General features: G+C 37.8%; 1 protein-coding gene across 1 annotated transcript; it reads left to right on the top strand.

Moving 5' to 3' along the window:
* The first annotated feature begins 26,805 nt into the window (after positions 1-26,805).
* Positions 26,806-142,710, top strand: DEUP1 (deuterosome assembly protein 1). The gene is made up of 14 exons (XM_003252989.4): positions 26,806-26,861; positions 28,319-28,391; positions 67,363-67,534; positions 68,942-69,037; positions 76,132-76,266; positions 82,570-82,683; positions 83,540-83,782; positions 101,600-101,745; positions 105,207-105,312; positions 110,634-110,831; positions 112,417-112,503; positions 124,654-124,850; positions 131,440-131,554; positions 141,790-142,710. The coding sequence occupies exons 2-14, from the start codon at positions 28,363-28,365 to the stop codon at positions 141,964-141,966; spliced, it is 1,815 nt and encodes a 604-aa protein (XP_003253037.1). The 5' UTR covers positions 26,806-26,861; positions 28,319-28,362; the 3' UTR covers positions 141,967-142,710.
* Positions 142,711-144,179: the final 1,469 nt, after the last annotated feature.

Genomic DNA, 144,179 nt, shown 5'->3' with positions numbered 1-144,179 from the left:
CACCTTTGCTGTTTAGGCTACTTAGCTGTTCCAGCCTTCAGGCTTTGGAGAGTCCAGACCAACTGGGGCAGAGGCAGTACCCCAGCACAGCATGGCTGCTTTGCCGAGGTGTGGCCAAACTGCTTCTTTAAATAGGACCCCAGTCTATTCTTCCTCACTGAGCAGGATCTCCTACCTGGGGTCTCCAGCCACCCCTGCCCATGTCTCCAGCCGCCCCTTCCTCTACAGCTGACAGAGTTCTAATTTCTCCCTGGAACAGAGTGCAAAGCTTGAAGGGAGCCCCCAACACAGCACAGTTGCTCTACCAAAAAGCAGCCAGACTGCTTCTTTCTTTTTTTTTCCTTTTTCTTTCTTTTTTTTTTTTTTTTTTTTTGAGACAGAGTCTCTCTCTGCCACCCAGGCTGGGGTGCAGTGGCATGATCTCAGCTCACTGCAGCCTCTACCTCCCCAGCTCAAGTGATTATCATGCCTCAGCCTCCCAGGCAGTTAGGAATACAGGTGCACACCACCATGCCCAGCTAATTTTTTTTTTGTGTTTTTAGTAGAGACGAGGTTTCACCATGTTGGCCAGGCTATCTCAAACTCCTGAGCTCAGGTGATCTGTCCACCTTGGCCTTTCAAAATGCTGGGATTACAGGCATGAGCTACTGTGCCCAGCCAGACTGCTTCTTTAAGTGAGTCCCTGATCCCATTCTTCCTGACTGGACGAGATGACTTCCCAACTGGGGTCTCCAGCCACCTTCTATGAGTGCCTTTGGGCCAGCAACAGGTCTGTACTCCCCTGGGAGGGAATTCCCAGAGCAAGGGCCAGGCTGCCATCTTTGCTATTTTATAGTCTTCACTGGTGATACCTCTAGGCACTGGAAAATCCAACATCACTAGGGTCTGGAGCAGACCCCCAGCAAACCTCAGTGGCCCTATGGAAAAGTGGTCAGAATGTTAAAAGAAAAACAAACAAAAACCCACAAAAAGCCCCATCCAAAGGTTAACAACCTCAACAATCGGAGGTAGATAAGCCCACAAAGATGAGAAAGAATCAGTGCAAAAATTCTGAAAACTCACAAAGCCAGAGTGCTCTCTTTCCTCCAAATGACCACAATACCTCTCCAGCAAAGGTTCAGAACTGGCCTGAGAATGAAATGGCTGAAATGACAGAAGTAGGCTTCAGAGTGTAGATAAAAAATGAAATGAACTTTGCTGAGGTAAAGCAGCATGTTGTAACCCAATGCAAGGAAGCTAAAAATCATGACAAAACAATGCAGGCGCTGACAGCCAAAATAGCCAGTATGGAGAACATAACCAACCTGGTAGAGCTAAAAAAACATACTATAAGAACCTCACATGCAATCACAAATACTAATAGCAGAATAGACCAAGTGGAGGAAAGAATCTTCAAGCTTCAAGAGCTTGAAGATTGTCTTTCTGAAACAAGACAGACAAGAATAGACAAAAAAGAATGAAGAGAAATGAACAAAACCTCCGAGAAATATGGGATTATGTAAAGAGACCAAATTTATGACTGATTACTGTACCTGAAAGAGGCAGAAAGAATGGAACCAATATGGAAAACATATTTCAGGATATCATCCAGAAGAACTTCCCTAACCTAGAAAGACAGGCCAATATTCAAATTCAGGAAATGCAGAGAACCCCAGTAAGATACTCTATGAGAAGATTATCCCCAAACCACATAATCGTCAGATTCCCCAAGGTCAGAATGAAAGAAAAAATGTTAAGGGCAGCCAGAGAGAAAGGCCAGGTCACCTACAAAGGGAATCCCACCAGACTAACAGCAAACCTCTCACCAGAAACCCTACAAGCCAGAAGAGAGTGGGGGCCAATATTCAACGTTCTTAAAGAAAAGAAATTCCAACCCAGAATTTGATATATAGCCAAACTAAGCTTCATAAGCAAAGGAAAAATAAAATCCTTTTCAGACAAGCAAATGCTGAGGGAATTCATTAAAACCAGACCTGCCTTGCAAGAGCTCCTGAAGGAAGCACTAAATATGGAAAGAAAAAACCATTACCAGCCACTACAAAAAACACACCAAAGAACACAAACCAGTGGCACTATGCAGCAACCACACAAACAAGTCTGCGAAATAGCCAGCTAGCATCATGATGACAGGAAAAATATCCACACATAATAATACTAACCTTAAATGTACATGGGCTGAATGCCCCAATTAAAAAACACAGAATGGTAAACTGGATAAAGAATCAAGACCCATTGCTATGCTGTCTTTAGGAGACACATCTCACATGCAAAGACACACATAGGCTCAAAATAAAGGGAGAGAGAAAATTTTACCAAGAAAATGGAAAATGGAAAAAACCAGGGATTGTAATCCTCAGTTCTGACAAAACAGACTTGAAACAAACAAAGATCAAAAAAGACAAATAAGGGCATTACATAATGGTAAAAGGTTCCGGTCAACAAGAAGAGATAACTATCCTAAATATATATGCATCCAACACAGGAGCACCCAGATTCATAAAGCAAGTTCTTAGAGACCTTTAAAGAGTCTTAGATTCCCATAGTGGGAGACTTTAACACTTCACTGACAATATTAGACATACCATTGAGACAGAAAATTAACAAAGATATTCAGGACCTGAACTCAGTTCTGGATGAAGCAGACCTGAAAGATATCTGCAGGACTTTCCACGAAAAACAACAGAATATACATTCTTCTCATCTTCAGGGCACTTACTCAAAAATTGATCACATAATCAGAAGTAAAACACTCCTCAGCAAATACAATACAACTGAAATCATAACTATCTCTCAGACCATAGTGCAATCAAATTAGAACTCAAGACTAAGAAATTCACTCAACACCATACAACTACATGGAAATTGAACAACCTGCTCCAGAATGACTCCTGGGTAAATAATGGAATTAAGGGAGAAATCAAGATGTTATTTGAAACTAATGAAGCAAAGACACAATGTACCAGAATCTCTGGGACACAGCTAAGGCAGTGTTAAGAGGGAAACTTATAGCACTAAATGCCCACATCAAAAAGCTAGAAAGATCTCAAGTTAACAACCTAACATCTTGTCTAAAAGAACTAGAGAACCAAGAGCAAAACAAACCCCAAAGCTAGCAGAAGACAAGAAATAACCAAGATCAGAGCTCAACTAAAGGAGATAGAGACACTAAAAACCTTTCAAAAGATCATTGAATATAGAGGGTTTTTTTTGAAAAAAAATTAATAACATAGATCATTAGCTAGACTAATAAAGAAGAAAAAAGAGAAGATTCAAATAAAAACAGTGATAAATGATAAGGTGGATATTGCCACTGACCCCACAGAAATACAAATAACCATCAGAGAATATTATAAACACCTCTATTCATATAAACTAGAAAATCTAGACGAACTGAATGAAATCCTGGACACATACACTCTCCCAAGACTGAACCAGGAAGAAATTGAATCCCTGAACAGATGAATAACAAGTTCTGAAATTGCAGCAGTAATAAATAGAAGAGCTGGTACATCTGGGAAAATTCAGCTGTGAATTTGTCTGGTCTTGGGCTTCTTTTTTCATTCCTACTGAAATTATTCCAAAAAATGGAAAAGGAGGGACTCCTCCCTAACTCATTCTATGAGGCCAGCATCATTCTGACACCAAAGTCTGGCAGAGATACAACCAAAAAAGAAAACTTTAGGCCAATATTTTTGATGAACATCAATGCAAAAATTCTCAACAAAATACTGGCAAACCAAAGCCAGCAGCACATTGAAAAGCTTATCCACCATGATCAAGCAGGCTTCATCACCAGGATGCAAGGTTGGTTCAACATATGCAAATCAATAAATGTGATTCACCACATAAACAGAACTAAAGACAAAATCCACATGATGATCTCAATAGATGCAGGAAAGGCTTTGGATAAAATTCAACATCCCTTCATGTTATAAACTCTCAATAAGCTAGGTATTGAAAGAATATACCTCAAAATAATAAGAGCCTTATATGACAGCCCACAGCCAATATTATACTGAGTGGGCAAAAGCTGGAGCATTCCCCTTGAAAACTGGAACAAGACAAGGACTCCCTCTCTTACCACTCCTGTTCAACATAGTATTGGAAGTTCTGGCCAGGGCAATTAGACAAGAGAAAGAAAGCCTATTCAAATAAGAATAGAGGAAGTCAAACTATTTTTGTTTGTCAATGACATGATCCTATATCCAGCAAATCCCATTGTCTCAGCCCTAAAGCTTCTTTAGCTAACAAGCAACATCAGCAAAGTCTCAGGATACAAAATCCATGTGCAAAAATTGCTAGCATTCCTATACACCAACAACAGGCAAGCTGAGAGCGAAATCCTGAATAAACTGCCATTCACAATTGCCACAAAAACGATAAGATACCGAAGAATACAGCTAATAAGAGAAGTGAAAGACCTCTTCAAGGAGAACCACAAATCACTGCTCAAAGAACTCAGAGATGACACAAACAAATGGAAAAACATTCCATGCTCATGGATACGAAGAATCAACATCATGAAAATGGCCATACTGCCCAAAGCAATTTATAGATTCAATGCTATCCTCATTAAATTGCCATTGACATTCTTCACAGAACCAGAAAAACAACTGTTTTAAAATTCATATGGAACCAAAAAAGAGCCCAAATAGCCAAGACAATGCTAAGCAAAAAGAACGAAGCTGGAGGCATCGCATTACTTGACTTCAAACTATGCCACAGGGCTACAGTAACCAAAACAGCATGGTACTGATACAAGAACAGACACACAGACCAATGGAACAGAATACAGAACCCAGAAATAAAACCACACACCTACAATTATCTGATCTTTGACAAACCCAACAAAAACAAGCAATGAGGAAAGGATTCTCTATTTAACAAATGGTGCTGGGAAAACTGGCTAGCCATATGCAGAAAATTAAAACTGGACCCCTTCCTTACACTGTATACAAAAGTTAACTCAAGATGGATTAAAGACTTAAATGTAAAACCCAAAACTATAAAAACCCTATAAGAAAACCTAGGCAATACCATTCTATACATAAGAATGGGCAAATGTTTCATGACAAAGACACAAAAAGCAATTGCAATAAAAGCAAAAATTGACAAATGGGATCTAATTACACTAAAGAGCTTCTGCACAGCAAAAGAAACTATCAACAGCCTACCAAATGGGAGAAACCTTTTGCAATCAATGCATCTGACAAAGGTCTAATATATTCATCATCTATAAGCAACTTAAACAAATTTAAAAGAAAAAAAACAACTCCATTTAAAAGTGGGCAAAGGACATGAACAGACACTTTCATGTGGCCAAAAATCATATTGAAAAAAGCTTAACATCACTGATTATTAGAGAAATGCAAATCAAAACCACAATTAGATACCATTTCACACCAGTCACAATGGGTATTATTAAAAAGTCAAAAAATTATAGATGCTGGTAATGTCGTGGAGAAAAGGGAACACTTTTACACTGTTGGTGGGAGTATAAATTAGTTCAACCATTGTGGAAGACAATGTGGGGATGCCTCAAAGACCTGGAAACAGAAATACCATTCGACCTGGCAATTCCATTACTGGGTATATACCCAAAGAAATATAAATCATTCTATTGTAAAGACACATGCATGCCTATGTTCACTGCAGAACTATTCACAATAGCAAAGACATGTAATCAACCTAAATGCCCATCAATGATATACTAGATTAAAAAAATCTGGTACATATACATGATGAAATGCTATGCAGTCATAAAAAGAAATGAGATCATGTCCTTTTCAGGGACATGGATGGAACTGGAAGCCATTATCCTTAGCAAACTACCCACAGGAATAGAAAACCAAATACTGCATATTCTCACTTATAAGTGGGAGCTAAATGATGAGAACACATGAATACATAGAGAGGAACAACACACACAGGGTCCTATCAAAGGGTGGGAGGAGGGAGAGAATTAGGAAAAATAACTAATGAATACTAGGCTTAATACCTGGGTGATGAAACAATCTATACAACAAACACCCATGACACACATTTACCTATGTAACAAACCTGAATATCCTGCACATGTGCCCCCGAATAAATAAATAAACCCTTTGAACATTATTTGCTTAGAGATGACTTGAGAGAAATTTGTGAAAATTGTGTACGTTTTTTTGTTTTTTGTTTTCTGTTTTTTTTTTTTTTCTTTTTGAGACGGAGTTTTGCTCTTGTTGCCCAGGCTGGAGTGCAATGGCTCAATCTCAGCTCCCTGCAACCTCCGCCTCCCAGGTTCAAGTGATTCTCCTGCCTCAGCCTCCTGAGTACCTGGGATTACAGGCATGTGCCATCACACCTGGTTAATTTTGTATTTTTAGTAGAGATGGGGTTTCTCCATGTTGGTCAGGCTGGTCTCAAACTCCCAACCTCAGGTGATCCACCTGCCTCGGCCTTCCAAAGTGCTGGGATTACAGGCATGAGCCACTGTGCCCAGCTGAAAATTGTGTAAGTTTTTAAAAGATCATTTACTTTGATTGGAAGAAACACATAAAAGCATTTCAAAATTTTCTGTTTTTAAATAATAATTCAAAAGTGAAAAAAGAAAACTATAAAATATTGATGCAAGAAGTTGAAGAGGACATCAAAAAAATGGAAAGATATTCCATCTTCATGGATTGGAAGAATCAATATTGTTAAAATGTCCACACAACAATCTACAGATTCCATGCAATCCCTATCAAAATACCAAAGATATTCATCACAGAAATAGAAAAAAAGATCTTAAAATTTATATAGAACAAAAGATCCAGAGTAGCCAAAACTACCCTGAGCAAAAAGAACAAAACTGGAGAAATCATACTGTCTGACTTCAAATTATGTTACAGAGCTATAGTAACCAAAACAACATGTAGTGGCATAAAAACAGGCACATAGGCCAATGGAACAGAATAGAGAATCCAGAAATAAACCCACACATCCACAGTAAACTCATTTTTGACAAAGGTGCCAAGGACATATGTTGAGGAAAGGATAGTCCCTTCAATAAATGGTGCTGGGAAAACTGGATATCCATATGTAGAAGAATGAATCTAGACCCCTATTTCTCACCATATACAAAAATGAAATCAAACTGGATTAAAGACTTAAATCTAAGACCTCAAACTATGAAACTACTAAAAGAAAATATTGGGGAAACTCTTCAGGGCATTGAACTGGGCAAAGATTTCTTGAGTAATACCCCTTAAGCACAGGCAACCAAAGCAAAAATGGACAAATGAGATCACATCAAGTTAAAAGTCTTAGCCAGTCACGGTGGCTCATATCTGTAATCCCAGCACTTTGGGAGGCTGAGGCAGGCAAATCATGAGGTCAGGAGATTGAGACCATCCTGGCTAACATGGTGAAACCCCATCTCTACTAAAAATACAAAAAAAAAAAAAATTAGCTGGGTGTGGTGGCACATGCCTGTAGTCCCAGCTACTCAGGAGGCTGAGGCAGGAGAATCACTTGAACCCAGGAGGCAGAGGTTGCAGTGAGCCAATATTGCACCACTGCACTCCAGCCTGGGTGACAGAGTGAGACTCCATTTCAAAAAGAAAAAAAAAATATTTTGCACAGCAAAGGAAACAATTAACAAAGAAGAGACAACCACAGAATGGGAGAATATTTGCAAACCACCCATTTGACAAGAAACTAATAGCCAGAATATAGGTTACTATAGTTCTGTAGCATAATTTGAAGTGAGTTAATGTGATTCCTCCAGTTTTGAACAACTTAGTAGGGAAAAAATGTAATGATCCAATTAAGAATGGGCAAAAGATCTGAATAGACATTTCTCAAAAGAAGACATACAAATGGCAAACAGGTATATGAAAAAGTGCTCCACATCATTAATCATCAGAGAAATGCACACCAAAACTACAGTGAGATAGCATCTCTCTCCAGTTAAAATGGCTTTTATCCAAAGGACAGAGAATAACAAATCCTGGTGAAAATGTGGAGAGAAGGGAACCCTTGTACACTGTTGATGGTAATGTAAATTAGTACAACCACTATCTAGAACAGTTTGGAGTTTCCTCAAAAAAACTAAAAATGGAGCTACAATGAGATCCAGCAATCCCACTTCCAGCTACGTACCCTAAAGAAAGGAAATCAGGATACCAAAGAGATATCTGTAATCCCATGATTATTGCAGTGGTATTCACAATAGCCAAGATTTGGAAGCAACCTAAGTGTCCATCAACAGACAAATGGATAAAGAAAATGCAGCACATATAAACAGTGGAGTACTATTCAGCCATAAAAAAGAATGAGATCCTGTCATTTGCAACAACATAGGTGGAACTGGAGGTCATTATGTTAAGTAAAATAAGCCAGGCACAGAAAGACAAACTTCACATGTTCTCACTCATTTGTGGGAACTAAAAATTAAAAGAATTGCACTCGTGGAGATAAAAAATAGAACGATGGTTACCAGAGGCGAGGAAGGATAGTGGGGTGGGGAGAGAAAGTAGGGATGGTTAATGGGTACAAAAATATACTTAGATAGAGTGAATAAGATCCAGTATTTGATAGCACAACAAAGCGACTACAGTTGACAATAATTTATTATACATTTAAAAATAATGAAAAGAGTATAATTGTTCATAACACAAAGAAATAATAAATGCTTAAGGTGATGAATACCCCATTTACACTAATGTGATTATTACACATTGTATACCTGTATTAAAATATCTCATATACCCCATAAATATATACACCTACTATGTACCCATAAAAATTACAAATAATTGTTTAAAAAGGATGTTGTTCAAAAGATGCTGGACACCCTTAAAAGAAATGATGAATGCCTACCACAGCCTCCATGTTTTTAATAAACAGGTTTATTCTATACTTTTTTATTTTGCATTTCAGATATTGTCTAGGCACTCTTCACTGTTGAAGTTACATCATAACTTCCCTGAATATCCCCACAGAATTGTCACTCATCCACTTATACATAGCTATACCATATGTATTAGTCCATTCTCATGCTGCTAATAAAGACATACCTGAGACTGAGTAATTTATACAGGAAATAAGTTTAATTGACTCACAGTTCCACATGGTTGCATTGGGTAAATACACTCATTCCAAATAGGAGAAATTGGCCAAAATGAAGGGGCTAAATGTCACATGGGAGTCTGAAATCTAGCAGGGCAGTCAAATCTTAAAGCTTCAAAATGATTTCCTTTGACTCCATATCTCAAATCCAGGTCATGCTAATGTGAGAGGTGGACTCTCATGGCCTTGGGCAGCTCCACTTCTACAGCTTTGCAGGGTACACTCCCCACCTTCTGGCTGTCTTCACAGGCTGGCATTGAGTGTCTGTGGCTTTTCCAGGCACATGGTGCAAAAACTGTTGATGGATCTACCATTCTGGTACCTGGAGGGCAGTGAGCCCCTTCTCACAGGTGTAATAGGCAGTGCCCCAGTGAGGACTCTGTGTGGGGGCTCCAACCCCACATTTCCCTTCTGCACTGCCTTAGCAGAGGTTCTCCAGGAGGCCCCATCCCTGCAGCAAACTTCTGTGTGCCCACAGGCTCAACACCATATGAAAGCTGTCAAGGCTGGGCTTGTATCCTCCGAATCCATTGGCCCAAGCTGTACCATCATAGCTAGCCACAGCTGGAGTGGAAGGGATGCAGGGGGAGCTGGGCCCAGCCCACAAAACCACTTTTTCCTCCTAGGCCTCCCAGCTTGTGATGGGAAAGACTGCAGTGAAGACCTCTGACATGCCCTGCAGACATTTTCCCCATTGTCTTAGTGAATAACATTTGGCTCCTCATTACTTATGCAAATTTCTGAAGCCGGCTTGAATTTCTCCTCAGAAAATGGGTTTTTCTTTTTTGTGACATAGTCAGGCTGCAAATGTTCTGAACTTTTATGCTCTGCTTCCCTTTTAAATATAAGTTCCAATTCCAAACCATATCTTTGTGAATACATAAAACTGAATGCTTTTAACAGTACCCAAGTCAATTCTTGAACACTTCACTGCTTAGAAATTTCATTGGCCAGGTACCCTAAATCATCTCTCTCAAGTTAAAAGTTCCACAAATCTCTGGCTCATGCCTGTAATCCCAGCTCTTTAGGAGGCTGAGATGGGCAGATCATGAGGTCAAGAGATCAAGGTCATCCTGGCCAACATGGTGAAACCCCGTCTCTACTAAGAATACAAAAATTAGTTGGGCGTGGTGGTGCAGGCCTGTAGTCCCAGCTATTTGGGAGGCTGAGGCAGGAGAATTGCTTGAATCCAGGAGGTGGAGGTTGCAATGAGCTGAGATCGTGGCACTGCACTCCTGCCTGGCACAGAGTGAGACTCAGTCTCAAAAAAAAAAAAAAAAAAAAAAAAAAACAAGTTCCACAAATCTCTAGGGCAGGGAAAAAATGCTGCCAGTCTCTTTGCTAAACATAGCAAAAGTCACCTTTGTTCCAGTTTCCAGTGAGTTCCTCATCTCCATCTGAGACCACCTCAGCCTGGACTTTATTGCCCATACAACTATCAGCATTTTGGTCAAAGCCATTCAACAAGTCTCTAGGAAGTTCCAAACTTTCCCACATCTTCCTGTCTTCTTCTGTGCCCTCCAAACTGTTCCAACCTCTGCTTGTTATCCAGTTCCAAAGTCACCTCTACATTTCTGGATATCTTTATAGCAGCACCCCACTCCCAGTACCAACTCACTGTATTAGTTCATTATCATGCTGCTAATAAAGACATACCTGACACTAGGTAATTTATAAAGGAAAGAGGTTTAATACACCCAGAATTCCACATGGCTGGGGAGGTCTCATAATCATAGAAGAAGGCAAAGGAGGAGCAAAGTCACATCTTACATGGCAGCAGGCAAAGAGCTTGTGTAGGGGAACTCCTCTTTATGAAACTATCAGAACTCGTGAGACATTCACTATCACAAGAACAGCATGGGAAAGACCTGCCCCCATGATTCAATTACATCCTACTGGGTCCCTCCCATGACACATGGGAATTATGGGAACTACAATTCAAGATGAGATTTGAGTGGGGACACAGCCAAACCACATCACCATATTTTCAGATAGATTAGTATTGGGGCTTACATTATTTTGTCTATGCAAAAATTATTTATCTGAGCCAAGTACTTTGTTAATTATATTCCTTTCTCATATAATGTTATATGTTCCCTGGAATTAATAATCATCTTATTTTTTCCCACTTGATAGTTTTAATTAATGCATTCTAAATTTTATTACAGAATTGTAATCTCCACTCAAAACATCAAACATATTGAAGATTATGTCAATTTTATACATATTACTTCCTCCTCTCCTCCTGGAGGTTCTGTCCTCCTCTTCAATCTGGGCCAGTTACATTCAAGGATGCAACACAGCTGTTGCCTTGGGAATCTTCTTTTGCTGTCATCCAGGGAATTCCCTTTGACTCTCTTGAGTGAGGCCCCTGTTCCTTGGATTCCATATCTTGCCCCTTCTTAGTTTACTCTTTGCTTAATGAACACATCCTCCTTTAGCTTTCTGAGAAATGACACATAGAATGTAAATTTGCTGGGATCTTGCTTGCCTGAAACTGTCCTTATTCTAACTTCACCCTTTATTAGTTGTTAGGGTACAGATTAGAGGTTGGAAACAATCTTCTCTGAGAACTTTGAAGACATTGCTCCATTGTTCTGCAGTTTAATTTGCTGTAAGAAGTCTGACAATATTCTGATTTTCAATCCTTTGTATGTGAGTTTTTTAAAAAATCAAGATGCTTCTAGGGTCTGCATGTTCTCAGTGTTCTGAAATTTCATGATGATATACTTCTGCATGAGTCTACTTTAATGTGGGATGCTGAGTAGTTGGTGGGGTTCATTCAGTCTGGAAATATGTCCTTTCATTCTGAAAAATATTAGATTATTTATTTGACAATTTCCCCCTACATTTGCTCTGGTCTTTTTCTGGTATTGATATTATTCGAATGATAGACATGTAGACTTTATGTTTTCTCTGTTATTTTACATCTTCTTCTTCTTATTTTTGTTTCTTTTCTTTTGTTTCTTGTCTACATTTTTAAGACATTTTCTTAATCCTTTCTATAGAACATTTAAATTTTTTTCTTGTATCATATTTTAAAATGTCTAAGGCCTTTATTTTGCTTTTCAAATATGGACTTTTTATAACTTTTTGTGTGTATGTCATGGATGTAACACCTTTTCTTATTTCCCTAATGATAATTAGTTTTTTTTATTCTACTTCCTACGTGATTTGTTTTGTTCGTGTTACCTTTTTCTTTGTTTTGGCCTTTCTGATGTTAAAAGTTTTTCCGAAATCTCTTGTCCTTCTTATTTTAGCTCATATTAAGAAAGAAGCCAAGCCAGGTGCAGTGGTATGCACCTTTAATCCTAGCCACTTGCCTGGTTGAGGTGGGAGGATCACTTGAGCCCAGGGTCACTTGAGACTGAAGGAAACAGAGATAGTACCAGTGAGATCCTCATTTCTGAAATAATAACTTAAAAAAATAACAACAATAAGGAGAGAGAAGCCTTACAGTTGTGTCTGTGTGAGAGAATAGGGCTTATTAAAACTGGGCTTCACTGAAGAATAATTGACTCCCTTTTCATTGAAGAACTCCCCAACTGTCTACATTTTGTTTTATTTTGTTTTGTTTTGCTTTGCTTTCCTCTTGGGCTGATCATTTTATTTTTAGAGAAATCCACCAATCTCCTGCCTTTAAATATGGCTGCCAGAATTCTAAAGCTGAGCCATGGAAGAGATTGTTTAGAATAGAGACTTTCAGCTACTTTCCCCGTTTTTAGTATGGTATTCTTATTCTCCTCTCTACCTAATGCCCTAAGTCCAGAGTTCTCTGGCTTGACATCTCCAGAGAGTAAACCTCTAATTCTCTGCCAAGGTCAGAAAGAGAAGGTTGCCTGACTGGGGGTGGTGCTACAGAAAGGATCTGGGAAATAAACCATGTCCTAAATAGATTTTAAATCAATCCTCTTGTTTTCTTCTCTACTCGTGTCCCTTACATTCTGAAGTACCCGGTGCTTTCAGCTTCCAAGATTGTTTTTGGAAATTCCTGACTTTCACCCTCATGGGCTTCTATTTCAGCTTCTTCTGATCTGCAAAGCCAATTAACATGCATCAGCTTTCCAGCAGTCAAAATTATATTGTTGTTGTCCTCTTTTATGTTCTCTCCCTCTCTATCTCTCTGTCTCTTTCTGTCTCTTAAATGTGTGTGTGTACACACAGCCTTTACTGACACTGTAGTGGAGTTTCAGGAGGGAAGAGTAGGTAAAGTATGTTTCAGTCTATGTTTCCATTTTAACCAGAAGTCCTTTGTTTTCTATTCTATCTTAAAATCTTGTCAACATTTACTCTGTAGTAAAGCAAATAGAAATGAAGTTATGTTTTTCATAATTTACATGGCTGATTTTATCTACTTTGAACAAATCAGATCTTCAGTAGTAACTAAATTATTTTTCTCTTGGACACTGGATTATTATCTTGAGACTTCTGGTGGATCATGCCCTCATGTCCATTGTCCTCCAATCTCAATTCAACATTTATAGCTGAGTAAACATTCTCCTCTTGGTAAGCACAATTGTTAATTGTGTAAGCTACACATGCTTGTTTTAGAAAGTTTTTAAAACATGGAAAAACACAAGTATAAAGTTTAAAATGCATAAATTCTACCTCTTTTTGAAAGTAATATTTAAAACTCATTCTTCTTCTCTTATGTCTCACTAGGCTCATTCCAACTGCCTAACATATCTCTGTAAGAACTATCAACATTTTGGTCTGTAGGTTTCAAGAACTCTTTATGTTTTTACCCATGTATACAAGGTTAGATTGCTTTCTCCCAAAACAGAATCATGTTATACATATAGATATAAAACTTGCTTTGTTTTTTTTACATAATAATATATCAACATTTTCTAGGAGAAAGGGTAGAACCTAACCCCCGTCTTCTGAGTGTGGGCTGAACATTGTGACTCACTTCTAATGGACAGAATGTGGCAGAAGTTATAGTATGTGACTTCTGAGACTAGATCATAAAAGACATTGAGGCTCAATCCCTGCTTTCTCTCCCAGATCACTCATTCTTGGGGAAGCCAACTTCCATGTCATGAGACCATTCAAGCAGCCATAAGGAAAGGCCAACATAGCAAGGAATGGAGGCTTCCTGTTAATAGCCAGTGAAGAACTGTGGCCCTTTGCCAATGTATATGTGAGTGAGCCATCTTGGAAGTGGGTCCTTGGGCCTCCTTCAAGCCTACAGATGACTGTAGCCCTTACTGACATGTTGACTGTAATCTCATGAGAGACCCTGAGCCATAACCACCCACATAAGCTGCTCCCTGACGCCTAACCCACAGAAACTGTGACATAATAAAAGATATTACAAGCTACTGTGTTTTGGAGTAATTTGTTACACAGCAGAAAATAACTGATACAGATTTGATACCCCAAAATAGGTGCTGTCATAATAAATACATAAAACTGTGGACGTGGCTTTGGAACTGGATGTAAGCAAAAGCTGTAAAGGCTTTAAGGGATAGTATTAGAAAAAGCCTAATGAAACTGTTAATAGAAGCCTGATGGCTATAGGAAGGCTAAGGGTAAAAGCTAAAAGAAAAGTAAGAAAAGGCTTATTGGAACCTGAAGAAAAGGGATCCTTAGGATATAGTGGCAGAAATTTTGCAATACTATCACTTGTGGTAATGTGGAAAGTAGAAAATGTACCTAATGAACTGAGTGATCTTCCCAAGGAGATAGCCGGGCAAAGTGCTGAATATTTCACCTGGTTTCTTCTTGATACTGAATGTGAGAGGAAGGAGATAAACTAAAAGAAGAATTGCTAAATGTGAGAAGCCATTACTTGATGGTTTTGAAAATCTCCACCATCTCTAGATGGCAAACAAACCTAAAATAAAGTCATGGCTTCCCAGGAAAAATCAAATTCAGGGCACTGATGGAAAGATATGTTCCAGAGATGAAGATGAGAGTGTGGCTGCAAAATACTTTGTTTACAACCTCAGAAAGATGTAAGATGGTGCCTCTGAGAACCACTCTGTGAAACAACAGAGCTTTGAACAAGCTTAAGGATATTGTCCTTCCACAGTTCAGCAGAAGCCCAAAGTAGAGAATAACTTTTCTTGAAAATATTTTGGGGTATGACTTTGTCTAATGAAGTAAGCTTGAATAAGGTTCATAGGGGATTCAGAAAGTTTCTAAAAATAATGATATGGACAGAAATACCATCAGCTTTAATGAAGGGAACAGAGATAGTACACAATGAAAAGAGGTATTTGAAATTCCAAAGTTTTCCTGAAAAAACTGCACAGCTCCAAAACAGTCTACCTTTCAAGGGGAAGGAAAGATTAATCAGAGGAGAGAACCAATAAACCAAAGGGTACAGCCAAGAGCCATGGAGAACCATTCCTAGGAAGTTCCTTGAGTTAGAATCAAGAAACATTGAACATGTGCCTGGGTGGATTTCAGAATTGCTATGGACCAGTGATTGCTTTAGGCTTCCCATTTTTCCACTATTTGAACAGGATTGTCTACAGTTATCTTATGCAAGTTGGATGAGTATGTGGGTAACTTGTCTCTTAAACCCACAGGGCTTGAGTTAAAAGGCACTGTACTCAAGGAGCTGCACTTAAAAAACAACACTAGAGAAGCCACATTCACATTTAGGTCTGATTAAGATGGCAAATTTCTAGAATTTTAGCTGATGTTGTAAAAGATTAAGACCTGGCACTGGGAGTTGGTATGGAAGAGGGTGAATATATTTTCCATGTATGAAGAATGTAAATAATTTGTAGCCAGAGGAAAAAGAGTAATAGTTTTAAAATACGTCCACAGATTATTCAACACTTCTCCCTCCAAAAACTGAAGCCTAATTTGCCACCTCTTGAGCTTAGACTGGATTTGGGGATTCAGTGCTAATTAACAGAATATTGTAGAAATGATATTGTGTGACTTCTGAGACTAGGTCATAAAAGGTATTGCAACTTTCTTTTTTTAGTTAGTTTTTAAACTACAAATAAAAATTGTATATATTTACCTTGTACAACATGTTTTTAAATATGTATATATTGTAGAATGGCTAAATTAAGCTAATTAATATATGCATTACCTCACTTACTTATTATTTTTTTGTGGTGGCAGCATATATCTTTCTCTCTTTTACATGACTTTCTCTGCAAGAAGTCAGTTGCCATGGCATAAGGATGCTCAATTAGCCCTATAGAGAAGTCCATGTTGTAAGTGACTAAGGTCCTCTGCCAACAGACATGTGAGTGTAAATATAGAATATACTATTCTGTTGCACTCTTCCTTCCCTTTTAGGTGATTATAAACAACACTGCAGCAAACCTCTCTGTCTCCCTCTCCCTGAAGAGAAAACGTATCATTATGTTCTAAAGATATCTTTAGATCTAAAGATATCTTTATGTTCCCATGATATTATTTCTGTAAGATAAATTCTTAGAATTGCTGGCTATGCACATTTTAAATTTAGATAAATATTTTCAAATTACTCAAATATTGCCAAAAATAATTGTAATAATTTACACACCTCCAAACCGTGGATGAGAGTATGCCTATATCTTTGCCAATTTTAAATGTTACTAGTCTTTCTAATTTTTTGCAATTCTATAAGAGAAAGTATCTTATAATTTTATTAACTTATATTATTTAACTATTGGTGACAGTGAACATCTTTTTGTATGTTTGTGGTTTGAAAAAAGTACTATAATTATTTAGATGGAATTCTCTTTGCATGCTCCTAACCCTTGATCTTTCTTCTTCCACAATGCCCAGCATATAGTTAATGTTACATAAATACGCAGTTTTGAATAAATGAATGAGTGAATATATAAAATTCAGACATGCAGAAAGTCTTCACTTAACCCCCTAGTTTTGACTTTTAATTGGGCAAAAACACTTTAGCAACCAATTAATTTAATTATCTTTTCACTTCCCCTTTATCACTATTCAGTATAAACCATTCAAGTGTCTTCTGGGTAAGCTCTTTATAATTACAACTTGTTCTGGCTAATTTGTTTCTAAAAGCAGCCATATACTTTTTCTCTCTGAATATTTTTTAAAACAACAGAATAGTTATATAATAAATAATAGTAATAATAGCAATAACAATAATGATGCTACATGATAGGTGTGTTATATACATAACTGACCTAATTTAATCTTTACTACAGTCCTGTAAGTATTGCTATTCCCCACTATAGAAATGAGGGAACTAATTTTTGATGAGGGCAAATAAATTAGCCATACTCATTTAGCTATTAAAAGGCAGATTTGGGATTCAAATTCTTGTCTAAATGCAAAGTCCATATTCTTTCTACAATGCTCAGCTGGCTTTCTTAGAAATAAATCATTTGTAAAGTTGTTTTCTCATATTGTATGTTCAAAAAAAAGAGGAAGATTCAAGAAAAGAAAAAAATTCACAATTTTAAAATATGTAAAATGAAATTAAATGTTTTTTCCTGCCTGGGAGGGCTTACTGCTATTGATTCTTTTTTCAATCAGTACTGGAATGAAAAAGAAGATTAAGTAAGATGAAAAAATATATTCCTTTCCTTCATGGTTTACAAACTTAATTCAGCTATCAACGGGCAAGTGACTGATACCTAGTTAAAATAAGAAAATGCAATTGAAACATTTAATCATGAAAAGATAAAGAAAAGGAAATGTGGTTTCTTCTCACAATGATTGGTCTCTATCATCTGAGGATTTACGTCAAGCTGAGGAATTTCTCCCAGTCGGTTCAGAAATAGGACTGCATGGTGGATTTTAACACAACACTGTGATAATGAGACTGATGCCTTCTTTACAAAGCAATTTACACACTTTCAGAGATAATCTGGGTTTCTGGGTGTTGAGGTCACCTCAGACTGAAGATAGGTATATTTTTCAGGTGACATTCTGAAATGTTCCAACAGAATGATGTAAATTTACTCTTTAGAGAAGATAACTCCCCTAAATTATCAAAAGTTGTTTTCTAACAAGGCTTACACAAAATCATTGCATTTTGAAGTACAACCATATGGGGAATAAATGGTACTGTATGAGAGGACATTATGAACTAGGTTTCATGTGTAAGCAACTGAGACATGTCTAAGAGTTTTATAATCTTAGTGTGGGAAAAGGAAAAGAGAAAATTGTTGTTGTTATTTTCTACTGTATGTGGCAAGCTCATGTTCCTCAGATGTGTCCTAGAATAATGTTTTATAACAGGTATTACCACATATATTCAACACCAGCAGCAACAATGCTAACATGCTTTATACCAAAAACAAAAAAAAAGGCATAATGGTGGTAACATGATGAGTGGTCTTACGGCGCAAACCTAAGTGATGAGGGTACTGAGAATCATTTTTCTTCAACCTGCATGTTGTTCCACCTGATCACTGAAGGCTGACACTAAAATGGATAAAACATTGGTATCTCTCTAAAACAGGTGCCGCAGTCTCAAGGTAATGACAGAATGTTTATTTATTAATATTTGTTTGAAGTGTTTGCTCATATATTCCTAGCTCAGTTTTATTCAGCCAACTGCATATTAACATTGTTTATAGGGTAACCAGAAAACATGACACTCAGAGATATACAGAAAGTAATTCTCAATTCATGGAAGTCATTTCAGTAAAATTAAATAATAACAACAAAAATAACAGTTGAATTTCCTAATACAAAATTCTTGTTCTAAATGTATTTTAAACACATGTTCTCTTATTTTATAAGTAGCTATATTGTATTCTTTAATTTTTCTCTAACATCACTATTTGTAACAGATGGAATCTGATCTTGAATCATTATTTATTTAACACATTCATAATTTCCCCTTTTTGTTTCCAAAAATAAAGAGCCGAGGACACTTAAAAGATGTTTATAGATAATGAAATAGTTTTAAAAAATTAAATAATGTAAAAAGGACTTCCATTTCTGGTAGCATGTTTGATTAGATATGCTGAACAATCTAATTGAAACAAGTAAGACATTATAAAAATGTAAATATCTTACTGAGTTTGAATGAAATAATAGAATCAATAGATTTCATAACCTAAGTTATGTGAGAAGTGAGAAGAGGAACCCCAAGAAGGGAGTGAATGCTAAAAGAAACTTTTGTTCTGAGTGTTTCTGCTTACACTGTGGTGGCTACATGCAGAAGGATAATAGGACATAGGGCCCAAGACCAGCCCAGGTGAAGATTCCAACAGACTTCTGCATAAAAGTGGGATTCCAAAAGGCTACCTTCACTATAAAAGTAAATAAGGTCAGGCACAGTGGCTCACACCTATAATCCCAAAACTCGAGGCTGAGGCAGGAGATTCACTTGAACTCAGGAGTTCAAGACCAGCCTGGTCATCACAGAGAGACCTGTCTCAACAGAAAATAAACAAAATCAGCTGAGCGTGGTGGCATATGCCTGTGGTCTCAGTTACTCAGGAGGCTGAGGTGGGAGGATTGCTTCAGCCCAGGAGGTCAATACTGCAGTGAGCTGAGATCATGCCACTGTACTCCAGCCTGGGCAATAGACCAAGACCCTGTCTCAAAAAAAAAGTAGATGAGGCACAAATCGTGAACCTTAGTGTATGCAAATTTTAAAAAATATTTAGGAGGCCGGAAGATCGCAAAAGAGAATGGAGAATGCGACAAAACATCCTAACTGTATTACAGATTTGTAAAACAACCTCACTAAAAGAGGAAGATGGAAAAGGTACTGATTTAAGTAACTTTGGAAATGAGTGAAATCTATTGAGGCTAAAGGCAAAATTTACTGTATATATGCACTGTACTCTAATTGATAATGTCCTCTTCCATATGGTACAGGTTAACAATTCTGATACTGTTACACAGTATCACAGTTGTGCAGTTAAGTAAATGGATGGCGGATGATGAAAAGCCACTTTTTTTACCATTGGAGTAGGAATTTACAGATAAGTAAGGGAAAGAAGCTAGAACGATCTGTGTAACAGAGTTGGAGATAACAGTGTGAACTCATGTCCTTTTAGCTTAGATAAACTCTTGTTTGTTTAGATAGAAATGGTTACATATAGAAATACTTATAGTTATTTGTATATACAAAGGTCAGTATTACACAAATATATTTCCTTGTTCTGTCAGCTGAGAGGGTTTAGGAACAAGAACAATCAAGTAGCAAGGAGCGTTCCTAGTGCCCAGATACTGGTTTCTAATTCATTGTTAATAAGTGCTCCCTGAAGAAAGAGCTGATTGCAGGAGCAGGGGATATACATATACAAGATGACACTGGGACATCTTATAATGATAGAAAGTAATGAAGTTCTCAAAACCAAAAATCCCACAATGATGAGGTGTGTCAAAGGAACATAGGAGCCAACTGGAAGAGCTCCCAATGACCACAGCTGGAATAATATGAGAAACTAAATTTTTTTATTTTCTCAAACAAAGTAGCCTTGGATTATAATTCAAAGTATACAATAAATATCCATGTGTCCATACTGATATAAATAAATGGGGGATATGAGACAAATCTTCCATGCAGAATTCCAAATAATTGATATATACACTTTACCCTTTGGAAGGCAGAGCATAGCTCCCTACTCCTGAAGCATGTGCTGCACACAATGACTTCCATTCAAAAAGTACAGTATGGAAGTGGGGGAAAGAGTAACTTTACAGTGGAGAGAGCTGACAACCACCATCTCAACCTGATGATCCAGATCAACATCAACAGTCATAAATCAAGTTGATAGTATGTACCCTTGATACAATGTGATGAAAATGGCAGTTAATTTCTGAGTTTCCTTCCAATCTAATCATGAGAAAAACTGCAGACAAATTTCAATTAAGGGACATTCCATAAAATACCTAACCAGCACTCTTCAAAACTGCCAAGATCATTATAAAACTCTTGGAAACTGTCACAGCCAAAAGGTGCCTAAGGAGACATGACCACTATTTAGTGTGGTGTCCTGCAACTGAAAGGACATTAGGTAAAAACCAAGAAAATCTGAATAAAGTATGAATTTTGGTTAATATTATCAGTGTCAGTTTATTAATTGTAACAAATAGACCAGACTAAGGTAAGATGTTAATAACAGAGGCTACTGGACGTGGGGTAGATGGGAGCCCTCTGTACTATGCTAATAATTTTATGTAGATCTAAAACTGTTCTAAAATAAAAAGCTGATTTTTTTTTTTAAAAGGTAGAAAAATTGAACAGTAGAAAACATGCCTATTTTGACTTTGGCACTGGGTGAAGAAAAACTAAGAAAAGGAAAAAAAAGTTTTGGAAATTTGTATCATAAGCTGACTCTAACACTTATTTTTCATTCATCATATTACCTGTGTTGTCTGGAAAACCTCCTGTAAAAAAATTAATGTAAAGTAGTTTAGAGTTGGTCATACCCCCAGACAATTCTCAAAAGAAAATGCAAAATCAAAAGATTCAGCCGCCATCCTGGCCTCAAAGATGTCCCAGAAATAAAGCTCCCCCTTAAAAGTATCTCACAGTCAAAAATTATAAACCCACATAAGAAAACAAGACAACATGAGTAAGAGCTAGCAGTAACAGATCCAAAATATTTTAGAGACTGGAATCATAACATGCAAAATAAAATAGAAAATTATTATTAATATGCTTTAAAAGTTGAAATAGAAAAATAAAAGAGAAGCTTGAACATTTTGGCAAAGAAATGGAAATTATATAAGATGACAGAGATTACCTGCAAAATCAACAAATTAATTTTTGTTAATTTCAAATTCAACAAATACTTTTTGAGTTCTTCCTATGTGCTAGGGCTTGTATTAAATACTTGCACATATATTATCTATTTTTACTTTCATAACAACAAATAATTCTATTAATAAGTACCAAAGTTATAAAAACCTTCATACTAAAATATTTTATTATTTTTATTTTCTCTACAATCTGGATACTTTCTTCTGTTCTGTTTTCCAATTCACAAGTTATCCCTTCACCTGTACCAAATCTATCATTATTCATATCTGTTGTGTTCTTATTTTTGGTTATTAGTAATTTTTTTCTAGTTTTAGAATTTCTATTTTCACTTTTGTTCTAGCCTTTGTATTTGAGAAGTTATTTCTAGGAAAATTTCTGCTTGCTTCTTCCAGGTATCTTAATCTACCAGTCCAGTATGACCCTATTCTGAGTTCAAAGATGGAGGCTGTCCCAAATTACAGATGATTCCAAGCTGGCTGCGAGTCAGTAGGAGTACTGATTTATTTCCACCTCACCATTTTCCTGAGGGCAAAGTCCTTTGGAGCCCTAGCTTAAAGATAGGGGGTGTTTATTTATTTATGGAGCCCAGGCTTTGTCTTCTGCCCCTTTATTTCACAAGACTATCGAACGGCTGCTCAGTTTTGCAGCTGTTTCTTCCAGAGCATCAAATGCCTTTGAAAGCAGCCTTAAGTACTGGGCTCACTTCTCCAGGTTCATGTCTTTTCCTAGATTTTGACCCAGTAATTTCTCACTATCATATTAGCTAGTGACCTGAAAGGTTTCTGCAGAGTTGGGCTCAGAGAAGTTGACCCAAGTGAAAAGAGGCCATTAAGCAGGCAGGCCCAACTTTCCTCTCTGGTTACAAATTTGTTTTTCCCATTAGGGCCCTTTCACTTCAACATTGTCCTAGTCATGAATGGCTCCAGGAAATAAGTATCACATCTTTAAAACTTTAGCTCACGACTAAATAAAAATCTTTCTCTTTTAGTTCCCCTTAATATCTGAAAGAGGATGACATTTTCAAAACCACAGTGTCAAAATTCTAAAAGTCCATAAAAAGTAAAAGTGGAGAATTTAAAAAATCATAATAGCCATTTTTCAAAGAATTCGGCTTTGTTTTCTGATCCTCAGGTGAAACCTGGTGCTTCTAAATTCCCATCAGGAGGAGAAGCAGCCCTGATAGTGATGATTGACAGGCCTAGCAGGCATGACACAGTGAAAGGCCTCATGCTGCCTGGTTAAGGGCTCAAATTTATGCATTTCTCTTCAGATGTCTAATGCCTATCCCAGCCCAGAGCAGGTTGGTAGGGATGCTGAGGCAGGATACTTTCAAAATCTCTCTCAAATCACACCCAAATAATTAAGAATCTCTCTCTTTGCATTGCCCTTCACACTTTAATGAAGAGCTTTAGGACATTGACCAGGCACCCCTATTCTCCAGCTTCCCTGTCCAATATGATAGCCACCAGTCATGTGTGACGACTATGAAGCACCTACATGTGGCCAGAATGAACTGATTGAGCTTTAAGTAAAAACTATGCAAAAAATATATAAAATATCTCAATAATTTTTATATTGACTAGGTATTAAAATGATATTTTAGCTATATTAGATGAAATAAATATATTATTAAAATAAACTGCATCTGTTTTTTACTTTTTAAAATTTGACTAGTAGAATATTTAAAATTATACAAGTCGCTTGCATTGTATTTCCATTGGACAGTGCTGCTCTAGGTGATCTTAGTTCTAAATACTGAATCTCTTCCTGCTGAATGGTTATTTTCTCAACTAGAATGTGTATTAAGCATCTCCAGAAAATTCCTTTGAAAATGTTTGCCATTAACTAACAATGAAACTAATCAAATAATTATAACTCTTTGGATATGAGTTTCTTCAAATCCAAAATGAATAGGTTAGACCAGCAGTCCCCAGCCTTTTTGGCACCAAGGGGTATGGTTTCAGGATGAAACTGTTCCATGTCAGATCATCAGGCATTAGATTCTCATAAGGAGTGCACAACCTAGATCCCTGGCACGTGCAGTTCACAGTAGGATTCGCGCTTCTATGAGAATCTAATGTCACCACTGATCTGACAGGAGGTGAAGCTCAGGCCGTAATGCTTGCCCGCTGCTCACCTCCTGCTGTGTGGCCAGGTTCCTAACAGGCAGCCTATGGGTTGGGGACCCCTGAGTTAGACTGTATCTCCTCTACAGTTTCTTACAATTCTATGATTATTTCATTATAATTGTTTTTTAAAAATTTTTTAAAGTATGTTCTATGCATAAGGATATAGTTTTTAAAATTATAATGTGTGTATATATATATATATATATATAATTTTTAAACTTGCTCTTTTTTTTTTTTTTTTTTTTGAGACAGAGTCTCGCTTTGTCGCCCAGGCTGGAGTGAAGTGGCGCAATCTCGGCTCACTGCAAGCTCCACCTCCCCGGTTCATGCCATTCTCCTGCCTCAGCGTCCCAAGTAGCTGGGATTACAAGCGCACACCACCACACCGGGCTAATTTTTTGTATTTTTAGTAGAGACGGGGTTTCACTGTGTTAGCCAGGATTGTCTCAATCTCCTGACCTCGTGATCTGCTTGTCTCGGCCTCCCAAAGTGCTGGGATTACAGGCATGAGCCACCACACCCAGCCTAAACTTGCTTTTTAAAAAATATAAAAATAAATATTTCCTTGCTGACACAAAGACAGACATGAAGTTATTTTATATAGCCATGCATATGTTAAAGTTGCACATTCATTTACTATATTGCTATTATAAATTTTCCCATGAAACGATTTTGTTATGAAGTTTTTTAAATTTTAAAGGTTTAGCCTATTGCTTTGATTATTATTTATTCCCTATAATTGGTCCCTTCGCTTTTCTTCCATAGGTCATCCTTATTCTTCATCCATTTATGCCCTTGTATTCTTCTTTGACCATTTTTGGTTACATTTTATCTTATCCTCACTTCGCCATGTCCTCCAATTTTCTTTCACGACTAAGCTCTCTTGTTACCTCTCACTAACCCTGTTTAGGAAGATTTCCACCCTGGCCACACTCTTCCTATCCTTTAGACTGGGGCCTTCCTGGTCTCATCCCTTTCAAAACAAACTTACCTGAAAATATCTAATAATAAGGACATTTCAAGGTGAATTCAAATCTTTACAGTTACTTCTTACTAGCGAGGTAGGGGACAGGTATTTGCATTTTAAATCTTAACTCTCATTCGGAAATGAAAACCTTTATTCGTATTAAATTGAATGGGATTTTCCTATTCTATATTTAAATTTTCCTAAAATCCATTATAGTATGTGTCTTCTCACCTGTTTTTGCAAGCATTCCCCTGCACCTATTCTTCTGTGTGAAAACATGAAACCTACAGTTTGCTAAGGAAGATCCTGACTGCTAAAGAAACCGACTCAACCTTAATGCCTGGAGAACACTGGATTTGGAGTAAGATGACCTAGGTTTATATCTTGATGTATCATCCATTTCAAGTGCCAATAGATGGACAAATCCATGGACATATCCTTCATTCTCGCTAAGCCTAGGTTTCCTAATCTTCTGAAAGGAGCTATTAATAACACCTGATACACTTGCTGAGTGTATTTCTGAGCCTCTAAAGAAATAATGAACATGGAAGTACTTAGCAATGTTACATAGCCTTAGTGATCTTGGGCATCCTGAGATTTCATTAAATTTCGTTCCTATTTCCATTTTCCCTTCCTTGGGTTAGAAAAAATACATTGACCCATTCAATTCAGACAAGAATAAAGAATATAACTAAGAGTTTTCAGAATAATGAAAAGTTTCAAGTTAAGATAACACAGTCACTCTCTTCATGCAAACATGAGAGCTATGAAACACTTATTAGAACTAATATCCCAGGTGACTATATAATTCATCTATGAAGCTCAATTTGTCAAGAAGCAGCATAATGGTTTTATAAAATTCAGATGGAACCTGGACGGAGGGATGTGGGTGCACATTAAATTCATAGAATATTAAAGTAGCAAATTAGCGTTAAAGTGATGAAAGTAAAGTGCAAATAAGACTTTAAGAATTAAGTAGTCGACTCCATGTATTAGGAAGGAATTCTTTGGTTAAAATAAATCAAACACAAAATTCAAGTGCTTAAAACAAATCACTCAAGATGTCAGTTGAACAACATATATTCTTTCCTATTATTTCCTCTATGAAATGAAGAGAGACAGAAATTCTGTCATCAATGACTCTTGGAATTTGGTGGAAAAAGGAAAGAATCTGGAATCAGTCCCGTTGAGTTTCGTTCCAGCTTCTCCTCTTAGAAGCTATTCTTTTCTCCCTGAAGGGAGGCAACACTGTCCGATCGCCTGACTGGCAGTGTTTTAAGGACCCATCGAGCTTGACGGGAAAGTCAGGTACAAGCTGATGCTGTTATCATCACGGGAACCAGGGGCTGAGCGGTGAAATCCAGCTCCTCCCAGCTGGAAGGCACTAGGGTGAACGGAGATAAAAGCAGTTCTCTTTACCCCAAGTTTCTTTCTTTTTCATACCACTTCAAATTTGGGTAAGAGGAAAGAGGGCCAAGGGGATTTAAGGAACCTGGATGATGAACTCCCCAGCGGTTTACAGTTCCTTCGTGATCTATTTGGTTCATTCATTCAACAAGTATTTCCGGGCTGCAGCTTGGGTGCCGGGCCCTGGGGTAGGCAGTGGGACTACAAAGAGGAAAGGACCCAGAATAGAGGGGACACTGGACGCATAACTGCGGGACAACGAGGTGGCGCTCGCGCAGGGTGAGGTTGGAGGCAGCCAGGGAGCCCCCAGAGGGCAGCGCCCGCCGCTGCTGCGGCAGCCGCCGACGCGCCCATCCCCCCCTCCGACGGCCACGAGTTCGGGCCGAGACGTCCCCATGGCAACACGCGGCGGCGCTGCGCGCGGGGAGGGAGAGACCCAACTGCCTCGTAGGTCGCGCGGCGGGAGGGCCCAGGCGGCGGGAGCGCGGTGGCGGGTGGCGGGGCCCCTTGGGGCGGGCCTGGCCGGGCGGGAGGTGACCTACGCAGTCCTGCGCCCCCAGCCTCAGACCTCTCGGGCGAGCCCGGCGCAGCGCAGGTAATGGCTCCTGGCCTTCCCGGCCCCGCCTCTCCCCTGACCCTCACCCAAAGGCCAGGCTGGCCCCCAGGCTGGCGCGGGTCCTCGAGCGGGACAGGGGGACCCCAAAAGGGCGGCCGCTCTGCGGGAGGCTGGGCTTGAACTGATCGCGGGTCCTGGAGGGGCGCGTGGCGCGGGGACAGAGGCTGGGAGGGGAGGCCCGCGCTTGCAAATCCAGAGCAGAGCTGCGCGCCCTAAGTTAGAAGGACTGGGCTTTAGTCGTGTGGCCTTGGGCAAGCCACCTAACTTGTCTGTGCCGCAGTTTCCCTGACGTTTAAGTGAGAGATTTGAGAATCTACAAAACCATTTATTGGTCTGCTCGTTCTGGCCAAGTTTTCCTTCACCATCCCTGCTGCTCTCCGCTCTGTCCCACACACAATTCTAGGGCCTCTTAAACTCTTCGATTTGGAAGTGATGTGAGCTCGAATCTTCCTCCTCTTTCTACCTCCTTGAATGCTCTTTAATTGACTTTTATTCAGTGATTCGGAGGAGTTGAAGTCCTTTTCAATACTTTCTCCAGTTATTGTCATAGATTATCTTTTAACTAAAATTCTGTTACTGAGAAAAACATTTTTTTTTTTTACTTTAGGCAAATACTAACATCCCTATTTTGTCAAGAGCTGAGCCAGTGCCCATAAAGCCATTGAGGAATTTCAAGATTTCTTTTTAAAGGCATTCTTAGCCTTTTTGTCCTAAATCTCATAGTTATATTCATCCTAACAAAACCCAGAGAGGGCCAAAGAAAGAATGTACTCAAATAAAGGCACACCTTTAGGGGAACCACAAGAATAGAAAGTTTGAGAACATCTGGCTAGAATTTCTCTTTTAATGGGAATTCTGTTTTACTCATTCTCATGTACTGAGCCCTTTGCAAACAACGTAGTACCAAGCTATTATTCAATAAGTAGTAAATGGATGCTCATTTTAGTCCGTACCACATATTTCGATTCATCACTAAGTCAATATCATAAATGCATAGGGGTCGCTAAACAAAAAACTCAAGTTTGGGAGGCTGAGGTGGGTGGATCACGAGGTCAGGAGTTCGAGACCAGCCTGATCAACATACTGAAACCTCGTCCCTACTAAAAATACAAAAATTAGCCAGGCGTGGTGGCGATTGCCTGCCCCAGCTACTCAGGAGGCTGAGGTGGGAGAATCGCTAGAACCCGGGAGGCGCAGGTTGCAGTGAGCTGAGATTGTGCCACTGCCCTCTAGCCTGGGCGACAGAGCGAGACTCCGTCTCAAAAAACAAACAAAAAAGCAAAACAGAAAACTCAGATTTCTATATTTTGTAGGATCAAGAGCTACTACACAGAAAAACTCATACTAAATGGTTTCTGCCAGTAGCGAAATTTTCATGTTTTATAGGTTAAAGAATGTAAACATTTTAGGAACTTGGATCATTTTCCTCCTAACAGATTAAAAATCAAGAAATATAAACCAGATGTAGCAGTTTCTTGACATGGAGAACCAAGCCCATAATACGATGGGGTAAGTGCTGAGAAATTTCTGTTTAATAAATATGTGCTTAACTATGCCAAAAACTTCCTGAGAACACATGAATTTTGAAATTTACTATTAATAGAAGGATATGCCAATTATTTTTGGTGAGGCAGATGAGAGGAAATATCAAGTGATTGTAATTAAATATTATAATGCAAGACTTTCTGATTTTGACACTACAGATCTGCACTCAAAAATCACTGTTTTCCAACTCTTAGTGACTGTCCAATATCTAAGGGTGATGGATGCCGAGGCAGGCCTCATGTGCTCTTCTGTTACCACAGTGCAACCTCTCTTCGCCAGCTTGCTCCTTTTTTGCTGCATTGAGAATCTCAAGTTACCCTCTGCTCTTGCCCCTTAAGGCTGAACTCATCACTTAAACATAGCCTGAGAGTAGATCTAACTCCGTAAAAACATCATCAAGAACTAAATATCTTACCAAAAGTTCACGAAGAGATAAGAATAAAATTTGTATAGCATTTGTCATTGTAGAATATCAAATTCCTGTTTACAAATATCTGTCCTAACTCTTTACCTGTTACCAGCATCACAGAGTTTTCTCTTCCTATTGTTTCACTAGCCAACTGACCACTGGCTAAACACAGAGTTTGGGGAATGAAGGGGTGAAGGGGTGGTTGTATAGTGCCTAATCTTGATTGCAACTGACTTTAGCACTAGTCACACCACTTCAGGTGTCTCACTTTCAGAAATTCTGCCCAGACCATAACTTTGATGTCAGGCTGAAAGAAAGCTGCACAAGTTTGGATAATAATCATAGCTATCACTCTTTAGCTCCTACCGCATACTCCTTCTTACAACAGCCCTGCTAGGTATTATTCTCATTTTACAACTAAGAAAAGTAAATATATTAGAGTACAGTCTAAGCTCTTATAACAAAGAGACTCCAAAAACAGCAGCTTAAATAAGATTGAAGATTATTTCTGTTTCATATAGTTGTCACAGGTGCTGCGCTCGCCCAAGATACGCAGACCAGGATTGGTTTGGCAACTCTGCCATCTTCACTAATGATTTCTGTCTCTAGGACCAAAGTGGTTGTTTCAGCTCCCACCATCATAAGTGTGCTCTGCCATCATGACTGTGCTCCTCCCATAGGGAAGGAGAAGGCCAAGAGGAGAGAGTAAGACCTTTTCTTTTAGGAGTACAACATGGAAATGGCAGGTCTCACTTCTGTTCACTTTCCATTGGCCAGAACTTAATCCCAGAGTTAAAACTAGCAGCAAGAAAGGCTGGGAAGTATGGTCCGTAACTAGGTAGCCATATGACCAGATGAAGCTTAGAAGTTCTAGAACAAAGGAGGAAGAATGGATATTGGTGAAAAACTAGCATCCTCTGCCATATTGAGGCTCAGAAAGGTAGAAAGACAAAAAAAGCAGGAGTTCATCCTAGAATATACACCAGGTTAGTAGAGAAAGTAGGATTTGAATTCAGGTATGCCTGGCTCCAATCCCTGTGTTCCTTCCTACACTGGAAATGGATGGCAATGAGATGCAGGGAGCAGCCTGCCTGGTATCCATAGCAGAGCCAGGTTAGGATTCTGGGTTAAGTATGTGTTGGGTCCCTGGTGTGATGATAGCACTAAGAGCTAAGATGCAGATTCAAGATGTTGAACCTAAGGTTGGGTCCCAGATATCACTTCACTCCTACAAATCCAAGGCCATGGAGTCATTTAAGAAACAGACCTTGCCCTTAAAGAACTTAGAATTTAGTAAGGAACAGTAGAACTTGTTTGGGTATGGTGTAATTACAACCCCCCACGTTAATGAGAGTTATTAGAGGTTTTCCTGAGGTACTGTTCCACTCATCACAGTAGACATGGGGCCAGACACCTGCCTACCATGGTCTCCAAAGCATGGAGACCCCAGGTTGGCATTGCCTGAGTCCCACATGCTATTGAGAATTATGTATAAATCTAGATCATGAATACAATAAAACTTCATCATCAGGGACTTGTTATGTGGCTTATTAAACCATGTCACCTACATATACAGTAATGTTTTGTGGAGCAGCCTACATTTAACAGATACCTATTTAGAGTCTACTGTGAGCTACTTACTGGTCTAGGCACCAGGAAGGTAGCAGTGAACAAAATAGACAACTGTTTCTCAAGGGGCTTATACCATCGTGGAAGAGACAGATAATGAACATATAAATTTGTATCATATGGTGATATGAAGAAAAATAAAGCAGGCTAAGGGTGGGAAAAATAGAGAGTGTGAATGGAATGGTCAAACAAAGATGCTTTGGTAAGGCAGCATTTGAGCAGATTATATCTGGGGGAAAAGATTACACAGAGCAGGAGCAGAAAGTGCCAAGGCCTACGGTGGGAGCTTTCCCACAGAACATTTTCAGTGTGAGTGAATCAATATTCTCTGATATCATGGTTATAACCGGGTTTGATGTTAATTTATCCATGATTTCTTCCAATTACAGGTGTTTGTATTTGTGCCATAATAATCTAAACTCCTTGTAATTGAAACTCAATTTTATGTTTGTTCTTTTTGTTTTTAAAGTGTGTTTCCAGAGCACAATTATAGAATGAGTAAGTGATCCCTTTTATTGGCCTTTTTAAGCAAACCTTCTCTAGATTTTGCTTTGTTTTTGTTTTCTTATTCATGAATTTCTACTTACTAGTTTGCCCTTTTATGGTTTATCTTGTTCCCATGGGTTGAAAAATGTGCTTCAGTTATTTTCATGATTTCTGGATTTCATGATTTCTTTAAATAATAAAAGCATGTAAGTTTCCTCCTGAGCACAGCTTTGCTGCCTGCCATAGGGTTAGTGTTCTCACCATCATTTTCTAAACAATCTGTCATTTCAAATTTGATAGCTTCTTTGACTGATATTTAGAAAATGTAATTTCAAGGGGCACTTAGTTATCTTTTTATTATTACTTTTTAATCTTTCTACTATCATAGTCATAGGATATGGACTATATGATTTTGACTCTGTCAATTTCACTAAGATTATTCTTGTAGTCTATTGCAGGATCAACTTTTATTAATGTCCTTTGGGTATTTAAAAACACATGTATGTTCTCTTTTGGTTGAGTAAAAAGGCTAAAAAGGTTATATAATCAAACATTTTAATTGTTGTTATTATGTTTAACTTGTGTTTTTCAAGTACAGTTACATTAATTTTTGTTTATTTGATCTGTCAAATTCTAAGGAAGATCTTCACTACAATTGTGGTTTGTCCGGTCCTTCTTGTATTACTAACAATTTTTGGTTCACATATTTCAGTGTTCTGTTGCTTGATGTGTTAAGGTTTATGGGTATATCTTCTCAGCATATTATATGATTAACATTATAAAATATAGCACAAGTATAAACTAGTGTTTTCTGTTTTAATTCTACTTTGCCTGATATTACCATCCCTGCTTTCTTTTTAATTTACTTTAATCAATAATATCTTTGTTCATCACCTTGTTTTCAGCCTTTTTTATGTCATATCAAGTTTGTCTCCACATATAAATAGCATATGGTTAGATTAACAAATAGAGGCCAGGCGCAGTGGCTCATGCCTGTAATCTCAGCACTTTGGGAAGCCAAGGCAGGCGGATCACCTGAGGTTGGGAGTTCAAGACCAGCCTGACGAACATGGAGAAACCCCGTCTCTACTAAAAATACAAAATTAGCCTGGTGTGGTGGTGCATGCCTGTAATACCAGCTACTCAGGAGGCTGAGGCAGGAGAATCATTTGAACCTGGGAGGCGGAAGTTGCAGTGAGCCAAGATTGTGCCATTCCACTCCAGCCTGGGCAACAAGAACAAAGCTCCATCTCAAAACAAAAACAAAAACAAAAACAAAACCCAAAAAACAAATAGGAAGCATAGCTGGGGAGACCACAGGAAACTTACAATGGCAGAAGGCGAAGAGGAAGGAGGCACGTTTTATGTGGTCAGAGCAGGAGGGAGAGAGAGAGAAGCGGTGGAGTTGCATCTCCTGAGAACTCACTATCACAAGAACAACAAGGGGGAAGTTCGCCCTCATGATTCAGTCACCTCTCACCAGGCCCCTCCTCCAACACTGGGAATTACAATTCGACATGAGATTTGGTTAGGGACACAGAGCCAAACCATATCAGTGGGCTTATTGACAGTGGTCTTTACTCCATAGTCATCAGGCTAGGCAGTTTCCTTGCAGGACCCCAGGTCACTCTCTTTCAGTCTTTTGTCTCAGGCTAATCAGATTCCAGAGAATTCTAATTTCCTACCTGGAGAGTATACCAGCATTCTGGGAGCTCAAAAGGAGGAAGGGGCTGAATTCATACTTATATTGTTGACCTTAACCCCCCAGTTTCCAGTACGGTGGTCCTGCCATCTACTGTACCTGGTGTTCCCCAACCCCAGTCCAGAGCCTTTCTGTTTTAGCTTCTCCAGAGAATGTGCCTGGATTCGAGCCAGTGAGGAGATCTAGGAGTCAACCCCTTCTTAGCCATTCCTCCTGTTTTCAGGCTGACACTCACTTGCTACTTCCAGATGTATCTAGTTGGTTTGCTACTTGGCTTTGTCCACTGCTAGTTCCTGTTATTTTTATCCTTGTAGGTTTGACCTTCTAGGTTAAAAATATCCCTTTACTTTGTGTTAGTAGGATTTGGGGAGGGAACAAAACGTGTGTGCATACATCTTCAACCAAATTCTCATTTTTCTCTACTGAATCTTTTACTGTACCTTTTATTCTGTGACTTTTATCTCAGCCATTGATCTCATTCATAGAATCTTGTCAGATGCTTCCTAAACATCTAGGTACTGCTACGTGATCCACCAGATTCTTCTCATCTGCTATGAAAGTCATTATTTTCAAAGAACCAAGGTAGATGAATATTAAATCATAACTTTTTGCGTCTGATTCAAAAGGTCCTTCAAAACTATACTCTTCTATGTGTGCATCTTTCTTAACCCTTAAAGTGTTCTTTCCCTCTGAGATATATTAATCATCTTTACTTTACTTACCAGGTACTTACCAGGTTCTTGACTTTATGAATCATAACTTTACTTACCAGGTTCTTGATGAGTTAAGCACAGTTTTAATTACAGTTTGTAAAATAAAATCTAATTTTTCTGATGTAAGTCAACATATTGGTACCTGAATAAATTATAGTAATATATTATTTTTGCACATTGAAAATTCTTTTTAAATTTGGTTAATTCCTTTGCTTTCTGGTTAGCCCAGACTATACCCCCTTACTCTCCCTCTCTTCATACTTTATTCACCTCTCCCCATATACATGTATATTCCTCCCCAGAGTAATCAAACGGGACAAGTTCTTCCAGTTTCTTGTATCTCTGAAGAAGAAACAAAGTAAAGCACATCTGGGTTAAAATCCTGATATGTCAAACTTGATGGTAGACTCTGAAATGTTAGCAGTGCTGAGTGACTGTAGGAATTAAATGCATGATTTTGAAAGGAAGGAAAGTTATTAGGAAGGAGAGAGAGGGAGGAAGGAAATAAGGAAAGAAAGGGAAGATTTCTACAAGAGACCTAATCAAGCTGCTAGTAAGTTTAAGGAAAGATGAAAAAGTGCCACTGTGTAGGATAAATTTGCACATACTTTTTACAGGAAAATCTTTACAAAAGATTAGTTACAACATACATTTTCTTAAAAATCTGATATGTGTGAATGTAGATATGTACATCAGGTGCATACCCACCTAACCTGACCTGGTTGTCTGTGGTGCTTAGTTGTATGGCACCTTGGAACCACCTGGAACTTTGCGAGCCTCCAATCAGAGCACTGGTGAAACAAAGAAGTGCTAAAAACATGAATATTACAGATATGTGATGACTGCGTTTGTTCTCTCCCCAAAAGAAAGACGCAGTCTCATTGGACAGCAGTTAATATAAAAGCTGTACCCTCCTTGAACTCAAGAAGCAGAAGGAAAAGGAGAAATAGAGACAAAAATAGAAAAGCTGACAAGAGAAGTAGCAACACAAGTATAGTGGTAATAAGAACATTAAGAAGTTAGTCCTGTAACACTGTAGGCCTGCGTATTCCAGGGGCCCCAGCTGTGTTCAGCAATGTTTTGTCTTCTCTTCTGTCACACCACAGGGACAAGCACAGTGCCTGACATAGGGTAATTATGCAGTCAATTTTTTTTTTTTTTTTGAGGCAGGGTCTTGCTCCGACACCCAGGCTGGAGTACAGTGGTGTGATCTTGGCTCCCTGCAATGTCAGCCTCCCGGGCTCAAGCAATCCTCCACCTCAGCCTCCAGAGTAGCTGGGAGGTACACACCACCAAGACACAATTTTTTTGTTTTGTTTTTTGTAGTGGTAGGGTCTCACTATGTTGCCTATGCTGGTTTCGAACTCCTGGACTCAAGCAATTCTCCCACTTTGGCCTCCCAAAGTGCTAGAATTACAGGCATGAACCACTGCTCCCAGCTCAGTCAACATTTGTTGAATGAATGAGTGAACTGAAAGAATGACAGCCTATTAAAGGCAATAAACTGTCAAACAACAGGGAAATAAAATATAAATACCAATTTCAAAAGACTAGAGAAGAGTTGAATCAAGAGTTCAGAATTAGGTAGAAATGAGGTTGTATAAAAGCAGGGTGTGAAAAAAATGAAGAGAATCCAGGACTATTTTCATAGATACACTTCGGGTGTTGAGGACTTGCCTTTTTAATTGGAGAATGTTTGGGGAATGGTTACGTAGGAATGGCTTCAGCCAGGGACAAAACATACCCATGTGCTTTCATGGACTCTATGAGGGTAACATACAAAGACTCACAGTTTTCACCCTTAAATGTTATTTTAGTTAGGTTGTGTCTTGAAATCAGAAGTTACATTTGGCTATTATTCCCTTTTTCCTCTAAAAGCAATTATTAAGTTATTGTTGCTTCTTATAATAGAAAGTGTTATAGAATGACAGAAATGTTTCACATGTTGCCATATTAAAGCACAAACATATATGGCATAGCCATTTATGGGGAAATCCACTGGCCAACCCATAGTGCCGTGGAGTAACTATACCTATAATCTGTACAAATGCTAGAGTACAAGATGAGCAGCACAGAGCTAGGTGCTCTGTAGAATCCATGCAATGAAATGGTTTCCAAATTTTCTCTAAAAAGGAGAAAGGGGAAAATGCAAATACTTCATGCTAATCTTATAAATCTTCAAGTTATGTACTACTTAAAATGGCTCAAGAATAGGAAAAAAAAAGATGAATCAACAAAACACCTGGCTCATAAAGGATGGCTAGTCAAATTACCCATAAAGCCTATCCATTTGTATTAGAAACAGGTGGCATATGAGGCATAATTGGTGCAATGGCCCAGGGACTCAGGAATATCCAAATCTTGCCTCAAATCACCAACAACCCCAAGGGAGACTTACCATAGCAAAGGAAAGCAAGACACTTTGAGTGGTAATGATAACTAGAGAACCCACCTCACACAGTGTCGGAGGAGGCCATGTAGGAAAGAGTAATGAGGCATCCCTACCCATCCCAGCCAAGGTGGTATCAGCGCAGAGCTACTAGGGGCCTCAACTGTCACCCCCACCCAGCAGTAATGAGGAGCTCCTCCCTCCAAGTGGCAGCAGAGGCTGACTCAAGAACCTGAACTTCCACCACTGTCTGGCAGTAATGAGGTGGCATTCTATTCCCCTGCTGGAGTATTGTCAGAAGAGGTCTGCTAAAACACAAAATTTAAATAAAAACCAGAAGCTCGTAATATAATACCCAAACAAATTAGGGTTCCTATTTTTCTGGAGATGGGAAATTTAGAGCTGATACTATGGCTCTGCGATGGTGTCAGAGACCTCATTGGACCTTACAATCTAGTGGAGGGAAACAGATTATAGCAAATAAATAAATCTATATTATGTTGGGGGGTGGTAATAATCACTGTGTAGAAAAAGTAAGCAGATTATGAGAATAGAGAGTTACAGAGTAAATCTAGTTAGGTGACATTTGAAGAAAGACCTAAAAAAAGTGAGAGATGTAGACATCTGGATATCTGGGGGAATGGCATTCCAGGCAGAGGAATCAGCAAAAGCAAAGCTTCTGTGACAGGAACATGATTGACGTTTTCAAGCAACAGAAAAGAGGCCAGTTAGAGAGGAGGAAGCAAGGGGGAAAGTGGTAGGAGATGACCTCAGAAAGGCAAATAGGGCCAAGTCCTGAAGGGCCTCGCAGACCTTAGTCAAGGCTTCAGATTTCACTGTGTAAAATGGGAAGTCACTGGAGGACTCTGAGCAAAGGAGTGACGTTTTCTGACTTAATATTTTAAAAGGCTTGCTCTAGTTGCTATGGGAAGAATAGACTATAGGAGGGTAAAGGTGGAAAAGGCAGACAAGCTAAGCTGTGGGAGATGACAGTAGATCAGACTGATAGATGTAGACATAGTGACAAATGGGTTTGTCTTCATGAAATAGCTGACAATGTTATAGATCCTGGATTGGATATGGAGTGTGTGAGAAGATGATGAACAAAGGATGGTCCAAAGACTTTTGGCCTAACAGCTGGAAGGGACAGAATTGTCATTTATTAAAAAAGGAAGACTGGAGAAAATGCAAGCTTGGTTTGAGATGCCTGTTATATATCCAAGTGAAGACGTTTGTTGTATGTCCAAGTGAAGCTGCCTGTATGTACAGCTGTATATAGCTGTTTGTGGTCACCTTATCATTTCAAGATAGCTGAACCATCTACAACATCATATCTGCCTTCCAAGAAGGAAGTAGAGAAAAGGCAGTGGGTAAAAACAAAAGGGTGTATGCAGCATTCTTATTTTGGGTTCCTAGAGAAGCCAGCTCTGAGATAAGAATTTGGATATGCATTGTTTATTTGGGATATGAAGATATGGTGTAGGCTGGGTGTGGTGGCTCACGCCTGTAATCCCAGTGCTTTGAAAGGCCAAGGCAGGAGGATCGCTTGGCACCAGGAGTTTGAGACCAGCCTCAGCATCATAACAAGACCCTATCTCTACAAAAAAAAAAAAAAAAAAAGAAAAGAAAAAAAATAGCTGGGTGTGGTGGCACACACCTGTGGTCCCAGCTACTCAGGAGGCTGAGGCAGAAGGATCACCTGAGCTTCTTCCTCGTTTTCTCTTGCCTCCGTCATGTAAGAAGTGCCTTTCACCTCCCGCCATGATTCTGAGGCCTCCCTAGCCATGTGGAACTATAAGTTCAATTAAACTTCTTTTTCTTCCCAGTCCCAGGGAAAGCAGCATGAAAACAAACTAATACAGGCAGGTATGGGGAGATACTGTAAGTCTTTAGACAGTGAGGTTATTATTAGTCATATACATAGTAATATCTTGGATCTAGGAGGGTCTATTGAGTTTCAAACAAAATGCTTAGTTTAACAGCTAGGATTATAGCAACTGTTAAGAGCCCAGGAGTTCTAGGCTGCAGTTGCCTATGACTGCTCTACTGCACACCAGCCTGGGTGACAGAGTAAGACCCTGTCTCTTAAAGATGCGGTATGTTAGTTTCCTATGGTTATTATAATAAATTGCCACAAATTTGGTGGCTTAAAACAACCAAAATTTATTCACTCACAGTTCTAGAGGCCAGAAGCCCAAAATCAGTATCAATGGGCCAAAGTCAAAGTGTTGGCAGGATTGCCCCCCTCTAGAGGCTCTAGGGGAGAACCTTTTCCTTGTCTCTCCAAGCTTCTGGTGACTGCATTCCTTGACTTGTGGACTCCAATCTTAAAGGCCAGCATCTTCAGATTTTTCTCTGCTTCATCCTCATCTCCTCTTTCTCTCTGTGTGTCAAATCTCCCACTGCCATCTCAAGATTCTTAACTTACGTGAACCTCTCCATCTCAAGATTCTTAACTTACGTGAACCTCTCCATCTCAAGATTCTTAACTTATGTGAAGATCTTTTTTCCAAATTAAGTAACATTTACAGTTTACAGGGCTAGGACCTGATTATCTTTGGGGACAATTTTTCAGCCTACTTCATGTGGGAATAGGAAGTGAAACAGGAAAGGCAGTTTACCAGCTACCTGTGGGTTATCAGTCACCTGTGGGTGACTGAGTCAAATCCTGACGAGGAAGCTCTGGAACCCAGCACAAATCACACCCCACAAGAGTTCTCCCAGCCAAGGAAAAAGTGAGTATTTACACACCAATAGCGGACAGTCATTGGTCAAAGTTGCTCCTGGGAGCGTTAATTCTCTGTCACTTCTGACTTGTCACAGAGGCAGCAAAGAGGACTCTAGCTGCAAGAGAAGGCACTGAGGCAAAGGAATGCAAGTCTTGTCCACAGGAAACCAGGCATGTGTCCTTAAGTGGTCACCATCAGGGATGTGTAGAGTACCCACAGTATCTGCTGCAGTCCTCTTTTAAATAGCCTTTTGGCACCTTCCACTTATATTTCATAGGACACATTTTGTTACATGTCCATGCCTAGTTTCAAGGCAGACTGGGAAATGTGGCTGTTTCTTTAGCTGGTTGCATTTCCTCTGAATAATATCAAAGTTCTGTTAGTATGGAACAAAGGAAGGATAGATATTGGGTAGGAAACTAGGAGAGAATCAATAAGGATGACTCGGACCAAGGTTTATCACTGTTTATGGTGAGAAGCAGTCAGAATTTAGAATATATACTGGAGGTAGTGCCAGTAGGACTTACTGTTGTTGTGGGATTTGAGGGAAACACAAATCTAGGATCATGAAGGATTTTTATCTCGAGCAACTGGTAGCAGTGGCAGCAGTTAAAGAGATGGAACGGACTGGAGTGGGGGCAGGTTTGTTGTGCAGGGAGTCTAGTGCTCTGTTTTGAATATGTGAAGTTTGAGATGCCTCTGGCCATCCTCTGGACATGTCAGTGTTGAATAGATGGTTGGACATAGAAGTCTTCAACTCAGATGCTTAAGCTGCAGATACACAGTTAGAAGTTATCAGAGCCAGCTGGCATAAGAATGAGGTTCATTGAAATTTCTGACATTCCAGAAGCAGTATATTAATTAAAACGTTGTCTAGATTAGGAAACAGATTTTATCAATGTGTGCCTAATTCTTCCCTGTGGGATCCAATGAAACAGCCAGCTCCAGGTTTAATAGAAAAAGGGTAAAATAACTATCATCAAACACACTAACACTGCAGTCACTCATCAAATAGATCTTCTAGCAAGAAAGAATTTAATTGTCCTAGAGACTGGCTTACAGAACCCAGTAATACATGTGTAGATCAACATTTGTTTATTATTAATTGCATCATACATTTATGTATGTCAATATGCATTAAGAATTAAGATACACAAGTTTATGAGGAGAGTGAAGCTATTTGTATTTTTTGATAAATGTAAAGAGCACCCTGAAGAGATTAGTGCCTGCTAATATTTCACTGTTGTCTTCTCTCCTCTAATCTCTGGACCGAGGGGTTACTTAGAATGTGAGGAGTTATGACAGAACAAGTTTATCTGTAACAGAAATATTTTAACAGATCTACTGCTCTTTTTAGAACATAAAAAAATGCGGCTTTAAATTTGTATGAGCCTATAATTCTGATAAAACAATTGGTAGGGACTTGGAGGCTATAGCGTTGTACTTTATTTCCATAAATGTCTCCTTGTTATTATGATGAAGCCTTTGGAACAAGGCCTTTATACGTACATTTAAGCACTTTTTTTTAGAGTAATGAGGTTTATACCTTATCCATGTCCCGACATTAAGCTTATTGCAAATGAGGGAAATGAATGGATTGAATGTGAGCCACCATCTCAATTATGTAATAAAAATAGGCATTTTAATGCGGCTAAGTTAGCAAACACTAATGATGACAGTAACATTTTTTGGATGACAAAAAAGTGCTTGAGGAAAAGCTATTTTTGTCTATGACTCAACAATTAATTTTGAACAAGAGTTTTATGAAACTATGACCTAAAAACCATAAAATAATAAATCTTTCACTTTAGTGTTTTAGAACAGACAGTTGACTAAAGAGCAGACTGACATCACAGATGTGTCTATGAAAGTGGGCTCTAGGACTTCTGCTGGGGGCTCTCCCCATTTGACCTTGTGTATGTCTCGGGTCTGATACAGTATTTGGTATGCAGAATAGGGTCTGTGAGCCACAAAGAAAAGTTAAATTATATTAGTATAGCCTATTAACTAAGGCAAATAAGTATATAATATATTTTTGAGTAAGTTTCAGTAAAAGATTTTGAAAAAGTTAAGACCTAACTTAATTGCTCATCAGCCTTTGAAAACTCATTTTCTTAGACTATTCCGTGTTTCATGACATAGTCTCTTGTCTCTCCTCTCTATGCTTCTCTTTCTTCCTAATTCCTCCCTCCTTACCTTCTTTTTCTCCATGATGACTTCCATATTTGTCTTTTAAACCCCTCTCCCACGCTCCAGACCCATTTCTATTTTAGATATCTCATGTATTCCAAACTGAATTCACTCCTTTTTTTTTTTTAACTTTTTTTTTTTATTATTATACTTTAGGTTTTAGGGTACATGTGCACAATGTGCAGGTTTGTTACATATGTATCCATGTGCCATGTTGATTTCCTGCACCCATTAACTCGTCATTTAGCATTAGGTATATCTCCTAATGCTGTCCCTCCCCCTTCCCCCCACCCCACAACAGTCCCCGGAATGTGATGTTCCCCTTCCTGTGTCCATGAGTTCTCATTGTTCAATTCCCACCTATGAGTGAGAACATGCGGTGTTTGGTTTTTTGTCCTTGCGATAGTTTACTAAGAATGATGTTTTCCAGTTTCATCCATGTCCCTACAAAGGACACGAATTCATCATTTTTTATGGCTGCATAGTATTCCATGGTGTATATGTGCCACATTTTCTTAATCCAGTCTATCGTTGTTGGACATTTGGGTTGGTTCCAAGTCTTTGCTATTGTGAATAGTGCCGCAATAAACATACGTGTGCATGTGTCTTTATAGCAGCATGATTTATAGTCCTTTGGGTATATACCCAGTAATGGGATGGCTGGGTCAAATGGTATTTCTAGTTCTAGATCCCTGAGGAATCGCCACACTGACTTCCACAATGGTTGAACTAGTTTACAGTCCCACCAACAGTGTAAAAGTGTTCCTATTTCTCCACATCCTCTCCAGCACCTGTTGTTTCCTGCTTTTTTAATGATGGCCATTCTAACTGGTGTGAGATGGTATCTCACTGTGGTTTTGATTTGCATTTCTCTGATGGCCAGTGATGATGAGCATTTCTTCATGTGTTTTTTGGCTGCATATATGTCTTCTTTTGAGAAGTCTGTTCATGTCCTTCACCCACTTTTTGATGGGGTTGTTTGTTTTTTTTTTGTAAATTTGTTTGAGTTCATTGTAGATTCTGGATATTAGCCCTTTGTCAGATGAGTAGGTTGCAAAAATTTTCTCCCATTCTGTAGGTTGCCTGTTCACTCTGATGGTAGTTTCTTTTGCTGTGCAGAAGCTCTTTAGTTTAATTAGATCCCATTTGTCAATTTTGGCTTTTGTTGGCATTGCTTTTGGTGTTTTAGACATGAAGTCCTTGCCCACGCCTATGTCCTGAATGGTATTGCCTAGGTTTTCTTGTAGGATTTTAAGGGTTTTAGGTCTAACATTTAAGTCTTTAATCCATCTTGAATTAATTTTTGTATAAGGTGTAAGAAAGGGATCCAGTTTCAGCTTTCTACATATGGCTAGCCAGTTTTCCCAGCACCATTTATTAAATAGGGAATCCTTTCCCCATTTCTTGTTTTTGTGAGGTTTGTCAAAGATCAGATAGTTGTAGATATGCGGCATCATTTCTGAGGGCTCTGTTCGGTTCCATTGATCTATATCTCTGTTGTGGTACCAGTACCATGCTGTTTTGGTTACTGTAGCCTTGTAGTATAGTTTGAAGTCAGGTAGCGTGATGCCTCCAGCTTTGTTCTTTTGGCTTAGGATTGACTTGGTGATGCGGGCTCTTTTTTGGTTCCATATGAACTTTAATGTAGTTTTTTCCAATTCTGTGAAGAAAGTCATTGGTAGCTTGATGGGGATGACATTGAATCTATAAATTACTTTGGGCAGTATGGCCATTTTCATGATATTGATTCTTCCAACCCATGAGCATGGAATGTTCTTCCATTTGTTTGTATCCTCTTTTATTTCATTGAGCAGTGGTTTGTAGTTCTCCTTGAAGAGGTCCTTCACATCCCTTGTAAGTTGGATTCCTAGGTATTTTATTCTCTTTGAAACAATTGTGAATGGGAGTTCACTCATGATTTGGCTCTCTGTCTGTGATTGGTGTACAAGAATGCTTGTGATTTTTGTACATTGATTTTGTATCCTGAGACTTTGCTGAAGTTGCTAATCAGCTTAAGGAGATTTTGGGCTGAGACAATGGGATTTTCTAGATATACAATCATGTCATCTGCAAACAGGGATAGTTTGACTTCCTCTTTTCCTAATTGAATCCCCTTTATTTCCTTCTCCTGCCTGATTGCTCTGGCCAGAACTTCCAGCACTATGTTGAATAGGAGCGGTGAGAGAGGGCATCCCTGTCTTGTGCCAGTTTTCAGAGGGAATGCTTCCAGTTTTTGCCCATTCAGTATGATATTGGCTGTGGGTTTGTCGTAGATAGCTCTTATTATTTTGAGATACGTCCCATCAATGCCAAATTTATTGAGAGTTTTCAGCATGAAGGGTTGTTGAATTTTGTCAAAGGCCTTTTCTGCATCTATTGAGATAATCATGTGGTTTTTGTCTTTGGTTCTGTTTGTATGCTGGATTACATTTATTGATTTGCGTATGTTGAACCAGCCTTGCATCCCAGGGATGAAGCCCACTTGATCATGGTGTATAAGCTTTTTGATGTGCTGTTGGATTCGGTTTGCTAGTATTTTATTGAGGATTTTTGCATCAATGTTCATCAAGGATATTGGTCTAAAATTCTCTTTTTTGGTTGTGTCTCTGCCTGGCTTTGGTATCAGGACGATGCTGGCTTCATAAAATGTGTTAGGGAGGATTCCCTCTTTTCCTATCGATTGGAATAGTTTCAGAAGGAATGGTACCAGTTCCTCCTTGTACCTCTGGTAGAATTCAGCTGTGAATCCATCAGGTCCTGGACTCTTTTTGGTTGGTAAGCTATTGATTATTGCCACAATTTCAGAACCTGTTATTGGTCTATTCAGAGATTCAACTTCTTCCTGATTTAGTCTTGGGAGGGTGCATTTGTCGAGGAATTTATCCATTTCTTCTAGATTTTCTAGTTTATTTGCATAGAGGTGTTTGTAGTATTCTCTGATGGTAGATTGTATTTCTGTGGGATCGGTGGTGATATCCCCTTTTTCATTTGTTATTGCATCTATTTGATTCTTCTCTCTTTTCTTCTTTATTAGTCTTGCTAGCAGTCTATCAATTTTGTTGATCTTCTCAAAAAACCAGCTCCTGGATTCATTAATTTTTGAAGGGTTTTTTGTGTCCCTATTTCCTTCACTTCTGCTCTGATTTTAGTTATTTCTAGCCTTCTGCTAGCTTTTGAATGTGTTTGCTCTTGCTTTTCTAGTTCTTTTACTTGTGATGTTAGGGTGTCAATTTTGGATCTTTCCTGCTTTCTCTTGTGGGCATTTAGTGCTATAAATTTCCCTCTACACACTGCTTTGAATGTGTCCCAGAGATTCTGGTATGTTGTGTCTTTGTTCTCGTTGGTTTCAAAGAACATCTTTATTTCTGCCTTCATTTCATTATGTACCCAATAGTCATTCAGGAGCAGGTTGTTCAGTTTCCATGTAGTTGAGCGGTTTTGAGTGAGTTTTTTAATCCTGAGTTCTAGTTTGATTGCACTGTGGTCTGAGAGACAGTTTGTTATAATTTCTGTTCTTTTACATTTGCTGAGGAGAGCTTTACTTCCAACTATGTGGTCAATTTTGGAATAGGTGTGGTGTGGTGCTGAAAAAAATGTATATTCTGTTGATTTGGGGTGGAGAGTTCTGTAGATGTCTATTAGGTCCACTTTGTTTAGAGCTGAATTCAATTCCTGGATATCCTTGTTAACTTTCTGTCTCGATGATCTGTCTAATGTTGACAGTGGGGTGTTAAAATCTCCCATTATTATTGTGTGGGAGTTTAAGTCCCTTTGTAGGTCACTGAGGGCTTGCTTTATGAATCTGGGTGCTCCTGTGTTGGGTGCATATATATTTAGGATAGTTAGCTCTTCTTGTTGAATTGATCCCTTTACCATTATGTAATGGCCTTCTTTGTCTCTTTTGATCTTTGTTGGTTTAAAGTCTATTTTATCAGAGACTAGGATTGCAACCCCTGCCTTTTTTTTTGTTTTCCATTTGCTTGATAGATCTTCCTCCATCCCTTTATTTTGAGTCTATGTGTGTCTCTGCACGTGAGATGGGTTTCCTGAATACAGCACACTGATGGGTCCTGACTCCTTATCCAGTTTGCCAGTCTGTGTCTTTTAATTGGAGCATTTAGCCCATTTACATTTAACGTTATCATTGTTATGTGTGAATCTGATCCTGTCATTATGATGTTAGTTGGTTATTTTGCTCATTAGTTTTTGCAGTTTCTTCCTAGCCTCAGTGGTCTTTACACTTTGGCATGTTTTTGCGGTGGCTGGTACTGGTTGTTCCTTTCCATGTTTAGTGCTTCCTTCAGGAGCTCTTTTAGGGCAGGCCTGGTGGTGACAAAATCACTCAGCATTTGCTTGTCTGTAAAGTATTTTATTTCTCCTTCACTTATGAAGCTTAGTTTGGCTGGATAGGAAATTCTGGGTTGAAAATTCTTTTCTTTAAGAATGTTGAATATTGGCCCCCACTCTCTTCTGGCTTGTAGAGTTTCTGCCGAGAGATCAGCTGTTAGTCTGATGGGCTTCCCTTTGTGGGTAACCCGACCTTTCTCTCTGGCTGCCCTTAACATTTTTTCCTTCATTTCAACTTTGGTGAATCTGACAATTATGTGTCTTGGAGTTGCTCTTCTCGAGGAGTATCTTTGTGGCGTTCTCTGTATTTCCTGAATCTGAATGTTGGCCTGCCTTGCTAGATTGGGGAAGTTCTCCTGGATAATATCTTGCAGAGTGTTTTCCAACTTGGTTCCATTCTCCCCATCATTTTCAGGTACACCACTCAGACGTAGGTTTGGTCGTTTCACGTAGTCCCAAATTTCTTGGAGGCTTTGTTCATTTCTTTTTATTCTTTTTTCTCTAAACTTCCCTTCTCGCTTCATTTCATTCATTTCATCTTCCATCAGCGATACCCTTTCTTCCAGTTGATCGCATCTGCTACTGAGGCTTCTGCAGTCTTCACATAGTTCTCGAAACTTGGCTTTCAGCTCCATCAGCTCCTTTAAGCCCTTCTCTCCATTGGTTATTCTAGTTATCCATTCTTCTAATTTTTTTTCAAAGTTTTTAACTTCTTTGCTATTGTTTTGAATTTCCTCTCGTAGCTCAGAGTAGTTTGATCGTCTGAAGCCTTCTTCTCTCAACTCGTCAAAGTCATCCTCCATCCAGCTTTGTTCCGTTGCTGGTGAGGAACTGCGTTCCTTTGGAGGAGGAGAGGTGCTCTGCTTTTTAGAGTTTCCAGTTTTTCTGCTCTGTTTTTTCCCCATCTTTGTGGTTTTATCTACTTTTGGTCTTTGATGATGGTGATGTACAGATGGGTTTTTGGTGTGGATGTCCTTTCTGTTCATTAGTTTTCCTTCTACCAGACAGGACCCTCAGCTGCAGGTCTGTTGGAGTTTACTAGAGGTCCACTCCAGACCCTGTTTGGCTGGGTGACAGCAGCGGTGGCTGCAGAACAGCGGATTTTCGTGAGACCACAAATTCAGCTGTCTGATAGTTCCTCTGGAAGTTTTGTCTCAGAGGAGTACCCGGCCGAGTGAGGTGTCAGTCTGTCCCTACTGGGGGGGTGCCTCCCAGTTAGGCTGCTCAGGGATGAGGGACCCACTTTAGGAGGCAGTCTGTCCGTTCTCAGATCTCCAGCTGTGTGCTGGGAGAACCACTACTCTCTTCACAGCTGTCAGTCAGACAGGGACAGCCTCTGGAGGTTCCTGCTGACCTTTTGTTTGTCTGTGCCCTTCCCCCAGAGGTGGAGCCTACAGAGGCAGGCAGGCCTCCTTGAGCTTTGGTGGGCTCCACCCAGTTCGAGCTTCCTGGCTGCTTTGTTTACCTAAGCAAGCCTGGGCAATGGCAGGTGCCCCTCCCCCAGCCTCGCTGCAGCCTTGCAGCTTGATCTCAGACTGCTGTGCTAGCAATCAGCGAGACTCCGTGGGCTTAGGACCCTCCGAGCCAAGTGCGGGACACAATCTCCTAGTGTGCCATTTTCCAGGCCCGTTGGTAAAGCGCAGTATGAGGGTGGGACTGACCCGATTTTCCAGGTGCCGTCTGTTACCCCTTTCTTTGTCTAGGAAAGGGAACTCCCTGACCCCTTGCGCTTCCCGAGTGAGGCAGTGCCTCGCCCTGCTTCAGCTCGCGCACAGTCCGCTTCACCGACTGTCCTGCACCCACTGTTTGGCACTCCCTAGTAAGATGAAACCAGTACCTCAAGCAGAAATGCAGAAATCACCAGTCTTCTGTGTCGCTCGGGCTGGGAGCTGGAGACGGGAGCTGTTCCTATTCGGCCATCTTGGCTCCACCTCACTCCTTTTTTTAAATGTAGCATTTAATTACTTATTTTTCTTAGTAGAATTTTTCTCATGCTGTGTTTATTTTTCAAATTGTCCAAATAGTTTTATGGCTTAAATATTTTAGAAAATGTGCCCATTGATTTGGGAGCTGATAAAACACTTCTGAAAGTCATAATGGCATGTCTTGCCAATATGAAAATGGAAGTAATAAAATTATCCCTAAAGGCTATAGTTTTCTTTTTTTTTTTTTAACTTTATTTTTTAAGTTCAAAGGTGCATGTTGAGGTTTGTTATCCAGGTAAACTTGTGTCATGGGGGTTTGTTTTACAGATTATTTCATCATCCATATACTAAGCCTGGGACCCATTAGTTACTTTTCCTGATGGTTTCCCTCCTCCCATCCTCCATCTTCTGATAGGCCTGAGTGTCTGTTGTTCCCCTCTATGTATCCATGTGTTCTCATAATTCAGCTCCCATTTATAAGTGAGAACATGTGACATTTAGTTTTCCGTTCCTTTGCTGGTCTACTAAGGATAATGGCCTCCAGCTCCATCCATGTTGCTGCAAAGGACATGATCTTGTTCTTTTTATGGCTGCATAGTATTTCATGGTATATATGAACCACATTTTCTTTACCCATCTACTATTGATGGGCAATTAGGTTGATTCCTTGTCTTTGCTATTGTGAATAGTGCTGCAGTGAACATAACATGTGCATGTGTCTTTATGATAGAATAGTTTGTATTCCTTTGGTATATACCCAGCAATGGGATTGCTGAGTTGAATGGTATTTCTGTTTTTAGGTCTTTGAGGAATGACCACACTGTCTTGCACAATGATCAAACTAATTTCCACTCCCACAAACAGTGTATAAAATGTTTCTTTTTCTCCACAACCTGGCCATCTTCTGTTATTTTTTGACTTTTTAATAATACCCATTCTGACTGGTGTGAGATGGCATCTCATTATGGTGTTAATTTACATTTCTCTAACAATCAGTAACATTGAGCCTTTTTTCATATATTTGTTAGCTGCATGTATGTCTTCTTTTGAGAAGTGTCTGTTCTTTGATCATTTTTTAAATGGGATTGTTTGCTTTTTTTTCTTGTAAATTTAAGTTCCTTATAGATGCTGAATATATTAGACCTTTGTCAGATGCATGGTTTGCAAATATTTTCTCCCCTTCTGTAGGTGGTCTGTTTACCTCTGTTGATAGTTTCTTTTGCTGTGAAGAAGTTTTTCAATTAATAGATCCCATTTGTTAATTTTTGCTTTTGTTGCTATTGCTTTTGATGTCTTTGTTATGAAATTTTTGCCTATTCCTATGTCTAGAATAGTGTTGCCTAGGTTGTCTTCCAGGGTTTTTACAGTTTGGGGTTTTACATCTAAGTCTTTAATCCAGCTTGTGTTAATTTTTGTATATGGTGTAAGGAAGGGATCCAGTTTCAATTTTCTACATATGGCTGGCCAGTTCTCCCAGCACCATTTATTGAATAACGAGTTTTTCCCCATTGATTGTTTTTGTCAGGTTTGTTGAAGATCAGATGGTTGTAGATGTGTGGCCTTATTTCTGGATTCTCTATTGTGTTCCATTGGTCTATGTGTCTGTTCTTGTATCCATACCATGCTGTTTTAATTCTTGCAGCCCTGTAGTATAGTTTGAATTCAGGGCACAATCTTGGCTCACTGCAACCTCCACCTCCCGGGCTCAAGTGATCCTCCCACCTCAGCCTCCCCAGTAGCTGGGACTACGGATGCACATCACCATGCCCAGCTAATTTTTTTGTATTTTTTTGGTAAAGACAGAGTTTCACCATGTTGCCCAGGCTGGTTTCGAACTCCTGAACTCAAGTGATCTGCCCACCTTGGCCTCTCAAAGTATTGGGATTACAGGTGTGAGCCACTGCACCTAGACCTTCATAGGAATTTTTAAAGTAGTTTTTTCTGTTTTTTTTTTTTTTTCTAGTTCTGTGAGGAATGTCATAGGTAGCTTAACAGGAATAACATTGAATCTATAAATTGTTGTGGGCAGGCAGTATGGCCATTTTAGTGATACTGTTTCTTCCTATCCATGAGCATGGAATGTTTTTCCATTTGTTTGTGTCATCTCTGGCTTCTTTGAGCAGTGTTTTGTAATTCTCATTGTAGAGATCTTCCAGTTCCCTCATGAGCTGTATTCCTAAGTACTTTATTCTTTTTGTGGCAGTTGTGAAAGGGATTGCGTTCCTGATTTGGCACTCAGCTTAACTGTTGTTGGTGTATAGAATGCTAGTGATTTTTGCACATTGATTTTGTATCCTCAGACTTTGCTGAAGTTGTTTACTAGCTTAAGGAGTTTTTGGGCCAAGACTGTGGGGTTTCTAGATATAGGATCATGTCATCTGCAAGCAAGGATAGGTTGACTTCCTCTCTTCCTATTTGGATGAGCTTTATTTCTTTCCCTTGCCTGATTGCCCTGGCCAGGACTTCCAATACTATGTTGAATAGGAGTGGTGGGAGAGGGCATCCTTGTCTTGTGTCTGTTTTCAAGGGGAATGCTTCCAGCTTTTGCCCATTCAGTGTGATGTTGGCTGTGGATTTGTCATAGATGGCTCTTATTATTTTGATGTATGTTTCCTTGGAACCTAGTTTATTGAGAGTTTTTAACATGATGCTGAATTTTATTGAAAGCCTTTTCTGCATCTACTGAGATAATCATGTGGTTTTTGTCTTTAGTTCTGTTTATGTGATGAATCACATTTATTGACTTGCATATGTTGAATCACCCTTGCATCCCAGGGACAAAGCCTACTTGAGCATGGTGGATAAGCTTTTCGATGAGTTGCTGGATTCTGTTTGCCAGTATTTTGTTGAGGATTTTTGCATTCATGTTCATCCAGGATATTAGCCTGAGGTTTTCTTTTTTTGTTGTATCTCTGCCAGGTTTTGGTCAGGATGATGCTGGCCTCATAGAATGAGTTTGGGAGGAGTCTGTCCTCCTCAATTTTTTGGAATAGTTTCAGTAGGAATGGTACCAGCTCTTCTTTGTATGTCTGGTAGAATTCAACTGTGAATCTTTCTGGTCCTGGGCTGCTTTTGGTTGTTAGGCTATTTATTACTGATTCAATTTCAGAGCCCATTGTTGGTCTGTTCAGAGATTCAGTTTTTTTGTTTTGTTTTGTTTTGTTTTTTTTAGACGCAGTCTTGCTTTGATGCCCAGTCTGGAGTGAAGTGGTGTGATCTCGGCTCACTGCAAGCTCTGCCTCCCAGGTTCACGCCATTCTCCTGCCTCAGCCTCCCGAGTAGCTGGGACTACAGGCGTGTGCCACTACGCCCGGCTAATTTTTTTGTATTTTTAGTAGAGACAGGGTTTCACCGTGTTAGCCAGGATGGTCTCCATCTTCTGACCTCATGATCCACCCGCCTCAGCCTCCCAAAGCGCTGGGATTACAGGCATGAGCCACGGTGCCCGGCCCAGAGATTCAGTTTTTTCCTGGCACAGTTTTGGGAGGGTGTATGTGTCCAGAAATTTATCCTTTTCTCCTAGATTTTCTAGTTTATGTGCATAGAGGTAACTATAATATTCTCTGATGGTTATTTGTATTTCTGTGGAGTCAGTGGTAATTTCCCCTTTGTCATTTCTAATTGTGTTTATTTGGATCTTCTCTCTTTTCTTCTTTATTGGTCTAGCTAGCTGTCTATTTTATTCATTTTTTTAAAAAACCAACTCCTGGATTCATTGATCTTTTGAATTGTTTTTTATGTCTTTGTCTTCTTCAATTCAGCTCTGATTTTGTTTATTTCTTGTCTTCTGCTAGCTTTGGGGTTGGTTTTCTCTTGATTCTCTAGTTATTTTAGTGGTGATGTTAAGTTGTTAAATTGAGATCTAACTTTTTGATGTGGGCATTTAGTGCTGTAAAATTTTCCTCTTAACACTGCCTTAGCTGTGTCCCAGAGAATATGGCATGTTGTGTCTTTGTTCTCATTAGTTTCAAAGAACTTCTTGACTTCTGCCTTAATTTCATTATTTTCCAAAAAGTTATTCAGAAGCAGGTTATTCAGTTTCTATGTAATTGTACAGTTTTGAGCAAATTTCTTAGTCATGATTTCTAATTTGACTTTTTCCCCCACAAACTTGTCTCTGCACCTCTGTTTTCCCATTGGTAATGGGTAGGCTAATCCTGAATCCCAGTTTGTCCAGAACAGTAACTGTTTATACCTAGTGTGCTGGCATAATTATTATTAGTGCTCCTTTCACTTTCAAAATTGTCCTGGTTTCGCTAACAAGTCATATGATCATTATAGCAATGTATCTGATGAAGGTTAGTCCTTTTTTTCTTTTTAAAAAACTTTTATTAGTTAATATTCAAGTATTTTTATCCAATTTTTATTTTAGGTTCATGTCTGCCCTTTTAAGAGCTAGCACATAAGGCTGGGCATGGTGGCTCATGCCTATAATCCCAATAATTTGGGAGGCTGAGGTAGAAGGATCATTTGAGGCCAGGAATTCAAGACTAGCCTGGACAACATAGCAAGTCCCTGTCTCTAGAAAAAATTTAAAATATTAGCTCAGCATGGTGGTGTACACCTGTGGTCCTAGTGACTCAGGAGACTGAGGCAGGAGGATCACTTGAACCCAGAGGAGTGAGCTATAATCTTGCCAACTGCTCTCCAGCCTGGGTGACAGAGTGAGACCCTGTATCAAAAAAAGAAAAAAAGTTGGGGGGAAGAACTAGCACATAAGCCCTATGTTAAAGGGCTTTGGGGTATGAGCCCACCAGCCACAAAATTGCTCTGGGCCACCTTCATATATGTCCATATATCTTACCCTGGCTCTTTTTACTCTGAATGTGACTCTCTTTTCCATTCCCCTGCCCTCTTTAGTATACTTGCCACTATTTAGTTTTCTATTTTGCCCCGTCTTCACCTCCAGACTTGATATTCTGATACTTTGATTATAGGCTCTGATGGGTATGTCACCCTGAAAGTCTGTGTGCCCCCTCTCTTATGGCTTAATGAATTGAAGGATTAATGCAGAAAGAGCTGGCCTAACGGCAGGACCTTCCTTTGTGAATTGCTCCCAAGATACACCTTAAAGTAAGGAATAGACTTTTGCATGTCTTAAGTAGTGTATTAGACACAATCCACCTAGTTTCCAAAGCTGGAAGACTCAGAGGACTTTTTTTTTTCTTTTTTAACCACTCAATCAACTTTTCTAAAATTGGATAATAATACCTATGTTATGGGGATATTGTGAGGATCCATGAAAAAGGGTTCAAGAAGATACTTAGCATAGTGTTAGTTAGCATTTGACTAAAGGAAGTAATGGAAATATAAGTAAAGAATGCCAGTGCCCAGCTACGTGAAGGAGGCTAAATTGAACCTTTTTAAAAATCTTATTTTAAAGTGCACTAGATTTACGAGTAATTATCTGAAAAGCTGAAGAACAGAAGATATACTAGAAGATTGAACAGTTGAATTTCAAAAGGGAATATTAAGTTTGATAAAAAGCTGAGTTTGATGTAAAATTGAGTTTGACTAAATCTTAGGTAAGACTCTGGAAGAGAGATTAGCATTGGTTTGCAGGCCTCAGAAGAGGAAGTAATGGCAACCAGGACTCACCAGGAATGCCCGACTCCTTGCTCACTAGACCAGCCTCACCTCACATGGTTAGCATGCTGGTGCAGCAGAGAAACAGCATAGACTTGTATTCGGGCTTTGTCATGATATTTTTGTGGGAAAGAAAGAAAAAATTGCAAGATTAATTAAATGGATTACTGTCTGATCGTAATTTTTAAAAATAATCCACAGATCACTGTCACCCTGAAGAGCTTGGTAGGGAGTGCTATAAAGGTCTGTCTTCCACTTTGTCCTTTATGGCATTTTATACAATGACTTGTATATATATAAAAAATGTGTGTGTATATATAAAATATGTATGTATATATTTTATCTATTCTGTATATTATGTATGTATAATACACATTTTATATATACCTGTTTCATTTGTATACTAAATACATACATACTATGTGTGTGTGTGTGTGTGTGTGTGTGTGTGTGTGTATATATATATATATACACACGGCAGGTAATGCTTATCAAGTCTGCAGCTCACACAAAGCTGGGAGATATAGATAATATATTCTCTGATAGAAACAGGATCCCAAATATAAGCTCAGATGTTACCTCATTTAGGAAGACCTCTGTGATAGCCTACCCTCTGCAAGTCTGTATTCACTACACCTCCTTTTGGAAAGCCCGCATATATTCATCAGTCTTTTATTCTGCCTGCCTGCCTTGCAAGTCTCTCTATTCACAGGCAATTGCTCTTGTGTCTCTGTTTTCCCTGTACCTTACACAGTGCTTAATGAATATTTGCTGAAATAACTAGTGATGACAACCCACAATGAAAGACTGAAACTATCAAGCTGAAACTTAATAAGGATAAATACACAGCCCTACCATTGGACCCCTCCTCTCAGAAAACTAAACGAGCACAAGATAGTGAATAGATGGCTTACTCATAGCATGCATAAAAAAGAAATAAGATTTTTAGATAAGAATTAACCCACCTTGAAACAATGTGATATCACTGCTTTACCCTTTCCTCTCCCAAATCCATAATGTGATCTCCATCTGGTTAAATAAAAGTATATGGCACCTAAACCAAATGATCTGTGAGACCCCCTCTGAGCTGATTAGACCATACCTGTGGTATTATCTTAAAGTTCCAAATGGTACGTTTCAAGGATGAAATTGACAAAAAAAAAACTTGTTCAAAGAAGAGCTAGAATTTGAAGGGTCTGAAAATCTTACCATAGTCATTCTTGTTTTTTTCATTCAGCAAATGTGTATTAAGCATCTAGTATTTTTCAGGCAGTATACTGGATACTGAGTATAGAGTGGTGAAGAAAAAATCTCTAGGAGCAATAGAAAGAAATAAAAATATGTGTGGAAATAAATAAGGAACACCCAAATGAAAACAACTGAAGGTATTTATTTATTCAGAGCTTGCTATCCCAAGGGAGTCACCCACTATCACTTGCATTTGGTAGAGACTCAAAGGGAGGCAGAGGAGTGGGAAAACTTTAAGGTAAAAAAAGGGAGAAGGGTTCAGGTGTGCCCTCACTGGAGGCTGTTGGCATGTAGAGGCTGGAGACAAAATAACTAAAAGTGGGGCACCCTAGGGGATTGTTTTGAGGAGTATATTTGGCTTTCTCTAGTTTGTCCTGAGTTGGAAGTGGCGACAGAAATTAGGGAAGATGGCAGTCAGTGATCAAGCCCTGACCATTATGGGACAATTGCTGCAGATTTTGTGGCGTGGCTTTCTGGACTGGTTGTGTTGTTGCAGAAATTACGGGTCAGAGTCTACTGTCATATGATCTGATTATTGTCCATTCATATATTCAGTCTCTAATATGGAACACTGACAAAAGAAGACTGGAAGTACACTCAGAACTGTATTTGACACATTGATGACTGTATTCAAGTACTTTAAAGTCTACTGTGTTGAAAAGGCATTTGTCCTGAATGGTCTCAGTGGAATCATTGAGATCAAATTAGGACCAATGGATGGAAAAGTTCTTCAATATAAAAAAGATCTGTCTAAAACACATTACTGTCTAGCTACAATCTCAGACTGCGGTTACCTGTTAAGGGAGGAATTCAGACCTAGGATGGATAACTTCTTTGCAGTGATATTGAAAAACAGGTCACAAACTTTGGCATGCATCAGAATCACTTGATAATTTTGTTACTGATGCAGCATCTTAGGGTCTGTCCTAGACCTGCTGAATCTGATCAGTAGTGTATGATAGATGATTCTCTTAAGAAATATTTGTAGAGGGGCCAGGTGGGGTGGCTCACACCTGTAACCCCAGCACTTTGGGAGGCCAAAACGGGCGGATCACCTGAAGTCAGAAGTTTGAGACTAGCCTGGCCAACATGATGAAACCCCGTCTCTACTAAAAATACAAACAAAAAATTAGCCAGATGTGTTGGCACATGCCTGTAGTCCCAGCTACTCAGGAGGCTGAGGCTGGAGTATTGTTTGAACCCAGGAGGTGGAGGTGGTAGTGAGCCAAGATTGTGCCACTGCACTCGAGCCTGGGCAACAGAGCGAGAATCCATCTCAAAAAAAAATTATATATATAATTATATATTTATATATTTTATATGAAAATAAATTTTTACAAGAAAACCTAGGCAATACCATTCAGGACATAGGCGTGGGCAAGGACTTCATGTCTAAAACACCAAAAGCAATGGCAACAAAAGCCAAAATTGACAAACGGGATCTAATTAAACTAAAGAGCTTCTGCACAGCAAAAGAAACTATCATCAGAGTGAACAGGCAACCTACAGAATGGGAGAAAATTTTTGCAACCTCCTCATCTGACAAAGGGCAAATATCCAGAATCTACAATGAACTCAAACAAATTTACAAGTAAAAAACAACCCCATCAAAAGGTGGGCAAAGGACATGAACAGACACTTCTCAAAAGAAGACATTTATGCAGCCAAAAAACACATGAAGAAATGCTCATCATCACTGGCCATCAGAGAAATGCAAATCAAAACCACAGTGAGATACCATCTCACACCAGTTAGAATGGCCATCATTAAAAAAACAGGAAACAACAGGTGCTGGAGAGGATGTGGAGAAATAGGAACACTTTTACACTGTTGGTGGGACTGTAAACTAGTTCAACCATTGTGGAAGTCAGTGTGGCGATTCCTCAGGGATCTAGAACTAGAAATACCATTTGACCCAGCCATCCCATTACTGGGTATATACCCAAAGGACTATAAATCATGCTGCTATAAAGACACATGCACACGTATGTTTATTGCGGCACTATTCACAATAGCAAAGACTTGGAACCAACCCAAATGTCCAACAACGATAGACTGGATTAAGAAAATGTGGCACATATACACCATGGAATACTATGCAGCCATAAAAAATGATGAGTTCGTGTCCTTTGTAGGGACATGGATGAAACTGGAAAACATCATTCTCAGTAAACTATCGCAAGGACAAAAAACCAAACACCGCATGTTCTCACTCATAGGTGGGAATTGAACAATGAGAACTCATGGACACAGGAAGGGGAACATCACATTCCAGGGACTGTTGTGGGGTGGGGGTAGGGGGGAGGGACAGCATTAGGAGATATACCTAATGCTAAATGACGAGTTAATGGGTGCAGGAAATCAACATGGCACATGGATACATATGTAACAAACCTACACATTGTGCACATGTACCCTAAAACCTAAAGTATAATAAAAAAATAAAATAAAAATAAAAAATAAAAATAAATAAAAATAAAAATAAAAATATATTTTATATGAAAATAAATTTTTACATAAAAATATATTTTATATGAAAATAAATTTTTACATAAAAATATATTTTATATGAAAATAAATTTTTACATAAAAATATATTTTATATGAAAATAAATTTTTACATAAAAATATATTTTATATGAAAATAAATTTTTACATAAAAATATATTTTATATGAAAATAAATTTTTACATAAAATATATTTTATATGAAAATAAATTTTTACATAAAATATATTTTATATGAAAATAAATTTTTACATAAAATATATTTTATATGAAAATAAATTTTTACATAAAATATATTTTATATGAAAATAAATTTTTATATAAAATATATTTTAATAAAGAATACATATTATATTTTCACATAATATATACATTTTATATATATTATATATACTTATATATATAATATATGTATGTATTCATAGAGGGAATGCAAACACTGGATGGGTAGTTGGGGTAGTTGGACTAGTTGACTTGTAAGAGTTCTTCCATCCTGAGAGTCTAACATTCTAACTTTTGCATAGCATAACCATAACCAGGAAATAAACCATTCATTCACTGAACAATATTGATTGAGTAGATTACATTAGGTCCAGACTATACTGTAGGCCTTATTTTAACTTTCTTAGCATGGTACATTGTTACATGCCAAAAGTTAGCAATTAAAGGCTTGAACTCATTCATTCTTCAGAGATTTATTGAGCATCTACTATGTGCTGCAGTACTATACTAGGCTCTGGTGAGATGGTGATGAACCAGACTGATATAGTTCTTTTTTGCTAGAGCTTACATTGACATAGTCCTTTTTCTTCAGAGCGGAAAAAATAGACAAAATCTATTTACAGTACAGGGTGATACATGTTGTCATGAAAAAGAAAAATGCTGTGGAAACACCAGGCCATAGTTCTATTCTTTCCACCTACATTATAATTCCAATTAAAATTCAATCTTAAAATTCAATCAAGTTATTTATAGAGGAATTAGTATACATCCTTTTGTCAGATTTATTTTAGGATTTAAGTAAAAATTGAAAGCCTCTGGGTCTAACATTCCTCCAGGAATGCTAGGAGAAGACTTCAGAATGGCACCTTGTACTTAAAACCTCTCTGATGTCAAAACTGGTGAATATCATATTGAATAAACCAAAGGAACATCATCTTTTTGGGCTGACTCTGGATATCTTAGAAAATGATTCTGGAAATTCTAAATTCTTTGGATTTTAATACCTGTTTCTAACCTTATTGCAATGGAGCGAATTTGTACTGTATTTTTCAAGCATGTTCTTATTCAAAACACTGTGTCTTTTGCTGTGTGGTATACAGGAAGACACATTAAATGGGAAGCAGCTGCCTAGGATCTAGTTCTGGCTCTTCCATTAATTAGCTGTGTGATCTTGGTCCTCTCTGAGCCTGAGTTCTATCAAAATGCTAAATGATCCTTAATTAGCTCTAAAATTCTGATTTGGTGAAACTAAATGGAGGAAATGCTGTCATGTGGCACCTGCCTCTCCCTCTTGTCCTCCTCCCAGCTACACAAATACATCAGAAGCCTCACTACCGTCATTGAAATGGATGCTGAAATAACTTGCTTTTCTAATCTGGACATTTGTATGTTCCTTAGGCTGAAGTGTAAGGCCTCAATGACTACCTACTTATCCGGTCTGAGTGACTGGACTTATACCAGCTCCCTAGAGAATGTTTCCGCTTCTTTGAAAAAGAACTGTGTAGTGAGAGCACTTACCAATCTGTCTTCTTAACAACAGTTGCTGTAATCCTAGCTGTTATACTAAGCATTTTGTTTGAAACTCAATAAACCCTCCTAGACCCAAGATATTACTATGTATATGACTAATAGTAACCTCACTGTCTAAAGACTTACAGTATCTCCCCATACCTACCTGCCTTAGTTTGTTTTCATGCTGCTGAAAAATATGTACCTGAGACTGGGAAGAAAAAGAGATTTAATTGAACTTACAGTTCTACATAGCTGGGAAGGCCTCAGATTCATGGCAGGAGGTGAAAGGCACTTCTTACATGGTGGAGGCAAGAGAAAATGAGGAAGAAGCAAAAGTGGAAACCCCTGATAAACCCATCATATCTCGTGAGACTTATTCACTATCATGAGAATAGCATGGGAAAGACCAGCCCCCAAGATTCAATTACCTCCCCCTGGGTATCTTCCACAACATGTGGGAATTCTGGGAGGTACAATTCAAGTTGAGATTTTGGTGGGGACACAGCCAAACCATATCATTCCAACCCTGGCCCCTCCAAATCTCATATACTCACATTTCAAAACCAATCATGCCTTCCCAACAATCTCCCAAAGTTTTTTTTTTTAATTGATAATATTTTCTTTAATTTTTACCAAACGATTTTATCAGCAAACCCTATGTGCACACACCTTAGACAGTATTAGACTGAAATTTTAAGAAAGATAGTGCCAGTTTCATTTTGACCAGAATAAAATAAAAACCTATGACATAATAAATGTTTTACCAATAGTAATTTAGATTTATGTCCTACTCGTTAGAAAGGTATCTGCTTTAAACGTTTACATAGTATATATTTTAACTTTATTTTTTTTTATTATACTTTAGGTTTTAGGGTACATGTGCACAATGTGCAGGTTTATTACATATGTATCCATGTGCCATGTTGATTTCCTGCACCCATTAACTCGTCATTTAGCATTAGGTATATCTCCTAACGCTGTCCCTCCCCCCTCCCCCCACCCCACAACAGTCCCCGGAGTGTGGTGTTCCCCTTCCTGTGTCCATGAGTTCTCATTGTTCAATTCCCACCTATGAGTGAGAACATGAGGTGTTTGGTTTTTTGTCCTTGCGATAGTTTACTGAGAATGATGTTTTCCAGTTTCATCCATGTCCCTACAAAGGACACGAACTCATCATTTTTTATGGCTGCATAGTATTCCATGGTGTATATGTGCCACATTTTCTTAATCCAGTCTATGGTTGTTGGACATTTGGGTTGGTTCCAAGTCTTTGCTATTGTGAATAGTGCCGCAATAAACATACGTGTGCATGTGTCTTTATAGCAGCATGATTTATAGTCCTTTGGGTATATACCCAGTAATGGGATGGCTGGGTCAAATGGTATTTCTAGTTCTAGATCCCTGAGGAATCGCCACACTGACTTCCACAATGGTTGAACTAGTTTACAGTCCCACCAACAGTGTAAAAGTGTTCCTATTTCTCCACATCCTCTCCAGCACCTGTTGTTTCCTGCTTTTTTAATGATGGCCATTCTAACTGGTGTGAGATGGTATCTCACTGTGGTTTTGATTTGCATTTCTCTGATGGCCAGTGATGATGAGCATTTCTTCATGTGTTTTTTGGCTGCATAAATGTCTTCTTTTGAGAAGTGTCTGTTCATGTCCTTTGCCCACTTTTTGATGGGGTTGTTTGTTTTTTTCTTGTAAATTTGTTTGAGTTCATTGTAGATTCTGGATATTAGCCCTTTGTCAGATGAGGAGGTTGCAAAAATTTTCTCCCATTCTGTAGGTTGCCTGTTCACTCTGATGGTAGTTTCTTTTGCTGTGCAGAAGCTCTTTAGTTTAATTAGATCCCATTTGTCAATTTTGGCTTTTGTTGCCATTGCTTTTGGTGTTTTAGACATGAAGTCCTTGCCCACACCTATGTCCTGAATGGTATTGCCTAGGTTTTCTTGTAGGATTTTAATGGTTTTAGGTCTAACATTTAAGTCTTTAATCCATCTTGAATTAATTTTTGTATAAGGTGTAAGGAAGGGATCCAGTTTCAGCTTTCTACATATGGCTAGCCAGTTTTCCCAGCACCATTTATTAAATAGGGAATCCTTTCCCCATTTCCTGTTTTTGTGAAGTTTGTCAAAGATCAGATAGTTGTAGATATGCACCATCATTTCTGAGGGCTCTGTTCTGTTCCATTGATCTATGTCTCTGTTGTGGTACTAGTGCCATGCTGTTTTGGTTATTGTAGCCTTGTAGTATAGTTTAAAGTCAGGTAGCGTGATGCCTCCAACTTTGTTCTTTTGGCTTAGGATTGACTTGGCGATGCAGGCTCTTTTTCGGTTCCATATGAACTTTAAAGTAGTTTTTTCCAATTCTGTGAAGAAAATCATTGGTAGCTTGATGGGGATGGCATTGAATCTATAAATTACCTTAGGCAGTATGGCCATTTTCACGATATTGATTCTTCCTACCCATGAGCATAGAATGTTCTTCCATTTGTTTGTATCCTCTTTCATTGAGCAGTGGTTTGTAGTTCTCCTTGAAGAGGTCCTTCACATCCCTTATAAGTTGGATTCCTAGGTATTTTATTCTCTTTGAAGCAATTGTGAATGGGAGTTCACTCATGATTTGGCTCTCTGTTTGTCTGTTATTGGTGTACAAGAATGCTTGTGATTTTTGTACGTTGATTTTGTATCCTGAGACTTTGCTGAAGTTGCTAATCAGCTTAAGGAGATTTTGGGCTGAGACAATGGGTTTTTCTAGATATACAATCATGTCATCTGCAAACAGGGACAATTTGACTTCCTCTTTTCCTAATTGAATACCCTTTATTTCCTTCTCCTGCCTGATTGCTCTGGCCATAACTTCCAGCACTATGTTGAATAGGAGCGGTGAGAGAGGGCATCCCTGTCTTGTGCCAGTTTTCAGAGGGAATGCTTCCAGTTTTTGCCCATTCAGTATGATATTGGCTGTGGGTTTGTCGTAGATAGCTCTTATTATTTTGAGATACGTCCCATCAATGCCAAATTTATTGAGAGTTTTCAGCATGAAGGGTTGTTGAATTTTGTCAAAGGCCTTTTCTGCATCTATTGAGATAATCATGTGGTTTTTGTCTTTGGTTCTGTTTATATGCTGGATTACATTTATTGATTTGCGTATGTTGAACCAGCCTTGCATCCCAGGGATGAAGCCCACTTGATCATGGTGGATAAGCTTTTTGATGTGCTGCTGGATTCGGTTTGCCAGTATTTTATTGAGGATTTTTGCATCAATGTTCATCAAGGATATTGGTCTCAAATTCTCTTTTTTGGTTGTGTCTCTGCCAGGCTTTGGTATCAGGACGATGCTGGCTTCATAAAATGTGTTAGGGAGGATTCCCTCTTTTCCTATCGATTGGAATAGTTTCAGAAGGAATGGTACCAGTTCCTCCTTGTACCTCTGGTAGAATTCAGCTGTGAATCCATCAGGTCCTGGACTCTTTTTGGTTGGTAAGCTATTGATTATTGCCACAATTTCAGAACCTGTTATTGGTCTATTCAGAGATTCAACTTCTTCCTGATTTAGTCTTGGGAGGGTGTATTTGTCGAGGAATTTATCCATTTCTTCTAGATTTTCTAGTTTATTTGCATAGAGGTGTTTGTAGTATTCTCTGATGGTAGATAGTATTTCTGTGGGATCGGTGGTGATATCTCCTTTTTCATTTTTTATTGCATCTATTTGATTCTTCTCTCTTTTCTTCTTTATTAGTCTTGCTAGCGGTCTATCAATTTTGTTGATCTTTTCAAAAAACCAGCTCCTGGATTCATTAATTTTTTGAAGGGTTTTTTGTGTCTCTATTTCCTTCACTTCTGCTCTGATTTTAGTTATTTCTAGCCTTCTGCTAGCTTTTGAATGTGTTTCCTCTTGCTTTTCTAGTTCTTTTAATTGTGATGTTAGGGTGTCAATTTTGGATCTTTCCTGCTTTCTCTTGTGGGCATTTAGTGCTATAAATTTCCCTCTACGCACTGCTTTGAACGTGTCCCAGAGATTCTGGTATGTTGTGTCTTTGTTCTCATTGGTTTCAAAGAACATCTTTATTTCTGTCTTCATTTCATTATGTACCCAATAGTCATTCAGGAGCAGGTTGTTCAGTTTCCATGTAGTTGAGCAGTTTTGAGTGAGTTTCTTAATCCTGAGTTCTAGTTTGATTGCACTGTGGTCTGAGAGACAGTTTGTTATAATTTCTGTTCTTTTACATTTGCTGAGGAGAGCTTTACTTCCAACTATGTGGTCAATTTTGGAATAGGTGTGGTGTGGTGCTGAAAAAAATGTATATTCTGTTGATTTGGGGTGGAGAGTTCTGTAGATGTCTATTAGGTCCACTTTGTGTAGAGTTGAGTTCAATTCCTGGGTATCCTTGTTAACTTTCTGTCTCGTTGATCTGTCTAATGCTGACAGTGGGGTGTTAAAATCTCCCATTATTATTGTGTGGGAGTTTAAGTCCCTTTGTAGGTCACTGAGGACTTGCTTTATGAATCTGGGTGCTCCTGTGTTGGGTGCATATATATTTAGGATAGTTAGCTCTTCTTGTTGAATTGATCCCTTTACCATTATGTAATGGCCTTCTTTGTCTCTTTTGATCTTTGTTGGTTTAAAGTCTATTTTATCAGAGACTAGGATTGCAACCCCTGCCTTTTTTTGTTTTCCATTTGCTTGATAGATCTTCCTCCATCCCTTTATTTTGAGTCTATGTGTGTCTCTGCACGTGAGATGGGTTTCCTGAATACAGCACACTGATGGGTCCTGACTCCTTATCCAGTTTGCCAGTCTGTGTCTTTTAATTGGAGCATTTAGCCCATTTACATTTAACGTTAATATTCTTATGTGTGAATCTGATCCTTTCATTATGATGTTAGTTGGTTATTTTGCTCGTTAGTTGCTGCAGTTTCTTCCTAGCCTCCATGGTCTTTACAATTTGTCATGTTTTTGCAGTGGCTGGTACTGGTTTTTCCTTTCCATGTTTAGTGCTTCCTTCAGGAGCTCTTTTAGGGCAGGCCTGGTGGTGACAAAATCACTCAGCATTTGCTTGTCTGTATTTTATTTCTCCTTCACTTATGAAGCTTAGTTTGGCTGGATATGAGATTCTGGGTTGAAAATTCTTTTCTTTAAGAATGTTGAATATCAGCCCCCACTCTATTCTGGCTTGTAGAGTTTCTGCCGAGAGATCAGCTGTTAGTCTGATGGGCTTCCCTTTGTGGGTAACCCGACCTTTCTCTCTGGCTGCCCTTAACATTTTTTCCTTCATTTCAACTTTGGTGAATCTGACAATTATGTGTCTTGGAGTTGCTCTTCTCTAGGAGTATCTTTGTGGTGTTCTCTGTATTTCCTGAATCTGAATATTGGCCTGCCTTGCTAGATTGGGGAAGTTCTCCTGGATAATATCTTGCAGAGTGTTTTCCAACTTGGTTCCATTCTCCCCATCATTTTCAGTACACCAATCAGACCTAGGTTTGGTCTTTTCACATAGTCCCAAATTTCTTGGAGGCTTTGTTCATTTCTTTTTATTCTTTTTTTCTCTAAACTTCCCTTCTCTCTTCATTTCATTCATTTCATCTTCCATCAGCGATACCCTTTCTTCCAGTTGATCGCATCTGCTACTGAGGCTTCTGCAATCTTCGCGTAGTTCTCGAAACTTGGCTTTCAGCTCCATCAGCTCCTTTAAGCCCTTCTCTCCATTGGTTATTCTAGTTATCCATTCTTCTAATTTTTTTTCAAAGTTTTTAACTTCTTCGCTATTGTTTTGAATTTCCTCTCGTAGCTCAGAGTAGTTTGATCGTCTGAAGCCTTCTTCTCTCAACTCGTCAAAGTCATCCTCCATCCAGCTTTGTTCCGTTGCTGGTGAGGAACTGCGTTCCTTTGGAGGAGGAGAGGTGCTCTGCTTTTTAGAGTTTCCAGTTTTTCTGCTCTGTTTTTTCCCCATCTTTGTGGTTTTATCTACTTTTGGTCTTTGATGATGGTGATGTACAGATGGGTTTTTGGTGTGGATGTCCTTTATGTTTGTTAGTTTTCCTTCTACCAGACAGGACCTTCAGCTGCAGGTCTGTTGGAGTTTACTAGAGGTCCACTCCAGACCCTGTTTGGCTGGGTGTCAGCAGCGGTGGCTGCAGAACAGCGGATTTTCGTGAGACCACAAATTCAGCTGTCTGATAGTTCCTCTGGAAGTTTTGTCTCAGAGGAGTACCTGGCCGAATGAGTTGTCAGTCTGTCCCTACTGGGGGGGTGCCTCCGAGTTAGGCTGCTCAGGGGTGAGGGACCCACTTTAGGAGGCAGTCTGTCCGTTCTCAGATCTCCAGCTGCGTGCTGGGAGAACCACTACTCTCTTCAAAGCTGTCAGTCAGACAGGGACATTTAAGTCTGTGGAGGTTCCTGCTGAGTTTTTGTTTGTGCCCTTCCCCCAGAGGTGGAGCCTACAGAGGCAGGCAGGCCTCCTTGAGCTATGGTGGGCTCCACCCAGTTCAGGCTTCCTGGCTGCTTTGTTTACCTAAGCAAGTCTGGGCAATGGCGGGCGCCCCTCCCCCAGCCTCACTGCCGCCTTGCAGCTTGATCTCAGACTGCTGTGCTAGCAATCAGCGAGACTCTGTGGGCATAAGACCCTCCGAGCCAGGTGCGGGACACAATCTCCTAGTGTGCCGTTTTCCAGGCCCCTTGGAAAAGCGCAGTATTAGGATGGGACTGACCCGATATTCCAGGTGCCGTCTGTTACCCCTTTCTTTGACTAGGAAAGGGAACTCCCTGACCCCTTGCGCTTCCCGAGTGAGGCAATGCCTCGCCCTGCTTCAGCCCGCACACAGTGCGCTTCACCGACTGTCCTGCACCCACTGTTTGGCACTCCCTAGTGAGATGAAACCGGTACCTCGAGCAGAAATGTAGAAATCACCCGTCTTCTGTGTCGCTCGGGCTGGGAGCTGGAGACCAGAGCTGTTCCTATTCCAATCTCCCAAAGTTTTAACTCATTTCAGCATTAACCCAAAAATCCACAGTCCCAATTCTCATCTGAGGCAAGGCAAGTCCCTTCTACCTATGAGCCTGTAAGATCAAAAGCAAGCTAGTTACTTCCTGGATATAATGGGGGTACAGGTATTGGGTAAATGCAGCCATTCCAAATGGGAGAAATTGGCCAAAACAGAGGGGTTACAGGCCCCGTGCATGTTTGAAATCCAGCAAGGCGGTCAAATCTTAAAGCTCCAAAATGATCTCCTTTGACTTCAGGTCTCACATCCAGGTCATGCTGATGCAAAAGGTGGGTTCCCATGGTCTTGGGGAGCTCTGCCCCTGTGGCTTTGCAGGGCACAGCCTCCCTCCAGGCTGCTTTCATAGGCTGGCATTGAGTGTCTGTGGCTTTTCCAGGTGCACAGTACAAGTTGTCATTGGATCTACCATTCTGGGGTCTGGAGGACAGTGGCCTCTTCTCACAGCCCCAATAGGCAGTGCCCCAGTAGGGACTCTGTGTGGGTGCTCCCACCCCACATTTTCCTTCTGCCCTGCCCTAGCAGAGGTTCTCCATGGGGTCCCTGCCCTGAAGCAAACTTCTGCCTGGGCATCCAGGCATTTCCATATATCTTCGGAAATCTAGGCAGAGGTTCCCAAACCTCAATTCTTGACTTCTGTGCACCTGGAGGTTCAACACCATGTGAAAGCTGCCAGTACTTGGGGCTTCTACCCTCTGAAGCCACAGCCCAACCTCTACACTGCCCCCTTTCAGCCACGGCTGGAGCAGTTGGAACACAGGGCACCAAGTCCCTAGGCTGCACACAGCACAGGGACCCTGGCCCTGGCCCAGGAAACCACTTTTTCCTCCTGGGCCTCTGGGCCTGTGATGGGAGGGGCTGCTGTGAAGGTCTCTGACAAGTCCCGAGGACATTTTCCCTATGGTCTTGGGGATTAACATTAGGCTCCTTGCTACTTATGAAAATTTCTGTAGCTGGTTTGAATTTCCCCTCAAAAAAATGGGTTTTTCTTTTCTACTTCATCATCAGGCAGCAAATTTTCTGAACTTTTATGCTGTTTCACTTTTAAAACTGAATGCCTTTAAGAGCACCCAAGTCACCTCTTGAATGCTTTGCTGCTTAGAAATTTCTTCTGCCAGATACCCTAAATCATCTCTCTCAAGTTCAAAGTTCCACAAATCTCTAGGTCAGAGGCAAAATGCCTCCAGTCTCTTTGATAAAACGTAACAAGAGTCACCTTTACTCCAGTTCCCAACAAGTTCCTCATCTCCATCTGGGACCACCTCAGCCTGGACCTTATTGTTCATATCACTATCAGCGTTTTTGTCAAAGCCTTTCACAAGTCTCTAGGAGGTTCCAAAATTTCCCACATTTTTCTATCTTCTTCTGAGCCCTCTAAACTGTTCCAACCTCTGCCTGTTACCCAGTTCTGAAGCTGCTTCCACATTTTCGGTTATCTTTTCAGCAACGCCCCACTCTACTGGTACCAATTTACTGTATTAGTCTGTTTTCACACTGCTAATAAAGACATACCTGAGATTGGGAGGAAAAAGAGGTTTAATTGGACTTACAGTTCCACATGGCTAGGGAGGCCTCAGAATCATGGGGGGAGCCAAAAAGCACTTTTACATGATGGAGGCAAGAGAAAATGAGGAAGAAGCAAAAGCAGAAACCCCTGATAAACTCATCAGATCTCATGAGACTTAGTCACTATCATGAGAATAGCACAGGAAAGACTGGCCCCCATGATCCAGTTACCTCCCCCTAGTTTCCTCCCGTAACACATGGGAATTCTGGGAGATACAATTCAAGTTGAGATTTTGGTGGGGACACAGCCAAACCATATCACCGCCTGATCAAATTCCTTAGAAACAGACAGCAGCCATATAATGCCAAATTCCTCTCCTTGAGGAGCCGTACTGTAGCCCAGTTGGTACCCTTGAATCTGGTCCTACCTAGCCCAGGCTTGCTCTTCTGTCCTTAACAGACATGAATGATATCCCAGTTTGCTTCTGTCAAACCTTCTGAAGTTATGATAGACATAGGTATATGTATGCCTATATGGAAGAGCATTGATCCTGAAGCTAAGTCTTATAATTTTTCCTAATTAGCATATTCCTTAGAATTAGCCTACTCTAAAAAATGTTATTTTAAAAAATTAAGTATATATACACTGTTAGCTCTGAAATTGGCTTTATTAATTTTAAAAATTAACCTTCAGCTTTTGAACTTATTCTCATTTAAATAATTGAACAATTTCAGGAAATAATGTTCAAGCTATGCAGAGCAATGTAATAATTTTTTTTGCCTTCACATTTCACTACTTTAAAATGTGTTTTACTTTCCTACAATTGCCAGAACTTCTCCTTGTGAGGCTGAGCTTCAGGAATTAATGGAACAAATTGCCATCATGGTAAGCAACAAAGAAATGGATTGGGAAAGAAAGGTGCGGGCTTTGGAGACACGATTAGATCTTCGGGATCAAGAATTGGCAAATGCACAAACTTGTTTGGATCAGAAAGGTCAAGAGGTAACTTAATACATATGTTAACAAATTGCTAATTCATCAGACTGTTATATATAGTATTCTATCAGAATATGTTTTTATTGTACACACTTTTTATCAGGCATCAGCAACAGCATTTATTGCTTGAAATTCTGTCAGCAAATTATAGGCTAAATGTATTATATCAAATGAGTGACAATCAGAACCTAAATCCGTAGATGTTTGCTGGTAGAGACAGATATATAGTGTCAATGCCATCTGTAAAAGTAAGCAAATATTTAATATATATGTAAAACATTGTTTGCAAGTAAAGATGTAAGTACTTTTGCTGCTGTAGAAACAAAGAAGTAGTCATCAAAATTGTGGACAAGGCAGAGTTCAGTAACATTTGCTTCTTTGAATATGCTGGAAAAAATAGAAGTAAAATGTCCAGAATTGATAACAGGACAAAGGAGAAAAGAATTTGGTAAAGGGGTGTGTATATACCTGGGACACCCACTTAAGAGGAGTTCCCTTAGTCCCTCTAGGCTGCTCACTGCCAAGCTGGTGGTCATAGAAGAATATATGAGTGCTCTCTGGCCTGCGAAGGAGTTCAGGAAAACCATATGCTTTATTTGATGTGGACTTTGTGTCTGTGAATTTTTCTTTTGGAAAAAGAAATGTTTAAGAGAAATGTTTGCTAGTTATATACTGTAACAAAACATCATTAGTTAACTTGTTCATCAGCCATTTTTCTACCTTTATTGACTTCTCAGTGGAACTTAGTTTTTTAGCATAGTTAACTATATTATTGTTTGGCATAGGTAACTTAGTTATTGGCATCTAGTTTTCCTTCACAGTAGAGGTAGGTCATCAGACATGGCATATGCATTCTTCTTCTTCTAGCTCTTATATGTATATTGACACAGATATGTAAACAAGTGTCTCATCTGCCTTTTAAACAGACAAATTATATAAGCCAAATCCTTAGGAACTGCTCTTAGACAATTTTCTTTTTCTTTTTAATGTATTAGTTGTTATAAAAATGTAACAATTATTTCATAATACCACTAAAACAGAGATCCTCTTGAAGGTAATGGAGAAAAAAAAAAGCTGAATTATATTGGTAGAGGTTTTGCCTGAGTAATGATGACTTAGCCTCCCAAAAGGATAATGCAAAGTAAATTCTAACCCTGAATTTTAAATGTGATGATGAAAGGATCTTTTGTTAAACATCCGTACTGTCCTAATGTGTACCTCGTGGAATAGTGCTAGCAATGTTTGGTTTTTGTGAATTTAATTATTGATAGCTATTTTAAGAAGTGCAGTACAAATATTTACCCTTGGTTTGGTACAGCCATTTTATTTGAATTGTTCTTCTCTTTTGCACATTTTCTGATTTTGTCAGGCAAAATTTAGAAAAAGCAAAATTAAATTTTATTCTTCATGCAGGTAGGGTTACTTCGACAGAAATTGGACAGTCTGGAAAAATGTAATTTAGCAATGACTCAGAATTATGAAGGACAACTACAAAGCCTAAAGGCTCAAGTAAGAAAACTTATTATAATTTAATATCACACATTTTGATGTATTTTTGACCTATAGAGTTGTGTTAATTTTAAACTAATTGTTTTTAGTATAAACAAATGTATTGTATTTTAATTATAAGCTTGGTCATGTCTTTCCCTGTTTTATATGCATTGATTTTGTCTCTTACTAGATTGTTGGCTTGCTATGTTTTCTGTACCTCTGTTAGCACAGTACTAGACAAATGGCTTTCTATTTCTCAAGAGACTTGTTGATGAATTAAATGCTAATTAGCTAACAAAAAATAATTTTGTGAGCAACAACAAAAAAATTATTTTTTGTGGTTATTACTATCTAATAAAGATGTTCTCCATTCTGTGATAATTTAAAATATGGAAGTTTGCTATTATGAAATAGATAATTGAAATAATAAAACTGGTCTTTATTACCTTGTTACTGGTAGGACTGTTTCTTACATGATAGTGCTTCTGCATATGTATTGAGAAGGATACAGATTTCTTTTTCACTTATCCCTGTATCTTCACACAAAGAAGACAAGAAAAATGCCTTCTTTACCACAGATAGCACATAGGGTAATAATCATTTGAGTATGTCAAACGTAGTAAATGCTATATCTTTGCTTAACTAGTGAATGAATCAATGGGAAGTATGGTTTGATTATGAAATTTTTCTTAACAACCAACTTTTTTTGGAGTACAAATATTTCACATATGATAATTTAAAGGAACCTAAAGTAGTTACTGAACCTTTTTAAATACCTTTTAGGGAGGTAATTAAGCCATTAAGATTGAAATATGAAACATTTGATGCCACTTAACAGATGATGTTACAAGACTAGTTCTTAGTCTACCTAGACATTTTGCCTATAGTTCAAGTAACTGCCACTATGTGGTAGCTTGAGTTATGAAATTATATATGGTTTTTACTAGCGTAGACTCTGAGCATTTAGCATGTAAGTCAACTCAACCTTTATTTTTCTGTGAAGATAAGGCTCTAAAACAACAACATAAACATTAAATCATTACATATTGGTCAATATAAATAAAGAGATCACAATCTGTAGTAGGTTTGAAAACAATTCAGAAATCAGAAAGTTAGGTGCTATCTCTAAGTTGTATTTAACCAGTTCAGTCACTGCTTTCCAAATCTTTCATTTCTGTTTGGGTACATTTTCCTCTTGGTAAAAAGTTCTTGGCTTTGTTTACAGGCGCCAAGCAGTCATTTAATATATGAATCCTTGCCATTTGATGCTTTGCAGTTCTATTTTATTATTTGGCTGATGGCTGGTTTTCAGTGCTAACCAAAAAATATCTTTATGGTAACTTCATAAAAATTTGTTCTGTGGAAAACACTGTGAGTTTAGGAAATGCTGTTTAAGCTAATGCTGGCCAAGTTAGGACTCCTCCCCTCCTGGAGATTAAGGGTACACATTAGCATATTACAGGCCGTAAGAAGTCCTGCCTTAAACAAATTGATTTAGCCTTTCCAATCCATCATGTTCCAAAGATATTGGACAATGGAGCTCTTCTTTTTGTTTGTTTATTTATTTAATTGAGACAGAGTCTTGCTCTGTCGCCCAGGCTGGAGTGCAGTGGCATGATCTCGGCTCACTGCAAACTCCGCCACCCTGGTTCAAGTGATTCTCGTGCCTCAGCCTCCAAGTAGCTGGGATTACAGGTGCGCACTGCCACACCCAGCTAATTTTTGTATTTTTAATAGAGATGGTGTTTCGCCTTGTTGGCCTGTCTGGTCTTGAACTCCTGACCTCAGATGATGTGCCCGCCTCAGCCTCCCAAAGTGCTGGGATTACAGGCGTGAGCCACCGTGCCCCACCTCTTCTCTTTTTTTAAGCTAAAACCTTCTAATACCACTGTAAACAGGGGTTTCATGGAATACACTGGGAGTGCTACATTATTGTTGAGAGCCACCTATTTTCGCTGCAGTTTTCTGCTTCTCTTTTTCTCTAGTTAAAAGAAAAAGAGGAAGAAAGGGAAGGAGAGCAAAAGAGAAGGAAGGAGGAAAGTAGGAGAAAAGAGAGAAAAAGAAAAGTACTATGTACTTGATTTGGTTTGCATAAAGCTAGTAATATGCTGTTTTTCTAAGCAGAAAATGGTATCTTGTGGCTAACACGCTTTTGTTGCTGCCAGCTCACTCTACAGCTTCCTCCTTTGAAATTTCTGGTTTATTTACAATTTCATTTTCCTGAAACATCTTAAGGATACACTTTACCACACTCTGCCTTGAATAACTCAACTCTGTCAAAGCTTCCTTTTAGAAATTGATTTCCTTTTAAAAAGGAGTTTTTTTTTCCTTCTAACCATTATAAAACTATAATTTTAAGTACATACATTTGAGGCTTTTGCTTCTGGAATAGATATACTCTTCCCTATCCTCCCACTAAATTGGACATCATTTATAATACAACATAAGACTCTGAGAAGTGGAGAGAAGAGACAGATTGGCTAAGGACCTTGGGACTCAAGAATGTCACAATAGTGAGTTCCCTAGGATTTGTTTTTGCCTCATATATCTCAGACTGAGTAACAGAAGCTGGCAAACCAGTTATGCCAATGGGTGCAAACAAACGAAAAGAGCCCCAAGGAAAGTCTGCTCTCTCCAGCCAAAAGACCAGAAGAGAGACAGCCTAGCAAGATAATACACTTTTAGATAACAACCTCTCTACTCCAGCCTAATAAAACAGAAAAAAAGACAAAAAAAAAAAAAAACTACAGCCCCACTGCCACCTACAAAGGCTTAGTAGAAAAACCTAGGTTTCTGCCTTCACTAAGCTGTAACAAGGTAACCCTGGCCCTCTTTCCTGGGTAATGTCTGAGAAGACTGGAGAGCCAGGACTTTCATCCTCACTAGACATTAACAAGGCCCTCATCAACCCATCGTGACAGTGGAGAGCTTGGACTTCTACACCTACCTGGTGGTAAGGAGGCACCTCTCCCTGTCTACTCTTGGGTGGTATCATAGGAAGGCTGTTGAGGAGTCACCACTGCTTAGTGGTGACAAGTTCACCCACCCCCACTATAGTATCACTAAAGGCCGTGTGAGAAGAGTTACAAGGCACCCATGCCCCTTCAATCAAAGTGTATTAGTGAAAGACTAGTGGGGAGCCTGAACTTCCACTTCCAATCAGCAATAATAAGGAGCACCTCCCATTGGATACCAACTGAAGCCAAGTGAAGACCTGGACATCCACTATCCCCTGGCAGTAATAAAGTGGCACTCCATTTTCCCTTCTAGAAATTTTCAGAGGAGGACTGCTAAAACACAATATTTGAATAAAATCCAGAGTCTCAAAATGCAATACACAAAAATGTCCAGGTATCAATAAAAGTCATTCATTATAGAAAGAACCAAGAAGATCTCAACTGGAATAAGAAAAGACACTCAACAGATGCCAAGGCCAAGATGACACACATTAGAATTATCTGGTTTTAAAGCAGCTGTTAAAAAAATACTTCCATGAACTATTACAAATATGGCTTGAAATAAATGAAAAATTATAAAGCTTTAGTAAATAAATAATATAAAGAACCAATTAGAAATTTTATAACTGAAAAGTATAATAACCAAATTTAAAAACTCAATGGATGGACTTAAGAGCAGAATGAGGAGGACAGAGGGAAAAGAATCAGCTTGAAGATAATACAATAGAAATTATCCAATCTGAACAACAGAGAGAAAGAGTAAAAGAAAATGAACCTTGGGAACATGTAGTGTGATAACAAGAAATTTAAAATTTATATCATCAGAGAACCCAGAAGGAGAGGAGAAAGATGGGGAGGGTGAAAAAGCATTCAAAGAAATAATGGCTGAAAAGTTACAAAACTTAGCAAAAAAAAAAAAAAAAATGTAAACCTACAGATTGAAAAGCTGAGTGAACTTCAAACAGGATAAATCAAAAGACAGCCATGTTAAGACACATCATAGTCAAAGTTCTGAAAACCAAAAGACAAAGAAAAAAATCTTGGAAGCAGCAAGAGAGAAATGACACCTTAGGGGAAACCAGTTCTGATAATGGTGGCTTTCTCTCTGGAAATGATGGAGGCTTTCAAGTGCTGAAAGAACAGAGCTTTCAACCCAGAATTCTATGTCTGGCAAAAATACCCTTCAGGAATGAAGGGGAAATTAAAACATTCTCAATGAAGGAAAACTAAAAGCATTTGTTGCTGGCAGACCTACCCTAAAAGAATGGCTAAAGGAAGTTCTCTTAACAGAAAAGAAATGATAAAGAAGGAATCTTAAGACATCAGCGAAGAAGTAAAAACACCAAAAAGAGTAAAAAAACATGGGGGGAAATGCAATAGACTTTCCTTATCCTCTTGTATTTTCTAAATTTTTTGGTAGCAAAAAATTATAACTATGTCTAATATGGTTTTCAGTATATGTAAAGGAAACACTAAGATAATTGTGTTATAAATGGAACAGAGTAAAAGAACATAAAGTAAGATTTCTACACTTGAACTGGAAAGATGTCAAAAACCAATAGACTGTGATAAATTATGTAAATATAGTGTAATACCTATAGCAACCACTAAAAAAGATCTACAAAGGGATATACTCAAAAACACTATAGATAAAATGGATTCTAAAATAATGCTCATGTAATTCACAAGAAGACAAGAAAGTGAAAATAGAAAAACCAAAAGCTAGAGAACAAACAGGAAACAAAAAAAGGCTTAAGCCTTGACATATCAATAATTACATTAAATAGAAATGGTCTAAATACACCAACTGAAAGACAGAGATTGACAATAAATAAAAAAATGACAAACTCACTTCAAATATAACTGTATAGGCAAGTTGAAACTAAAAAGATGGAGAAATATACCATGCAAATATTAATAGAAAGCAGAAGTGGTGCCAAGATAATTCAATAAAGATTAGTCTCTTCTACAAATGGTGCAATGACAAGAGGATATCCACATGCAAAAGAACTAAGCTGGACCCCTACCTTAAACCACAGACAAAAATTAACTCAAAATGGATCAAAGATCCAAATGTAAAACCTAAATCTAAAAAGCTCTTAGAAGGAAACATAGGAGTAAATCTTCATGACCTTGGATTAGGCAATGGTTTCTTAGATACGGCACCAAACCACGAGCAATAAAAAATTAGATAAATTTGATGTCATTAAAATTTTAAAACTTTTGTGCTTCAAAGGACACCATCAAGAAAGTGAAAAGACACCCAGCAATGGGGAGAAAATATTTGTAAACCATATATTTGATAAGGGACTAGTATCTAGAATATATGAATAACTTACTAATTAATAATACAAAGACAGATGACCAAATTTTAAAGTGGATAAATATTTGAATAGATATTTCTTCAAAGTAGGTATATGAATGGCCAATAAGCACATACAAAATGCTTAACATCATTAGTCATTAGGGATATGGAAACCAAAACCACAATATCCATTCACATCCACTAGGATGGTTATAATAAAAAAGAAAATAACAAGTGTTGGTGAGGATATGGAGACATTATAACCCAATGCATTGTGAATGGGAATGGAAAATGGTACAGCCATTTTGGAAGACAATTTTGCTGTTCATCAAAAAGTTACCATAAGATCCAACAATTCCACTCCTAGGTATATACCCAAGAGAAAGTAAAACATGTATCTACACAAAAACTTCTATGTAAGTGTTCACAGTAGCATTATTTATAACATCTCAAAGTGGAAACAACCCACATTTCTATCAGTTGATGAATGGATAAACAAAATGTAGTGTATTTATGCAATGGAATATTATTCAGGTTAATTTTATAGTAGGTGAATTATATCTTAATTTAAAATTATGAGGAAAAAAGCAGAAGTGGCTACTTTAATATCAGATAAAATAGACACCATTGTTCATAGTGTTATTTACAGTAGGCAAAAACTGGAAAAAATCAAAATGTCTCAATATGTGAATGGTTAAACAAACTGATACATTTATACCATGGAATACTATTCAGCACTAAAAAGGAATCCAATACTGATTCATGCATGGATTTCACATTAAACTGAGTGAAAAAAAATATAATCCCAAAAGGTAATGTGCTGTGTGATTTCTTTTTATAATATTCTCAAAATTATAGAGATGGAAAACAAATTAGTGGTTTTCAGGGATTAGGGGTTGGGGGATGAGGGGACTAAGTGTGATTCTAAAGGGATAGCATGAAGGAGATCTTTGTGGTGACAGAATAGTTCTGTATCTTGATTGTGGTTGTGGTCAGATAAATCTATATATGTGATAAAATGGCATAGAACTACATACATATATTGATCCAATTTCAGTTTCCTGGGTTTGATGTACTGTGGTTCAATAAGATGTAAATATTGGGGGAAACTGGGTGAAGAGAACCTGGGACCTCAGTAATAACTTTGGAACTTCCTGTAAACCTATAATTATTTTAAAATAAAATGTGTAAACAAGACACATTTGAAAACAGATACATGAGTATAGAAATTTCCTCACAAATGTTCATAAACTATGCTACTTTGAATCTATTATTTGAAGGTAGAACAGGAAATGGAAAAAATAATATAATGTTATAAAAAGAATTATCAGTAAGAAAAATATTAGATCAATTTTGATATTAAAATTTATTTAAACGTATCCACATGAATAAGTGCTTTATGTTACTTATGTCTTTTAAATTAATATATATTCTGTTTTCTTAAATAAAGTATAAGCTAGTTATTTTGTAGATTGAGTTACTGGATTTAAAATTGTAAACACAAGATGGTACTAACTAAAAGTAAGAAAAAAACTTGTTTTTAAAAAAAAATTGTGAGCTTTGCTGCATATGATTAAAACAAAATTGAACAAGCCATTTATCAAGTGAATCATTGTTTAACTGTGAAGTTAATGAAGTCTCGAGTTTACATGAAAGCTGAATTGTGTTCAGCTTCAATAATTTAGTTTTAATAACCAGTTCTGTCTTCACTAATTGAAACATTTAAGCTTTACTGCACTTTCTAATCATGACTTAAATTTTCAAAGAGGTACACAGGAAAAGAGATATAGTGAAATCAGGTTAGAAATAATTGGTAATAGTAAAATGTTAACATTTTCTGTGATTTACAGTTTTCCAAACTAACAAATAACTTTGAAAAACTGAGATTACATCAGATGAAACAAAACAAAGTTCCACGAGAAGAATTACCACACCTTAAAGAAGAAATACCCTTTGAACTGAGCAATTTGAACCAGAAATTAGAGGTGAGATATATTATCTTAGTTTCTTCATGTGTATTAAAGATTGATTCCTATTGTTGTGGGCTATTTGTCTCTAGTGTCCACAATGGTGTCTTCAGTTGTGGTAATAAACACTATTACAAAGTAACTTCTCACTGAATATATTTTCTTAGTGCACCTTCCCTTCAGGCACTTAGTGAATTAAAACATCACTTTGATGTATACATCTTTTCTACATATCAGCATTTTGGGAGAGAAAAAAAAAAAGAGCCAAAAAAGTCAAAAGAAACTGCAGCTGTTGAGTAAAATTGAAGGACACCCCTGGGGTCAGTTAAAGTGAATATCTAATAAATCTTTTAATGGCCATTTAGCTGTTAGGTACTTAAATCCCAATGAAACCTCATCACAGTTTTTAAAACAGGGCTTGAAGTTTCATGGTTTTTTTTTTCTTTAAAGGCATAGTGTTACTCCAATTCAATTGCCCCATAGCACTCAGAATTTCTAAAATTTTGGTCTCTAAAAAAAATTCACTATGTCCTCATAACTATATATATCTACTATGTACCCACAAAAATTAAAAACAAAAAACTTTAAAAATTCACTGTGTCGTTGATGCACTTATTCTTATCTTCTTCGTTTTCCAACCTTGAAAAAACAAACCAGCTATTTTTCTTCCCTGTGTTCTTGAGCATTCCTCCTACAAGTCATGGAACAGCAGAAAGATAACACTATAAATTCCTATCATCTACTTTTACCTGGATTCTCAGTACTGCCCAATTATTATTTTTTAATTGACTTCAAGTTGACCCTTATGTTATCCCACTTAATTTCTTTCATTTTTCTCAAGCCCTAAACCCCAGCATCCCTCCCCTCGCCAGCACTTTTTCATCTTATTCTTTAATTAAAAAGTCCTTCTACTTTAAAATATCTTAAAGAGCAGAAAAAAATTAAATCCGGGATCACAGCCCTAAAATCGGCGTATTATAAGAACTTTGCAGGAAGTCCTAGATTTTAATCCTTAAAAGTCCAGCACATTTTACATGCTTCTGAATAATACATAGTTTTTAAAAAAAACAAACTTACCATCACTAAGTAAGTTGGCCCTCTAGGAAAATGCACTATGTTGTACTCCCAGGCTCTTGCAGTGGTATAATCAGACGGGCTTCAGAAATATCCTGATCTCATGGAAGATGCCGATAGATGTGCACTGTAATATAATACATGTGCTTTCACTGAAAATGAAGAGATTGAGTCACTAATTTTCCATTCGTCTGACTTTTCATGGGCTTTTGTGGGAGAACTACATTAATAAAAATTTTTCAGACCAAAAAAAAGCCTTAAGTTAGTATCAAGTACTTTGTGTATGGACATTTTACATTTAGGAAACTAAATACTTACATTATATACATGTAATGAAATTATAGTGGAAATTAGTAGCAAAATGTTTTGATATGTTTGTACTTACACAAAAGTTTTTAAAGACTCTATGCAGATACACAGTTTAACTTGAAATAATTATAAAAACACTTCATGTACCTATTTTTACTTATAGCCATCTGATAAATTAATGTGTAAGAGATTGCCTCTTCCAGTTTTAGTCTTCAGGTAAACCTGTTTTACCTTTGAGGCGTTTAATAGAAGTATAGTAGTAGCAGTGTACCACATGTAGTAGTCAAAGAACATGATCACTGATAACTGAAAACAGGTCTTGCCTGACTCATGTGTTTGCCCTGTGACGTTTAGGCAAGTTGTTTGCCTTACCAAGATTCCATGTTGTCATCAGTAAATGGGGTTTAAAATACCTTATATGTAACATTGTTGTTATGGTGAAAAAAATTTAGATGCACACTGAAGCGTTCAGAGATGAAAACACAGGAGGTCTAGAAGTCGCCTTAAAATATACCAACAAAAAAAGGGTGGAGAGATAGGAGAAGTAAAGACGGACTAAGTTGATGGTAGTTAAACTGGGTGAAGGGTACATGAAGGTTTTACTCTCTATGTATGAAAATCTTCATAATAAAAAGTTAAAACCGTTTTACAGCTGAAGGTCTCCAACATATAGTAATCACTAAAGACCATCTCCAATATTTATTAGAGGGCTTTTTAAAACATCTAATAATACAGCTATCAAGAGAAACTAATTTTAATGACCCTGATCCACTCTCAACGTTAAAGATCCAGAAAAACTTTTCCAGCCATGAAGAACTTACTGTTGGAGGTCCAGGCAAGTCTACAGACCCTCTGAAGCCTACCGTGACAACTCCAGTCTCTATAAAAACCCTTATGAAGCTCTCTAGGTCCCTGCATGGTTCCATACTATTGCATATATTGTGCTGACTCACTAGTTGTGAAACCAGTACATCTGACAAGAATAAGGAAACCAGGATTGTCATAAGCACCTGCTGATATGTTTATGACACATTTCTAGCTATTCTTGGCCGCGCATCTACCTGTTGTAGTATTTGTAAGAAGTTGAGGTTAACGCTTCTGCCTCCAAAACATCCTGGGGAATATTTATTTTCAAGATTATTTGAGGTTAATGGGTAAGAAATGCTAAATATTTGTATTATCTAAAACATACAAACAGCTCAAGTCAACCTTGCCCAAAATTTGACTTCTAACTCCAAAGATTCCTTTTTAAATTAAAAATAAACAGAAATTTTTTAAATCTAGATTGCATTAATTTGAAACGTTAGCTATTTTCTACTAGAACCTAGTTTTATAAATTTGCTGTTATTGCTAAAGATCCTGTTTTTAGGTACCTAATTTTTGTATGTTGAATGTCAGAATAGAAGTTAATAACTTTAAATGTATTATCTCCATTTATCATAGTAAATATAGTCTGTTTATCATGAGCTACTGTTATATATGGAAGGTCTTTCCATATTTCTTCTTCGACCTTAATACCATCACTTAATATCAGGTCACCCACCTTTCATTACTGTAAAAACTTCCTAATTTATAGCCTTCCTTCACTGATTGTTTAGGCACTTATGGATTTTAAAAACTGAAATTTCCTTAAATGTTCTTTAAAATTATTTCTGTATAGAAAATATGAAATGCCATGTTCTTCTCATTTTAACAAAATAAAGTTTTCATTCTCTAAATTAGCATTTGTTTTCCAGCATTGCCAATCCAGTCATTTCAGCCATCTTCAAAACAATAGTAGCCATTCTGACTATAATGAACTGTTCCAATTTGATATATTATGGGAAATAGTGAAGATAATCATAATATCCTCTGCATGGCTTTTATGTGCCAGCATTATTGTACTTAACATACTGACATATTGTAAAATTACTTGTTTGTGTGTACATTTCCCTACTTTATTGTATATTCCTTGATTTTTTCTTTCAAAAAATTTTTTTAAATTATGAAATAGTTCCAGATTTTCTTCTTTCCACAGAACCTGGTGGACATTAACTGCTCAATAAATATTACTGAATTAAGGCTTGAAAACATCACTACATTCATGCCATGTTTCTATATGCAATAATATATAGCCATGGACTTAGTAGCTATAGAGTTTGTTTCCAACCATGTTGTTTTCTTTACAAAATTTTTTGAGAATGTTTAAATTCTAGGAAATGCTAATACTGTACCATGTTTTTGTTTGTACACTCATGTAATATAAGTGGCACCTGGCACTTTGTCAGGCACTGTGAATGGTACAAAAGTAATAAAGAGCCCTTACCCTCAAGTTGTTTAAAGCCTGGACAGAAAGATAGGATATAAATGGCCAGCCCTAGGCAAAATGGAGAAGCAGCGATGTCTTCTTTGGCATCCCCAGAGCTATATCCTTTGCTCATGTTATTAAGATGTGAACAGATAATCATGCTGTATAACTGCACTACTTGAGCAAAAACTTGAAGAACTGATCCTGCTTTATCAACCTACTTCCCCCATTTCTTTCCCAGGTATACCAATTGGTACTGCCTAAATGAGGCCTGGCCATGGCCACGAGGGGCAAAGTCACTGTCTTAGTTAGTTCAGGCTGCTATAACTAAATACCATAGACTGGGTGGCTTAAACAACAGACATTTACTTTTCACAGTTCTGGAGGCTGGTAGTCTAAAATCAGAGTGCCTGTGTATTAATCCATTCTCACACTGCTATAATGAACTACCTGAGACTGGGTAATTTATGAAGAAAAGTGGTTTAATTGACTCACAGTTCCACAGGTTGTACAGGAGGCATGGTTGGGGAGGCCTTGGAAAACTTACAATCATGGCAGAAGGCAAAGGGGAAGCAAGGCATGTCGTCACGTGGCCAACAGGAGAGAAAGAGAGAGAGAGAAAAGGGGGAAATGCTACACACTTTCAAACAACTGGATCTCATGAGAACTCTATCAAGAGACAGCACTAGGGAGATGGTGCTAAACTACTAGAAACCACCAGGACGGGCGCAGTGGCTCACGCCTGTAATCCCAGCACTTTGGGAGACTGAGGCAGGCGGATCATGAGGTCAGGAGTTTGAGACCAGCCTGACCAACATGGTGAAATGCTGTCTCTACTAAAAATACAAAAAATTATCCGGGTGTAGTGGCGCTTGACTGTAATCCCAGCTACTCAGGAGGCTGAAACAGGAGAATCGCTTGAACTTGGGAGGTGGAGTTTGCAGTGAGCCAAGATCGTGCCACTGCACTCCAGCCTGAACAACAGAGCGAGACTCCATCTCAAAAAAAAAGAAAAAAAAGAAACCACCCCCATGCCCACCAGGCACCCCCCAACACACACACACACACAGGATCACAATTCAATGTGAGATTTGGATGGGGACACAGAGCCAAACCATATCCCCCAGCATAGTCAGTTTCTGGTGAGGGCCCTTCTCCTGGTTCACAGACAGCTGTCTGCTCTTTGTATCCTCAGATGGCAGGGAGAAAGAAAGAGAGAGGATCCCTGAGGAATCGCCACACTGACTTCCACAATGGTTGAACTAGTTTACAGTCCCACCAACAGTGTAAAAGTGTTCCTATTTCTCCACATCCTCTCCAGCACCTGTTGTTTCCTGATTTTTTAATGATGGCAATTCTAACTGGTGTGAGATGGTATCTCACTGTGGTTTTGATTTGCATTTCTCTGATAGCCAGTGATGATGAGCATTTCTTCATGTGTTTTTTGGCTGCATAAATGTCTTCTTTTGAGAAGTGTCTGTTCATGTCCTTTGCCCACTTTTTGATGGGGTCGTTTGTTTTTGACCCAGCCATCCCATTACTGGGTATATACCCAAAGGACTATAAATCATGCTGCTATAAAGACACATGCACACGTTATGTTTATTGTGGCACTATTCACAATGGCAAAGAGTTGGAACCAACCCAAATGTCCAACAACGATAGACTGGATTAAGAAAATGTGGCACATATACACCATGGAATACTATGCAGCCATAAAAAATGATGAATTCGTGTCCTTTGTAGGGACATGGGTGAAACTGGAAAACATCATTCTCAGTAAACTGTCACAAGGACAAAAAACCAAACACCACATGTTCTCACTCATAGGTGGGAATTGAACAGTGAGAACTCATGGACACAGGAAGGGGAACATCACACTCCGGGGACTGTTGTGGGGTTGGGGGAGGGGGGAGGGACAGCATTAGGAGATATACCTAATGCTAAATGACGAGTTAATGGGTGCAGGAAATCAACATGGCACATGGATACATATGTAACAAACCTGCACATTGTACACATGTACCCTAAAACCTAAAGTATAATTTAAAAAAAAGAGAGAGGAAAAAAAATCTCTCGTAGCTCTTCTTATAAGGGCACTCATTCTGTTCATGAGAGCTTCACTCTCATGACTTAATTACCTCCCAAAGGCCCCATTTCATAATGCTGTCACATTGGGGTTTAGGCTTGACATATGCATTTGTTGTGGGAGACACAAACATTCAGCCCTTAATAGTCACTAAATAAGTCCAAGCCCCACCCTCTAAAAAAAAAACAAATCTGGCAACTGAGCGAATGAAGGAAAAATTATTTCATGTCAAGAAATAGAAAGAAAGTAGTGGCTAATGCAAAAAAAAAAAAAGTTGTTTGAAATTCCCTCATTAGTAATAAGTATTTGTTATAAGAGAGACTTTTTACATTTTTAACAATAAGCGACAAATTCTGTATTTTCCTAGCAAAAATTAGAGATGGTAAAAAATCCAACATGAATGATTTGACACCTTTTCTTTTGTTTGTTTTCCCTAATAGGTAAAGAATGGATCTACTATTTTTTTCTCAGAATGAAGATGTACAAATGAAAGAAGTCTTATTCGTTGTACTTTAAAATGAATAATATTTTTCAATATGTTTGTCTCCCCACTTTTTAAAAGGAATTTAGAGCAAAGTCAAGAGAATGGGACAAGCAAGAGATATTATATCAGACTCATCTGATTTCTTTAGATGCTCAACAAAAATTATTATCTGAGAAGTGTAATCAGTTTCAGGTAAGTTATCTAATACTATTCTCTAAATCAAAAGCAGAAGTTAGATATTGGTATCTTTACCATTCAGCATGTAATATATTTACAAACAGACATGCCAACTAAGAAAAAATAACCAGAGTAGGTCCAAAGGTGGGTACAGTCACAAGTGCATAGAATATCTGTTAATGGTGAATTTAGTCTGCATGTCTCAAAGGATGGAGCTATTTAAAATTCCATTGTTATTGTGTCATTAAATAGCATATGCTTTTGTATGCCTACAGGCAAGGCACTCAGAGTTTAAGATTGCTTGCTTTACTTTGTATTTCCCTGGCTACTTGTAAGATGGAGCATCTCCTCATATACTTTTTAGCCTTTCTCAGGTCTTTCTGTGAATTGCCTATTCATAAACTTTGCCCATTTTTCTTTTGCATTGTTTGCCCTTTTCTTATTGAGGTGTAGAAGTGTTTGTACACTAGGAATTATTAACTCTGTTACATGCACTGACAACTTTTCCCCTACAATCAAATTGCTTGTTTTTATTTATTTTGGTTATAGACTTTTTTCAACCATTGTATAATTGAATACATAATTTTCTTTTTACACCTTCTAGATTTTTTTCTTGCTTAACGCGGCTTTACTACCACTTACCTCCTTCTCTACATCTTTGCTCTGAGGTTATACAAATATATTTTCTCTTTATACCATCTGAAATTGAAATTTTAAAACAAATACAAGACTGAATTACAAAGACCCAACTTTCATTATGTAGTAACATATTTAAAGATATTCCTACTAATTCTTTTCTATCATTCTTGAACTTCATGTAAGCTTAAATATGACATTCTTCATTTGAGTTACACAGTTTTATATTTTTCAGAAACAGGCACAAAGTTACCAAACTCAACTAAATGGTAAAAAACAGTGCTTAGAAGACAGCAGCTCTGAAATTCCTCGTTTGATATGTGACCCAGATTCCAATTGTGAAATCAATGAAAGAGATGAGTTCATTATTGAAAAACTGAAATCAGCTGTAAGTGAGATAGCACTAAGCAGGAATAAATTACAAGATGAAAATCAGAAGCTCTTGCAAGAACTGAAAATGTACCAAAGACAGTGCCAGGTGAAGATTAATTTTTTGTTTTTCAACTAATGTTGTCCATGACTTGTATAAATGGTAACTCAACAGATATAGGGATTAGAATGGTAGTTTTCTATTATTAATATATGTGAAGATTCCATTCATATTTCCTCTTAGTAATTCGCACTTGATGCGTAGATTCAATAATCCCATAAGTATGTTACCACACTTAGAGTGCACTTTGGTTCTGCAGTGGCATAATAATAATGTATTACCTGTGCAATATAACAGTGGTCACTTAAGGACCTCTATGCCTTTAGCCATGTACTACCCTCTTCCCCCACTATTTTCTCATACCCTGTGTCTCTCTGACTCAGAAGAATCCTGGGTTAATGATACAGGAAATCATGAAGGGTTCAACAGTTTAGTAACCTCAGTGAGAGCTATGGAGGTGACTCCAGTGATTTATCACTGGTAATCTTATCATAATCATTTATCAAACAGTAGCCTAGAATTTATTTTTAGGTAACTTTCACATTGACAAATATGATTGATGGTTTAACAAGCATTAATTTTTTTCTTAATAATGTTTTTCTCTTTTTTGTCTATTTCTTGCAACCTTTAGGAAGGTTATACAGCATTCATCAAAATTGGTCATTACCAATTTCTTTACAAAATATGTATTTCTTATTCATTAGTACTTGAGACATTCTTTTATCTCCCATTTTAGGTTTTTTCTCCCACCTCCAAATATTCAGCCTCTTTCTATCACTTCCTCCATGACAGTTGGCCCTTATCTTTTCCCCACTCTATTCCCTCCTCTACCTAGCATACATGATTGAGGTAAGGTCACTGCCTGAGAACTTCCATTTCATTTCCTTGAGATATACCACCCCAAGATCTTTTGCCACTTAAACTCCCAGGGTCATTTCTTAGTCCTGGGTCAACTCCTCATTCCCCCACCCTGCCACATTATATTTGGGATTATATAGGGAGTTAGTCCTTTAACTTCTTTCTCTGCCAGCATCTACTGTTCTATGTTCCTCTTTCCCCATGTTTGGTAAGGGACAGAATACAAGGCTCCCAGTCTCTCCCATTCAGAGGAAATTCTAAGACATACATATTCCCCACCTCAAACTCCAGCTTTAAGGAGGGAGGTCTTATTCTAATACAAGTTAGAATACAGATGTAAACCAATAAAGAAAGCTAAACTACAAACACTAAATGCAGAGGAAGCCAGAAATTGTCTGGAAATAGCAAAGGTTATTCATGGTGTTCTCTGGCTTCATTCTAATATAAATGAGGTTAGCACTCATTCATCTGCTCTAGAGGGTGCCTAGGGGCTTCTAAGTTCTTAGCATCAGCCCACCTCTGACTGTCTGAGCTGTGTTTGCATGACTGTGGGTCATGCAGTGATGGAGTCTTTCCTTCTCAGAGGCTGCTGCCTTTTGCTTCCCTAAGTATATGACAACTGGTCATGCTTTCTATTTAAAGGCAACCTAAATTTACATTTTGCAGCTGTCTTTGTACTGCTGGAATCTGCATCAGAATCACATTCAGTAAATAAGAAAATTGTTGTTCTTGGTACTTCCCAAGTATTCTCCTCTAGGCTTTGGGTCATCCAGTGCCAACCAAAGCATTCTCTGCTTTGTCCCTTCTTCTTTTGGCAGGGGAACAGGTGGTGGTGGTTGGTTACATGAATAAGTTCTTTACTGGTGATTTCTGAGATTTTGATGCACCCATCACCTGAACAGTGTACACTGTACCCAATTTGTAATATTTTATCCCTCGCCCCCCCACCCTTTCCCCTGAGTCCCCCGACATCATTCTTATGCCTTTGAAGCCTAATAGCTTAGCTCCTACTTATGAATGAGAACATAAGTAGAAGCAATAACCAAATGATGTTTCATTTTCCATTCCCGAGTTACTTCACTTAGAATAATGGTCTTTCTTCCTTCCTTCTTTTCTTTTGTTTTCTTTTCTTTTCTTCCCTCTGTGGCCCAGGCTGGAATCTAGTCGGCTCGCTGCAGACTCCCTGCCTCCGGCTCCGGTGATTCTCCTGCCCCGCCCTGCGGGCTGCCTGGGATTGCCTGCGCGCGCCACCACCGCTGCCTGCTTTTTCTCCTTTGGCTGGAGGCGCGGTTTCGCCATGTTGGCCAGGCTGGTCTCCAGCTCCTGACCCTGAGTGCTCTGCCCGCCTCGGCCTCCTGAGGTGCTGGGACTGCAGACGGAGTCTCCCTCACTCGGTGCTCAGTGTTGCCCGGGCTACAGTGCGGTGGCGTGGTCTTGGCTCGCTGCAGCCTCCGCCTCCCAGCCGCCTGCCTTGGCCTCCCAGGGTGCTGGGACTGCAGCCCCTGCCCAGCCGCCGCCCCGTCTGGGAGGTGGGGAGCGTCTCTGCCCGGCCGCCCCGTCTGGGAAGTGAGGAGCGCCTCTGCCCGGCCACCCATCGTCTGGGAAGTGAGGAGCGCCTCTGCCCGGCCGCCCCGTCTGGGAAGTGAGGGGCGCCTCTGCCCGGCCGCCCCGTCTGGGAAGTGAGGAGCGTCTCTGCCCGGCCACCCCGTCTGGGAAGAAGTGAGGGGCGCCTCTGCCTGGCCGCCCCGTCTGGGAAGTGAGGAGCGCCTCTGCCCCGGCCGCCATCGTCTGGGAAGTGAGGAGCGCCTCTGCCCGGCCGCCTATCGTCTGGGAAGTGAGGAGCGCCTCTGCCCGGCCGCCATCGTCTGGGAAGTGAGGAGCGCCTCTGCCCAGCCGCCCCGTCTGGGAAGAAGTGAGGAGCGCCTCTGCCTGGCTGCCCCGTCTGGGAAGTGAGGAGCGCCTCTGCCCAGCCACCCCGTCTGGGAAGTGAGGAGCGCCTCTGCCTGGCCGCCCCGTCTGGGAAGTGAGGAGCGCCTCTGCCCGGCCCCCATCGTCTGGGAAGTGAGGAGCGCCTCTGCCCGGCCACCCATGTCTGGGAAGTGAGGAGCGCCTCTGCCCGGCTGCCCCGTCTGGGAAGAAGTGAGGTGCGCCTCTGCCCGGCCGCCCCGTCTGGGAAGAAGTGAGGAGCGCCTCTGCCCGGTCGCCCCATCTGGGAAATGAGGAGCGCCTCTGCCCGGCCACCCCATCTGGGAAGTGAGGAGCGTCTCTGCCCGGGCGCCCTGTCTGGGAAGAAGTGAGGAGCACCTCTGCCCGGGCGCCCCATCTGGAAAGAAGTGAGGAGCGCCTCTGCCCGGCCGCACCGTCTGGGAAGAAGTGAGGAGCGTCTCTGCCCGGCCGCCCCATCTGGGAAGTGAGGAGTGCCTCTGCCCGGCCACCCCATCTGGGATGTGGGGAGCGCCTCTGCCCGGCCGCCCCGTCTGGGAGGTCTACCACAGAGGCCAGAGGCAGTGTGGGGGCTGGACGTGGTGGCTGACGCCTGTAGTCCCAGCACTCTGGGAGGCCGAGGCGGGTTGATCACTTTGGGCTAGGAGTTCGAGACCAGCCTGGCCAACATGGGGAAACATATGAAGAATGCAACAGACAAACCAACCAAACAACCCAGTGACAACAAAACAGGTCTACCCTGGAGTCATACTCTAATTTTTTCTATTTTCCTCCCTTTCTGATCCTTTATCCCACTTTCTTTTTCTTCCTCTTCCTTCTCCTTCTTCTTTGTCAAATAGAGGATTGAGTTATTATCATTGGTCCATAAAAAAAAAAAAAAAAAGAATGGTCTTTAATTCCATCCAGGTTGCTGCGAATGCCATTATTTTGTTTCTTTCTATGGCTGTGTAATATTCCTATATATATATATATATGCCACATTTTCTTTATCCACTCATTGATTGATAGGCATTTGGGCTGGTTCCATATTTTTGCAATTGCAAATTGTGCTGCTGTAAACATGCGTGTGCAAGTATCTTTTTCATATAATGACTTCTTTTCCTCTGGGTAAATACCTAGTAGTTAGATTGCTGGATCAAATGGTAGATCTACTTTGAGTTCTTTAAGGAATCTCCACATTGTTTTCCATAGTGGTTATTATACTAGTTTACATTCCCACCAGCAGGGTAAAAGTGTTACTTTTTCACCACAACCATACCAACATCTATTATTTTTTTGATTATGGCCATTCTTGCAGGAGTAAGGTGGTATTGCATTGTAGTTTTGATTTGCATTTCCCTGATCATTAGTGACGTTGAGCATTTTTTCATATCTCTGTTGGCCATTTGTATATCTTCTTTTGAGAATTGTCACTCATATCCTTAGCCCACTTTTTGATGGGATTGTTTGTTTTTTTCTTCCTGATTTGTTTGAGTTCCTTATCAATCCTGGATATTAGTCCTTTGTCAGATGCATAGTTTGTGAAGATTTTCTCCCACTCTGTGGGTTATGTGTTTACTGATTATTTATTTTGCTGTGTAGAAGCTCTTTCATTTAATTAGGTCCCATCTATATATCTTTGTTTTTGCTGCATTTGCTTTTGGGTTCTTGGTCATGAAGTCTTTGCCTATGCCAGTGCCTAGAAGGGTTTTTCCAATGTTATCGTCTAGAATCTTTATGGTTTTAGGTCTTAGATTTAAGTCTTTGATCCATCTTGAGTTGATTTTTGTATAAGGTGAGAGATAAGGATCCAGCTTCATTCTTCTCCATGTGGCTTGCCAATTATTCCAGCACCATTTGTTGAACAGGGTGTTCTTTCCAGACTTTATGTTTTTGTTTGCTTTGTCAAAGATCAGTTGGCTGTAAGTATTTGGGTTTATGTCTGGATTCTCTATTGTGTTCCATTGGTTTCTGTGCCTATTTTTATACCAGTACCATGCTGTTTTGGTGACTATGGCATTATAATATAGGGTATTTGGTAATTTGATGCCTCCAGATTTGTTCTTTTTGCTTAGTTTTGCTTTAGCTATGCAGGCTCTTTTTTTTGGTTCCATATGAATTCTAAGATTTTTTTTCTAATTCAGTGAAGAATTATGGTGGTATTTTGATGGGAATTTCATTGAATTTGAAGATTGATTTTGGGAGTATGGTCATTTTCACAATATTGATTCTACCCATCCATGAGCATGGGATGTGTTTCCATTTGTTTGTGTCATCTGTGATTTTTTTCAGCTGCGTTTTGTAGTTTTCCTTGTAGAGGTCTTTCACCTCCTTGGGTAGATATATTCGTAAGTATTTCTTTTTCTTTTTTTTTTTTTGCGCTATTGTAAAAGAGGTTGAGTCTTTATTTGATTTTCAGCTTGGTCACTGTTGGTTTATAGCAGTGCTACTGATTTGTGTACATTGATTTTGTATCCTGAAACTTTACTGAATTCATTTATCAGTTCTAGGAGCTTTTTGGATGAATCTTTAGAGTTTTCTAGGTATATGATCATGTCATCAGTCAACAGAGATAGTTTGACTTCTTTTTTACTGATTTGGATGCCCTTTATTTCTTTCTCTTGTCTGATTGCTTTGGCTAGGACTTTCAGTACTACGTTGAATAGAAGTGCTGAGAGTGGGCATCCTTGTCTTCTTCCAGTTCTCAGGGAGAATGCTTTCAACTTTTCCCCATTCAATATAATGTTGGCTGTGGGTTTGTCGTAGATGGCTTTTATTACCTTAAGGTATGTCCTTTCCATGCCAATTTTGCTGAGGGTTTTAATCATAAAGGGATGCTGGATTTTGTCAAATTATTTTTCCGTGTCTATTGAGATGGTTGTGTGATTTTTGTTTTCAATTCTGTTTATGAGGTGTATTGCATTTATTGACTTGCATATGTTAAATCATCCCTGCATCCCTCATATGAAACCCACTTGATCATGGTGGATTATCTTTGTGATATGCTGTTGGATTCAGTTAGCTAGTATTTTGTTCAGGGTTTTTGCATCTATGTTCATCAGGGATATTGGTCTGTAGTTTTCTTTTTCTCTTATATCCTTTCCTGGTTTTGCTATTAGGGTGATACTGGCTTCATAGAATGATTGAAGGGAGGATTCCCTCTTTCTCTATCTTTTAGAATAGTGTCAGTAAAATTGGTACCAATTCTTCTTTGAATGTTTGATAGAATTTAGCTGTGAATCTGTCTGGTCCTGGACTTTTTTGTTGGTAATTTTCATATTACTGGTTTTTTTTGTTTTTTTGTTTTTAAACAGTGTCTTGCTGTGCTCCCCAGGTTGGAGTGCAGTGGCGCAGTTTCGACTCACTGCAACCTCTGCCTCCCAGGTTCAAGAAATTCTACCTCAGCCTCCTGAGAGCTGGGATTACAGGTGCCTGCCATCACACCCATGTAATTTTTGTATTTTTTAGTGTTGGCCAGGCTGGTCTCGAACTCCTGAGCTCAAATGCCCACCTTGGCCTGCCAAAGCGCTGGCATTACAGGCATGAGCCACCACACCCGGCCTATATTACCATTTCAATCTCCCTGCTTGCTCTCGTTCTTTTCAGAGTTTCTGTTTCTTCTAGGAGTTTAATCTAGGAGGGTTTAATCTAGGAGGGTTTATTCTAGGAGGGTTGTATATTTCCAGGAATTTATCCATCTTTTCTAGGTTTTCTACTTCGTGCATGTAAAGGTGTTCATAGTAGCCTTGAATTATCTTTTGTATTTCAGTAGTATCGGTTTGAATATCTCCTGTTTCATTTCTAATTGAGCTTATTTGGATCTTCTCTCTTCTTTTCTTGGTTAATCTTGCTAATGGTCTATCGATTTCATTCACCTTTTCAAAGAACCATCTTTTTGTTTCATTATCTGTTGAATTTTTTTTGTTTCAATTTCATTTAGTTCTGCTATGATCTTTGTTATTTCTTTTCTTTTATTGGGTTTGAATTTGGTTTGTTCTTGTTTCTCTGGTGTCTTGAAGTGTGATCTTAGGTTGGCTATTTGAGTTCTTTCAGACTTTTTGATGTAGACATTCAATGCTATGAACTTTCCTCTTAGTACTGCTTTTGCTGTATCCCAGAGGTTTTGATAGGTTGTGTCACTATTATCATTCAGTTCAAAGAATTTTTTAGTTTCCATCTTTATTTCATTATTGACCCAATGATCATTCGGGAGCAGGTTATTTAATTTCCATGTATTTGCATGGTTTTGAGAGTTCCTTTTGGAGTTGATTTCCAATTTTATCCCACTGTGGTCTGAGAGAGCACTTGCTATAATTTCAATTTTCTTAAATATGTTGAGACTTGTTTTGTAGCCTATCATATGTTCTTTCTTGTAGAATGTTCCATGTGCTGATGAATAGAATATATGTTTGCAGTTGTTGCATAGACTGTAAATATCTGTTAGCTCCATTTGTTCTAGGGTATCATTTAAGTCCATTGTTTCTTGGTTGACTTTCTGTCTTGATGACCTGTCTAGTGCTGTCAGTGGAGTATTGAAGTCCCCCACTATTACTGTGTTGCTATCTCATTTCTTAGGTCTAGTGGTAATTGTTTTATAAATTTGGGAGCTCCAGTGTTAGGTGCATATATGTTTAGGATTGTGATATTTTCCTGTTGGACTAGTCCTTTTATCATTATGTAATGTCCCTCTTTGCCTTTTTTAACTGTTGTTGCTTTAAAGTCTGTTTTATCTGATGTAAGAATAGCTGCTCCTGCTTGCTTTTGGTGTCCATTTGCATGGAATAGCTTTGTCTGCCCCTTCACCTTAAGTTTGTGTGAGTCCTTATGTGTCAGGTGAGTCTCTTGAAGACAGCAGGTACTTGGTTGGTGAATTCTTATCCATTCTGCCATTCTGTATCTTTTAAGTGGAGCATTTAGGCCATTTACATTCAACGTTAGTATTTGGAAGTGAAGTGCTATTATATTCATCATGCTAGTTGTTGCCTGAATACTTATTTTTTTCATTTCATTATGGTTTTATAGGTGTGAGATGTATGCTTCAAGGAGGTTCTATATTGGTGTATTTTGAGGATTTCTTTCAAGATTTAGAGCTCCTTTAATGTTGGCTTGGTAGTGGTGAATTCTCTCAGCATTTGTCTGAAAAAGACTGTATCTTTCCTTCATTTATGAAACTTAGTTTCACTGGATACAAAATTCTTAGCTGATAATTGTTTCATTTAAGGAGGCTAAAGATAGGATCCCAATCCCTTTTAGCTTGTAGGATTTCTGCTGAAAAATCTGCTGTTAATCTGATAGGTTTTTTTTTAATAGGTTACCTGATGCTTTTGCCTCACAGCTCTTAAGATTCTTTCCTTTATCTTGACTTTAGATCACCTGATGACTATGTGCGTAGGCAATGATCTTTTTGTGATGAACTTCCCAGGCGTTCTTTGAGCTTCTTGTATTTGGATGTCTGGATCTCTAGCAAGGCCAGGGAAGTTTTCCTCAATTATTCCCTCAAATATGTTTTCCAAACATTTAGATTTCTCTTCTTCCTCAGGAACACTAATTATTCTTCGGTTTGGTTGCTTAACATAATTCCAAACTTCTTGGAGGCTTTGTTCATTTTTTTAAAATTCTTTTTTGTCTTTGTTAGATTGGGTTAATTTGAAAGCCTTGTTTTCAAGCTCTGAAGTTCTTTCTTCTGCTTGTCCAATTCTATTACTGAGACTTTCCAGTGTATTTCTGAATTTCTCTAAGTGTGTCCTTCATTTCCAGAAGTTGTGATTTTTTTTATTTAAGCTATCTATTTCTCTTTTTTGATTTCTTAAAGTTGATATTCACCTTTCTCTGGTGCCTCCCTTAATAGGTTAATAATTGACCTTCTGAATTCTTTTTCTGGCAGTTCAGAGATTTCTTCTTGTTTTGGATCCATTGCTGGTGAGCTAGTGTGATCTTTTGGGGTTGTTGAAGAACCTTGTTTTGTCATAGTACCAGAATTGTTTTTCTGGTTCCTTCTCATTTGGGTAGACTATGTCAGATGGAAGATCTGGGGCTCAAGCGCTGTTGTTCAGACTCTTTTGTCCCATGGGGTGCTCCCTTGTTTTGGTGCTCTCCACTTTCCCTAGGGATGGATTCTCTTGGCCCTCCTGGTATGTTCCTACAGTAGTTCTTGGAGCAAAAGTTCATGATGTGTCTCTCCAGACACTGCTATGTCTGTCCAAGTGGGAGCTGCAAGTTAGTCCTGCCTCCCATCTGCCATTTTCCCCTGCTTTGTCTCTTCTTTAAGTCTTTTTGGATTTGATCCATACAAATCAATGTTCTGCTCAGGCTTATTTTGCTCTGTTCTATTTAGTTTGCCTGAAACATATTTCACTAGTAGCCCCAGTTATCAAGTCTGGTTCTACCCTTCCGTGAGGTTCACCTTCTTCACTAACATCAGTTCCTTTTAATATCCCCAAAAATAATTCTATTTGGGCCTATTTACAGGATCCGAGAGCATCCTCTTTTTCAGGCTGAGAGTCAACTTTTGTTTTTGGCTCACTTGTGGGATAGAAGTGGCTACTTTTACACCTGTATTCTTTGGGGAAAAAAAGATCCTCTGTACCTCTTTCTTGGCAGTATGATTGACTCTCTCTATAAGGCATTCCTTGATGAACTCCACCTTTCTCCTCCTCAGAACTTTATTGTTTATATTTTTCCAGGAAGTAGAATGAAGAATCTTGTTAAAAGAAAAAAATGCTGCAAACAGGGAAAGAGTGTACATTGAGGAACATTATTATAACATTCCTAGCTAGGATCACCATCTCTACTCTCCCTCCAAATAAATGCCATAAGCCTATGCTTCTCACACTTATCACAATGACACACTCCTGGCTGCAAGGAGAGGGAGAGTGCATGCAACTTGGGAGTCAAATGTGTAGCAGGAAGTAAGAAGAATCAAACCAGCTGCTGGCCAAGGTTGCCCTATCATTTACTGATATCATTTAATTAACTTACTCTTCTGACCCAAGTTCAACAGGATGTAACTTACTACACTTCTTCCCTACTCCTCAAAGATTTCTACAAACTTCTAGGGGCTTACATGCACACCTGGGAAGGCTCTGTGGGTTGCCTGGGCTAAGGAAAGTCCACGTTACCTATTTTGATTTTTTCTTATGGTATTTATATATTAATGTACTTAATAATTTATTAATGTTTCTGAATATAACTAACAAAATTAAAATCCAGCTACACATAGAAATCAATATAATTGTGAAGTCTTTTTACTTATACTAAAGGTTGTAAAACAGCAGTACTCATTGCCTAATTTTTATGACTTTCATTTAAATTAGTGGCTCTATACTGGGGTGATTTTTCCTCCCACGTGATATTTGGCAATGCCTGGATACATTTTTGGTTACCACAACAAGGAAAGGAGTGTGACCAGCATCTAGTGGGTAGAGGCCAGAGATGCTGTTAAACACCCTACAGTGCACAAGACAACCCTACAACAGAGAATTGCCCAGTCCCAAATGTCAATAGTGCTAAAATTGATCAACCCTTTTTTAAATTTTGAAGTAAGTCATTTTTCTCATATTCTTCACTAGTAATTCTCTAACTTCATTTTGTGATGTCTTCTGTAGCTAATAACAACTACCTGTGTGGCTTGCATTTCTGACTCACATTATATTTTTAGTGGATAGCACTTGATTGTGAAATTTCATCTTGCTCTGTTTTTTTGGGTGTTTTGTTTTGTTTTGTTTTGTTTTGTTTTTGAGACGGAGTCTGGCTCTGTCGCCCAGGCTGGAGTGCAGTGGTGCAATCTCGACTCACTGCAAGCTCAGCCTCCCAGGTTCACCCCATTCTCCTGCCTCAGACTGCCTAGTAGCTGGGACTACAGGCGCCTGCCACCACGCCCAGCTATTTTTTTTTTTTTTAATTATACTTTAGGTTTTAGGGTACATGTGCACAATGTGCAGGTTTGTTACATATGTATCCATGTGCCATGTTGATTTCCTGCACCCATTAACTCATCATTTAGCATTAGGTATATCTCCTAATGCTGTCCCTCCCCCCTACCCCCACCCCACAACAGTCCCTGGAATGTGATGTTCCCCTTCCTGTGTCCATAAGTTCTCATTGTTCAATTCCCACCTATGAGTGAGAACATGCGGTGTTTGGTTTTTTGTCCTTGCGATAGTTTACTGAGAATGATGTTTTCCAGTTTCATCCATGTCCTTACAAAGGACACGAATTCATCATTTTTTATGGCTGCATAGTATTCCATGGTGTGTATGTGCCACATTTTCTTAATCCAGTCTATCGTTGTTGGACATTTGGGTTGGTTCCAAGTCTTTGCTATTGTGAATAGTGCCACAATAAACATACGTGTGCATGTGTCTTTATAGCAGCATGATTTATAGTCCTTTGGGTATATACCCAGTAATGGGATGGCTGGGTCAAATGGTATTTCTAGTTCTAGCTCCCTGAGGAGTCGCCACACTGACTTCCACAATGGTTGAACTAGTTTACAGTCCCACCAACAGTGTAAAAGTGTTCCTATTTCTCCACATCCTCTCCAGCACCTGTTGTTTCCTGACTTTTGAATGATGGCCATTCTAACTGGTGTGAGATGGTATCTCACTGTGGTTTTGATTTGCATTTCTCTGATGGCCAGTGATGATGAGCATTTCTTCATGTGTTTTTTGGCTGCATAAATGTCTTCTTTTGAGAAGTGTCTGTTCATGTCCTTTGCCCACCTTTTGATGGGGTTGTTTGTTTTTTTCTTGTAAATTTGTTTGAGTTCATTGTATATTCTGGATATTAGCCCTTTGTCAGATGAGTAGGTTGCAAAAATTTTCTCCCATTCTGTAGGTTGCCTGTTCACTCTGATGGTAGTTTCTTTTGCTGTGCAGAAGCTCTTTAGTTTAATTAGATCCCATTTGTCAATTTTGGCTTTTGTTGCCATTGCTTTTGGTGTTTTAGACATGAAGTCCTTGCCCACGCCTATGTCCTGAATGGTATTGCCTAAGTTTTCTTGTAGGATTTTAATGGTTTTAGGTCTAACATTCAAGTCTTTAATCCATCTTGAATTAATTTTTGTATAAGGTGTAAGGAAGGGATCCAGTTTCAGCTTTCTACATATGGCTAGCCAGTTTTCCCAGCACCATTTATTAAATAGGGAATCCTTTCCCCATTTCTTGTTTTTGTCAGGTTTGTCAAAGATCAGATAGTTGTAGTCAAGTGGGCTTCATCCCTGGGATGCAAGGCTGGTTCAACATACGCAAATCAATAAATGTAATCCAGCATATAAACAGAACCAAAGACAAAAACCACATGATTATCTCAATAGATGCAGAAAAGGCCTTTGATAAAATTCAACAACCCTTCATGCTAAAAACTCTCAATAAATTAGGTATTGATGGGACGTATCTCAAAATAATAAGAGCTATATATGACAAACCCACAGCCAATATCATACTGAATGGGCAAAAACTGGAAGCATTCCCTCTGAAAACTGGCACAAGACAGGGATGCCCTCTCTCACTGCTCCTATTCAACATAGTGCTGGAAGTTATGGCCAGAGCAATCAGGCAGGAGAAGGAAATAAAGGGTATTCAATTAGGAAAAGAGGAAGTCAAACTGTCCCTGTTTGCAGATGACATGATTGTATATCTAGAAAATCCCACTGTCTCAGCCCAAAATCTCCTTAAGCTGATTAGCAACTTCAGCAAAGTCTCAGGATACAAAATCAATGTACAAAAATCACAAGCATTCTTGTACACCAATAACAGACAAACAGAGAGCCAAATCATGAGTGAACTCCCATTCACAATTGCTTCAAAGAGAATAAAATATCTAGGAATCCAACTTACAAGGGATGTGAAGGACCTCTTCAAGGAGAACTACAAACCACTGCTCAATGAAATAAAAGAGGATACAAACAAATGGAAGAACATTCCATGCTCATGGGTTGGAAGAATCAATATCGTGAAAATGGCCATACTGCCCAAAGTAATTTATAGATTCAATGCCATCCCCATCAAGCTACCAATGACTTTCTTCACAGAATTGGAAAAAACTACTTTAAAGTTCATATGGAACCAAAAAAGAGCCCGCATCGCCAAGTCAATCCTAAGCCAAAAGAACAAAGCTGGAGGCATCACGCTACCTGACTTCAAACTATACTACAAGGCTACAGTAACCAAAACAGCATGGTACTGGTACCACAACAGAGATATAGATCAATGGATCAGAACAGAGCCCTCAGAAATGATGCCGCATATCTACAACTATCTGATCTATTTTTTTTTTTGTATTTTTAGTAGAGATGGGGTTTCACCATGTTAGCCAGGATGATCTCGATCTCCTGAACTTGTGATCCACCCGCCTTGGCCTCCCAAAGTGCTGGGATTACAGGCGTGAGCCACCACACCCAGTCAGCTAATAACAACTATTAATGTGACTGATATTTATACTGATTTCTATGAGGAAGTTTACCAATATTATTTTTTTACAAATATTTGTTCATTTAAAAAAAATTAGTTATCCTTGGATCTAGGACCATTATTAAATTTGAACTAAGAATCTGCATTTTATATTTTACAAACAAATCACATGTATTAAAAATCAAACCAAATTATTCTGGACCATGTTTTATGAAAAACAAAATCTGTTGTAGAACTAATGAAAAGATTTTGAAAAATAATTTGGTTCAGAAACTTTAAGATGTCTAAAAGATTTCTACTCTCAGGAAAACACTAAGTATTTTTCATCTATTTAGGAAAAAATCCTGAATATATTGCATTAATTTAGCTTTTCTTCTGTTTCATTTCCAAATTTTACTCAAGTTTCATTCTTTTCTTTAGGATAAATCTAAATGAAAATATATCAATTATTTATATTTGATAGTTGATTTGAAGGTTTAGAATCACTGCTCTTCTCAAACCATTAGGCAAACCTCTAACTAAACAGATGGGCTTTAAACATGTTTTACAAAATTTATATTTTACCAAATGGGAATAATTAGAGGTAACTGATACTATAACCAATATATGTATTTAGAAAGAAGTTTCTCTTCCCTTTTCACAAAACTGTCATGACAGTGTTCCACATCATACACATAAATGCAAAAAGACAACCATTTACATCTGAATTACTGTCATTTCTTGTATGTAAAATTCTCTTTGTTTATGGCACACTTTAATGCCAGATGCATCTCGGTTTTCACATGAATCACATCTCATTTGTCTTTCCACAACCTTGAAATGTGTCAGTATGCTTATTAATTTCATTGCATATATTTATTCATTATGCTACACTCTACATGTTTTTTAAATGTGCAATTTTTTCATGGGAAGTTAATGACAAAAATAGATTGCTCTGCATTTTTCTAGTATCTATGACAGAAAAGTTAACCTTTTTTTGTTTGCTTGTTAATGTGTCATTAAGGTGCTAGAGCAATATTGTCCAGTAGTAATATAATGTAAGTCACAAATATAATTTAAATTTTCCTACTAGCCGAATTAAAAGAAGTCAAGAAAAATGAGTGAAACTAACATATCATAACAATATATTTTGTTCAATCCACTATATATCCAAAATATTATCATTCTAAAATGTAATCAACATATAAAAAGTTATTGAGATTTTTACTTTTTTTCATACTAAGTCTTCAAAATCTGGTGTGTATTTCATGCTTCCAACATATCTCATATTACATGCTAAGTATTCATCTGAAGTACCTGATCTGTGTTTAGATCCCACACAATTTTACAGTTAAAAAAAGTTGATTTACATACTTAAGTTGTTCCAAACAAACTTGAAAATGTTCCAGTAACTGAGTCAAGTACCAAAGAATCATTTTCCTCAATATTTGCACTCACATTCACAAATAATTGATTTGAGTTTCATGCAGAAGCATACTAATTTTAAAACTACATCTCAGTTAAATCAATTCACTAATTCTTGTGTTAATTTAGTATTAATCTTGAATTCAATGTCAAAAAACAATTTTAGATTTATCAATATCAAGAAAGCCCTCAAATTTTTCTTGTACTTTTGCAGCCAATTTACATGCTGTCATTTATAAGTAAAATACTTTGCATATTTATTCACATGTCAAATCACTATTACTCATTTGTATTATGAAAAGTTTGAATTTTAACATATATGCTTGTACCTGTGCAGTTAGGTCATGAATAAGCTTTTTTCCTCTCAATGATGTCTCCAAATTTCACTCTTACAGATATTATTTTCTAATAACAGTAAACAAATATATTGTATTATTACCATATTTTACAGAGTTTCAGCTAACCCTAGCCTGTGGCAACACTATATTTTATAGGCCTAAGGTTAGAGCATTTGTGGACTCCCCTTCCCCAAGTGAAAGCAGATGCACTTTTCTACATGCAACTTCGTATTTGATTGCTCCCTAGTGGCAAATTTGCAAACCAGGGAGCCCACGTAGTGCCTTCTTCAACTGGGCAAAGTTATGGGCGATATTCATATTAAGTCACTTTGTATTTCTGATTGGTAATCTATTGTTTTGCATTTCTTTTATTATTGAAGTGTTTAATCTTGCCTGAAAAATCTCCACTGTTCAAAACAGGCTTTATCCAAACAAGTCTTCATCCAAACAAGTCTATTAAGTCACCAGTTTTAATCTTTTTATATTTATTTCCAAGGTGGCCGGGAAGTTCTGGGGCTAAAGTAATGCTACTATGCCCCTCACTGAACACAGGCCTCCTGGAAAACAGCATATATTTAAGGTTTGGTAAAAATAAATTATCTGGGAACTCATTATATCCTATATCTTCTATACGATTATTCTTCTAGGCTTTGTGAACTTCTGTGTAAGAATTAACAAATAAGAAAGCATATGTCCACATAAGAGCCTATACATTAATTTTCATAACAGCGTTATTCATAATAGTTGAAAAGTAGAAACAATCCAAATGTCCATCAACTGATAAATAGATAAACAAAATGTGGTATATCCACATAGTGGAACATTATTCAGCCATAAACAGGAATCAACCACTGATACATGTTACAACATGGATGAACCTTGAAAGCATTATGCTACATTAAAGAAGCCAGTCACAAAAGGCCGATACCATTTGTATGAAACATCTAGAATAGACAATTGCGTAGAGATAGAACATAGATTAGTGGTTGCCAGGAGCTGGAGGAAGGGGAAAATGGGGAGTGACTGTTGATGAGTATGAGGTTTCCTTTGGGGATCATGAAAACGCTCTGGAATAAAGTACTGGTGATGTTCAACTTCGTGACTAAATAAAAAACTGCTGGATTGTACACTTTAAATGAGCGAATTTATGGTATGTGGATTATATTTCAATGAATATTATTAATAATTCAATAATATTGATTATATTTCAATGAATATTAAGTATATCTATATATTAAGAATTATTGAACAAATGATTTTTAAAAATATAGTGTTTTCTATAGCCTTTACTAGCAGAGAAGACCCTTGCCCGTAGAACCTCCCATCCTGTCTTTATCAATACACTAGAGGTTTATTTAACTTATTTTGAGTGGAAGGAATTTTTTCATCCTGAATGTTCTAACTGGACTAGGAGTCAAAAGATCTGGATTTCCCTCTTCCAAAATCTGGTAGTTATGAGTTGTGTAACTTTGGATCGAGTCTGGCGTTCAATTTCCTCATCTGTAAAAATGGCAATGGATTTGATGACATAAGTCAGGCATTTTTTAAAGACATTAATTTCTTTGTATAATTGTGTGGAAGGGACCTGATGATATTAAAAGACTCTTCCATTCCTCTCTCCTAGAGAATAGCCAAGTACTGCTGCAGAAAATCACCCAACAGGCCATGGTCCCCAACCTCAAATGGGCACTCAACACTGCCCAGCAATCCAGCTTTTTTTCTCCAAGTAGCTAATTCTTTCATTCCCACTGTAAGCCATTTAAACTCTTCACCACTCTCAAAAACCATTCCTGTACCCTGCACACTTCTCCTTCTACTGTTAGGACATGATGTTACTTTTTACTTCACAGAGAAAATAGAAGCCAAGAGACAGCCAGTCTCTTAATATCCCCTTAGCTAAATGCATAAACTTGTCTGCATTCCATCTTCCTTCCTTCCTGTTACAGAGAGGAGGGCCTTACTTTTTGCTTTAGGCAATTCTCCCACTGTGCTTTGAGGGTCATTCTATCCACCTTCTTAGGAACCTGACACAACTCCTTTTACCTCTACTCTCTTCCAATGGATCCTTGCCAACAACTGCTAACCTAGTTCAAGCTTCTCTTACTAACAAAATAAAATATTGAACCCAGAGGATTGCTGGTATTTCTAGTTACTGACTAAAGAATAGCTGCCATTGGGCAAGGGTTGAATCACAGTTTATAATTCATTTTGTTGGACAGCTTTGCCATTAGGTTATTCTTGATTATTATCTTTTTATAATTTGAAAGTATTTGTATTCATTAAAATTTTATGCATTATTTATTCATACTTTTATGTTTCATTCTTTCATATTCACACTCAGTGTGATATTTGTGTGATGATTTGATTATTCTTTGTCTTTGTCACTTGATTGTAAGCTCACTGAGAACAGGTTCTGTGTCTGTATCCCCAGAGCACATAATAAAAACTCAGTAAATATTTGTTAGAAAAAATGAATGAAGGAGGCCAGGCGCAGTGGCTCACGCCTGTAATCCCAGCACTTTGGGAGGCCAAGGCAGGCGAATCACAAGGTTAGGAGTTCGAGACCAGCCTGACCAACATGGTGAAACCCCATCTCTACTGAAAATACAAAAATTAGCCAGGCATGGTGGCACGAGCCTTTAATCCCAGCTACTCAGGAGGTTAAGGCAGGAGAATTGGTTGAACCAGGAGGCAGTTGCAGTGAGCCAAGATCGCACCACTGCACTCCAGCCTGGGCAACAGCGTGAGACTCCATCTCAAATAGAAAAGAAAACATGAATGAAGGAATGGAATTCTATGAGACAGAACAAGCAAATGACTAAATATCAGTTTGTTTAAAATTAGGCTGGTTTATAGATGTTAAATATTTTTAAATGCATTGTACATTATGATAACCAAAAATGAGCATGAAATTTTTTGATGTTTTTATTCAGGCCATGGAAGCAGGTCTCTCAGAGGTAAAAAGTGAGTTACAGTCACGTGATGATCTCTTGAGAATTATAGAAATGGAACGATTGCAATTACACAGAGAATTATTAAAAATAGGAGAGTGCCAAAATGCTCAAGGAAATAAAACAAGGTATAATCTTTATATTTGACAATCTGAGAGAACTGTTCAAAACATGATATTCGAATGTTTTTAAGAGTTTTATATTTGAAATGAGAATAAAAAGTCTATTTTGTATTAACATGTTAATTAGTGGGTAATATTAAATATTAAAAATAAAATTTATGGTTATTTTATCTTCAAAATTAACATCTTCACTTACCTAGAAAATTATAACATGTCCTGATTTATGGATATTTCTGTCACACTGAGTCAGACCTGGTGGCTCCCAGCACTTTGGAAGGCCGAGGTGGGAAGACCACTTGAGCCCAGGATTTCAAGACAAGCCTTAGGCAACATAGTGAGACCCTGACTCTTCCAAAAAATTATTACCTGGGCATGGGGGCGCACACCTGTAGTCCCATCTACTTGGGAGACTGAGCTGGGAGGGTCACTTGAGCCTGGGAGGTCAAGGTTGCAGTGAGCTGTGATCGTGCCACTGTACTCCAGCCTGGGCAACAGAGTGAGATCCTGTCTCAAAAAAAAAAAGATATTATACAAAAATAGTATAGAACTAGTATTCAATTATGTATACTCAGAGAAATAAGATTTATTCTATACTTTTAAATGCCTTTGTTTTGACTACCTATACCTGATGTCAACTTTTTCACTTGTACATATTGTATTTATTTTGGCCACCACACTCACCGTCTTGTCAGTTCCATTGAGGATTCTTCTTAAAACAGATTTTTTTTTCTCTTTTAAAATCAGACAGATGTTGTATGTTCCATAAACATAAAGGAAATCAGACAGATATTGTATATTCCATAAACACAAAAGAAATGGGACTGCTGAGGATTGTTAAATGTTTATGCTTGTGAATAGACAGTTTGACTGCTTTAATAGTTCATTGATGCTCTTATTCTCATAGAACTTGAATCTTTCTCAAAATCAGAAAGCTAATGCCAGATCAATGATAGGATTTTAAAAATTGAATAGCCAAATAGTGAGGGATGCTTTATTGAAAGATTGTTATATTGTTTTAAAGGCAATAATTATTTCTTCAAAGTTGTGAGACCTTCAAAGTTGCGAGACCTGCTAGCATTTCTTTGAGGTCTATGCTTAATAACAAATGGCAAGTTAAGATCCCTAAAATGACCTATTTGTGTGTCTCACCAAGGATGGTGACAGAATGCCTATTAGCCAATCTGCATTATCAAGTGCTCTGTATACAAGATGTATATTATCATCAATCTGATATTTATTACATGTAGTACTGTTCCAGTATGGTGAGTAATGTCTTCACACGAAGAAAATATATTCCTAAAAACATAAGACATGTCACAGAAGAGCACACCAGTCAACCCATGTCTAGCTCTGGCTTTGTGAAGAGCATTGTAGGTACTTTTTATGGTGCTCTTAAGACCCATGCTGAATTCCAAACAGTGCCAACAGCCCTTCAATACACTATTTAATCTAAAATCTTGCACTTATTTATATATTTGGCCAGTAAAAACTTTTTTGTTCTGCCTGTTTACCATCCTGTATTTAACTTGGCATTTATTTTGGTCTCCAAACTACATCTTTCTTATTCTAGAATTCAGTTCTAGAATTCTGAGATTTGATGAAAAGGTATAAGTTTAACTTTTCACAAACTTCCATTGTATTTTAGAATTTTCAGCCTTCATCTTTTCCACTAAAAGAGTCTAATTTTTTTAGTTTGTTCTCATATGAATTCTGTTCTATCAGCTTTATTGTTTTGGTTTATTTTATTTAGACTGTTGCTTCTTTGTAGTTGTATCAAAGTGAAGTACCCCAGACTACTGATAATAGATGCATAGTAGTTTTATAAAAGTAGCATGGTAATGTTCTTACTCATTTTCAGAAACTTTCTCAATAATGCTAAGCTTTTGTTAGCTTTTTCTATCTTTTTTTTAGTTGTAGAAGCACCCTGGGTTGATATGTTCTGAGAGTTATTAAACTAATTTCATACTGTTGTTCTACATGATAAATAATAGTTCCCTTATACATGTACATTAGCATTTTATATTATCATGATTACGGTTTTCTTCTATGCACTTGTCCACATTGGAGTTTGACATTTGTTTCATTCACTCACAGAATTTTGCAAGATCACCATGAAGATTTTAGCATTCAATTCAGCATTCTACTTCCTGACATTGCTTAGGAAGAATTGAAAAATACGAAATTTTTGCACTCATTTCAAATTATAGGAAATAATGAAAACTTAAGACTGATCCTGAAATAATATTTTAGGAGAATATTTGATAAAATGGAAAATGCTCACAATATATTACTAAGTGGGAAACAAAGGGACACTGAAAAATAATGTGTATAGTATATTCCAATTGTATGGGAAGTATATATTTCTTTACACATATATATGCACAGGGAAAAATATATTTACCGCACATAAAAATGCTAATGATGGTTTTTCCTGAGTGTTAACATTACAGCAGTATATTATGCTCTGATATACTTTGTTATCCACAGTTAAGATATATATTTGATAATCACAAAAAAGCCATCTAGTCTAGATACATGTAGCTCAGGGATATCACTACCAACTTACACCTTTTATAATAGATCCTCTATTTTCAATCTTTAAATTAGTAATTTCTATATCATTACTCAGATTTGGGTTTTTTATTTGTGTGGTTGAAGTTTCTGAAGGTATGGAATCTTCTCAAAAGTTATCTGGAAACCTAAAATTGTACTCACAAGTGGATATGTTCCTCAAAACAAGAGACCCCTCCAGAATAGTCAAGCCTGACTTCCAGTAGAAAGCATGCTGCCTCCCCTACCTGGTTATGTTTATTTTTGTGTTTTTGTGATTTTTATTTCACTGGTTTGTCTCATGTGAAAGTGAACATTATCTGCTTAGACATCTTCAAACCTCCTATGGGTATTATACTCTTTATACTAGTTTCTGCTTTTCTCCTCTAATATTAATATGTGGTTGCAATTCCACTTTATAAATTAAGCAGCCAAAGAATAGATGTATTTGAGTACTCTCTGGTTAGACTGTCAGAGTTAATGATATTTTATCTCTTTTATAGAACAGTTGCTCCCCTTAGACTTATGACATAGTTCCTTTCCACAATACATTAGCAAGTTGGGTGTGTTTCCTTTTCTTAAATGTGTTACCAAGCTATTTTATTATAGGAAACAGTCTTTTCTTTTTATCCCAAAATCTTATCTACATGTGCAATCCCAGTATTCTGCCAATTTTTAATGTATAATTGAAATTCCTTATTAATTGCTTCCTTTCTTCCATTAAAACCATTTGCACTTAAAGATGTAAATACTTATGGGATCTGAATGTATTAGAACTTGCAATTTCTGTAACTAAAAATGTTTCCAACAAAGTAATGATCTATCTCTGCAGCCTGTAATGGTCTAAATTAACAGTATAATCATAACAATTTATCAAGTTAAGCTTAATTTTAATCATTATTTTGTTTAATTTTTAGACTTGAATCATCTTATTTGCCTTCTATTAAAGAACCAGAAAGGAAAATAAAAGAGCCGTTTTCAGTAATGCAGGATCAACCAAATCATGAAAAAGAATTGAACAAGGTATGAAAAATAATGAGTTCCATTCTTCCAGGTAGATGTGAACTCTTTACATACAAAGGGAGTTAAAAAAAATCTTTCTTCTCACTCCCTTTGTTTTCCTTCTGTATTTTTTTGTAAGGTGATAATCTACCAAGCTGCTAATTCTGACATTTTTCTGTGTGAGACTACAAAAAACACAAACCTTAAGTTATCACTCTGCTACTGGGAGACTGCCCACGAAACGTAGAGGGTGGAGGGCCGGAGGCTCCATGATAGGTGGCTTATAGCAAGAAAGTTGAGAGCACAGACTCTGGTGCTCAACCACACACGTAAGCTTGGAGAAGTTTCCTGTGCAAGATACTGAGGAGCCTCATTTCTAAGGTGGAAATAATTGGTACCTACCTTATAAGTTTGTGATGAGGATTAAATGAGTTAATAATAGCTGCTACTTAAATAGCAGTTAACATGTGCCAGGAACTGTTCTAGGGACTTAAGAAATCCTACTTCATTTATTCCTCACAACCATCTAATGAAGTAGGTCCTAATATTACCCTCTTTTTACATTTGAGGAAACTAAGGCACCAAGAAAAAGTAACTTCCTTCAACATTACACAGCTATTAAGTGGCAGAGGCCATATTTGAATCTAGGCAATCTGGCTCCAGTATCCATACTGTTACCCTAAGTTAAAATCTATGAGATAATGCACTTAAAGTGCTTAAAATAGGATCTAGCTCAGAGGAAGTATCTAGTAAATATTGGCTCAATAGTTATTTATTGCACCCACATTTTTTCACTGAGCACCTAACATGTGCCAGGAACTCTGCTGGAGCTAGAAATACAAGGATGAATAAGTCCTGGGCACTGTCCTTAAAGAGCTTGTGGTTCTTTACTGTCCTACAAAGAGTATGATTTTCTCCTCCCTCTAGTACAATCCAGTAATGGCCTTCTTTCTGTGAATCTATCACAGCTACTCTCCACTTCTCTGGTCTTTAGGTTTGAGGATCAGGCAGAATATTTAATGCTATAAAATCTAAACAATTAAAAGTTAAATAAACTTGGGTGTGGCTTTGAATTATCAATTAGTGCACTGCATAGTGCTTGACACACAGTAAATTAAAATAAATACTTAGAGAATGAGTTAGTTAATATTAAGGCTAAATTTTCACATAAATATATAGGGTCATAAATTCAGTTGTTTGTACAAATTTAACAAACATTTATTGAGTATCTAGGAGAACTATAGCTATTCTGCTAATTTCTATAGGAAATACAATAATATGAAAGACAGGTACTGTCTGCCAAAGAGTTGACTGTCAGAGAACTAACAGGTTAAGTAGAGAAAAGGTGTTATGAATCAATGATCATTTTTCATATATTTTGAACACTTTAATGCCATATAATCTCACAAAATTTATTTTGCTGACTTAAAAATATAACTTTAAAAAACTCTTTTTTACTGGTGTCCCCAGTGAATGATAAAAGATTGGTTAAAGCCACCTAAAGTGTAGTTACATGATTCTTAACCTCATAGATTTAGATAAAGCAATAAAACTGAATAATATAAAGAATCTACTGATTTTGCACAGTTTTGACAAGGTGGGAGAGAGTATGAGGCACAAAATTCCTTATAAGCTCTTGGAGGCCACTAAATACCAGAATGCTGTGCAAAAAAAGGTAACAAATGAATTTTATATAAATAGCTTCCAACTGGCCGGGCATGGTGGCTCACGCCTGTAATCCCAGCACTTTGGGAGGCTGAGGCGGGCAGATCACCAGGTCAGGAGTTTGAGACCAGCCTGACCAACATGGTGAAACCCCGTCTCTACTAAAAATACAAAAATTAGGTGGGCGTGGTGGCGGGCGCCTGTAATCCCAGCTACTCAGGAGGCTGAGGCAGGAGAATTGCTTGAACTTGGGAGGCGGAGGTTGCAGTGAGCTGAGATTGCACCATGGCACTCCAGCCTGGGCAACAGAGCAAGACCCTGTCTCAGAAAAAAAAAAAAACTTCCAAGTGTTTCTGGAGAGCATTTTCATTCTCTTGTAATAAAACTAACAAGGGATATATATTATGAATCTTGCAAGTATTTTATTTCTTTTCCTTTTTTACAGTCTAGAAATGTTTTAGCCGTTTATTTTGTGATAACATTCACATTTTCAATAAACCAAAAGTCATTTGGAGTTCAGGTAAATTAGTTTCTTCTTTCATTAAGAAAGAAGCTTTGCAGTATAGTATGTTGTGTTAACATCTAAATATTGTGAAAATAATAAAAATCGTTTACTCCTTTTTCACAGTAGTATATTCATTTTTTTACATTTTAAAAGTTCCATTTTGGCCAGGTGCGGTGGCTCACGCCTGTAATCCCAGCACTTTGGGAGGCCAAGGTGGGCAAATCATGAGGTCAGGAGTTCGAGACCATCTTGGCCAATATGGTGAAACCCCGTCTCTACTAAAAATACAAAAATTAGCCAGGCATGGTGACGCTCACCTGTAGTCCCAGCTACTTGGGAGGCTGAGGCAGGAGAATCACTTGAACCCGGGAGACGGAGGTTGCAGTGAACCCAGATTGTGCCACTGCACTCCAGCCTGGGCGACAAAGCAAAACTCCATCTCAAAAAAAAAAAAAAAGTTCCATTTTCAGTGGAACATGTTAAACTATGCCAAAGGGATGCGATCAGCAAAATCCATACTGGGACAAACTATAGACTGACCATGTTATTTCATCAAATAAATTGGAAGGTAAAAACTTGGAGACAGAAGAGATTAAAGGAGACTTGTAATATTGTCCTCCGGGTTAGGATACTTGTGCTCGTGTCTCTTAGTCTCCGCCTCGTTCTCGTTCCTGTGAGTCTTTTTTAAAAAAAAATCTGTTAAATGATGAGGTTCGATCATGTGATTTCTAAGGTCATATCCAACTCTGAAACTCTAAATATGTTGGTAATACGAATAGAATCAGATGAGGGAAGGGTTGGTGGCATAAAGCCTGATGGTGGATCACATTTGCCTCTGGACGTGTACTTTCCATGTTAGGTCACCCCACTCTTAAGCGTCATCCCCTAAAACACAGCTTTTTCTAATCTCACTCTAGGTGTCTTCCCCTAAAACCCAGATTTTTCCAATCTGTCTGTAGGTGTCAACCCCTAAAACTCAGGTTTTTCCAAATGTGAACCACCTTCCACACCTTCCAGGACCCTTCCCTCAGAGGTTGCAGAGCACAGTAGTTCACAGGTCCTGGAATTAGACTGCCTTTCACAAGAAATGTGATGTGAAAAGTTATGCACCTTAATTTTTTAATCTGCTAAATAGAGTAGTCTGCAAAATAGAGAGACATTGTGGGGATTAAATGAGATGATGCATGTAAACTACTTAGAACACAAAAAGAGAGGCTTTCAAAAGATATATGAGCCAGTCACAATGAGTGGATCATATTTAGATCCTAATTCAATTAAACTTAACATTTATTATATTTCTGAGACAAGCTTGAATTTGAATACTGCCTAGATACTTGATGATATTAAGGAATTCTTAATTTTTACAGACATTGTAATAACATTCTGGCTACATTTAAAAAAAAGAGAGAGAGAGCCTTGTTCTTTTAAAGATATATACTGAAATGTTTAAAGGTGAGATGAAAAAAAAATCCATTTTAAAAAAGTGCCCTGGGGAAAATTCGTATGTTTCTTTTGTGGCTAGCCTCTACTTAACTCTCCAGCCTCATTTCTGAGAGCAGCTAACTCCTAGCTACCCCAAACTCCTTTTAGTTCACTGAGTGTGCCATGCTTTCACTCACTGAGCTCTTTGCCCGGGAGCCCTCCTCCTTCTCCTCCCTCCTCTACCTCCTCCTCCTCTTCCTCCTCCTCCGAGCCCTCCTCCTCCTCCTCCTTCTATTTCTTTCTCCTCCTCCTCCTCCTCCTCCTTCTTCTCCTCCTCCTCCTCCTTCTTCTCCTCCTCCTTCTTCTTCTTTTTTTTTTTTTTTTTTTGAGACAGGATCCTGCTGTGTCATTCAGGCTGGAATACAGTGGCGCAATCAGGGCCTACTGCAGCCTAGACCTCCTAGGCTTAAGGGATCCTCCCACCCCAGTGCCCCTTCCACCTGAGTAACTGAGACTGAATGCACATGTCACCACATCCGGCTAATGTTTTTACTCTTTGTAGAGCATCTCTATGTTCTATTTTTTCTATGCCTTTTTATTTATTTATTTATTTTTTTTTGAGACAGGGTTTTGAGACAGGGTCTTGCTCTGTCGCCCAGGCTGGAGTGCAGTGGCGTGATCTCAGCCCACTGTACTGCAACCTCTGCATCCCAGGTTCTGGGCATCCTTCCCACCTCAGCTTCCTACACACGCCACCACGCCCGGCTAGAGCATCTCTATCTTCTAATTGGCATTCATTCATCCTTCAGTTTTGGGTCTGATGACCCTTCCTCTGGGAATCCTATCCTGACATCCCTAGGCTGGGTTAAACATACTGCCACTACATACTGCTGACACTAATTGCTACACTGTGTTGTAATTGTCTATTTTTCTGTTTCCCCAATGGACTATGATTTTTTTTAGATGGATGATTATGTACTTTAAGTCTCAAGAATTAGAAACAGTAAGTGGTTTCTAGAAAGATGCTAAGAGGCTGGACCAAGAAAGCAGTTATAGGAGTGGAGACAGAGGCAAGACTTAAAAGAGGTTGAAATAAATAGAATGGACAGAATTCATTGCCTGACCAGGTTTGGGAGGACAAGGGTGGAGAGGAGTCAGAGACAATCCAGAGGTTTCTAACATGGAAGCTTAGCCAAGATTCAGAAAATAGAAGGCTTAATTAAGGGAAGTGATGAGTTTTCATGAAGACATTGTTTGAAGTTTACTGTAATGTGATTCTGAGAAACAAATGCTTAGTTACAAACAGTACAGCCTATTTTAGTTTTAAAAAAGCACTGAATTTAAAGCCAAGAGTCCTAGATTCCAGTCCTAGCTTTGCAGATTATTAGCTTTATGACTTTGAGCAAATCACGTAACCATTTCAAAGCCAATTTTTTTCTGCATGAAAATGCTTGTTAATACTTTCTTCACCTTCCTTTCAAAGTGGTTATCAAAGTAGTATCAGTCATAGGTGATGATTTGCATACAACAGAAAATAGAAGTGAGAAATGAAATGTTGGAATTGGAAGGAAAAAAGGTAATGAGTCATTATTATATGTATCTGTTTTTAATTTAGCATTGATCAGAAAAGGAGGGTGAAGTGGGCCCTGACAAAGTTTCAGAATAGGAGGACTGAACATGGCCAGTAAAATTTTAAGCTATTCTATACATAAAAGGATTCAATAATATTTCCATTCTCTATCTGCTGCAGATAAGAAGCCAGCTCCAACAGGAGGAAGAGTACCATAACTCTGAGCAGGAAAGAATGAGGAATGAAATCTCTGACCTAACAGAAGAGCTTCATCAGAAGGAGATCACTATAGCAACTGTCACGAAGAAAGCTGCCCTTCTGGAAAAACAGTTAAAAATGGAATTAGAAATAAAAGAAAAAATGTTAGCAAAACAAAAGGTATGCAAGTAGGCAGAATAGCACTTGTCTAGGGCACATTCTTGCTCAGTGCCAATAGTAGCCTTCATTATTGACTAATGAAAACATTACATTTCTTGGTATTATTTCTGAGACTAGCTTCACAGAAATGCTTTGTGGTGTTACATAAAACCTTTCAGAGATAACACAAAGTGTCACCAACAAAAAGGACTAGGGAAATGACAGTGCAAGACAACTTCATTAAATCTCATCTTTCCATTTTCTTGTAACCTATATTCTGATAACCTCCCACAGTACACGCTAATCAAATCTTTCGGAGTTTTTTTTCTGTATTTCTCTTCTATTAACATTTTTATCTTTTTAAAAAAAGTCTCTATTCCAGCTCTTCTTCAACACTTCATACCCCTCCCCCACATTTCATGTATTTCTTTCAGGCTTTTTACAAATGTATGTTGAAACATGAAAATTTGTTCATATTTACTGAATATGCAGTCAATGCACAGCATGGTGCGTGGGGAAAAACAGCAATTGTAACATTTTTCTGTTAAAATACTGCAAGTAACTTCTACATCCTTCCTTTCCTTCCTGCCTGTCTATTTATTTTTTAAATTCCCACCATCCCTTACTCATGATCAAATGGATGGCCTACTATTGAGAGCACAGGGTTTATCTGCTTTTTTACCCCAAATCTAAAGGTTTTGAGAGCATCATTTAATAATTTTCTAGGCATATGAGAGTCACTTCGCAAATAACATGACTAAAATCATGTGAATTATGAAAACAGAAAAGATTTAGCCTTTGCCCAGTTGTAAGCCTTAACTCGTGATTTATTGTTGCAGTACACAGGAAAACAGCACAGATGGGATAATCACTTTGGTTGTACCTGTATAGGGAGGGATATTTTACAGGTGTTAACAGTGATCTGGGTAGTTGGATTATGAATAATTTTTATTTTCACCTTTATATTTTTGTACATTTTCTAGGTTTTGTCAATGAGCATACAATTAGTAATTTACAAAATTAAATCTTTTTAAGGCAGGTGTTTTATACAAAAATGAGTCCTAGAGAAATAAAAGGACAGATACCATATCCAAGTCCTGTCGAGTAGAATAAATCAGGGAAAGATAAAATAAATTGAGAGACAAAATTAAGTAGTCACTAAAAAAGATGGAATTTTGGCAGAAATATCAGAACAAAATTAAACATGAAAGTTATGTATTGCCTATTGTAAAAATTAATCAGGTGTTGAATAAATTTAATGGATAGTTACTCAAACATGTTTTTAACATGTGCTTTTTCTGGTGACAATTTGCATACAATAGAAAATAGAAACCAGAAATGGAATTTTGGGATTGGAGGACAAAAGTAAATGAATCATTATTGAAAGTATATGTTTGTAGTTTAGCATTGATCAGAAAAAGACGTAAAGTGGTGCCTGCCAAAGATAGGAAAACTAAATAAGAATACCTGAATGTTACTGATCATACCGAAGAAGTGTTTCCCTTCATTACACTTAGAAAATATTTATATTCACAAAACAAAATTTTAATAGAATTATGAGTTTTTATTACGAATTTTACATTTGCCTTTTATCTGCTAATTTCAGGTCTCAGATATGAAATATAAAGTTGTCAGAACTGAAAACACACATCTAAAAGGAATGATGGGAGATTTAGACCCCGGACAATACATGGTAATATGCTGACATCATTCAATAAATTGAACAAAGAGATTACTGAATTGGTCACGATTAACCCAGACATCATTTATTGAGCACTTGCTGTGTGTTAGACGTGAAGGAGTAGGGTGGTAAATTATGTTGCGCTTCAGTTGAGGTTACTTTTATCCTCAAGCTAGAACATTGGAATGTCTGGTTTTCTCCCTTGTTCTTTGGTTGGATTGGGCTCAATTCTGATGATTTCCCTCAAATATGCCAAGCATGCTATTTCCTTGCTTTTGTTCTTGCTGTTGCCTTTGAAATCCTACATCCTCCATGGCCTGATTCAAGTGCCAATCTTCCCCTCAATGAAGCCACCCCTGAACCGCCCCCCCTAGTCAGAATGAATGCCACATTTAGTTCGTATTTTGTTCTGACTTGTTTTGTTGCTTGTCACATTCCCAGTGGATGGCAAGCAGAGAACCATGTCTTATTGGCGTTTGTTTCACCAGTACCTCACATCTTCAGGCATAAAGTAAGTGTTCAGTGAGTGTTGGTTGATTTAAAAGAGGGAGAAATAAATGAATTATTGAGGATAAGGACTACTGGTTTTAACCAATGGCTTTATAGGTTTACACAAAGGAACTTAAACAGGCGCTGTGCATCTCCTTTCAATTGTTTAATGTAACAATAGAAAATGATCTTTATATGAGAATTTTTATTTACGGAATGAATGAAATATCATTGTTAACTTGTTTATTATTTATTTGTTCTGAGAAAATTCTAAAATAATTTTCTACCATATGAGGAATGGAAAGGATAAGAAATGAATATGGTAATTACTTAATCAGGCCTCAGTTTCCTTAGCTATAAAATGAGGGAGTTGAATTAGACATTCTCCATTGGCCCTCCTTAAGCTATGATACTATATTTCTGTGATATTATATACTTGTTCTCATAATGGTCCATATTCTAGCATCAAGAGTAGAAACATTCTGGAAGCATTCTGTCTTCTTCTTTGGGCATGGTTAATGGATCCTGTGATTGGAGTACAGATAGATAAAAAGTAAGGCATAAGTGATTTTCCTATTTGTTACATTAAAAAAACTGTGTGTCATCTATGACATTTTTATTTCTAAATGCTGAACACACAAAAAGTTAAATCAGATCCTGCCTCCATGAGTGCTTTTTTTCACTCACAAAATGGTATTTGTATTTTTTTTACATTTCAATCTGAACGTTTTTAAGTGTATATTCTGGGTCATCACAGCCCCCACTGAGCCTGCCTAATTCTGGCTCCTTTAGGTGTTTGATTTTGTTCACCTTTTTGTGTTTTTAAGAAATAGCAGACACAGAGATGTATAAAGAAGCTAATGATCCACAACCCTATCCCAATCCAAAGCTATCCAGTGCTAACGAATTAGTGTTTGTTGTAGCATTCTGTAACTTTTTCCTTGCATATGCACACATAAGGAGGAGATGGGTTGAATGTTCTTTTACAGAAATAAATGTATAATATATACATTATTCCAAAACTGCCTTTTGACAGTCCATGAACATCTCTACAAATCAGTAGATGAACATCCTTTTATTTTCCCTAATTTCTTAGAAAAAATATATGTTCATATAAGATATACATAATTTTTTATAAATTTAATCATAACTTACATAAGGGCAATTTTAGTGCGTTATTTTGTTGTTGCTGCTTGCTTTACTCCTCCCTCTTTCCTCCCCTCATCTACCTGCATTATACCCCCTCCTCTAGATGATATATGTTAACTACTTGGTATGTATTATTTTAAACTTTTTCAGATATATATACATATAGTCATATAGTACCTATTTGGGGATTTTATCATCTTTTTAAAGTTGAATCATAACACATACTTCTCTGTGTCTTGTTTTTGTTCACTCAACAGTATCCCTTGGAATCTTTCCAAGGTAACTAATTTAAGCCTATTTTATTTTTATAATAGCTTGATAATATTCCATGGTGTGTATCAAAATTTATTAAACTATTTTTATAGTTATTTCAGGGATAATTTATTCAACTCTGTTTCCAGAGTTTTGCCTGAATGAACAATGCTGTAAGAAAAATCCTTATACTTACACCTTGGAATAGCTTCCTAGCAGTAAAATTGCTAATTCAAAGGATATGTGTGTTTTAATTTTAATAGCTATTGTTAAATCATATGTCTACCATCTTTGTATGAGTACCTTTTAAAATTTCATTCTTATAGGCAATAGGTGTTATTGGTCTTTTTAATTTTTGTCATTCTGATGGTTATAATTTCTCAGTAGCTCTTTAATTTGCATTTCCCTGACTACCAGGTGAACATATTTTTGTATATTTATTGACAATGTGTACCAATATGAATTAGATATGTCCTTTGCCCATTTTTCTTTTGGCTTATTTGTCTTTTTCATGTCAATTTTTTTTTTTTTTTTTTTGAGATGGAGTCTCACTCTGTCACCCAGGCTGGAGTGCAGTAGCATGATCTTGGCTCACTGCAGCCTCTGCCTCCTGGGTTCAAGCAATTCTCCTGCCTCAGCCTCCCAAGTAGCTGGGATTACAGGCACATGCCACCATATCCAGCTAATTTTTATATATTTTTAGTAGAGATGGGGTTTAGCCATGTTGGCCAGGTTGGTCTTGAACTCCTGACCTCAAGTGATCCGCCAGCCTTGGCCTCCCAAAGTGCTGGGATTACAGGTGTGAGCCACTGCATCCACCCTCATGTCAATTTTTAACAATGCTTTTCCAACTCTGTTGTCTGTAACTTTGTTTATGACTTTTTTTGGCCATGCAAAATGCTTTAAACTTCTACTTGATCTCTTCGTTTATAGCTTCTGAGTTTCCTTCCTTGACTAACAGGGTTCTGCCTTCTAAATATATATAGCTTCAGTTTTTTTTCAAAGATTATTTTGTCTTTCATCCAAGTCTTTAATCCATTTATTTTGCATAGGATATAAAATGGAAACCAAATTTAAATTTTTATGTAAACATTAAGCTCAATTTATTTAGTTTCTCCTGGTAATTTCCTGTTGGATTGTATTTGGAATTGAAGTAAGTTTATAGATTAACTTTGATTTGGCATTTTCATTATAGTAAATTTTTCCATCCAAGAATGGCTTTCCATTTCTTTGTATTTTATGTTTTTCAAAAAGATCTTACCATTTTCTTTGTATAGGTTATGTCCTTTTCTTTTAAAATGTATTCCTAGGTGTTTTTTAAGGATGAGTTTGCTGTTAAAATAAAAAAATAAAAAATAAAATAAATAACAAAATTTATTCCCAAGTGTTTTGCAATTTTTAGTACTGTTACAAATAAAATATTTTCCTTTTTCGATATCTTGGAATTTATTTTTAATATAGAAAAAATACAAATTATCTTATTAATTTAAGTAGGCTTTTTACTAGAGGTTTCTTAGACTTTTCTGAGATACAAAATCATATCAACAAAAATAGATAGTCTTATCTCTTTTCCACTGCTCATAGTAGGTTTTTTTCTTTTTGATCATATACCATTTGCTAAAAACTCCAAGAAAATGTTAAATAATTATAGTGCTTGATGGAAAGTTTTCTAGTTTTTTATTTTAAGTGATGTGGTTTTAGAGTTTTCCTGTTTCGTATATTTGTTCTTAATTTATGGTCTTAGTTATATCTTTTTCTATTTTACTTAGAGTTGTTATTAAGAATTGCTGCTGGTTTTATCAAATGCCTTTTTAGGAAATATGACATTATGTGGGTTTTGTTTTTTAATTTATTGATGTGTAATAGACTATGGTTAACAGATTCCCCAATATTGATCCACCTTTGAGTTTTTGGAATAAACCTTTCTAGTCATTGTCTTAGTTTGATAGGGCTGCTGTAACAAAGTACCAAAAGCTGGCTGGCTTGAAACAACAGAAATTTATTGTCTTACAGTTCTAGAGGCTTGAAGTCCAAATTCAAGGTGTCAGCAGGGCTATGCTCCCTCTGAAACCTGTAGAAGAGAATGTTTCATTGCCTCTTCCTGAATTCTGGTGGTTTGCCAACAATTGTTGGCATTCCTTGACTTGTAGATACATCAGCCCAATCCTCTGTCTTCGTATGGATTTCTCCTTGTACCTCTGTCTGCACATGGGCATCTTCTTCCTGTGCTTCTTCCCATCATCGTCTCTCCTTGTGTGTCTGTTTCTGTGCCCAAATTTTTCCATTTTATAGGATGTTAGTCCTATTGGATTGGGGCCCACCCTAGTGACCTCATTTTTATGCTATAAAGACCCTATTTTCAAATAAGGTCACATTCTGAGGTACCGAGGGTTAGGATTTCAACATGTCTTTTTGGGAGTGGCACAACTAAACTTATAATAGCAATATTTTAGGAATTTTTACATACTCTCAGATTCTGTGTGGTAATATTTTATTTAGAAATGAAGATGTGCAGACTTCCAGTTTCAAAATGGTGGCATAAAAGCAAGCTGGCTTCATTCCCCCCACAGAATACCAAAAACAAATATGCAAATAAAGGCTATATATGACAAACTTACAGCTAACATCATACTAAATGGGGAAGAATTGAAAGCCTTTCCTCCAATATCTGGAACAAAATAAGGATGTCCACTTTCACCACTTTTATTCAACATAATACTCGAAGTCCTGGCCAGAGCAATTAGGCAAGAGAAAGACACAAAAGGGCATCCAGATTGGAAAGGAAGAAGTCAAATGAGCCCTGTTCACAGACGATATGATCTTATGCTTAGAAAACCCTAAAGACTCCATCAAAAAACTGTTAGAACTGATAAATTCAGTAAAGTTTCAGGATATAAAAACATACCAAAACAAGTAGCATTTTTATATGTCAATAGTGAATAATCTGAAAAAGAAATCAAGAAAGCAATCTCATTTACAATAACTACAGAGAATATGAAATACCTAAGAATCAATTTAACCAAAGAAGTGAAAGATATATACAAGGAAAACTATATATCTCTGATGAAAGAAATTGAAGAGGATAAAAAAATGGAAAGATATTGCATTCTCATGTATTGGAAGAGTTAATATTATTAAAATGACAATACTACTCACAGCAATTTACAGATTCAGTGTGATCCCTATCAAGATGCCAATGACATTCTTCAAAGAAATAGAAAAAAAACTATTCTAAAATTTATATGCAAACACAAAAGACCCTGAATAGCCAAAGCAATCCTAAGTAGAAAGAACAAAGATGGAGACAGTATACTACCTGACTTCAAAATATACTACAAAGCTATAGTAACCAAATCAACATGGTACTGGCATAAAAACAGACACATAGAACAATAGAAGAGCATAGACAACCCAGACATAAACCAATGCACTTAGAGCCAATTACTCTTCAATAACCACAATGAGATACCACTTCACACCCACTAGAATGACTAAAATTAGATACATTGAAAATAGTGTATTTTCAAGAATATACAATAGGGAAAGGACAGCCTCTTCAATAAATGGTGCTGGGAAAACTGGTGATTACATGCAGAAGAATAAAACTAGACTCCTTTCTCTCACCAAACAAAAATCAAATAAAAATTGATTAAAGACTTAAATCTAAGACATGAAACTATGAAACTACTAAAAGAAAACATTAGAGAAATACTCCACGACTTTAGTATGAGCAAAGATTTGTTTGTGTAAGATCTCAAAAATACAGGCAATCAAAGGAAAAATAGGTAAGTGGGATAATATCAAGCTGAAAAGCTTCTGCACAGCAAAGAAAAGAATCAACAAAGTGAAAAGATGACCCACAGAATGCAAGAAAATATTTGCAAACTATCCATATGACAAGGAATTAATAGCCAAAATATATAAAGAGCTCAAAAAAACTCAATAGTAATAAAACAAATAATTTGATTTAATAATGGCCAAAAGATCTGAATAGACATTTCTCAAAAGAAGACATACAAATGGCCAACAGGTATATGAAAAAAAAATTCAGCATCACTAGTCATCAGAGAAACACAAATCAAAACCACAATCAGACATCATCACATTCCAGTTAAAATGACTTTTATTTAAAAAGACAGGCAATAATGGATGCTGGCAAGGATTTCGACAAAGGGGAACCCTCATACACTGTTGGTGGGAATGTAAATTAGTATAGCACCTATGGAGAACAGTATAAAGTTTCCTCAAAAAACTAAAACTAAAACTATGATATGGTCCAGCAATTCCACTATTGGATATATATTCAAAAGAAATATATTCAATATTGGATATATATTCAAATCAATATATCAAAGAGATACCTGCACTCCTGTGTTTATTGCAGCATTATTTTCAATAGTCAAAATGTAGAATCAACCTAAGTGCTTATCAGTGGATGAATGGATAAAGAAATGTGGTATACATACACAATGGAATATTATTCAGCCAGAAAAAAAATAAATAAAATCCTGTCATTTGTAGCAAAGGGATGAAACTGCTAGAGGTCATTATGTTAAGTGAAATAAGCAAAGCACAGAAAGACAAATGTTGCATGTTCTCACTCCTATGTGGGAGCTGAAAACGTGGATCTCATGAAGATAGAAAGTAAATTGGTGGTTACCAGAGGCTAAGAAGGATAGGGAGGAAGGGAGAATGAAGAGAAGTTGGTTAACAGGTACAAGTATACTGTTTGGAAATATTACCTATTGTTCAACGCTAGGTAATATATATGTATAGATATATGTATGATCTATTATACATTTCAAAATAGCCAAAAGAGAATAATTTTGTTTCTAGCATAAAGAAAAGACAAATATTTAAGGTGATGATACCTCAAGTATACTGATTTGATCTCTACAAATTATTTAAATGTGCTAATTTATCCTATGTACTCTGAAAATACATCTATTGTGGATCAATAAAAGAAGAATTTAAAATCTGTGTGTATATATGAGATTTGTATATGGTTCTTTTTCTACTTGTTTTAAGGTTATACCGTATTTATAATATAAATTGGGAACTTTATGAGTTCTTTAGAATAGTTTAAGTAATATTGGAAGTATCAGTTCTTTAAAGGTTAGAAAGAATTTAGCTGTGAAACTGGACCTGGTAAATCTTCAATGATTTTTCCACTCTCTTTTAGAGTACTTGGTATATCCAAGTTTCACTACTACTTCTTAGTAGTACTTCGTAGGCTATTATGGTAATTTGTATTTTTCTAGGAAATCAATTTCAACTTGTTTTATTATTACCAAAGGTAGTAATGTCCTACAGTTCTTTTTATCTCTTCTATATTCTGTTTATAATTCCTTTCTTATTCCTAAGCTTGTATAGTTTAGCATGCTCTCTATTTTTTGTTTTAACTCTGACTCACAAGTGATTTATTTTATTAGTATTTAAAAATATTTGGATTTATTATTCTTTTCATATATTTTTCTTAGTTTTATTATTTTTAGTTTCATCAGTTAATTTTCTCTTTCTGCTGTTTTATTTGGTTATCCTTTCTTAATGAAGAAAATTTCTTGAAGAAAACTTACATCTATTATATATTAAAATTTCATAATTAGGAAAAAATCCATAATTAGTTAATTCTTTCTGAAATAATTGGAATGCATAAATATAAAATTAAATAATTGGTGCTGAAATTTTATGTCAGGCAACAGAAACAAGATATTTACATCATTATTTTTGTCTTCTAAAATATGTGCTATTTGGAAAATATTAAAATAATAACTTTTTCCTTTCTACAGGGAAATTACTGATCTTCAGGTTGGTTATTTCTAACCAATTATAGCTTTGAGGATCTTTCTGCTTGACTACCTATGAAGCTCCTTGCTCATTTCCACTTAGAGAATGAAAGTTTGCCACAGGCAGCCACCCATTTCTAGGAATGCATGGGGTTATGCAGCTCCCATTTGGGGAATGTACTGATGGGACTAACTACCTGGTATCTAAGGTTTCCTGGGTCTCAGTGAGGAACGTAGAATAGTGGAGAAAAGTGAAGGGTTTTCTCTTATTCTGCTCTTAGGCAGCTAACAAATAATCAAGCTTATCGTTGTAGGTTTTTTAATGCCATATTTACTTAGTCCTACAATTGTATTATTAATTCTTTTATTTAAGAAAGTTGTAATAAAGTCAGATTTAATTAGAACTCAGAATCTGTGGTAATTTTTAAGAGGACTAATTTGTTTTTCACTATCTGTAAAGTTTTCTAAATAAAATAGTAACATAAAAAATTAGCACCTTTACAATGATTAAAACATCCATTTACGTACTGAAAATTAACATACCAACTACAAAACATCATTAAAGCCAGTCTTTCTGTCAAAATGCTTTTTTAGCCTAATTGTTACTGTTAAATATACATAAGTAAAAAGAAAAACCATACATGCAAAATATTATTTAGACACTTCAGTAATTAAGCCAGCCTCATCCTAATCTATTGAAGTAAATGAGCACCAGGAGGTTTTGCCATTTCAAGAATAAAGAAATGGATTAAAACTATCAAACTCTAAAATTTTGAAAGAAACAAAAATTGAGTAAATGCGTAAAAAGAATCCATCAGAAACACAAGAGGTGGGGGTGGATATATTCCTGAAATCATTAGAAATGCATTTAAGAAGAACATTAAATGGGAGGGTCCCAGAAAAGGGTTTTGTAAAGGAAAATGCACTCTTAAATGTAAAACATGCCAATACATTACCTGTGTAATTCTTTTAGTTCATGCTCACAACACTTATTTAATTATGGCACATTTAGGAAATTGCAGGGTTTTAAAAGTCATTATTATCATTCTTAATTACTTTAAACCAACATTGGATCAAAAATAATCACAGATTAAATCTAATTTTATAGGAAAAGCTTAAACCAAATTTTAACTGAGCAGCCAACCATCAAGAATTCTATAATTTGACTGGTAGATATCTTATTAAGAGTCAAATTTTGAGTCTTATTCTCATCCCTTTACAACCAGGTCTGCCCATATGATTATTTTTCCTTATGGAGGGAAAAAATTTATAAGGCCCTGCCTCCTTTATTTTTATCACAAATCTACTCTAATTTTAGAATAAGCACTCCTTCCTCTTCTAAACAAGAGACTACAGATTGCTCTTTTATCTGCATTTATGCCTCTCAAAAAGAATAAATGTTGAGAAATCCTAAAGGCAGAGCTTAATAAGCAGAGAAACACCTTCAATGGCCTTCCTTTTTCAAAGAGCACCTTGGTCAGTAGCTTTAGAAGCATATAAGCTTCCCTGTATTGATTTGTGGAAAAGTTTGCCCTCCTGAAGCATTTTCTTCCATTCAAAAATGAGACTTTGCTACATATTTACAAAACCTCCATAATAGGTAGTAAGCGGAAAATGTAGTAAGCAGATTCGGCCTTTGAAGCAAAAAATGAAATATGTAAACATTTTAATACCTAATATGTATGTATTTCTGCACTTATTTATTACTGTTGATACTAATATGATAGTATGTAAATAATTTTCAATGTGCAAGTAGTCAAAAATTTTACAAAACTTAGGATGATTTTATGGGATGCTTTATGAAAGGCACTCAAAGCTTTAAGCTTAGGAACTTAATTCTAAGCTGTAATGATTTATTGTTTTATAGACTTTGAACCATAGATATTTGGAGCTTCGAAAAAGATGTTTTACTCAGGTTATTTTTGTATGCTAAAATATTACCCTTTTGAAAACATAGAACTATTGTTTAAACAGCAGCTACACAACTCATGCATATTCGAATCTGAGGAGTAGAAAGAACTGTGTAAAATCATTTAGAGCATTTTTCATGAGTTTTTATTGTGAGAATATATCCTATTTTTTAAAATTTTGTGACAAGTTTAGATACTCCCTAGGAAACTTATGTTTAATTGAAATGGCCTCAGCAATCTTTATTCTTACTCTAAACCTCTCATTTTGTAATTTAGACATGCTTCATATTCTATTCTGAGGACACACTAAAATTGAGTGTCTCCTACCAGGTAGTGAAAGTTCATAAGGAAGATACATTACTCAGAATTATGTAGAACTGGCACAATCTCAACTGTAAGATCAGTAAGATGGAATGATCTGGAATCAGACCGCAGTCTATATTAATTTAGTATATAATTTGCTGAATCATCCAACAGTGGAGAATAGATGTTTTCATCAATATGTGACTAGAACAATTCCAGTAATGATTAATTTTAAGTCTTTTCTCATTTTGTACAAAATTAATACCAAATAACTAAATAATTAAATATAAAATAATGAAATTATAAAACAAATAGAAAATACAAGTGAATATTTATTAGCTTTTAGGATGAAAAGAAAAATATAAAAGCAAGGAATAAGTCACAGGGGAAAAAGACTGACAGATTTCATTAAATAAAAATTTTAAAAAACTTTCTGTATAAAATATATCACACACTAAAATTAAAACTTAAAATCACATGGAAAACATATTTTCAACTAACTTAAGAAACAGTAACTTAGGATTAGTACACCTAATGTAAAAAAGCTTCCTTCAAATTAGTAAGAAAAACACAGACATCCTAATGAGAAAATAAGCTAAGGACACAAATAGCACAGACACCCTAATGAGAAAATAAGCTAAGGACACAAATAGACAATTGACAAAAGATAGAGTAAAATTTGCCAGGAAACATATATAGTCTACTTCACTAATAGCTAAATAAAAGTTACTATTTTTATCTATGAAGTTGGCACATTTAACGAAATGGTAATATTGAATGGTTGCGAGTGTAGTAAGACAGACTCCTTAATACATTAGTGGTGGGAATTTATGAGATTGAAATTTATAAGATTTATAGGGGAGGGGGCTGGACATTTTTTAATCAAGGTCTTCAACAACATTCACACAATTTAACCCAGTGGTCCCACTCCTTGGACTCTGGCTAAAGAAATATAGACCAAGATTTGTATGTAAGGAAATCAACACAGTGTTAATTATTTTGAAAAAAAAAAAAAAAACTAAATTCAACAATAGAAGAATGGCTAAATAAATTTATTTGTACCTCTACCGATGCAGTCATTAAAAATCTTACTTTTTACGAATATACAATGTTAAAGGGAAAATAGTTTCCAAAACTTCACTGCATTTTATACATTACAGTTTTGTAACTATAGTTACAATGTTGTAAGTATGCATATGTTATATTTTATACTGACTATATTTCCTATTGATATTTATACAGTCTTGTACTGCATAGCAATGTTTTAGTCAACAATGGACTGCATATTAGGACAGTGGTCCCAAAAGATTATAATATTTCTATGTTTATGTATGTTCAGATACACAAATACTTATACAGGTTTGTAGCCTAGAAACAATAGGCTTTACCTTACAGCCTAGGTGTGTAGTAGGCTATACCATCTAGGTTTGTGTAGGCACATTGTATGATCACATGATGAAATCAGCTGATGTCGCATTTGTCAGAATGTATCCCCATAATTAAACAACACGATTGTATATTAATTATAATTTTCTAAGTAGCCATACATTATAATTATATTGATATTTTATGTTGATATTGTATTTTCTATTGGTAGGAAAAAGACTAGAAAGATATAAATGTTAATAGCAGTTATCACTGAGTGTTGGTAGTATGGAATATTTATTTTGTTCTTAATACCTTATATTTTCTATAATGACATATATATGATTTTATGTGCCCATATATTAATACATGCCCATCTTATTTTAATCAGAAAAAAATTCTTTTAAAATTTAAATGCACATTATTTCTAGTTCCATTATTAATCAACACTAGAAGGTATATACTATGAACACAAAAAAACTTGAAATCTGGCTAATTTGTTCTGTTAGGTTGGTGCAAAAGTAATTGCAGTTTTGCCATTGAAAGTAAGGGCAAAAACCGCAATTACTTTTGCAGCAACCTAAATAGATACAGAGAACAATAATGCATAGAGTAAACCTTTTCTGTTTTGGAGCATGAGCAATATTGTATGTATTGCACCATCCAACAGTGGGGATGATACAATACATACATCATTGCAAATGTGTTCCGCAACAGCTACCCCTGGGTATCTGCTTGTTGTGAGGAGGTGAGGGGGTGGAAAGGAGCTTTTAGAAAGTGAGCAAGAGTACAGCCACATCACTCAGTCAAATGAAAGGGCCTTTCCAGCACACGTCTCCAAACACACAGAAAATATGCATTACTTATAAGGGGCAGTTTATTCAATGATAGTTTATTTTATTCTCTAGAGTATGGACTTCACTAACAGGGAACATTCAAGGCATACATCTATTAATAAACTGCAATATGAGAATGAAAGGCTCCGAAATGATCTTGCAAAACTTCATGTCAATGGAAAATCAACCTGGACTAATCAAAACACCTATGAAGAAACAGGAAGATATGCCTATCAAAGCCAAATAAAAGTGGAAAAAAATGAAGAGAGGTATGCTGGCTCCATTATATAAGGGCATAAGTTTAAAAACATGTAATTAAAATTTATTTTTAAAGAATTCAAATCATAACTTTATACGCTTTCCCTTCTGTGGTTTAAAATTTATTTTATAATGATAATGCAGTAGGCTAGATACATTGCTTTATAAGAAATTGTGTCGATTTGAAATGCGTGGAGTGTTACAGTGGATTTTAGTTTGTTAGTCATCTCAGATCTTTTTGGAAACTGAGGTGGTATACAAAACATACAGATAAGTAATTTTACTTTTGATGTCATGGGAACAGAGAAAACTAGATTTTAATAGGTATATTGTTCAAACAAAATAGAAAATATAGGAACATGTCACTTCTCACCTACCTTCAATAATAGATACACTTTCTTTTTTTGTTGTTTTTGTTTTTTGGGATTTGTTTGTTTGTTTTGAGATGGAGTCTCGCTCTGTCGCCCAGGCTGGAGTGCAGTGGTGTGATCTCCGCTCACTCCAACCTCTGCCTCCCGGGTTCAAGTGATTCTCATGCCTCAGCCTCCCAAGTAACTGGGACTACAGGCCCCCACCACTACACCCAGATAATTTTCGTATTTTTAGTAGAGACAATGTTTCACTATGTTGGCCAGGCTGGTCTCGAACTCCTGACCACAAGTGATCCACCCACCTCAGCCTCCCAAAGTGCTGGGATTACAGGCGTGAGCCACCGCACCCAGTCAATAGATACACTTTCTATTGACATTCTAGCAGTGGCAACAAATTATTGGTCATTTTGTAGAGAAGGAATCTATGGATGTATAAGAGGTTTTCTCCAAATGAAGAGAAGTGTATGGAAAATCATTATCTGCTGTCCACATTATTCCCATACTCTGTAAAAGGTCTTATTCAAAATTAAAATCTATCAAGCATAAAAATAGGCTAATTTATTCAATTTTAATACAAGATTTATGGAGTCATAACAGTCTCTGAAAGCCTTTTACTGTTTTCCCAAACTTGGAAAATGCTGAACGAAATACACAAATTTCTTTTATACAATATTTCTCAGAGCCATTAATATGTTAACTTACACTGTGAGTGTCCAACAAGGGATATGGTATGCAGCACTCCCCAGACATATTCGATATCAATTTATTATTTCATTTCATACTGCCAAGAAATGGTGGATTAGTAGGTCCAGACCCAACTTCATTGCAACATTTGCTCATAAGCTCATAATAGTTAGCATGAAAAACCTTATATTTTGTTGTTATATAACAGAATTAATATTTACAGCCCTGGAAAATTTTCTTAACCTTTGTCACCCTCGATTTTCTATCTGACAAACAAGGTTAATAATTGTAAGATTTTCATGAGGATTATAGGAGAAAAACCGTATACAACTTATACTTCCATAAATGTTAACAATTATTACTAACAAAATTGTTAGTATTTATAATAATATTAATATTTCTCCCACAACTTACAGTACATAAAAAGTATATTTGGGCAAATAGACAGATGGCTGAATCTGACATAGCCTCAAAGATAGTTCTGTGGGGGAGAGGTGGTGCCAGACTCATCTTTTTAAGTAAGCATACTCAGCTCTACAGGTAGATAAATCCATAAGTCCATGGGATATATTAAAAAAAATGTTCAACATAAAACAGATGTTCAGCATTCTTATGGGTATAGTACAGCCCCCTCCTACTTTCAGCACCTCAGCTATGTGTATATTAGAAGGATATATTGTAGCCCCATGCAGGAAACAGTAACCATTCAAAAGTACCAAATTAATAACCTCTTTTCAGGTAAAGAAGCAAATGAAGGAGGACTGACTGCCACCCCTAAAAAGCATCATGGTGGGGTGCTGTGGTGGGGTGTTGGTAGTGGCAGCAGCAGCAGGATAAAAGCAGTGTAGGAAGGATGAAAGAGGTCACTGGGCACGGCCATGGACCAGTTCTCTGGTGAATGTGTCCATGTGAAGATCTGTCCAAAGGAGTGTAATCTTGATTTTGGTGTAAGAATATATGTTCTAATATGGAACAAATAAGCTTTACAGAGTACTTATGGATTCATTCTCCATTGGTCAAATTACGACTCCCATGTACTGTATATAGTTGCCTCATTGCGAGAGAAAAGCAAGCCCGTGAAGACACTATAAAGGGTCATCTGCGTATGTTAGTCACTGATCTGTATTGAGCACCCATTGGGTACAGAACACTATTTCCTATTTGTGCTAGTTGGGAATAACTTTGAAAGCGTTAGATGGAGATACCAGGTGTTGTTATTTAAACAAAAAGACAGTTATTCTGCCTTTTATTATTTTTAGAAAGTATTTTTATTGTTTGGGTTGCCCCCTTTTTTCTCTTTGTCAGCCAGTACAGAATGTGTTAAAAGTATCTAACAAAAACAAGACAGTAGGGGACACAAAAAGCAACATAAGAGGTAAAATGCTCAGCAGGAGATTATCTTAATAAGCAGTTTAGGCTGCTATTCCTGCTGCAAAGCCTTGTGTCCTGCCAGTTTCATTTGTTGAAAGTTTCATTAAATTTGTTTTAATGCCTTGTCTGATTTCAGTGTTCTCCAGTGACCTGTTTTTTAAAAGAAACAGTATTTCAAATGTTCTGAATAAATTATTACCATGTAAAACCTACTATGGGGAAGAGTTGTTGAGATGCAAGGACACTGTGAACTCACCAGTGAAGAGCTGCAAAGCAGATATCTCTCTGTTAATGTTAGCAACTGAAAAATGAAATCATCTTTTTTTCCCTCACAACACAGCTCAGTGAAGTGAAATAGTAAGAAACTATATATGTATATTTGTTAGGCATAAATTAATCAAAAACATACAAAGTATCTTTACATATCAATGGCTAATGCAGTAAGGTCTTGTTAAAGTGTTTGAGGAAGGAAAAAGCTTTTAGATAAAAGTATATGAAGAAAATGTTCCACAAAATGTTAAGATCCATAGTCTAATTTTAAGGCAATTCTTACTTTTAACTGAGGAAGATTTGTATAATACATTCTTAACCTTTTATTCACTCTGAAGCAACTCGGTTTTGTGGTTTTTCACTCCTGTTCAAAGTGATACATTTTTAATGCTCATTCACTTAAAATGTGAAGCATTTTAGGATATTCAAAAGCATTTGCTTTCCAATAAGACAGCTACTTAGCACTTTCTTAAAAAATATGAGTGAGAGGTGATTGAATTTGGTGTGGATGTTTTAAATATTGTTTTTAAAAGTTAGAGTTTTGAAGTTTCAGGATAATTTACAAGCTAATTTGGAGTAGTGGTATGTAGAGCTATTAATATGTAACTAATTTTAATGACAAATCAATTTTGTAATAAATGGAGTTTTATCTCTATATAAGACACATACTTAAAAATGAATTTATGGTTTTAAAAGTTGTATCATGTACTAGACAGATTTTAGCAGTCAAACATTAATCATTAAAATGGCTTCGAGTTTAGCTAATAAATTAAGAGTTTCTAATACTAAAAAACCACAGTCAGCAGGTTTGTAATAACCACTCACAAGATCTCTTGTCAAGGAATGAATAGACATCTAGAAGCCTAAATCTGAGAATGTTTGTACTGTGGTTTTGCTCAATAAGGAGCAAAACATAGGTTGACAGTTCTAGTACAGGAAACAATGAGCAGTTCATGGAATAGGGAGTTTAGTGGAGTGTTGGAAGATGAGGCTGGAAAAAGGTAAAGAGGGAATCTTGCTCCATGCTAAGGACATTATCCTATGGCCAAGGGGAATATTAATGGAGGGACAGGACTGGATGTACATGTCCAACAAAGCTGAAAATTGTGAAGCGTTGACTCAAGTCTCAAGTGGACAGAGTTCTGCTCTGCAGCAAAGCAACGGGGGCCTGCTATCCTGGTGAAACCACGCAGCAGCCTTGGAATAGGCCTGTGGAAAAGATCATTGAACAGATCCGCTTGTGAGAGGATATTAAAAGCCTTCCGAAGTCATTTTTAAAGTAGCTTTTAAATTGATATGCATAGCACTTTATGCAAGGTGGTTTTATGAAGTATTTGAATAGCTGTATTCTTGAAGAACTTGTCAGATGATTTAAAACAAAAGTACTTTACTTCATAATGTCGTCTCTACATTTTATTGATCTTACACTAAAAAGAATGTCCCTATATAAATGTTAGTAATTAACACCATAAAACTATATCTGTACATCCAAAGCAAAATGGATAATTAAGATAATTATTTAGATAATTTAGCACAAATAATACTTTGCCTAAAATCTCTGTGAGATAACAGAGAGATATATACTTCTTGAATCGCTACTAATTTTTTTTCACCTTGCTTTGAAGTATAGATAGTAACCTCACTCAAAAGGTTCAGCTAAAGATTATATGCAGATGTACTATGCAAATGTTATAATTCTACTTGAATTGTGAGATGTTTCATCTTATTGTGCACATCATAAACCATGTTATTTCAGTTTAATTTGCTGTTCTGTTTCCATGGTAATTATAGTTTGAGAGAATGAGTAAAAAAAAAAGATATTTCTCAAGATAAGCAAAAGTGGAAAACATGTTGTATTTGTTTTTGTGTACTCATTTACAGATGCCTCACTTAACTTTTATTGCTATTTGTATGCATAGCTTTGAAAATGTTTGTATAATAAGAAACAAGTCTGTAAATTAGATAGTCTTTGGATAAGATCAGAGAAAAATAATGTGAAATTTTTTTTAACTCTGTTAAATTAAACTATGAAGGCTTTGAAAAGGGCTAATCAACACCTGTGGAGAATTTGAACCATTAGTAAAAATAAATAATTTCAAATTGAAGGGATTTTCATTTTGATGGTCTTTGATGATTTATTTAATTATTTAATTATTTATTTAATTATTTATTTAGAGATGGAGTCTCTCTCTGTTGCCCAGGCTGGAGTGCAGTAGCGCGATCTTGGCTCACTGCAAGCTCCGCCTCCTGGGTTCATGCCATTCTCCTGCCTCAGCCTCCTGAGTAGCTGGGACTACAGGCGCCTGCCGTCAGGCCAGGCTAATTTTTTTGTATTTTTAGTAGCGACGGAGTTTCACCATGTTAGCCGAGATGGTCTCGATCTCCTGACCTTGTGATCCGCCCGCCTCAGCCTCTCAAAGTGCTGGGATTACAGGCGTGAGCCACTGCGCCCAGCCTCTTTGATGATTTTATTACATCTAAACCCCAGTTTCATGAAAGATATTTATTTAATCCCAAACAGCCCATACCTTTAGGTCCCTTTTTGCAAAACTTTAGGATAAATTGGTTTGTTATATGTTTTATTATTCATCTGCTTAGTCAACAAACCAAAATTCAAAATCTCAATGTTATTGTTTTCAGTCTCATTTTCTAACCTATGTTTTAGCACAAACAAATTCCATGCTATATGACTTTCATTGAAATAGTGGGGGTTTTTAAGTCAAGAAAATCTGGATTTGAGTCCAAAATCTAAAGACATCACTTTCTAGCAATTTATTCTGATTTAAAAAGTAAATAATTAGACGAATAATTGAACTTTTAAATCTTAGTCTCCTCATCTGTGGATAGTATCCAGCGTATTAGGGTTATTTTGAAGATCAGATTAGTTTAATAATAATAACACCTAATCTTTACTGAACATTTACTATGTGCCAGGCATTGTTTTCTAAGTGTTTTACATATATTAACCATTCAACTCTCATAACAACCCTTTTATAAGTGAGAAAATTAAAATCACAGAGGGATAAAGTTACCTGCTCAAGATCACACAACTAGTAACTGGAGGAGCTTAGGAGATGGTGTAAATTGTAAGCATGTTTTAAATTATCAAAATCTATAGAAATTAGAGTTATTCAAAGACTTGTTGGCTGGGCACAGTGACTCATGCCTGTAATCCAGGCACTTTGGGAGGCCAACACAGGCGAATCACAAGGTCAGGAGATCGAGACCATCCTGGCTAACACAGTGAAGCCCTGTCTCTACTAAAAATAAAGAAAATTAGCCTGGCGTGGTGGCGGGCGCCTGTAGTCCCAGCTACTCGGGAGACAGGAGAGTCTCTTGAACCTGGGAGGCAGAGGTTGCAGTGAGCTAAGATCACGCCACTGCACTGCAGCCTGGGCGACAGAGCAAGACTCTGTCTCAAAATAAATAAATAAATAAAATAAAAGACTTGTTTAGCATAAAAAATCGTAAAATTCTGTTAAGAAAGCCAGTGAGGTTAAGTGTAAAAGGGAATAGAAAAAGAGTATCTATTTAGAACTGTCAAGGGCAACAGTGTAATTAGCTGTTTGGAGACTTTTCTCAAACTGCTTTACGTTATTAAAATAAATGACAAAGACAAACAAAAGTGTAACACAGAAAGGGAAGCAATATAGGCAATAAGGATCGCAAAATATTTTTAACAATTATCAAGTTTTCTGCTGCATTTTTAATCATTCTAAGTCCTTTAAATGAAATAGAAATTATTCATCAGGAAAGTCATATTCAAAGAAACGCCCAGGTAACAAGCCCAAACATTTTGTTGTGCTTTCCCCCTACTTAGACATCTGAGAGATTAAAATCCTTAGCTACATAAATAAACATGTGTCCTTGATAGCAACAACAACAACCATTTCTTCTCTTTTAGACTTAGTCATGATTGTGAGCCAAATAGAAGTACAACGGCTCCCTTGCCACCTTTGACATTTCAAGCCAAAGAAATGACAAGTCCTTTGGTTAGTGATGATGAAGTATTCCCACTGGTGAGTTGCTGGTTGTGGGATTTTTTTTTCTTTAATGGATTATTGCTTTACTCTTACACTGATGTCAATAAACTGATGTACACAGTAGTTTGTTTGTTTTTAATCTCACTCCTTGAATAGGACTCCAAGATGGGTCTGCGAGTCATTTGGCCATACCTATCTATTGAAGGAAAAGATATCCATAATATTTCATAAAGTGTGTCAGTCAATGATTATCGACCTCTAATGCAGGCCAGAATTACTGGAGACGGTTTTTTTTTTTTAAAAAAATGCAAGTGCTTGGGACTCACCCTTCAATATTCCATGAGTCCTCAAGGATCTATATATTTTAAAGAGCTACAGTGATCTTTTGGACTGGTTTAAAACATCTTTTCTATTGACTCTGCCATACGTGCAGACACATGTACAAATCATAAATGGACAGCTTGATGAGTTATCACAAAGGGAATGTAACTACCACCCAAGTAATGAGCAGAACATCCCCAGCACTCCAGAAGCCCCACTCATGTTCGCTGCCAGTCTCTACTTCTGCTTGCTCCCAACATAACCACTATCCTGACTTTTAGCATTATCGATTTGTTTTGCCAACTTGTAAATTTTATATAAATGATATCATATGATATATATTATTTTGTTTCTGGCTTCTTTTTCTCAACTTTGTTTTTTAGATTCATCATCACCCATATTGTTTTATACAGCTGTAGTTTATTTTTGTTTCTCTATAGTAATCTATGGGATATAAATACCACATTCAATGACAATAAAATTCATTTATTCATTCTACTACGGATGGACATTTGAGTCATTTCCAATTTGGGGCTATTACAAATACTGCTGCCAAAAAATTCTTTTTTTTTTTTTTTTTGAGACGGAGTCTCCCTCTGTCACCCAGGCTGGAGTGCGGTGGCGCGATCTCGGCTCACTGCAAGCTCTGCCTCCCGGGTTCACGCCATTCTCCTGCCTCAGCCTCTCCGAGTAGCTGGGACTACCGGCGCCCGCCACCACGCCCGGCTAATTTTTTGTATTTTTTAGTAGAGACGGGGTTTCACCGTGGTCTCGATCTCCTGACCTCGTGATCCGCCCGCCTCGGCCTCCCAAAGCGCTGGGATTACAAGCGTGAGCCACCGCGCATTCTTTTATGAGTCTTTTGGCGCATGTGTATATACATTTCCACTGGGTATATATACCTAAAATGGAATACCGAGGTCATAGGATGTGAATACGGTCAGCTTTAGTAGGTACCACCAAACTCTTTTCCTGTAGGAGGCAATGAATACCTCAAGTAGTGTATAAGAGTTGTCCTTGCCCTACAGTCTAACACATGGTAATAGAAGCCTTTTTAAATTTAGCTATTATGGTCAGTGTGTAGTAAGATCCTATTGTGTGGTTTTAATTCATGTTTCTCTGGTGAATAATGAGACTGAGCACCATTCATATGTTTATTGGCCATTTTGATATCCTTTATAAAATATCTGTTCAATTTCCTCACTTAATTTTCTGTTGGACTGTCTTTATTGTTTTGATTTATGGGCATCCTTTCTATTCTTGATATAAGCCCTTTATTGCTTATATGTTGGTTTTGCCTTGTAATAGTAGAGACTAGAAGTAAAAGTTAAGCTATTTTTGATAGAAGAATGCTTAAAACCACTAGCTTTTGAAGTATTAGAGATGTCTAAAGCCCTGAAATGCTCTTTTGTGTTTGTCTCAACATAAAATGCCAACGTTATTTGAACAGACTAAAATCCATACCAGTAATGTAAACTAAACAAAATTCCTCATTTAAGTTATGAGAAATTCTAAGGGGACTTTGCAAATTCTGCATCAATAAAACTTTGATCACTAAGGACTTAAAGTAAGCACATATTTCAGTCAAGCAATGGAAAAGTTGCTAAATACTCCACTGTGCTAATATCAGATGATTTTAGGATTTTTAGGATCACAATTAGTGTCTGCTGAAATATCACCTTATCAGAGATGCCTAAGCAACCAGTCTGCAATAGCACCTCCCTCTTCACTCCCTGCCCCTCATCTTGCCTTTTTTCATAGCACTTCACTATAAGACATTTTGTTGTTTGGCCTCCCTCCTTTAGAATGTATGCTCCATGAAAGCAGGGGGTGTTTTCTATTTTTGTTTTTGTGGTAACCCAACACCTAAAATAGGGTCAGCACTAGTAGGCACATAAAAGACAAGCAGAAGTATCTGTTGATTTGATTTAATAACATGGGGCTTCCTTCTATCTCTAATATTCTACATTACTCTTTTGAGGAATTCCTAACCTCCAGAGTAACCAGGAAAGAAAATTCTCAACTATTCTAGGAACCGGGCATGGGGAGCTTAATCTGTGAGGGAGGCCTTAAAAATCCTACGGGAAACCACTGTTCCAGGTCTAGTGGTTTCCATCTACTACTGCATTTTGACATCCACACCAGTACCATTCCTATCAAGACTACTGCTGATCTTCTAGCTACTAATTAAATGCACATTCTGAAGTATTCGTCTTTCTTAATCTTTTTGTCTTGAGACTCTTATGTTGTCTGGCTTCTATGACATTATACCCCACTGATTCTCCTGCCACCCTCTGGCTACTGTTTGCCAGCCTGTTTCTAGGGTTCTCCCTCCTATTTCTGTCCCTTAAATATTAGTGTTATTTATTCATAAAATAAAATAAACATGTATTGAGCACCAACTATATGGCAGCTCCTGTTCTAAACATGTCTTTGAATAAGATAGATACATAAGTAGTATGGTGAAAAAAAAAGAGGAAACTTCATCAGTGAATGAATGGATAATCAGATTGTGATATATACATACAATGGAATATTATTCAGCCATTAAAAGCAGCTATGCCAAAAAAGGCCAAAAATTACTACAATGTGGATGAGCCTCAAAAACATGTTAAGTGAAAGAAGCCAAACACAAAAGGCCATATTGTATAATTCCATGTATATGAAATAGCCAGAATAGGTAAATGAAATCCATTGAAACAATGTAGATTGGTGGTTACCAGGGGCAGTGGGGAGGCAGAAACAAGGAGCAGTGGCTTAAGGAGTACAAAGTTTTCGTTATGGATAATGAAACTATTTGGGAACTAGATAGAGATGGTGGTTGCACAACATTGTGAATGTACTAAATGCCACTGAACCGCTCATTTTGAAATGGTTAATTTTATGTGAATTTTATCTCAAAAACAAACAAGAGGAGAAAAATTAATGATTGGAAATAAATGAACAAATAAGAAAATATCAAATCCAGGCACTGTGGCTCACGCCTATAATCCCAGCACTTTGGGAAGCCGAGGCGGTCAGATCACTGAGGTCAGGAGTTCAAGACCAGGCTGGCCAACATGGTGAAGCCCCATCTCTACTAAAAATACAAAAATTAGCTGGGCATGGTGGCGCATGCCTGTAGTCCCAGCTACTCCAGAAGCTGAGGCAAGAGAATCACTTGAACCTGGGAAGCAGAGGTTGCAGTGAGCCGAGATAGGATCACTGCACTCTAGCCTGGGCAACAGAGTGAAACGCTGTCTCAAAAAAAAAAAAAAAAAAAGAAAATATCATATAGTAATAAATGCTGTGATGAAAAGAAAATCAGGTAATGTGATAGGGAGTGATGAAATTATGGGGGATTATTTTAGGTTGAGTAGCCAGGAAAATTATCGTTGAGAAAGGGAAATTTAAGGTGAAACCCAAACAACAACAAATCCAGCCTTGCAAAGATCTGGTAGAAGAGAGTTTCAAGTAAGGGAACTATAAGGCAGGAATGAGTTTGGCAGGTATGAGAACCAGAAAGGTTGGGGGACCTTCTGGAGCTTAGAAGGGAAGAGGGAGACTGGAACAAAAGGGAACAGATACGTTGTCAGGGGAAGTCCAGTATATGAGGACAGTAGGTCATGGGAAGGAGTTTGGATTTTATTTTAAAATAATGGGAAGCCATTGTAAAGTTTCAGTTAGGAAAATACTGGTCTGTTTACTCCATTTCAAATTATTTTACTCTGTTTAATAATAAACAGATGTGTTTAAAATTTTAAAAAGATCCTTTTTACGGCTAAATAAAGAATAAATTATAGAGGGGCAAGGGTAGAAGAGGAGACAACTATTGTAAAGCTATTTCAGTAGCCTAGGCAAGAGATGATGCTGGCTTGGTAACAGTGGAGGTAGAGCAACATATTAGATCCAGGAAATATTCTGGTGTGTAAACCAGACTTGACAATGAATTGTATATGGGAAGTGTAAGAGAAAAGAGTGATTAAAGACGACTCCTAGGATTTCAACCTGAGCATTGAGTAGATGCTAATACCACTTTCTGATATGGGAAGATGGGAAGAAATAGGGTTAGAGGAGAAATCGTGATTTCTAGGTTGGACATATAAGCTTAAAATGTTTACTAGACACCCAAACATAGACATTAAATAGTCAATAGGATATGTGAATCTGATATTCAAGGGAGAGATCAAAGCTGGAAATGTAAATATGGGAATAATCAGCATATGGTTAGCATTTAAGTCTATACAACTGGATGAAAATACTTAGATATAAAAAAGAAATCATCCCAATACAAAGCCTTGGGTCATAATATTGAGTGACCTAATGGGAATCCCGAAGGAAAGGAGGAAAGTTTGATAATGAAGAGGATGGGGCTCAAGGAGGGTCGTCTTTCATTTGCAGAAACAAAGTCACTGAGACGTAAGAAGAAATAGGATCCATAGTATAGGAGGAAGGATGAGTTTCTGAAACAGGAGGATAGCCTGAAATTCAGCTACAGATACAAATGGATGTGAAATAATGAGGAAGCTCCCCTCTGACTCCTAGGAGGAGGCCAGGCCACAACGTAATGAGTAAGAAAGTGAACATACTAGGGAAGTGCAATAGAATCGCCTTGCAGTGTTCACTGACCACATGATATTTATGGTCATGAATTTAAAGTGAAACTAATCCATGCAGTAATTTACCCCCAACCTGTTGGCCCTGGCATTCAGCTGCTCATGTGTAGGCAAGACCTGGGCAGATGGGTCAACTTAATTAGGGGTGGGTTTTACCAGGTTATTAGGACAGAGACAAGATACAGGGGTTTACCAGGTAATGAGGATAGAGACAAGATACAGGGAGGGACAAGTGCTGAATGGTTATGAGATGGATGGGAATAAGCAGAGTTAGAAGACAAGAGAGAGTATGAGGAAGATGATGGATAGTGAAAATGAAAGAGTCTAAATGAGGTCAGAGAAATGCTGGTGTGGGAGTACTAGATTAAGCATGCTGGAAGGATGATGGATAGGTTGCTTTAAATCTCAATTAGTAAATAATGCAGTTCTCACTGATGATAGTGTCAAGGACATGCTATGTAGGTGGATGCCTGACATGAAGGATTCCCCAGGGCTCCATCTTTTTTAACTTCTTTTTTTCCTTTTACTTGCCTATCTTGGATAATTTCAGTCAGTCTCATGGCCTGGTCATCTATAACTTCCAAGTCTGTCTCTCTGATTCAGACCTATATTCTGAGTCCTAGATTGACATATCTCACTGTTTACTTGAGTTTAAGTCTCAAGTCACCTCAAACTCATTATTATTCAAAATTGAATCCATTTTCTTTGTTCCTAAACTAACTAAAAAATTTTATTGAAAACACACTAGCCCAGAATCTGTGCTAGAACCTGATGAATCAGAAATAAATAAGAGGCCAGGAGCTGTGGCTCACACCTATAATCTCAGGCCAAGGCAGGAGGGATTGCTTGAGCCCAAGAGTTCAAGACCAGTCTGGGCAACATAATGAGGCTCCATTTCTACAAAAACTGTTTTAAAAAAGAGCTGGGTGTGGTATTGTGTGCCTATAGTCTCACCTACTCGGGAGGATCACTTGAGCCCAGGAGTTGGAAGTTAGAGTTAGCTGTGGTTGCACCACTGTGCTCCAGCCTGGGCAATAGAGCAAAACACTGTCTCTAAATCAATCAATCAATTAATCAATCAATAAAAAGAAAGAAAGAAGATCTTACTCTTAATGGCTTCTTTTACCTTTTTCTCTTTCTCAGTAAATGGCATGAGTGTCACTAATCACTCATGCCAGAATCTAGGAAGTCATCTGTCTGAGATCAGGTTTCCTGGAATCTGAGATGAGATTCTTATGAAAGCGATTTACCAAGGGAGTATTTTAGTATTTTCGGAGGAGAGTGAAAGAGGCAGGCTAGGAAAGGGGAGGAAAATTAAGCAAAGATGTGGTCTCAGCTATAACTAGTACAGCCTGGTGTCTCAGGAAGCTCAGCACATGAATTGCACCACAGCATTGGTTCTCACCAAACAAGAAGTCTGGTATTTTATGCCCCTGTGTCCATCAATCAGTCATTGCCTCAGAGAGGATAGCAAATGGGCAGAGGAGGGACTGCAGCTTCCCAGGTGAGGCAGGAGCCTCCAGTTCAGTGGAGGGCAGTTCCCAAAGGAGCCAGCTGTGAGCTGTTAGTGGCCAACACCCACCCAGCTGGAGGAGAGATGCATCAGCCTGGGGAAGGGGATCCAGGTAGGGGACCAACCACCATGGTCCACCTCTTGCACCACTCAGAACCACCTTCTTCCATAGCTTCCATTCAGGCATAGCTTCTTCATGATTCTTGCTGGTCATAATTTCTGGAAAAACTGTTGAGAGGAAAGTTAGTAAGATAAGCCACAGCCCCTCATGCTGCAGTTGGTCGCTGACACCTATCACTGCCTCACCCATTCTAGATTCCTCTCCCCGTCAGCCAACTCTTCTGTGATCCAGGTGGCTTTCCTTTTGGGATGAGCCCGTAATGTCCATGCCCTTATTAGGATATGGTTTCTGTATTTGCCAATTAAAATTAAAACTGGGCATGAGAGTACCAAAAGATGCCTCAGAGGATCATCAGAGTACCAAACACATTCCTCACTGCCTGTGTTATGCAGTAGCAATCTTACCTCTTCAGGATGACTTAGGGTCAGCTACCTCTGCCAGTATAGGAACTCCACTCTGTGTGTCTGATCTGTTGGCATGAGGAGCCCAAAGTGACCACATGGGAGCCAAAGTTCTAAGTTTGGTGGGACTCTTACAGGTCTTTTGGTAGAAGCATTCCACCTCTAAGAGCCAGGACCTATAGAACAACAGAGCCTAAAGATACATAGACAGAAAGCCCAGATTCTCCAAGTGGGTTAACAGAAGTGATAGAGAGTGAAGCCATTCCTACTTCCTCTCGTTTGTTCCCAGATTCGTGTATTCTACCCACTGGAAACACAGAACCTTAAAATAGCCATTGGTTTAAAGTCTATACCACATCCTGAAGAATGGCACCCCAACCCCACAGGATGTAATCTCCAAGCTGGTGCCTCAGCTTTGTCCTCAGGAGGCCATCCCAAAGCTCTATCATGTTAGCATCCTCTGGATAGTGCTGTGTGTGGTTAGGACCAGTGGATACCATGGTCGTGCCCCCACTGCCATACTCTTTTGCTATAAAGTAGGTACCTTTACTATTAAGCAGGGTCTCTCTCATGTCTGCAGATAAGTGATTCTGTGAGCCCTAAGATAGTGGTACAGCCAGGAAAGGCAAACACGCAGAATTCATATCCATTCTGATGAGCATACAGCATTGTGCTTTCCAAGGTACTAAGGACCTAATGCAGTCAAGTTGCCACCAAGAGGCTGGTTGGTCTCCTTGAGGGATGATGCCATATCAAGAGCTCAGCTTTGGTTTCTGTTGCAAGCAGGTCAGACATTCAACAGCAATAGTAGCTGGATTACCCTTGGTGAAAGGGGAAATCATGGTACTGGGATGATGCATAATTCCCACTGAGGTAGCCAAAGACAGAGGCTGGATCAAATCATCCTGTCCACTTGCTGGATGCTCTGTCTCAACCAGGACTCAACAGCATGACAAGAATTGTCTTGCAAATAGTATATAGATTTCTGCTACAGACGGCATAGCCTTGTTCCAGAATCTTAAGGGTCTGCAACACAGCCTTCCCAATGAAACTTGCCAGAGGCTCCACAAGGCATTTTTCTCTACCAGAGATTCTTCTAGTATGGGATCTACCAAGTCATTTGACCAAAGTAGCAGGACTGCTTGTACCCTATCCTGAACCTACTACACAGCTCTTTCTTTCCAGAGTTCTGGGCCTTCTCAAAAAAAATTTTTTCGCAAGGTGTGGTGGCTCACGCCTGTAATCCCAGCACTTTGGGAGGCCAAGGCAGGCGGATCATGAGGTCAGGAGATCGAGACCATCCTGGCTAACACGGTGAGACCCCGTCTCTACTAAAAATACAAAAAATTAGCCGGGCGTGGTGGTGGGCACCTGTAGTCCCAGCTACTCGGGAGGCTGAGGCAGGAGAATGGCATGAACCCGGGAGGCAGAGCTTGCAGTGAGCCGAGATCACGCCACTGCACTCCAGCCTGGGTGAGAGTGAGACTCCATCTCAAAAAAAAAAATTCTGTGTCGCCCAGTAAATGAATCAGATTATTCAATTATTTGATCCAAAGGTGGAACATTTTCAAGGTGCATTACTTTTTGCTCTACCTAGGATGTTCTGACGTGCCACATAGCAGTAGACACCTGAAAATAATGTGTCAAACCCCAATTTTTTATGGGGTTTATCTTTCACCCTCTGGAGTACATGCATCTTTCCATCCCTTTAACATACTTGCTACTTCTTGCTCATCAAGTCTCATTAACATGATGTTAGTGTTAATATATGATGTTCCATGTGATAGTCCTTGGAATGTCCAGATGGGCTAGGCCCCTTCAGAATTTATTGTGACAGCTTCATTAACCTAACACTGGGGCAAAACCATGGATATATACTGTTGGCCACCCCATGTGAATGCTTAACTTCTTCCTATCCTCCTTTTTATTAGATATTAAAAAGAATGCATTTGCCAATATTAAAAAGAATGCATTTGCCAATATTAAAACGAATGCATTTGCCAGATCAATAGTAGCATACCATCTACCCCAGGCTGTGACAGTCTTCTCTAGTAGAGATATTATCCCTGACACAAAAGCTACAGTTGGGGCTACTAGTTGGAAAAGCGTGCAGTACTCCATCATTTGCGCGATCCCTAGTTTTGGCAGGGGCCACATTGGTGAACAAAATCCACCTATAACAAGGTTCACATATATACAGATTGTCGACTCCCCAAACACTACATAAAGTCCCATTCTTCCTACCAAAATGAAAATCAAAGAAGAATATAGTAACCACAGAACTCGAAATTAAAGTACAAATTTCCCCAACTAAAAAAAATTACTTAATTTTTGTATGTGGCTTTTTTTTTTTTTTTTTTGAGACGGAGTCTTGCTCTTTCACCCAGGCTGGAGTGCAGTGGCGCGATCTCGGCTCACTGCAAGCTCTGCCTCCCGGGTTCACGCCATTCTCCTGCCTCAGCCTCTCCGAGTAGCTGGGACTACAGGCGCCCGCCACCACGCCCGGCTAATTTTTTGTATTTTTAGTAGAGACGGGGTTTCACCGTGGTCTCGATCTCCTGACCTCGTGATCCACCCGCCTCGGCCTCCCTGTATGTGGCTTTTTAAAATGAAGAATTATAAAATTATCTGATGTTGTCGTTTATTCTTTAGCCACAGATTTTTATTTTTATTTTTGGTAAATAAGCACTAAACACATCACCAAGAGTTAAATAGCATTTTCATGTCACCATGAAGGGTGGAATTGGGGCACACGTCCCTGATACTTTCTTCTCTGTGATAAGACAAACAAGATACATGCCAGCATCACAGCCCTCCCTACTAGGGAGCCACCCCCACCCCAAGACACATCATGCAGCCAGCCCTCTCACCTGGCTAACTCCAAGCATTGATTCTCCCTGTCAAAGCCAATCCTTATTTTCTTCTATATAAACCTTCTAGTGCAATTCCACTATAATCTTTACTTTAGCTTTTAGGAGTTGCCTATTTTCAAATGAAAATCATTGGCTTTGCAAATGATTGCAGCATGTTTTAGGCAGGTTCCATGGTGAGTGCATTGTCCCTGCATTTGTGGTTGGACAATATAACACTCATTTCTAGAGCTTTTTAATGTAATGGTGCTGTGATGTCTTACTTAGTTCCTTGAGGATTTCATTAGTGGTAACTGAATTACACTAGTAGTGGGAATTCAGCCCAAGATGTATTCTTTCATTAAGAGCTGCAGTGTTTGACAGTATGTCAGGGATGAAGCATGCCTGGAAATGTGAAGATTTTTAAAAGCTCTGTATTCCTCATTCACTTTTCTTTCTTTCTCTCTTTAGTCTCCCCCAGATATGTCCTTCCCAGCATCTTTGGCTGCACAGCATTTCCTTCTGGAAGAAGAGAAACGAGCAAAAGAACTTGAAAAACTTCTAAACACACATATTGATGAACTACAAAGACACACAGAATTTACTCTTAATAACTACTCCAAGCTAAAACAAAATAGACACATATGAGCTTTTAAACTTTTTTATTTGCTTCCCCCCACTCCAAGAAAAAAAGCTCTGGCAAAATATTTACAAAGCTGATTAATGAAACCAAGAAATTCTGTTCTGTTTCCTTGAGTAAATAATTTCTGTAAGGCAGCTAGAAAATAGTAAGTGTTTTGTTCGATAAAGCTGTTTGCATTTCTGCATTAACATGCTAAATTGTCCTGCTGTAGAGTTACTATAAAATAAACATGACTATTCCAAAATAGATTTTTTTTCCAGTCTAAGGAATATTTTGGAATTAAACATGCAGTTTTTTTCCCCACTTGAATCATGTATACTGAAAACCCATTTCCTCGGCAACTACACAAAATAAGAGAAAGGGAAGTGCTATATTCCAGATACAAATGACTCAAAGGCAGCTCAGTTGTACTGGTTTTGAAAACTCAAGGATTTTATAAATAAAAATATTTAAGTATTTCCAGTTATGTAAACACTCTAAAATTCTATAATTTTTTTTTTTAAAAAAGCTATAGCTTTATTGTTTTTACATTCACCTTTATAATGTCTGTCTGTTTCAACACAATGAAGGTACATGGAATGTGCAATTTACAAACCTAAAATATATGTGCCAAAAATTAACGCTTTTTTGTTAGTACTAATTACTTCATGGACACGAACAAGATAAAGGAAATATAAAGCATTACTGTTGCCACATTTTCCTTTGTAATCACCTCTGTTTTTAATACAATAAAGGAATGTAAAATTCAATGGACTTGAAGCATAAATGCTAAATCTGTATAGAAGAGTAATAGCATCGCTATGAACAATAAAACAGAAGTTACAAATATACAGCAATAATACAATATACTTTAAGAGTTTCATATATGTGTGTGTGTATATATATGTCTCTCTCTATATATATATGTATATATGAAGAGAGATTATGAAAAAAGGTAAGTCCTACTACAGCTTTTACAGTTTTCTATTTCCCTTTAAAGAAACAATCTCAACATACTGAAAGATAAACCAAAATGCCATTAGATACCAAGTGTCATTTTCATGTGAAAAATGCAGAGCATTTTAGACTTCAGATGACATGACCACATGTATTTGTATAGCTCTGTATGTTTGAAGAAAAGATGTATAGCTCTTGATGTTTGTCTTAGTTCAGCCTGCTATAACAAAAATACCATAGACTGGGTGACTTAAACAACAAACATTTATCTGTCACAGTTCAGAAGGCTGGAAAGTCCAAGATCAAGGTGCCAGCTAATCTGGTGTCTGGCGAGAGGGCCCACTTCCAGGCTTGTTGACAGCTACCTTCTTGATGTATCTTCACACGACAGAGAGGAAGTATCTCTCTCAGTTTATTTTTTTATTATTATTATTATACTTTAAGTTCTAGGGTACATGTGCACAACGTGCAGGTTTGTTACCTTACATAGGTACACATGTGCCATGTTGTTTTGCTGCACCCATGAACTCATCATTTACATTACGTATTTCTCCCTAATGTTATCCCTCCCCCAGACCCCATCCCTCGACAGGCCCTGGTATCTGATGTTCCCTGCCCTGTGTCCATGTGTTCTTATTTTTCAACTCCCACTTATGAGTGAAAACATGCAGTGTTTGGTTTTCTGTCCTTGTGATAGTTTGCTGAGAATGAGTTTCCAGCTTCATTCACATCCATGCAAAGGACATGAACTCATCTTTTAAGGCTCCATGGTGTATATGTGCCACATTGTGTTTATCCAATCTATCACTGATGAACATTTCAATTGGTTCCAAGTCTTTGCTTTTGTGAGTAGTGCTGCAATAAACATACGTGTGCATGTGTCTTTATAGTAGCATGATTTGTAACCCTTTGGGTATACACCCAGTAATGGGATCACTGGGTCAAATGGTATTTCTAGCTCTAGATTCTTGAGGAATCGCCACTCTGTCATCCACAATGGTTGAACTAATTTACACTCCCACCAACAATGTAAAAGCATTCCTATTTCTCCGTATCCTCTCCAGCATCAGTTTTCCTGACTTGTTTAATGATCGCCATTCTAACTGGCCTGAGATGGTATCTCACTGTGGTTTTGATTTGCATTTCTCTGATGATCAGTGATGATGAGCATTTTTTCATGTCTGTTGGCTGCATAAATACCTTCTTTTGAGAAGTGTCTCTTCATATCCTTTGCCCACTTTCTGATGGGGTTGTTTGTTCTTTTCTTGTAAATTTGTTTAAG

The sequence above is a fragment of the Nomascus leucogenys genome, chromosome 15, assembly GCF_006542625.1.
Source record: "Nomascus leucogenys isolate Asia chromosome 15, Asia_NLE_v1, whole genome shotgun sequence".
In the NCBI taxonomy this organism is placed as follows: Eukaryota; Metazoa; Chordata; class Mammalia; order Primates; family Hylobatidae; genus Nomascus; species Nomascus leucogenys.
Note: the sequence above shows the minus strand (reverse complement) of the source record. Positions and strands in the feature narration are given on the sequence as shown.

What these genes read in the sequence shown, in the direction of transcription:
- DEUP1 (XM_003252989.4), top strand. Translation starts at nt 28,363, where the DNA reads ATGGAGAACCAAGCCCATAATACGATGGG. An exon ending in ATTTGAACCAGAAATTAGAG is followed by an intron (nt 76,267 to 82,569) that starts GTGAGATATATT and finishes ACTTTTTAAAAG; the next exon opens with GAATTTAGAGCAAAGTCAAG. An exon ending in ATGAAAAAGAATTGAACAAG is followed by an intron (nt 105,313 to 110,633) that starts GTATGAAAAATA and finishes TATCTGCTGCAG; the next exon opens with ATAAGAAGCCAGCTCCAACA.